The sequence below is a fragment of the Carassius carassius genome, chromosome 45 (assembly GCF_963082965.1).
Source record: "Carassius carassius chromosome 45, fCarCar2.1, whole genome shotgun sequence".
In the NCBI taxonomy this organism is placed as follows: Eukaryota; Metazoa; Chordata; class Actinopteri; order Cypriniformes; family Cyprinidae; genus Carassius; species Carassius carassius.
Genome location: NC_081799.1, coordinates 25,469,592 through 25,613,770, shown reverse-complemented (window position 1 = coordinate 25,613,770; position 144,179 = coordinate 25,469,592). Strand labels below are relative to the sequence as shown.

Genomic DNA, 144,179 nt, shown 5'->3' with positions numbered 1-144,179 from the left:
GGGATCAAACTCCTGCCACGAGATCCTCCATCCTCCGGCCAATCAGAGCGCACGCTCAACTGCTGCACTTCCTGTGAGAGGAAGTCCAAATATCAGTCACTATATATATACACACAGCTAAATACACCGTTTCCTGCTAATGATATGACCACTTGCCAATAAATAAATCAATACTGAATCAATATTAATTTAATTATTAATTAGCATTTATTAATAATAATAATAATACTATTTTGATAAATACTAAGAAATAATGGCAAATAGTCATTATTATTGACAAATATGAATAAATAAAAATTATTTTATTGTTAAATTAGATTTTATTTTTATTATTATTGGCATCTACCAACAACTCCTATTCTTTTAATTTACTTTCAATTATATATATTGACGCATACTGACAAATAATATCCAATAATCATTAATGACAATACAAAAGTATTATTATTGCATAAATAAAAATATTTTAATATATAATTAACTAAATATTATTGTTATTGTTATTATTATTATTAAATATGATACAAAAATAAGTATTATTATTACATAAAATATATATAATATTTAAATAACTAGTTATTATTATTATTAAATATATTATATTGATAAATAATCATTTATTATATAATAATATTATTATTATTAATACATATTTATGCTCAATGAATATATATAAAAACATTATTATTTATCAATTTGATTTTTTCTTTTAATTATTGGCATCTACCAACACCTCCTATTCTTTAAATTCCATTAATATATTGATAAATACTGACAAGTAATATTAAATAATCATTTATGTCAAATGATGATGTTTTATTATTGAAAAAAATTCTATAATAAAATCATATCATAAAATTCATGCATAAATAAGTATTATTATTACATAAAAACGTATTTAATATTTAAATGAATAATTAACTAGTTATTAATATTAATTAAATATATTATATTGATGAATAAAACATTTGTTATATTATTATTATTAATAAAAAATATGATCAATGCATAAAAATACATAGAAATATTGATAAATTATTTTTATTGTTAAATAAGATTTTTTTTTTACATTTTATTGTTGTCATCTACCAACAAATAATCATTAATGACAATAAATAATTTATTATTATGGGTAAATATACATAAATATGATAAATAAATAAGTATTATTATCTGATAAATATAAATACAACTTAATATATAAATAATTAACTAAATGTTATTGTTATTATTACTATTAAATTATATTCACTGATATTATATATTATTATGAATAAATATATGATCAGTGAATACAAAAATATTGGCTTATATCAAAAACTCCTATTCTTTTGATTTGTTTTTAAAAGTTCATTTAAAGAAGTAAAATTAAAGTAAACAGTGTACAAAGTTAAACGTCTTTTTTTTAAGTTAAATAAGCATTTTAATACCAATTAAATAGTTTTAAAAGGTAGTTTGTAAATGTATGGACAGCTTTCTCAATAACGCACATTTTCTGTTTTTAAATATTTTTGACTATATATTCTTTTAGCATATGTCCAAAATACATTCATTTGTAAAATATATAAATAAATAAGTCTAATATAAATGTATAAAAAAATATAAACTATAACTTAATAAAAAATAAAGATCATTAGAAATATTAAAACAATTACAAAAGCAGGTTACAAGCTTACTAAAACAAACGGAAAATTATTAAAATAAAAGCAAAAAAAAAAATGAACATTCAAAAATCGTACCATTTATTAATTAACACTAAGATAACACCGATATTATTTCTATATTTACTAATATTACCTGAGGTTTGCGAGTTGGGTTTCTCTGTTCTGGATTCAGATCAGATCCACAATTCACATTCACAGGAAGGAAATCCTGGTTGTTATTAACCCTTTCCAGTCCACTGGCTTGTGTCGGGAGGTTGGTGTGCTGGGCATTCTGGGTAAAAGAGGCGGGCTGAGACTGGCGCTGTGCAGGTGTGGACTGAAGCAGGTTGGGTTGAGACAGCGGCAGGTTTGAGAAAGACGCTCCAACAACCTGCATGAGACTCATGAAGTTGATTTGCTGAAGCTGGAACAGAAGAAAACCAGGAAACTGTAAATGAAATATTCATATCAGTGTTTCCTATTAATAACCTGAATCTGTCCCACAGTTACTTTCACACATCTCACAATTACAGAAAAGATCCCTGATGTTATTGCTTATGATTGATGTCAAACGATTGTCTTCAACAACTCGTTTTTCAATAAATTATTTATTGATAAATAAATAAATATTGACAAATTATTGCAATTAACCAATTTCTGACAAATACGTATGTATTATTAATAAATGTATATTACTGAGAAATAAAAATGCAAATATTATAAATGATATAAATAAAATTTATAAACATTATTAATACATAGACAATAGTGTTAACAAAATCAATAATTGCTAAATTAATAAATATATTATAAATGAATAAATGTTATTGACAAAAATAAAAAACAGAAATGTTTTGTGCCATTATTTTGGCAAAGCATGTCAATCATTTCTCTTTAACATCTTCATTTATTTATTTATTATTGATAATAATAGTTGTTATTATTATAAATGTTAAAGATAATATATAAAAAAATGTATCATTCTTTACAAAAAAAAATATTAATATTAAAGAAATTATAATAATAATTATTATAATTACAATAATATTATTGATGAATAAATATTAAGTATTATTATACAAATTATTAGTAGTTCTATTTTTATTATTATGATTGTTATTTCTAAATTAATAGAGAGAAAGAAAGAGAGAGATTATTTATTGATGAATAGATGCTTTGGCATAATTTTGAAAAAAAAATGAGTAGCGTGTGACTAAATTTATAATGAGACAATGTTTGTAAACCTGTTTTCACTGAAATTAATGTGAAATTAAGAACAAAGTATTATTATTTTCCTATTCTAAAATATGACAAATCGTTTTTTACCTGGGTTTTTTTACCTTCAATTTGAACACTACAAATGTGACAGATGAGTAACTCTCAAAGTGCAGCAGATTGATGCATGTAACACAAGTATTTAGTATAATAGCAGAATGTTGCATGTGTTTGTTAAACAGGGCTCAGACGCACCTGCACTAATCTGAAGAGCTCGTCCTGGAGCAGCTGTCTGACGCCGTCTGTCTGCGCTTGGGGCTCAATGTGAGGGACTTCAGCGCCGGGAATCATGGGTAATGACAGTGCGTCTGTCTGCTGTACGCCGGCTGAAGCTGCGAGCTCAGGTCTGAGAGGAAAGCAGCAAGAGTAACACGCTCAGAGTAGAGATGTAATCATACGTGACCCCGGAGCACAAAACCCATCATAAGCGTCAATTTCTGAAAATTTAGATTTATGGATCATCTGAAAGCTGAAGAAATCATCTTTCCATTGATGTATGGTTTACTAGGATCGGACAATGTTTGAAAATCTGGAATCTGAGGGAGCAAAAAAATCTAAATATTGAGAAAATCATCTTTAAAGTTGTTCAGATGAAGTTCTTAGCAATGCATATTACTAATCAGAAATTAAGTTTTCATATATTTACGGTAGGAGATTTACTAAATATCTTCATGGAGCATGATCTTTACTTAATATCCTAATGATTTTTGTCATAAAAGAAAAATCGATCATTTTGACCCATACAATGTTTTTTTGGGTTTTGCTACAAATATACCCAAGAGACAGGTACATTATTTTTGCTTTACACTACAGTAGGGACATTCCAACACTTCTTTCCTAATTTCTACACTCAAATTGGACTGCACTTTTAAGCTTTTATTTTGAAGGAAACTCTAGTGTGATGATCTTCACCTGTCCAGCGGAGCACAGGAGCCGTGTTTTTCCTCCGATCTGAAATGAGATCAGACAGACACAACACAACACACACAGATGAGCGTCTAGTGTTCGTTTAGCGGTTTGAGCAAGGAGCAGGTGTAAAGGGTTAAAGCTGACATGCACAGACTCACAGTGATTGTGATGAATGTTCATCCGTGTCTGGACACTGTAGATCAGCGAGGGTTAATGCCTGTGGACACATCAGGAGAGCTTGTTTACATCCAGATCTGATGCATTATCATGATATGGCTATTGGCAACTAACTAAGCAACTAAATAAATACATATATTAATAATATTGCATATTTATAATAAAATGAATTACTGTTGACAAGTAATTATATATTTTAATACATAAGTTAACATTGATACATAATGACAAATAATCATTACTGACAAAGAAATTATTATTATTTGTATATAAGTATTATTAAATAACTAATTACCCACTGATAACTGTATTATTACAATGCATTATTAAATGAATAAATATTATTGATAAATAAATGTTACTGATAAATATTGATTTGAGTATAAATGTTTAGAATATGAACTACTACTACTAATAAAAACTATGATAAATTATATATTTTAATAAAAAATATCATGGATGAATAAGTATTGACAAATAATTACAAATAAGCATTGCTGATAAAATATTATTATTAATAATAATAAAAGTAAATACTAACTAAATAATGTATTAAATAAATATTAAATTGATTTAAATAACTACATATTATTACTATTAATTACTTAAGACGTAGAAATACATACATCGAAAATAAAATATTGATTTAAGTACCAATATGAAGTATAAATGTAGATCTTGATTTAAGTATAAATATCACAACACACAGTACAGTTATGTACAGATGTTCCAATATACAACATTCAGCTTAACAGCTTAGTGTCATTAGACTGAATGAATGATGCAGTTGACAAACTATCAGTGATGTCTGAAATCATTAGTTAGTCTCTGTAGACTGATTGGGCAGCACACGGTCACCTGATCTCTGGGAGCTCTGCTCTGATTGGCCCATGATGCCTCGGTGACATCAGCGGCGCTGCTCTCATCTGTAAACAAAACCACTATCAACAAGAAGACAATTTGAATTAACATGACTAATAATCAGTATATTAGAATGTGTCAGGCTGAGTGCACAGGAGACTGACCGTCTGTAGCTGCAGACGTCTGTGTGATGTCTCCGATCATCATCTCTGTGTCTTCATGTTCAGACAGCGGATACACCACATCCTCGGCTTCACGCGCACTGAGAACAAACAATCATCACACGGGATTGTTAAAACTGCTTTTCTGTCTAGTTCCCTTTAATTACTTGTTTGATTTATGAATCTTCAAAAGCTTTGACTTGATTCTCTGAACACTTTTAACTCAATCCCAATGCTTAAAGATAAGAGTTTTTATTTGTATCACATGCTTTTGTTACTACATCATTCCTAGAATTCCATTATTTTATTGTTTTTTTTTTTTTTTTTTATCAGAGTTCCGCTTCTTGATTCTGATTGGCTGAGCCGCATTCGAAGCTGTTCTAAATTAAGCTACAAAGTATCATACACCGTTTGTTTACTTCTGTGTGTTGCTCGGCAACCAGTTTGTAACAACCACAACTGTTTCTGAGGAGCTACATTGTTTGGTGGAAGAAATGTTTTTATTAATATCATTACACTTTATTTGCACTGTTTTATTTTGTGAAACCTTGCTATGTATATTTATAAAATCAAAACGAGCCCTTCTTGGGGTTTATTGCTTGGTATTTATTATGGTAGAATTAGATTTTTTGTTTAAATACAAAAAGTTTACAACACTAATAAAAATGACAAAGGCACAAAATAAATTTAAAAGAAAAATGAAAACTGAAAGTATAAAATTAAAAGCTATTTTAAAATATAAGCAACAATTGTAATAGTTTACAAATACATCTAAAATAACACTGATGTTGATATGAGACAGAAAAAATAAATATATAGAGAAAAAAATAAATAAATAAATTGACTTATTTTAGTATATAATTCAGAATAATGTTTTATATTATCATTTAAATAAAAATATATTTTTTTTGAATAAGTGAAACATTTTTCTATAGAGGGAGGGAGCAAATTTCACAAATAATAACAAAAAACAACAAGTAACACGTTTAAATTAAATGTGTTTTATATCTGTTCTCTAGACTGTCACTTTGAGCTCTTTTTTCTTTTCTATTTTTGCGAAAGCATCATAAGGAGTGTTTATCAGTCATGTTTTCAGCAGATGTGTGCTGTGGACTCACTCTTGGACGTCCAGCTCTGGGAGTGTGATGGGCGTCCCTGCTGACCCCGGGTAACCCGTGTCCACACTGCTTTCTCTGATTGGCTGAGCGACAGGCTCCTCCCTCTGATGGAGCACAGGAGAGTTCAGAGTCCGTTTCACATTTGTGCTGAAGTCCCTGTGGTGGTGTGATCCGGGGGTTTCTGACAGCTCAAGCCCTACGAACTAAAATACTGACTGTAAGTTTCCCTGAGGTCCTGTAACATCATCCATCTGATCATAAGTGGTCACTCAAGAGAGAGATTGAGAGAGAGAGCTGGCTGACATGGCGTTAGCATGCATTATAAATGTGCTTCCTGTGATTTCATGACTAAACACCTTTACTGCGTCTTGTTGTTTAGTGTTGTTATTGTTCAACTAAACTATTAAAAACATTTCTTAATATAATTAAGATGTCTGTAACATCTGTGTTTGTATTGAATGTAGTCTACTTACTGTGCACTTACTGCAGTTAATTTCAGATGGTTATGGTTATTGTTTTCAATAGCAAAAAGCAAGTTTGGCCTATTAAATACCAAATATCTTGTTTATGCATACTTTCCTTCTTTCTTGTTTGTTGCTTAAAAGAAAAAAAAAATTGGAAATCAGTATCGCAATCGGTCATGAAAAATCATGATCGGTGCATCCCTAACAAAAATATAAATTAATTTTTAATATGTATTTATATTATAATTAATAATTATTATTTATTTATCAATATTCATTTCTTTTGCATTGGTATTTCTAATGAATCATGCCTTTGCATCATGATCCATTAATAAATGTAGTTTTGTTCCTTCACAAAAAATAATGTTAGATCAGGATCAGAACACAACAAAACAAAAACCTTGCAACCAGACTCACCTGTCTTACGCTTCTACCATTTTTAAACAGTTTTACTCTTTGAATGACTTTGCACTTACACCTCTGATACATTCAAATTTAAACAGGCACGGCATCTATTGAGAATATGGGATAACAGTTTTATTGAAATCATCTCAGAATGCATCCTTACCTTAGAATGTGAGTGATTTGAGTTTTCTCCCAGCAGGGCGGCGCTGTACCTCCACTTTAGCAGCTCCAGCGCTGTCAGCACTGCAGGGGTCGAAGCTTTGACCCTGATGACCACCGAATCACCGGAGCCCTCTGAGCTCTTTCTGATTGGCTGAGAGAGCAGAACCCGCCGGTCGGCCCAACGCACCATCCACTCCAGCAGCCGGGCCAGCTGAGGAAACCGGGCCTCGAGAGAGGAGTCCAGCTCCATCTGAACATCTAATTCATCCTGAGAGAGGATCTTAAAGACTGTCGACTCCACGTCTGTGACATCTTTGGACATTAAGGAAGCCTGTCGACGAAGGGCAAAAAGACCTTGATGTTTCCCAGTATGGAGTCCAGGAAGAGCCCAAGGGGACGTAGAACGAGCGTCGAACTGAATGGACGACGGAGGTCTGGGAGCATCCGGGAGAGTTCGGAAGCAGTGACCGGCATGGAAGAGAGGTAACTGCGCACTTCGTTTCCGATCCTTCTGACGGCGTTTGAGAGTGGTCAGCATGTCAAAGGTCACCGAGTGCAGCTCTCTAGTACGGAGCTGTTGTGAGAAAGCACTTAGTAAAGGCAGCTCGGACTCCTCAGCGTCCAGTCTGTCTTTTCCCAGCATGTAGCTGAGGAACAAATCTAGGAAGAGCACGTACTCCTCATCCTCCAGCTCAAACTCCCAGGTTCCCACTGTGGGTACAGTCGAGTCTGGTGCTTTGGGTTCCAGTGTGCAGGATCTATTATCTCCTTTTCTTTCTTGTGTTGATTTCTCAGGTGCATCCTGAAATTTAGCAGTCTTAGAGCTACAAAAACACAAGAAAGAGTTTACTGTAGGTTTACCATATTCGCGCATTAATTTGCTCAAGCCGTTTAAAACAAGTTCGGAATGGCCTACTACTCAAACTATGTTTTAAGTATGCACTATGCATACTGGGAATAGAATATGAATTTGATATGCTCTGCACAAAATCCTTGCACTGAAAAAAAAATTCTACCTGGTTAAATAAAGGTAACTCAATAACTTCAAATGAAAACGAAAATATTACAAACTAGAAAACTATTGTGTTTATTATGTGATGTTATGTGATGTTAGTTATACAGATAGTAATCTTTGTTTTTAACTTGGTTACCAACTCCCAAAGAATACTAAGAACAATTAAAAAAATAAACTACTAACATGTTAGTTAGATAGTAACCTTAATAAACTGTTTAAACAAAGGATACTAAGTCCAAAAAACGACTAACATGTTTGGTAGTTAGTTAGTTAGTAACCTTTATTGTAATCTAGTTAAATGTAAACAACTAACAAAGAATTGTAAAATATAACGGTGGTATACATCCAAAAAACAACTAACAAGTTAGTTAGTTAGTAACCTTTATTTTAACCTGGTTAAATAATGGTTACTTACTCTTCAACAAAAACATTATAATAGTACATATGCAGAACACTACTAACATGTTAGTTATCAATTTAATTACTTATTTATTTAGGTAGTAACCTTTATTCAATGGTTAAATAAAGGTTACTAACTCCCAAACTAAGAATAATTATAAAATATTATAACTGAAATGTCTAAAAAACAACTAGCATGTAAGTAGTTAGTTGGTCAGTCAGTTAGTTGGTAACCTTTATTTTAACTTACTTAAATGTTACTAACTACCAAAGAATTGTAAAATATAACAATGGTACACATCCAAAAAACTACTAAAAAGTTAGTTAGTAACCTTTATTTTAACCTGGTTAAATAATGGTTAATTACTAACTCTCTAACAAAAACTAAAACATTATAATGGTACATGTGCAGAACACTACTAACATGTTAGTTAGTTAGTTAGTTAGAAATTTTAACTTTATTTAAACCTAGTTAAATGTTACTGACTAACTACCAAAATATAAAAATAACAATGGTACAAAAAATGTCCAAAAAATAGTTTAGTTAGTTAGTAGCCTTTGTTTTTAACCTGGTTAAATAAAGGTTACTAACTAACTACCAAAGAATACAAGATTCACTTTGAAACCATTTTCACTCAAAAAAACCTCATAAATGATTGCAAAGAAACGGCAAGTAACACATTGAATTAAATTTGAAATTTTGAATAGAAAGACTCAAATAGTATTTTCCTGTAAAATGAACTTCAAAAATCTTAGTTTAGTTTACAAAAAATAATTTTTACAGTGTGGATGACCAACTACATTTGCAGTATACAACATGCATACTGTTTCGCATAATATTTATACAAAAATATATACAGTATGCAGTACAGTAGCAGAGCTACCTGTGTGCAGATTTGTTCTGCAGCTCGGGGGAAAGAGGCTCAGACAGCGTCTCGGCCGTGTCTCCTTCACTGTACACTAGGGGGCGCCCACAGTCCGTCAGTGTGCTGTCACTCAAACTAGTCCCGAGAGAGAGGCGCTTCAGTATGGAGGCAGCACCTCCTCTGTCCTCCTCCTCTTCTCTCTCCCACAGGTATGGCTCCGGTGCACCCAGGTACTTTGCCAGACGCCGAAGCTCCCGGCGTCGCTGCCTCAGCTGATCCTGGATCAGAATCATCATGGTATCGCCGCCCTCATCTTCCCTAATGCTTCCTGGTGGCACATCTGTGAACATGAGCACATCTGGTTAGGGGCTGAAGACTGACCAGATGCTCTGCTTTCTGAACAAAGGAAAGAGCCATCGTTCTGGGTGAGATATTCCTTAAAGCAGCTCTTGCCTGGAGTCAAGGTGTCTGGCACTATCACGGGTCTCAGTCTCTGCACCAGCGACGTGTACTTATCCCGCAGCGGCACGCGAACAGACTCTGTCTCGTCAGGAAACACTTTCGCTAGAGTTTCTGCCGTCTAAACACAGGAAATGAAACACAAGCTTGGAATAACTGAACCGGTGAGGTGCTACAAAGATGCGTTGTAATGCTACACTAATGGACGATTATTTAGATTAGACTAATATTTATACAATTTTTTTTGGACCGTCATAATGCCTTATTATTGTTTGCAAGTTAATTAGTTGGTAAACTTTAATTAACCAGGTTAAAATAAAGATTACTAACTTGCTAACTACTAAAAATACTAAGACTTTACAATGGTATATGTAAAAAAAAATCCTTGTAATATCTTAGTTGTTAGATAGTTCGTTGTTATCGTTGTTAGATAGTTAGTTAGTAACCTTTATTTTTTACCTGATTAACCAGGTTAGTTGATTAGTAAACTTAAATTACAAGGCAAAATAAATAAACATTACCCGCAAATAATTGTAAGATGTTACAACAGAAATTAGCAAAGAACTACTAACATGTTAGTTAGTTAGTTAGTTAGTTAGTTAGTAACCTTTATTTTTACCAGGTTAAATAAAGATTACTCACAAAGAACTCTAAGACGTTACAATGATACTTGGCCAAAAAAACGATTAACATGTTTGTTTGTTAATTAGTAACCTTTATTTTAACCTTGTTAAATGAAGATGACCAACAAATTCCCAAACAATACTAAAACAGTAAAATCGTTCATTAGTTAGTTGGTTTGTTGGTTGTTTATTTTAATTTACCAAGTTAAAAATAAAGATGAGTAACCAACTCGCATAGAATGCTACGACTTCACAATAGCACTCATCCAAAACACTACTAACATGTATGTCAGTTTGCTAGTTAGTTAGTTTGTCAGTTAGTAACCTTTATTTTTAACCTGGCTAAATAAAGGACCACAACTAACTCCCACAAAACACAAAGACATGACAACGGTACATGTCCAAAAACTACTAACATGTTAGTTTTAGTTAGTTAGTTGGTAACTTTTATTTAACCAGGTGAAATAAAGGTTATAATCAACTCCCAAAGAATTCTAAAACATTTAGATTAACTTTCAAAAAGTCGGTACAGTACAAAATATAAGTATGCTAAATGAGTAAGTTTAGATTAGTGATGCAGTGTTTCAAAGGATTTTGTGAGACTTGTGGCAGCAGATAACGTCACATATTAATGCCAATGAGTTTATCATGGTGCACTGAGGTTTATAAGAAACCTTAAAACCCTCACTCATCATTGTGTGTTGTATGCTCGGGTAGGATGGTCTGCTTTGTCCATCCGTAGGTTAAAGCACTGGCATGTTTTTATTTATAAACCTATCCTGGGTTTACTTTCTCTCATATATGCATTCTTACAGTTGAAGTCAAAAGTTTACATCCCCCTTTTTAGATTCTGCTAAATTTTCATTATTTGACCAAAATAAGAGGGATCATACGAAATGCATGTTATTGTTTATTTAATTATTACTGACCTGAATAAGATATTTCAAGTTTACATATAGTACAATAATAGTTGCATTTATAAAAAATGACCACGTTCAAAAGTTTACACCCCCTTGATTCTTAATACTGTGTTGTTAGCAGAATAATCCACAGCTGTGTTTTTAGTTTTTGTCTTTTTTTTTAGTGATAGTTGTTAATGAGTCCCTTGTTTGTCCTGAACAGTTAAACTGTCTGCTGTTCTCCAGAAAAATCCTTCAGCTCCCACTAATTCTTTGGTTTTCCTGCATTTTTGTGTATTTGAACCCTTTCAAACAATGACTGTATGATTTTTAGATCAAATTTTTCACACTGAGTACAACTGAGGGGCTCATATCCTACTCTCCGATGCTCCAGATGGAAAAACCATACATTAAGAGCAAGGGGGTGATAAATATATTGCTAAATATAGTGCTAATATCAGCCTCGTGTGTGAGATGTGTGAGCTGATGACAGGAGACGGTGGATATTTGTGGAGGTCAATGTGGATATTGTGGCCTAAGTAAATTAATGTGTGAGAAACACTGTGATGTATAATACCACACGACTAGGCGGCAGTTCAGACACCAGGCTGAGCACTAAGTCCTGCAGGGCTTCCTCTGAGTTCAGGAAATGGCAGAACGGCAGGAGGCGGCGTGCCCAACAGAGAGCCTCAACACATAGATCTGACACACTGACCTGAGAAACAAAAACATGGATTGACACACCTGGCATCTCAGAGATACTCATGCAATCATTCTTTAAACGCACCGGAGTGTCTTTCTCCTGTTGCCTTGCAGCCTGGTACCTTCTACAGGAAACGCTGAGCTGGTCCCTCACATGGAGCATCCAGCAAAGTGCACACAACTCACGAAAACATACTGAACGAGGTCAGAAAATCATATAAATACACGGAGCTTCACATAGACACCACTAACTAAAAGTTCTGACAGCTAAATAGAGTAAGCATACTTATGATTTGCGTAGTGACACTATCCATGTCTTTGCTGGGCCCTGATTGGAAGAACCCACGATGGGTGGAAAATTTCCTCAGTCCATCAGGAACCAATTCTGCTTTGTGTTCAGACGCTTTCTTCCAGATCTACCAACAGAAAATATCAGATGAGATTCTTAAAACGATAGTCAATTTACTACTAACTAGTACTAAATCCAAATAGGAATACTAAGACATTCCATTGGTACTTTTCCAAAACAAAGAGAAAAAAAGAAGTAAAAAATTTTGATTTAGGTTAGGTTAGTTAGCTGGTGAGTTGTTTATTTAATTAGTAACCTTTATATTTAACCAGGTTGTTTACTAACGTGTACTAACTCCCAAACAATACTAAGACATTATAAAAGTATATGTCCAAGTAACTGCTAACAAGATAGTTAGTAACCGTTATTTTAGCCTGAATAAATTAATATTATATTAAGTGTTTGGACTCTTTCTTCTGGATTTACCAACAGAGATCATCAGTAAGATTCTTTGAACAACAAACAAACTAGTACTAACAAGTACCAAATTCAAACAGTACTTACTAACTCACAAAGAATTCTTAGACATTACAATGGTACTTGTTAAAAAAAACCTACTATGTTGATTTGATAGCTGATTGGTTGGATAGTTAGTTAGTTAGTGCTAGCTAGTTAGTTAGTTAGTAAATAACCTTTATATTTAACCTGGTTTGATAAAGGTTACTAACACCCAAAGAAAACTGAAACATTTAACCTGGTTAGATAAACATTATAACGGTACATGACCAAGTAACTGCTAACAAAGCTAGTTAGTAAGTAACCTTTACATTTAACCTGGTTAGATAAACATTATAATGGTATATGTCCAAATAACTGCTATCAAAGCTAGTTAGTAAGTAACCTTTACATTTAACCTGGTTAGATAAACATTATAATGGTACATGTCCAAGTAACTGCTAACAAAGCTAGTTAGTAAGTAACCTTTACATTTAACCTGGTTAGATAAACATTATAATGGTACATGTCCAAGTAACTGCTAACAAAGCTAGTTAGTAAGTAACCTTTACATTTAACCTGGTTAGATAAACATTATAATGGTATATGTCCAAGTAACTGCTATCAAAGCTAGTTAGTAAGTAACCTTTACATTTAACCTGGTTAGATAAACATTATAATGGTACATGTCCAAGTAACTGCTAACAAAGCTAGTTAGTAAGTAACCTTTACATTTAACCTGGTTAGATAAACATTATAATGGTATATGTCCAAGTAACTGCTATCAAAGCTAGTTAGTAAGTAACCTTTACATTTAACCTGGTTAGATAAACATTATAATGGTATATGTCCAAGTAACTGCTATCAAAGCTAGTTAGTAAGTAACCTTTACATTTAACCTGGTTAGATAAACATTATAACATTAAATGTTCAAGTAACTGCTAATAAAGCTAGTTAGTAAGTAACCTTTAGATTTAACCTGGTTAAATAAACATTATAATGGTACATGACCAAGTAACTGCTAACAAAGCTAGTTAGTAAGTAACCTTTACATTTAACCTGGTTAGATAAACATTATAATGGTACATGTCCAAGTAACTGCTAACAAAGCTAGTTAGTAAGTAACCTTTACATTTAACCTGGTTAGATAAACATTATAATGGTACATGTCCAAGTAACTGCTAACAAAGCTAGTTAGTAAGTAACCTTTACATTTAACCTGGTTAGATAAACATTATAATGGTACATGTCCAAGTAACTGCTAACAAAGCTAGTTAGTAAGTAACCTTTACATTTAACCTGGTTAGATAAACATTATAATGGTATATGTCCAAGTAACTGCAATCAAAGCTAGTTAGTAAGTAACCTTTACATTTAACCTGGTTAGATAAACATTATAATGGTACATGTCCAAGTAACTGCTAACAAAGCTAGTTAGTAAGTAATCTTTACATTTAACCTGGTTAGATAAACATTATAATGGTACATGTCCAAGTAACTGCTAACAAAGCTAGTTAGTAAGTAACCTTTACATTTAACCTGGTTAGATAAACATTATAATGGTATATGTCCAAGTAACTGCTATCAAAGCTAGTTAGTAAGTAACCTTTACATTTAACCTGGTTAGATAAACATTATAATGGTACATGTCCAAGTAACTGCTAACAAAGCTAGTTAGTAAGTAACCTTTACATTTAACCTGGTTAGATAAACATTATAATGGTACATGTCCAAGTAACTGCTAACAAAGCTAGTTAGTAAGTAACCTTTACATTTAACCTGGTTAAATAAACATTATAATGGTATATGTCCAAGTAACTGCTATCAAAGCTAGTTAGTAAGTAACCTTTACATTTAACCTGGTTAGATAAACATTATAACATTAAATGTTCAAGTAACTGCTAATAAAGCTAGTTAGTAAGTAACCTTTACATTTAACCTGGTTAGATAAACATTATAATGGTACATGATCAAGTAACTGCTAACAAAGCTAGTTAGTAAGTAACCTTTACATTTAACCTGGTTAGATAAACTTTATAACATTAAATGTCCAAGTAACTGCTAATAAAGCTAGTTAGCAAGTAATCTTTATATTTAACCTGGTTAGATAGTCATTATAATATTAAATGTCCAAGTAACTGCTAATAAAGCTAGTTAGCAATTAATCTTTATATTTAACCTGGTTAGATAAAGGTTATTACACCCAGAGAACACTGGAACATTATAATGGTACTTGTTCAGTTAACAGCTGGGTAATTAGGTAAGTAATTGTGATACACACACCTTGTGCTGTAGGTGTCTGCAGCGCTGCAGGTTGCTGATGTACCACTGCGCCGCAGGCCGAGAGCTGTGTGCCGCTCTGAAGAGCATCAAAACCTTCTCAACCAGCCCAGAAACCTGGCAGCGAAACTCCCTCTCCAGAACCAGAGCTGCATCTCTCACAGAGTCCTGAGGACATGGACACACAGTTGAAGATCGATGCGACAGAGACGGATGTCATCTAAGCCTGTCACAATAACAACTTTTTATCTATATATTGCCCCAGAAATATTCGCGAAAAGCACTATTATTGTCATTTTAAAGACCATTTTATGCCACTGAATATAGAATCAATGTAACAGCATAATAATGCAAGCCCTACACACGCGAGTGGAATTAAAAAACATGGTGACATTAATTTTTAAGTAAATATAAAAGTTGATATATTGGTTATTGTGAAAGTTCTATTCCATCACCCTCTTTTATGCTAATTTTGAAGTATCGCATCATAAACGAGTGATGGAAATGCCAAATTTTTAATTCTTAAATTTGCTAAAAGTTTTTAACGCTCGCTTGAGGTGGTTTTTGACTTTTGCGATAAAGGGTTCATGCTTGTTCGGGCTTGTGTGTGCTCCACCTGTGTGTTCGGTGAAGGCTGTGGACAGTACAGCGGAGGAGCAGGAAGGTAGAACGCAGGAGGAACCAGAGCAGGAAGTGACATCGCTCGCTCTTTGGCTGCATCCAGAAGTCGTGTTAGAGGATGAGAGATGATGTCCACCTCCGCCATGACAGACGCCTTCAGGATCTCCTGCACAGAGTCCTGAACCAGATCCATGTCCTCAACACACACTGTGCCTAAAGGAGCAACAAACCAACAGCAAATCAAAACTGTTTTAATTTTGTTGCACGGTTAATTAAAGGGTCTAGATCTCATGATTTACCCTGATTATAAATACTGAATTTTCACCTGTGTTAGCATGTGCTTCAGAGCCAATCATTCGGTCCAGTAACATCTCCAGCTGATCCTGGAATATCACTGCAGGCTTCAGCTCGGTGGGAAGGTGCAGCTCTCTCCAACGCAGGCTGGAGGACCGGGAAAAGCCAGAAATATGAAAACATCACCGCAGCATGTTACTCGAGAGTGACCCAGACCCTCATGCTGACTACAGACCTGCTGAGGTCGAAGTGTCCAGTGCAGTAGTTGCTGTAGGCCAAGCCGAGAACGGCTGCCATCTTCCAGTCTCCCAGCCGCAGGGCCATCCACGAGGCCTCGGGCATCAATCCTCCCAGCAGGAGCAGCTCCAGAGCGTAATCCACTGTCCACAGAGCCGAGAGCTGCTCGGAGCGCACCGCCTGCGATACACGAGTCTGACACAACTCCACCACACGTCCACTAGCATCTGTGAGTGACAAAACAAGTCATTACATGAGATAATCAACCATACACTGCCTTATTAGACATAAGAGACTCAGGCTGTGTTCAGAAAGCAATACTAGCATCATTGTGACCATGCACAAGTCTCTGGGGTATATTTGTAGCAATAGCCAACAATACATTGTATGAGTCAAAATGATACATTTCTATTTTATGCCGAAAACATTAGGATATTAAGTAAAGATTATGTTCCATGAAGATATTTAGTAAATCTCCAACCGTAACTATATCAAAACTTAATGTTTGATTAGTAATATGCATTGCTAAGAACTTCATCTGAACAACTTTAGAGATGATTTTCTCAATATTTAGATTTTTTTGCTCCCTCAGATTCCAGATTTTCAAACATTGCTCTATTCTAACAAACCACACATCAATGGAAAGATGTTTTATTCAGCTTTCAGATGATGTGACAGGGTCACAAATATTTTTCACTTGATGCCATCTTTGTATAAAAATATCTGAACTTTTGGAAGCCAGATCAAGTCAAGAAATAGATGGAATCATATCAGGTTTATTTGTCACATCAGACACGAAAGATCAAATGCAATGCACTGAATTATGGGATACAGCTCTATTCTCTACTCTCCATGCATTCAAAAATGATCTCACCGTGCGCAGAAACAGTGCACATTCATGTTGTTTGTGTGAAGACCATCGACTCTACCTGCGCGACTCCACTGAGCAAGGACACCGACAGGGCACTTGAGTATTGCTTTTTGCTTTTTGTAGCTTTTCCTCAAATATCTCTTACACTTGTAGTCACTATGTGCTTTCAGATCTCTACTATCACTACTAACACTCGAAGAGCACGCTATGGACGTTGCAGGAAGGCCTGTCTGACAAACCTACGTCCTGTCCCTCTGACCTCTACTACTACCCTCTCTAATCCAGTTGGTCTCTGGAACTGCCAGTCTGCAGTTAACAAAGCAGACTTCATTTCTCCTATTGCTACTCATTCCGGTCTCAACCTCATGGCACTGACAGAGACTTGGATCAAACCTGAAGATACTGCCACCCCTGCAGCCCTCTCCACTAATTTCACTTGTTCCCACACTCCTCGTACCACTGGGAGGGGTGGAGGTACGGGTCTCCTTATATCAAAAGAATGGAAATTTGATCTTCAGCCATCACCTACAGGTAACGGTTCATTTGAATCACATGCTATTACTGTAACCCACCCTGTTAAAATCCACTTTGTGGTCATTTATCGTCCCCCAGGTCCATTGGGAAACTTCTTGGAGGAGTTGGATGTGCTGCTATCAAACTTTCCTGAAGATGGTACTCCTCTGGTACTGCTTGGTGACTTCAACATCCACCTAGATAAACACCAGGCTGCTGACTTCAAAACTCTGCTCGCCTCATTTGATCTCAAGCTAGTGTCTACTACAGCGACTCACAAATCAGGCAACCAACTTGACCTCATCTACACACGCTGTTTCTCTGTGGACAATTCTTCAGTTGCTCCACTGCACACCTCAGACCACTTCCTCATTACTGCTAATCTAGCACTTACTCCTGAAGTGCCTCACACTCCAACGCAGGTCACCTTTCGACGGAACCTACGCTCACTCTCTCCATCTCGCCTATCTTCTGTGGTTTTATCCTCACTTCCTGCACTCTCTCAGTTCTCTGCTCTGGACACGAACAGTGCTACGGATACTCTTTGCTCCACTTTACTATCTTGCTTGGACAACTTTTGCCCACTGTTGTTTAAACCAGCACGCACTGCCCCATCTGCCCCCTGGCTGTCTGAGGTTCTCCGTGAACATCGCTCTAAACTCAGGGCTGCAGAGAGGAAATGGCAGAAACAAGAAACTCTACAGACCTCAGTGTGTATCAGTCTCTCCTCTCTTCCTTCTCTGCAAATGTCTTCACGGCTAAAACATCCTACTACCACAACAAAATTAACAGCTGTTGTGATGCTCGGACTTCAAGACTTTCTCGAGTCTTCAAGACTTTCTCTTCTCTTCTTAATCCACCGCCACCACCTCCTCCATCGACTCTTACAGCGGACGACTTTGATGGATGTTGTCTTATTTGTGAAGAAAACTGCAGTGACCAATTCTCCACACCGGAGACTGAGGACAACTTCACAATGACCGACACACACTCTTTCTCCTCCTTCTCCCCACTCTCAGAGATGGACGTCTCCAAACTTCTCCTGTCCAATCATCCTACTACTTGTCCACTTGATCCGATCCCCACTCACCTCCTTCAAGCGATCTCTTCTTCAGTCATACCTTCGCTTACTCACATTATCAACTCCTCTCTTCACTCTGGAAATTTCCCTCAGCATTCAAGCAGGCTCGGGTAAGCCCACTGCTCAAGAAACCATCTCTAAATCCAGCGCTTCTTGAAACCTACAGACCGGTATCCCTTCTTCCATTCATTGCAAAGACACTTGAGCGAGCTGTGTTCAACCAGCTTTCTATGTTCCTTGTACAGAACAACCTCCTGGACAGCAACCAATCTGGCTTCAAAAGTGGCCACTCAACTGAGACTGCTCTGCTCTCGGTTACTGAAGCCCTGCGACTAGCAAGAGCAGCTTCAAAATCCTCAGTACTCATCTTACTGGACCTTTCTGCTGCTTTTGACACTGTTAATCACCAGATTCTCCTGTCCACCCTCAAAAAGATGGGCATCTCTGGAACAGCACTCCTGTGGGTTAAGTCCTACCTCTCTGACAGATCCTTCAGTGTGTCTTGGAGGGGTGATGTTTCAAAGTCACACCACCTTGCTACTGGGGTTCCTCAAGGCTCAGTACTTGGACCACTTCTCTTCTCCATCTACATGACGTCATTAGGATCTGACATTCAGAAGTATGGCTTTTCTTACCACTGCTACGCTGATGACACCCAACTCTACTTCTCATTTCAACCACTTAACCAACTAATACTAGCACTTTTCCTTTTCTTGTCTTTTCATTTATTAAAAAAAAAACCTGGCTATGCGTTCTATATTAGACTAACTGAGACTTGTCATGGCACTTGTATACTGTTGTTGTTCTCTTGTTGACCTGACTGCTTCTATTGTTCTCATTTGTAAGTCGCTTTGGATAAGAGCGTCTGCTAAATGATTAAATGTAAATGTTTGTGGTGGACTCACCGTGTGGTAAGTGAAGAGGAGGCAGCACGTCGACGTTGTGTGGTGGGAGGATGAAGAGCGGACGGTTGGTGAAGTACGCAGCCATAAACCTGCCCAGAGACTGAACCACAGCACAGGCCGCTTCACGCCCCACCAGACCCTCATCTACAGAGAGAAACCGCTTACTGACCTCAGCACAATCACACCTAGCAATACACTGCTGTTCAAAGTGTGGGATCACGATTAAAAAAGAATAGATAGATTCATCAAGGATGCATTCAATTAATCAAAAGTGACAGTAAAGACATGTATAATGTCACAAACATTTATATTTCAATAAATGCTGTTTTTTTTTACTTTCTATTCATCTGTGAATCCTGAAAAATGTGACCCCGGAGCACAACAATCAGTCATAAGGGTCATTTGTTTCTAAATTGAGATTTATGCATGATCTGAAAGCCGAATAAAACATCTTTTCAGTGATGTATGGTTTGTTATGATAAAACAATATTAAAAAATATGGAATCTGAGGGTGCAAAAAAAACCTAAATATTGTATTAAACGTTAAAGTTCTTAGCAATGCATATTACTAATCAAAAATTAAGTTTTGATATATTTACGATAGGAAATATCCAAAATATCTTCATTGAACATGATCTTTACTTAATATCCTAATGATTTTTGGCATGAAAGAAAATTTTGTAATTTTGACTCGTACAATGAACTGGTTTTATTTAATTTTGAGATTAAGACGTGTTCTACATTGTTCAAATCATTGACATCACCAGATGTTTTCCCGGGGAATTTGGACGTTTTAAATCTTTTAAATCTAGTAAAGTCTTATCCCAATCAGTCGACCAGGACTAAAACAGTTCAGCTGACTAAAATGTACCCAAAGACTATGACTAAAACTGAATCAAATTTTGCTGTCGGAATGAATACTTTTCAGATGCAGCATTAGGGTTAATCTGACTAATACTGGTCCATTCTGAAATGACATTAAGTGGAGAAATAATGGACTTCCTACCAGCCTCTCCTTGCGTTTCCTCTTCCTGTCGTCCTGTTGGTGTGTGTAACTGGAGCGCCAGACGGTCACACAGACCCTGAGCCTCTCGCAGTCGATACTGGAAGAGCAGCGTGTAGAGAAGAGCCAAACCGCAGCGAGTCTCCAGGAAACACGTCATCGGACCGACTGTGAGACACAGGACGGATGAAGTGAGTGACACCTGTCAATCAACAGGAGCGTTTGACTGAAAACAGACTGACCTCTCTGTCTCTCTGCCCTCAGCTGAGTCCTCCAAACCTGAACGCTCTCTGTATATTCTCCTAAAATAAAGTGCTGCTCACCTGAGGATGGACACAACAGCAGCAACACATCATTACAGCATCATGGAAATAAAAGATGCTTGTGTTTTGGTTGCTCTCGCTCACCGCTGAAACTCCGCAGTGTGTGGCTCTCCTCGAGACGGTCTCCAGCTGACTGTAAAGCTTGCTGGATTTGAGGAATGATAACTGACATCTTCTCCAGCTCATTTTTTACGTCTATGCGGTGATGTAATTCCTCCAGGAACCGCAAAGCCCTTTTGTACACCTCACGCCAGATCACCACCAATCTGAGAAAAAAAAAATGCAAAAGACCTCAGGCCGTGCAGAAAGTGCCTTCTCGCATTTAAAATAAATGTAAAAAAAAATCAAAATAAATAAATACTTAAGATAAATGAAAAAATGGAGAATGTATTTTAAATAAATACATTTACATGAATTAAAATAAATAAATAAATATGAATTATTTAATAAAAAAATGGAAATGAATAATACTTTAAAAACACAATGAAAGTTTTATGTAATTAAAAAAATAAATAAATGTGAATAAATAAAATAATAACAGAATAAATGATACATTTTAAATGAATCAATTAATTGAAATAAATGATTAACTTAATTAAAATAAATAAATATGAATTATTTAATTAATAAAAAAACTGGAAATGAATAATAAAACTTTAATTGTGTTTTTAATGTAATTAAAATAAATGTGAATGAAAATAATAACAGAATAAGTGATGCATTTAAAATAAATTAATTAATAAAAAATTAAAATAATTATTAACTGAAAACAACTTAATGGAAATACATTTAAATACAATATTAGATACTAATTAATTAATGGAAACATTTAAAATTAATTTATTAAAGAATTAATTCAAATCAGATCAAATAAACAACAAAAAAAAGAATTACGTAAAATAACACATTATTAATTAACTAATAATTTAGTGAGTGGTGCTAACCATGAGCAGAAATAGTGATGACTTAAAGAACGCACTACTTACTACTCAAATAAACCAAAGAGTACCTATTAGAAGGTGCGGTTTGTGTTCCTGTCTCGGCATCAGCATCAGCATCGTCTTGTAACAGTGGGACAGAAAACATGTCAGAGGAATATGTCAGCTGGCCTTCCTTCCCATGATGCACTGCTCTCGGCGGGAGGCTGTAGGTCTGATCCACACACCGAGACGCTCGCTGGAGGACGACGAGCGCTGCGCTAAAGTTCTGAGAGGAAAGTCTTAAATCGGAAGAGGAAAGCGGGAGAAACATGTCCACAAAGCATCTAGTGAGCTCTACAGTGATGCCCAGACAGCCTCGTCCTGCGGTGCGCTCGGCGTCCCACGGGAGAAACGACAGCAGCGTCTCGAGGGTGTGAAGGGCGTGAGTGACCCACGTGCTCCTGCTCTTCCTGACCTGGAGGAGGCTCACGAGGCGAGCCACACAGAGGACGGTGTACCTGAGGAGACGCTCTCTCTGCTGGACAGAGCCGCCCAAAGAAACGCCCAGAGCCCAGGCTCTCGTGAGGCTCCTGTGAACCCGGTCCAGATCGCCCTGCAGACCTGAGGACGACGGCTCTGGAGCGTGAAGAGTGTCAAACATAGACGCAAACTCCAGCTGGCCTCCGTCTTCAGTGCGTGAACAGATGTACAGACCTTCATCAGAATCATGGTCTTCCTCATCCTAAAGAGACACCATTTATTTTACAAAAAGGCCATATTGTATATACAGTATATTGTTATTCTCTATTCTAATTCCATTTTTAAAAAAACTTGCCACTTTTAGACTTGCACTCTTTTCATTTATAAACTGCTTATTTTCTCAACAACAAAAAAACAGTCTTCTTTAAAATGTTTGCATTATATCTATTTGTTTTTTTTTTATTTTATTATACAGTTAACAAAAGCAAAAAAGGCCTTTAACACTAGCTTGCTCTATTCTATTCTTGCTTTTTATTTATTATATAACTTTAAAAAATATCTATATAAAATAGTTCTTCAAAAAATATTAAAGCAAAACATTACAATTAGTTATAAACTTTGTATAATTAATATAATTATAAAATAAAAATGTAATTTAAAAATTATTTATGCTATTGTGTTATTGCAAAAACAGCGTGTATTTGTAAAAAATAAAACCATTATATGCATTAAAAAGTACAGCAATGCTATTTTGTCTGTCATGGAAAGCATTATATATTTAGATTATAGAAAATTATAAAAGTAAAACTTTTTAAAACAAATACATACATATACATTCAATCACTAAAACATTATTAAAAAACTATTTAAATATAAAAATATAAAACAAATTTAATGTTTACTAAATGTGTTAATATTTGTTTTTTAATAATATTTTTTTATATATTTTTAAACTAATTAAAAAGATTGTATTAACAAATAAAATTTTAAACAATTAAATTATTTATAAAGAGAAAAAAAATCTAAAAATTGAATAAAGATGTTGATAAAAAGACGACAGATTAGGAAAAGAAAAACAATGCAACATAAAAAAAGTAATATTGAAAAATAAATTGTATTTCATTCATGTTAAATTAATTATAAACTTTGCCTAATCCAATTATAAAAAATAAAACTAAATAAAATAAAAACTAAATACGTACAATATTATTAAAAACTGTCTGGCATGTTGTCTTTTGAACCATAATGTGCCATATTAGCAGTTTTTGCAGTCAGTTTGGCTGACCTGAGCTCTCTCAGTGTACTGTGTGAGGTCTGCTGTATCCTGCAGGTACAGAAGTAGAGAAGACAGCGGCGTTTCTTTCTCTAGAAGAGGCTGAAGACTTCCTGTGAACGTCAGAGGGGACATGGACTCCAGCCAGGACCTGAACTCAGGCTGAAACACCCAGAAGAAACTCGTCACCCATCATTACAGCAATAAACACAACACAAAGAGGAACTAGAAGCTGGCGATTTTTCAGATCTTATCGATTAATTTGAATTTAATGTTTTGCCACGATTTAATTTTTTTCAGAAATCAAGGAATCACAATATGCCGGCAACTTTAAAGATGATTTTCACAATAATACAAGTTGACTTATTTAAAAAAATCTTAAAAAGTCTTAAAAAAAATCGTAAAAATTTTTTAGCCACATTGCCCAGCCCTAGCAGTTGCTGACATCCCTCGGCTGACCTGAGACGAGCCCAGGACCCTCTGTATGTGCTCCAGCCCCTGCGCAGCGTCCAGCAGGGCGGCGCTCATCACAGCCGCAGCAGACGGACGCTCGCTCATCCGCAGCACAGTCACCATGTAGCCGTCAGACACGATGAGGAGCGGCTGACGAGGATGCACCGTGATGGAGAAGCGCTGTCTCATGAGGTCTCGGAGCGACATGCTGGAGCTGGACACGTCCTGCGTCTGCAACGCCTCTGGAGCTCTACGGATCAAACCAAGGATTACAGTCGGAAATCTTTGTTCATGCATGACAGCATGCATCTGATATAAAGCATGCATTCATATTTTTATAGGGTTGCATTATAATGTGAGGGGAGAAGACCTCTCACTATTCGTGTACTTTACATGGAACAATGACCAAGAAAAAAGAAGGGATGCAAAACTATTAAAGAAATATTTATTTAATAGAAAGGTCATTATTTGTGCAAGCAATGTTTATATACATAAAATCTTAAATTAAATCTTAAATTATATATATATAAATAATACCATTTTAGTTTTAATTTAAGATTATTTTAAACAAAAGAAAATATTAATATGTTTATTTAAAATATTTATTAAATGTGTTCATATTTGCATCATAAAAAAGTACATATAAACTTTTATACATGAAAATGAAAGAAAAAGATTTTTATTAAAACTGAATAAGACAAACTTATTGACATTTACATTCACAAGCAAAAAAAATTATATTTTTCTTAATATTGTTATTTATAAAAAGTTAAAAAGATGTCATAAAACCTGAAAGATTTGTCGAAAGAATAAAAAAAAGTAATACATATGTAAAAAACATTGATTAAAACAAGTATTTATCTAATATAAAAAAAGATTATTATTTGTAGAAGCATCGTTAAATACTACATTAAATATAAAAATATTTTATTAAAAAGTTTTCTGAAAATATATGTAAATAATTTTATTAAATGTGAATATCTGTATAATAAAACATTTAATTAAGACATACACATGTATAAGTAATAAAAGTATTTAAAAAATACATTAAAAAAAATTGAAATCAATACATAAAATTTATAAATAAATACGAAATGTTATTTAGAAACAGTAAAAAAGATATCATGCAACCTAAAAAAAATAAAAATTAAACACAAAGGATTAAAAGAAAAGAAACATAACAACATAAAATTATAAAAATGTTTTCGACTGCATTTCTTCCATTAACGTTTCTAAAACTTAATGACAAAAAACAACCCCCTCTCTTCCCTCAGTGACTCCTGAAGGGTCTGTAAATATCCTAAACAAGAGGAAGCCATCGAATCACCTGAAGGTGACCAGCGGGTGAAGAGGCAGGAAGTGGGCGGCACTGAACTCAACGCTGCATCCTGTTGTGGACAGAGAGACGAGTCCCCCGAGACGAGCCAGCATCAGCAGAGAGCCTCTCTTCAGCACACAGGCCAGATAAAGCCCTTCAGGAGTCCAGCTCACAGAAGCGGCCCAGTACGACCTGCAGGAGCCACAACACACTCGCATCTGACAGAGTGTTCATTTCTATCTGCTCAACAGAGTGTACAACTACAAGCTGACCGAGTTTACTCTTCATAACTGAGTATATGACATATCTCGAAGAAACCGCTTTTAAATCACTATTCTCAATATTCAAACACTTTATGAGCACAGAGGAGAGATGAATGGAGAAGTCTCTAATTATACAGGTCATTATTTGAACAATATATGTGTAAAATATTAATACAATTTGAAAAAAGAAAAATATAAAAATAAAAACGAATTAAGCTATTAATAAAAATTAACACTATATTGTTGATACTAAATTAAATCCGTCCCTCGGATCATTTTCTAAAAATTCTAAAACTTGATCGAACAGATTCAAGATTTTTTTTTTTTTTTTTTTTTTTTTTTTTACTTTTGTCAAAATTTGCACCGAGAATACACACACATACACACACACATACACATACACACACACACACACACACACACACAAAAAGTGACAAAAGTGTCCCTCGTGGGTCATTTTGAATTTATGAGAAAACTGCGTTTTTTTTCATTACATTTGGGTTTTTTAATATACAAAATCTGGGACAATCTAGTAAAGATGAAGGGCTGAGATTAACGGAATATCCCCAATGCAGAAAAAACTCACTCACTCACACACACACACACAAACTCTTATAGAACACACTATAATAGGGAATATGTCTTTTTTGTTGTTGTTGTTGACTTAATACAGTTAGATTTTAGTGATGTGACCAATGAGTTAATATTATATTTATATATTTTTAAATATATTATATATATTCATTTCAAATTTATGAAATTTAATGAATATACATGTTTAGTTCGTAAATCAGTTAGATTTTTTTTTTTAGTTTTTTTTTTTTTTTTTTTTACAAAATATGGATTTTGTAATATCTACCTGAATCCATAACCATCCAAAATGAAGCCTTAATATGATCTCATTTCTCATGTTTTGCTCAGTTAAAAATCTCCATAGGGTCCTACAGGCCCCACTAGTGGCTAGAACCATAAAATACACATTTATGTCATTTGTTTCCCGCCAGATGGCATCAGAGACACCCAGTGACTCAGTGTTTGATGAAACAAGACTGAAATTGTGTCTTTATTTGTTTTTGTTGGGGGGCACTTTTGTTATAGGTTCAGGAGGACGGATGAAGGTTAAAACTGTTATCAGATGGCATCTGATCACCCACCTCACATATTTTGCTGGTATACTGAGCGTCTTAACACCACATCCTCCCAACAGACTGGACACGGTCACAAAGTTCTGAGTGCTGACGAACAGCACCTGCGTCGCCTGACAGGAACACACACACACACACACACTTGTCATCACTGCACAAGTCCAGGTTCGTAGCCAGACTATTTTTTTTTTCTAAAGTGGACCTTTTTGCAGTTTTTCTCCATCTTTTGTATTTAATTATGAGATTTAAATACTGAAATATATTGCGTTTTATTATTATAACCGTGGCCGTAGCCAGGCTTTAAAAAATTAGTGAGGTCCAGGGGGTTTCTATAATAACCCCTTATTATAGAATTGTGCTATAATAACAACTAATTATATATTTATTACACTTGAACAGAGACAAAAATGTAGATGTTTTTGGAAGGATGCTCATTTTTAAATCATACCCTGTTTATTGCATTAAAGTTTGTTAAAACTATATTTATGGGGTGGATAATTTATCAGCTGTTTATTATTCATGCAAACATACATATTACCCACCAAACGTGTTATTTTCGCATAGTCAACATTACAAAATACAATTCTACACTGTGTGTCATTGACGTGATCGACGCGGGTTCGAATCCGCCTTTTGGCGTTATTTCTTCTCCCTTTTCAAATTTCAAATTACACCGGAAAAGTATATATTTTCAATGTAAATGAAGTAAATAATCAAAAAGGTTAAGGGTAGGTGTAGAGAGGGTTTTATTGTCCCAATAAGGTGACATCCATTAAACTCAATAAGTTATTATTGCATTCTGTTTTATAATGTACTACAATACTGAGGTGCAGATATTTGCAGTAAGTAGCGTAGTATAAACATCAGAAAATCCTGCTATTTAAATTGAACATAGTATACATAGAATCTATTAATATTTGCACTTAGTGTAAACAGCATATCACTAAAAAATGCTCCTATTTGCGCTCACTTTTTTGATAACTGCCAGACTAATGCAGGGCGAAGCAATGTTGCCAGATGTTGCTATTAAAATAAACAAAAACCTATAAATAAATAAAATAGACCGAAATTATTGCAGATATTTTGGAAATTATAAAGTTATCGCTGACCCTAAACCGCAACTTCCTACTTTATTAACTTTCTAAAGTGTTAAATTAAGTGGAAAAACAAGTCAAAAATGTGTATAATAGTTGGATCTGGCAACATGGAGGCTGCGTCTCGCTCTCTCGCACACAACTCTTTGAAGACTCGTTCACTTCGGAAGCGTCATGAAAAATTTACCGAGGTCCGGACCTCGGTGACCTCATAGCTGGCTACGGCCATGATTATAACAACAACTGTATTTGATGATAGAAGTAAAAATATAATAAATATGTAATATACAGTAGTAGGCCTACAGATAATTAGCTGAATATTCTCTATAGCTCTTTTTTCTAGCCAACTAACGTGCTACATATATGGTAATTAAATGGCTTTCCCAAGGTAAATGTTATGTGACATAGTTGTTCTCCAGCAGTTTTATTGACCTCTTTGCGCATTGAAAAAAACTGATGGATCAATATGAGGAAGAATATACATTTCGGTAAGTTATGTATCTTTCAACATTGTTCATTCGTGTTTATTTACTATTAGCTAGAGATGATCCTGCCACAATAGGGATCTGTCACGTCACATTTACAAGTGCCAAAACATTGACGGAATTGACACATTCTGAGATTGGAGATTATTTTTTTATAACATAAGTAACCTGCTCTGTCTTGTCTGTCGTTCTCCGTGTCTTCTTTGCTATGCGATTTTACTGTGCGTGAGAAAATTGATGTGTGGCGTAAGAGCGTGTGGAAAGTGTCAATTCCGTGTGTCTCACGGTGAATGCGTGAGAGTTGGCAAAACTTGTAAATCAATTAATCATTCCAGATACCGTATTATCCAGACTATAAGTCGCACTTTTTTTCATAGTTTGGCTAGTCCTGCAACTTATAGTCAAGTGCGACTTATTTATCAAAATTAATTTGACATGAACCGAGAGAAATTAACTAAGAGAAAACATTACCGTCTACAGCCGCGAGAGGGCGCTCTATGCTGCTCAGTTCTCCTGTAGTCTACACTGAGCAGCATATAGCGCCCTCTCGTGGCTGTAGACGGTAATGTTTTCTCTTTGTTCTTGGTTCTAAATAAATGTGACTTATTGTCCAGTGCGACTTATATATGTTTTTTTTCCCGTCGTCATGACGTATTTTTGGACTGATGCGACTTATAGTCCGAAAAATACGATAATTTACCTCAAGCGGTCTGCTTCGAAGTTCTCAGATGAATAAGACGCGCACGGAAGGAGAAGCATTTCAAATGGCTCCAGTCTGCCGGTATTGGCCAATCAAAAAAGTCGATATTGCACAGCCAATATCGCTGAATTTCCCACTATGTTTTATTGTCATAATTACGCTATGCTTATATGGCTATTATATTGTAGACTATTGAGTGGACAAAATATAGAAATCCTTTTAATAATAATAATAATAATAATAAAAAAATACCCCCCCCCCCCCATCATCATTCAGAGCCGATGCATGAAAAAAAAAAACGACTTAAATTCTGGACCTTTGGTAGTGAGGGGGGGTTCGTTGCCTACGGGCATGAAGTCTAACACCTGGTTCACTGGAGATCAGTGCAGTGCTGAGTTCACCTGCGGGTCTTTCTGGTTGAGGACGACGGCGAGGAGTCGACCGTCTGGAGAGAAGGCTGGGATCAGAGCGCCTCTGGACTTCACCGGTTTACACGGAGGCTGGAGCTGGTTGAGCGGGAACGACTGAGAGACCCAGCCGACACTGAAACCTGCCGAACTGTGGAACAAACACAGAGAACCATGCATGTGTAGCTTGAATGCATTATAAAACCATTATAAAATATAAAATTACATGTTTTCTGCCAATGAATGGATCTCATCACCTTAAACTTTAATTTCGTTTTTTAATTTAATATTTTTGAATATTATATTACGCGAAACTTAAAATGAATAAATGTAATATTTAAATCAAATGGCAACAAAAAGATTCTTCTTTAATTTATTGTAAAAGATATTTTCATTATTGCTTTGTAAATGTTGCTCATTTATTAGTTGTTAATTTATGCATGTACATCATAGTGATTATTTCCTGTACATAAATGAATACTGTTTTCATAAGTTTGATGTACATATTTCTGTTTGTTAATTTATTTTCTAACTTGATAAAGTTAAATTGTTGTTTAGATGGAGACTTGCTGTCTTTCTGCATCTTCTTGCACTCTATATTTGTTATTTTTTATTTTAATTTACATATTTTATTCTTTTATTGTGCAAACATAAAACTGAAATATATATGCTGTATTTTTATGTTTTTATTTTATTTTATTACATATTCCATACCTTTATATTGTGCAAACATAACACCTAAACAATTATATATATATATATTATATTATATATATATTTTATTGAATTTATACCAAGTGGCTTTTTATTTATTTTTTTCAAATTGTGCCAAAAGCAATATAATAAAAGAGACCAATGTCAAATAAATAATTACATTTATCATTGATGATAACAGTCAGTCGCCATAAGCACAATTACCAAAACAATGCTTTCAAATGAACAAAGAGCTGTAAATGATAATAAATAAAAGCACACTTATCAGCAACCTGAGTTTGTTGTCCCACGTCGAGTCCCACTGGATCTTCAGAAAGGTGACAACGAGCTGCACTTCAGCAACGAAGACGAATGCACTCAGACACACATCTCCAACAGCCTAGAAACACCACGCTCAAATAAAACACAATCACAGGAAACCTAAACAACATCTGCATCAGATCAGTGCTTCTGTGGATCACCTGGTTCTTCACAAACACACTATGAACCGAAGCCTCTTTGTCTGTTGTGGAGGGCAGCTGAATGTTTGGGAGGTCTGATATCTGACTCCAGCGTCCCGGGACTGTTGTGTCCCGCGGGCCGCTCAGATCCTGAGCTGAAGAACATTCCCAGAGGAACACCGGTCCTGTGACAGCGGCCAGGAAAACTCTGTGCGCCTTCTCCGAAACAAGCAGAGAAAGCCGCATTGCAGTCGCTAAACCTTCGTGAGACAAGAATAAGTGTTCATTTGAGGATCACTATCCAGATGTGCATCGAGAAAGGTTTGTAAAAACTGGAGATAAATTAAGCTTGTTTCATAACTTGATGAACTATTGTACTGAGTCAACACTGAACTGACTTATTTTCCTATAATATACTGAGTTTAATGCGATATTAAAAGAATGGTTCAAACAAAAATGAAATTTGGCTGAAAATGTACTCTTCCTCCAACTATCCCAAGATCAGGATGAGTTTGTTTCTTCATCAGATTTGTAGAAATGTAGCACTGCATCAGTGTCTCATCAAAGGATGCTCTGCAGTGAATGGGTGCCGTCAGAATGAGAGCTGATAAAACATCACAATAATCCACAGCACTCCAGTCCATCAGTGAACATCTGGAGAAGACAAAATCACCCTGCTTACCGTGGTGATGAGATGCATAGCAGATTGTTATCACTCAATGGCTGGATGTCTAAGTGGTGCCCACAGAATAACATAGGTTTCATAGACAATTGGACGAGCTTTTGGGGCAGACCTGACCTGTTTAAAAGAGATGGTCTTCATCCCTCCTGGGGTGGCGCCACTCTTCTCTCTAGAAATATGGCAAATAGTCTTAGTGTTTATACTTGACTAACTGGGGCCCAGGTCAGGAAGCAGACAGACTGGCTAAACCGACCGTCTGCTAGCTGCCTCCCGTCACAGAGGTCAGCTAATTCTCAGCACATAGAGACTCTTTCACCTAGATATCACACTATAGAGACTGTGTCTGTTCCCCGAACTAGAAAATACAAAAAACGTCCAAACCAAGTTAAGATTAACAATTTAATTGAGGTTCAACAAATAAAAAACAGAAGCAATATGGATAAACAAATGATAAAGCTTGGCTTATTGAATATCAGATCTCTTTCTACGAAAACACTTTTTGTAAATAATATGATCACTGATCATAATATAGATGTACTCTGTTTGACAGAAACCTGGCTAAAACCTGATGATTACATTATTTTAAATGAGTCCACCCCCCAAGATTACTGTTATAAACATGAGCCACGTCTAAAAGGCAAAGGTGGAGGTGTTTCTTCAATTTATAACAACGTTTTCAGGATTTCTCAGAGGGCAGGCTACAAGTATAACTCGTTTGAAGTAATGGTACTTCATATAACATTATCCAAAGAAACAAATGTTAATGATAAATCCCGTTATGTTTGTACTGGCTACTGTATACAGGCCACCAGGGCACCATACAGACTTTATTAAAGAGTTTGGTGATTTTACATCCGAGTTAGTTCTGGCTGCAGATAAAGTTTTAATAGTTGGTGATTTTAATATCCATGTTGATAATGAAAACGATGCATTGGGATCAGCATTTATAGACATTCTGAACTCTATTGGTGTTAGACAACACGTTTCAGGATCTACTCATTGTCGAAATCATACTCTAGATTTAATACGGTCACATGGAATTGATGTTGATGGTGTTGGAATCATTCAGCCAAGTGATGATATCTCAGATCATTATTTAGTTCTTTGCAAACTTCATATAGACAAAATTGTAAATTCTACTTCTTGTTACAAGTATGGAAGAAACATCACTTCTAACACAAAAGACTGCTTTTTAAGTTATCTTCCTGATGTATCCAAATTCCTTAGCATATCCAAAACCTCAGAACAACTTGATGATGTAACAGAAACTATGGACTCTCTCTTTTCTAGCACTTTAAATAAAGTTGCTCCTTTACGCTTAAGGAAGGTTAAGGAAAACAGTTTGACACCATGGTATAATGAGCATACTCGCACCCTAAAGAGAGCAGCCCGAAAAATGGAGCGCAGCTGTGGAGGAAAACAAAACTAGAGGTATTTCTTATTGCTTGGCGGGAAAGTAACATATCCTACAGAAAAGCATTAAAACTGCTAGATCCGATTACTTTTCTTCTCTTTTAGAAGAAAACAAACATAACCCCAGGTATTTATTCAATACAGTGGCTAAATTAACGAAAAATAAAGCCTCAACAAGTGTTGACATTTCTCAACACCACAGCAGTAATGACTTTATGAACTACTTTACTTCTAAAATCGATACTATTAGAGATAAAATTGCAACCATTAAGCTGTCAGCTACAGTATCACATCAGACAGTGCACTATAGAACCCCTGAGGAACAGTTCCACTCATTCTCTACTATAGGAGAGGAAGAATTGTATAAACTTGTTAAATCATCTAAACCAACAACATGTATGTTAGACCCTATACCATCTAAGCTCCTAAAAGAGGTGCTTCCAGAAGTCATAGATCCTCTTCTGACTATTATTAATTCCTCATTGTCATTAGGACATGTCCCCAAAACCTTCAAACTGGCTGTTATTAAGCCTCTCATCAAAAAACCACAACTTGACCCCAAAGAACTAGTTAATTATAGACCAATCTCGAATCTCCCTTTTCTGTCCAAGATACTAGAAAAGGTGGTATCCTCTCAATTATATTCCTTCTTAGAGAAAAATGGTATATGTGAGGATTTCCAGTCAGGATTTATACCGTATCATAGTACTGAGACTGCTCTCCTTAGAGTTACAAATGATCTGCTCTTATCATCTGATCGTGGGTGTATCTCTCTATTAGTTTTATTGGATCTTAGTGCTGCGTTTGACACAATTGACCACAACATTCTTTTGCATAGACTTGAATACTTTGTTGGCATCAGTGGAAGTGCATTAGCATGGTTTAAATCGTACTTATATGACCGCCATCAGTTCGTAGCAGTGAATGAAGATGTATATTATCGATCACAAGTGCAGTATGGAGTAGTGTTGGGAGATATGGTCATTTTTCAAATCGTCATATCGTCAGCCCATGAGATCGACGATACACAATATTATCGTGCATGTGTGGAGCAAGAGAGAGACTCTCTGTACTTGTCATAGCATAACTATTTGTTGTTTTAAACCGTGCAGGTGCCCATGAGAGAGGCCTATGGAATCACCAATAATCCAAAAAATATACTTTAAAACATACTGATAAACTAACATTAAATATAAAAATACTGTATTTAAAACAGCTAGTTCATATATAGTCGGACGCAGCTGTCATATCGCGCATCCTGTGACAAATCTGCCGCATCTGCGCACGGAAGTTATCAGTCTAAATGTTCTGCATATTCAGTCAACGATGAAAATCAATAGTAGATTCCAACATTTGAACACTAATATTGGACATAAACTCGTTAAATATAAAGTATTTAAAACAGGTAAGTTGATATATTTGTAGTAAAGTTGAATTGAACTGATGCATCAGTCATACAGCGCTCCGGACCGTGCGCCTCATGACGAGTCTGACGCACTGCCACAGAAACAAGAATGAGATGCATTCTAACATAACTGTGGCATTAATCTCAAATAGTGAGGACTCGTTTAATATAGTGCACATATATAGGCCATTCAGTTTACTTGTTAAAGTGCAATGAGATGCCTTACATCTGCAGATGATGTACGTCTGTTTGTGGATGGAGACTGTAACGCCCAAAACTATGTATTTTGCATGCATCACATTATAGTGCGGTGTGCATGAAAATATTAACAAGGCGGCAGAGCGAACTTATCATCCATAGTGGTTCTCTACGTCATCACCACATAGTGTGCATTGTAAGTTAAGTGATCAATCTTTAAGAGAAGGACTAAGTGAGATCCACCATGGATGATATGGTCGCTCTGCCGCCTTATTATTTTGTCTTTACTTTATTTGTTACGCCAAGAAAGAGTTAATATCTCATGTATGAGAACAGCGCGTTGCCATGTATCAGCCATTAAATGTGTGGGACAGCAACTCCTCATTTTCTATCTCTATCATTTCATGGATTTAACGAGTTATCAGAGTCAAAGCGTTACCACTTCTTCTGCGACAGACTCTAATCCTCTTTTGCGTGCGCGCGCTGTGTGTGTGTGTGTGAAATGTGGTGCTGAATTAAAATAGCAGGGCAGTTTGATAGCCGAATTATAATAAACTGCCTACTAAAAATAAAAATAGTAGTTATTATTATTATTATTATTATTATCTAATACATTAATAGGAAAATGAGCCTAATATCATCTTGATAATCGACAGAGAAATCTCCTTATGTCGATATCTCTGACTATCGTCGATACACGATACTATCGTCTATCGGCACAACCCTAGTATGGAGTACGTCAAGGCTCAGTACTAGGGCCGCTACTCTTCACGCTTTATATGTTACCCTTGGGAGATATCATCAGGAAACATGGTGTTAGCTTTCACTGTTATGCTGATGATACTCAGCTCTATATTTCTTCGCAGCCCGGTGAAACACACCAATTTGAAAAACTAATGGATTGCATAGTCGATATAAAAAACTGGATGACGAGTAATTTCTTACTGCTAAATTCTGAAAAAACAGAGGTGTTAATTATAGGACCTAAAAACTCTGCTTGTAATAACCTAGAACACTGTCTAAGACTTGATGGTTGCTCTGTCAATTCTTCATCATCAGTTAGGAACCTAGGTGTGCTATTTGATCGCAATCTTTCCTTAGAAAGCCACGTTTCTAGCATTTGTAAAACTGCATTTTTCCATCTCAAAAATATATCTAAATTACGGCCTATGCTCTCAATGTCAAATGCAGAAATGTTAATCAATGCATTTATGACCTCAAGGTTAGATTATTGTAATGCTTTATTGGGTGGTTGTTCTGCACACTTAGTAAACAAACTACAGTTAGTCCAAAATGCAGCAGCAAGAGTTCTTACTAGAACCAGGAAGTATGACCATATTAGCCCGGTCCTGAGTCTATAATGCATAATAACACTTCCTCCAGTGAAAAAGTGCATCTGCTGTTGTCTCTCACATCAGAATCCAGACACAGATTTGTTTAGAGCTGTTTAAACGCTGCTTGATCTGTGCAGATTTCTCTCCTGATTCAGACCAGAACACTTTTTCACTGGAGGAAGTGTTATTATGGATTATAGACTCTATGTGTTTGAGTTAAAATCATCTTAATGCTGGATGTGTTTCATCTTTTGTCTTCTCCAGATGTTCACTGATGGACTGGAGTGCTGTGGATTATTGTGATGTTTTTATCAGACTCTCATTCTGACGGCACCCATTCACTGCAGAGCATCCATTGATGAGACACTGATGCAGTGCTACATTTCTACAAACCCGATGAAGACACAAACTCATCCTGATCTTGGATGACCAGAGGGTGTGTCAGATTTCATCTGATTTTAACTTCCATTCACATAAATGCCATTATTTTCTTGTGTATCACAGTAAAGCTGTCTAGAAACAGGAAGAAAAACTCTTACACAGACCTCGGGTGGAAGAGAGCAGCTGATGAACCTCAGGAACAGCCGACACCGTCTTCACCGAATCCTTGTCTTTGTTCCACAGGAACAGTTCTCCAGAGATCAGAAGACCCACCAGCCACACGCCTGCAAATAACTCTGTTAAACACACGCATTGCTGAGGATTCATCACAGATCTCACATCCTTTACCATCCGGAGACGCTGACATGGTCACCACCGTCTGCAACAGCGGCTGGAGCTTTGGGGTCTTCTTTTTGGTCCGTCCCGAAACCAAATGTATTTCGCTGATCCGATTGTCATCTAATAGAAATACACCCTCCTTTTCCTGGAAGCAAACAGTGCAGAGGTGTAACATACATCAGGGTTTGTATGAAGTGATAGTGGATCATTGCTAAGCGTATGATCTCACCCTGCCAAGCCAGCAGAATCTGGGCCACGGCTTTCTGCGCTTGATGCTGGACGACAACAAAACCTCCAACTTCACTTCCATTCTCGGCACTGATGGAGAGTTTCAGAGTCGTTGTGTATCCTACAGCATCCAGATAAAAGACAAGGATATGGAAACAATCAGGGAAATTAACTTGTATTTACAGCCACATGACATATTAAGCAAGATATAAAATGCAAAATACTCAGGCAGCTTTACTGAATCATATTCAGCTGTTTGTTTTTACATGCTTTACTGCTACATTATCAGTACAACCACAAATAAACATTGTTAGTTTTATATTATATTAGAAGGACAGTAATGCTTATTACTGAATATGACATTTAATAAAAATAAAATAAAAATACATAATAATAATGAACATTTTTCGAATTCAACCTTAGGAGTCAGTCCGAGAAATCAAGGTAGCAGCAAAAATAAGGTATTAAATTAAATGTATAATATAACTGAGAATGATCATACTGACTCATGATGTGATCCTGCATCTGAAATTAATTAATTGCATTATTATAATTGTAAAAAAAAAAAAAAAAAATCAGATAAATCATATCAGCAGCTAAAAAAAAAAAAAAATATATATATATATATATATATATATATATATATATATATATATATATATATATATACATACATATATATATACACATACATATATATATACACATACATATATATATATACATACATATATATACATTCATATATATACATATATATATATACATACATATATATATATATACATATACACATATATACATATACACATATTTACATATATATATACTCTAACCTTACATTGATTGAATTATTATTATCATTTAAAAAATAATTAATTTGCAGCAGTCAGACAGATAAATCAAATCAGCCACATATTATTATTATTATTTATCAAATTCATTCGCAGCAGTCAGATCAATCAAATCAGCAGCAAAAATAAGAGATAAGTAAATTATTATAATTAAAAATATACCTAATTTACTCTAAATAACCTTACATTAATATAATTATTATAATTAAAAAAAAAATCATTCGCAGCATTCAGATAAATCAAATCAGCAGCAGAAATAAACGCTTACAGTAAAAAAAATTATAATATTTACTCTAAATAATCTATAATAAAATGCGTTACTATTAATATTATTATTTACAAAAATAATTCGCAGCAGTCAGACCAATCAAATCAGCAGCAAAAATAAGAGACTGAAGTAACGTTAAATTATTTTAATTAAAAATGATATTTACTCTAAGTAAGCTCAAATTAATCGCGTTGTTATTATTATTTTATTTACAACTTTCAACCACAGCTGCAGTCCAAACAAACTAAACCAGCAGCCACAGTAAAGTATTAGATCAGCTGAATGGTGAGTATAAAACCAACAAAAACACCTTGTATTCCGTTTTAAATCGGAAGAAAGAAACATTTCGAAATGCAAACGAACATAAATGAGCTGTAGTCATTACCGTTAGCTGTAGCATGTCAACACAACCTCACACTCGACACACACACGCGAACTCAACTTCTATAGAGTCAGAAACCAATGCTAAAGCGTCTTTATACTCTACCATCACGCCATGACTTTAATAAACGCATTCCGCTTCTGTTTATTCCGCTGTTTTTCGAATCTCCCTCCACTTCCGGTTTTCCAAACAGCGAACGCAATTCCCATGATTCCCGTCGCGTTGCCATAGAAGCAGACGCGTACGAGCGCAGCCAGAGCGCATGCGCGTTCACAGGGCGCCCCTATCACAGTTATATCTATATAATATTATACCATATATATATATATACATATACATATATATATATATATATATACATATATATATATACATATATATATATATATATATACATATATATATATACATATATATATATATATATATACATATATATATATACATATATAGGCTATATATATACATATATACATATATATATATATATATATATATATATATATATATATCTCGCAATAAATTAAATGTTCTACCTACAAGATTGTGTTTTATTAACGTCTACCCTAACTCTAAACCCAGCCCTAATCAAATAGCGTTTTATTTATTATTATAAACTTAATTCAGATAAAATATTTTAATTGTCTAAATCAGAAAAACACAAAATATTCAAACTATCATAAAATTGTAATTGATATTATTGGAGTTCTGCGTGATTTATGTGAAATCAGACACTAATGCAAAGTTACCATACATTATTTTAAATTAAAAAAATAGAGTTTTATAGTGTAAAAGCAAAACTTAAGACTTTTTTTTTTTTTTTTTTTTTTACCCTTCTGTTGTTCTTATTACATGTATTATATTTTATACTTTGCAAATGAAACAATCGTCATCACAGATACCATTCTCTTCACCACAGCTCTCATGAAACCAGGCAGAACATGGATCACATTTTACCCATTCCTCAGTAGCCTTAGGGTCATTTGGGTCACCATAGTGGGTGTTGCAGGCTTTGCAAGGTGATTTGCTTCTCTTGCCCTGCTTTTTTCCCTTTAGGTTGCTTGCTGCCTGGGTACTTCCTGGCTTGCTTGGCTGGTTGCTTGCTGGATTACTTTTTTGTTTAAGCTCCCTTTCCGCCTCCTCTGGAAGGTCGGGCTTCCGCCCTGACGCATGTTCACTGTCAGTCACCTTTCCACTGATGAGTCTTTGCAGTGTGGATCGCGGCACACCACATGCTTGTGATAAGAGGTGCACACTCACTGTAATTCCTTTCTTCAGTCCCTTCCTGTATTCATCTAAGGCCTCCTTCATCCTCTCCTCTTTCCACAGATTGTAGTTGTTTGGCCTTACTTTCCTTCCCTGTTTTATCTTTGTATCCTTTCCTCTCTGGTCCTTGCTCCTCCTCTCTTTTCTCTCTTTCTGTCTCTTCTCATTTTCTCTGAATTCCTTTCTCCTCACCTGTTCTCCTCTGCTTGTCTCCTCTCTCATCCTTCCTCCTCCTCCTACTTCCCTCTCTCTTTCCTTCTCCCTCTCTCCTCTCCTCTCCTCTCCTCTCACTTCCTTCTCGTTTGCCATTCTCACTGTAAATAAAATATCTACAACCATTATTACTGTTGGGGGGTCATGGTGAGTGTGTGTGTGTGTGTGTGTGTGTGTGTCACACTCACCATGACCCCCCAACAGTAATAATGGTTGTAGATATTTTATTTACACACACACACACACACACTCAAACACATGTGTATGTGTGTTTGTGAGTGACACAGATGATGGCCCATTTTAGCTGAAACATTTACCTCAGTGGCTTAAGGTAAATTGGGCCGCCAAGAAAACCATCACTTTTTAAAAAAATATGTTCCTATACCAAACTAACAACATTATTACTGATTGATGCCATCAATTTTATGTGCATGTTCGTTTTTTTATAGATTTATCATCCTTATAATGGTTTAGTTACATTTGGTATGCCAGGCTACTTACCATGCAGCTCTCTGGTGCAGTCTTGATAAGAATTATTGCCCCGCCCACCATAGCAACCATAAACCAATTGAGTCAACTGTTACTTGTCAAGCACAGTTATGACAATAGTTTGAAATATTTAGTAGTCATTGGTTTTAAATTCCAGAGGGGCTAGGACCCCTAAACCTTAAATCGCCCATTTTACCTGATATCACCCTATATATATATATATATAAATGCTGTTTAAAAATGAAATCTATGTTATCATGCTAAGGAGCTGACTGAAAGCCGGTGACTCCACAGTAGAGACAGGCTGCATGTTTTCAACAATGTTTCACCTGTATGAGAAAAACATACAGAGAATCACTTAAGACACTTTGCTGTAGACCCATTCCACATAATAATATTCATTAAAACTGTATGTTAACACGTAGGAGCTTGCTGCATGAATCCGTGAGTAGGCTACAGTTTACAAATCCATGGGAACGGATTGAGAAAGTGTGCGCGCAGATTATGAATTCGTGGGTACAGATTCAAAAACCGAGGGTATGGTTTACAAAATCTGAGAGCACGGATTGGAAATTCGTGGATTAGGATAGGACATTCGAACCAGAAAGACACAGCTTACATTTGACTGAAAGGTTTTTGTCTTTATGCTCAACTAAAGTGAAATAATGAGCATATTTCCACTTTGAGAAACTCGTGTTGCTCTCGCCTTGACTCGCCATGACTGCCGCACATACTTGAATAAACGGAGACACGCCCACAGTGCGTCTTCATGTTTACGGACAATGCACCACATGGTAACGATAACGGAGTTAATTTATTTAAAAAGTAATACGTTACAGTATTAGTTACTGTCAAAAGTAACTGCGTTACAGTAACGCTTTACTAATAACGCGTTACTGCCCAACACTGGACAACACTCTTAAAAAAATGGTTAATTGGGGTTCAATATAGAACCTAGGGTTCTTTACTCCAGTGGTTCCCAAACTTTTCCATTCCACGACCCACCTAGACAAGTGTAATATATTTCACGACCCACCAAAATATTAAAAAAAAAAAAAAAACAACGAGTGAAATTACTTTAAACCTAATCTTACTTAAAATTTTTATGACAGAAATTAAGTATTTAAGAAAAATAACCATTTTATTTTAGAGTACAACTGAAAATTTCACTACAAATTTACAAGTTTTAATTTTTGTTTACTGGCGTTAAAATATGTAGTGTCCATAAAAACGTGAAGCAGGCTCACTCCAGTGAAGTGTGATCTGCGCTGCTGTGTTTTGTTGCATTCATGATCCTTCCGTGTGTGTCGGCGAGAACGGAGCACAATCCAACACTTTTTTAGAAAAGCATAAGAAGCAAAGCAGAACTATCTAAAACAGTTTGGAGATTAAAATAATTGTGAAATAGGTAAAAAAAGACCGATTGAACCTTTTAATGACATTGCTCTGAGACCTTCAAAACACGCAACGCACACGGACTTAATTGCAATTTGAAAATCACACTAAGGATATTGCAGTTCATTATTAATGTTGGTGGGCTATATCGTTGTGATGAGTGGGTTCCCAGTTCCCGCCTCCTTCTTCCTGTGATTGTGAAGATTTTAATGTTTTACACTGGTGCCGAAGCCAGGGAGGAAGGAGGGGCGCGCTGCCGAAGATCCTTCGCCGCTGGGGTGAATCCGCAGTGCCATCGAGCAGGGCGAAGGAGTCTGCCGCCGAGGGTGCTCGATGTGGTGGGCTGGAGTGAGTTGCCGGGGGGGGGGAGGTCGAACTCACTCCAGCCCACCGCCTCGATGACTCCTTCGTGGAAAGAGGTGGGAACCGGCGGACAATCAAACAAAGTTTTAATAACCAAATAAACACAAAACAGCGCGACAGCCCCTCTCGGATGACTGCCGTGCACAAATAAAAAACAAACACAAAATAAAACCCAGGCCTGGTCCTCTCTCGTCCTTCACTGTCATCGCTCCTCTTTTGTATCTTTCCGATCTCCTCCGTGGTTCTTGAGACCGGTGAGTGTTGCTCATTTCCCAATCACTCCACCGGCCTAGCTCTGTTCCCATGGCACTAGGCCCCGCCCCACTCGTCACATTCGTGCAGCCCTAGACTGAACTGTGTTAGTGTCTGTGTGTCATTGAAACGCAAAATTAGCTGCAGCCAAGTGACTTTGTGCGACCCACCTTGTTCCATTCCGTGACCCACGAGTGGGTCGCGACCCACAGTTTGAAAACCCCTGCTTTACTCAACTCCAAAGAACCTTTTATGATAAAAAGGTTCTATAATGACAAGAAAGAACCCTTTTGGCACAAAGGTTCTTTAGGCTATTATTCATTCATATATTACATTATCCTGCAACGTTTTGTATTTGTAATTAAATTATTGTTTGTAGTAACTTAATATCACATTTTAATCATGCTGATTTTTAGAGAAAAACTGAAATGGCACTCTTCGTGTGTTATTGATTAACTACATAAAATGATGTAAATATATACATTTTCTAACCCCCATATCTTGAATTTTGTGATCATTCACATGCATTCATAAATGCATTTGAATACACCGTATAATGCAGTGAAAGAACGCACTCAAAATGCACGCGCACTAGTATGACTTCATCATGTAACTTTGCATTAGCTAGATGCGTGCACTTTTTAGGCACGATTTGTTTAGTTTTTGAATATACTTGATACTGTTAAAAGGCACATCATTAAAACAAAAAATACGATTTCACATATCACACATAAAAACGCGTGGAAAACGTAATTAGAACTAGCTACTAAATTAGTTAAAAATGCCTATCCATATACAGTTATGATTCGCGAACCCCAAACTGACTCAAATAATTCACGAACCCGCTCTGAACTCCCGAACTGACTCAAATGATTCGCGATCCCCAAACTGACTCAAATGATTCGCGAACCTGCTCCAAACTTACAAGCTGACTCAAATGATTTGCGAATCCCAAACTGACTCAAATGATTCGCGAACCAGCTCCGAACTCCCGAGATGACTCAAATGATTCAAGCTCCGAACTACCAAACTGACTCAAATGATTCGTGAACCGGCTTTGAACTCCCGAACTGACTCAAATGATTTGCGATCCTGCGCCGAACTCCCAAACTGACTCAAATGAGTAGCGAACCCGCTAGAAACTCCCGAACTAATTCAAATGATTCGCGATCCCGCTCCGAACTCCCGAACTGACTTAAATGATTCGCTAACCACAAATTGACTAAAATGATTCGCCAACCTGCTCCGAACTCCCAAACTGACTCAAATGAGTAGCGAACCCGCTAGAAACTCCCAAACTGATTCAAATGTTTTCGCGAACCAGCTCCGAACTCCCGAACTGACTCAAATGAGTAGCGAACCTGCTAGAAACTCCCGAACTGATTCAAATGTTTCGCGAACCAGCTCCGAACTCCCAAACTGACTCAAATGAGTAGCGAACCCGCTAGAAACTCCCAAACTGATTCAAATGTTTTCGCAAACCAGCTCCGAACTCCCGAACTGACTCAAATGAGTAGCGAACCCGCTAGAAACTCCCGAACTGATTCAAATGTTTTCGCGAACCAGCTCCGAACTCCTGAACTGACTCAAATGAGTAGCGAACCCGCTAGAAACTCCCGAACTGATTCAAATGTTTCGCGAACCAGCTCCGAACTCCCGAACTGACTCAAATGATTCCCAGCCGTTGAAACAACGTTGATTCAACGTTTAAAGATGAACAGTTGAAAAACTTCCAGCACATGACCAACTTTCAACGTTGAAATATGGTTGAAATAAGGTCAGTTTTTTAATGAAACAACGTTAAAAATGTTTAATGCTAAATGGTTGAAAAAGGTTAACAAACTTTTAAATTATTTATATTAAATTATTTAAGATTATTATTATTATTTTTATAGAATTTTAAAATATTTTAGTCATGATCCCTATTATAAAATCTAAAGGTATATATTAAATATTATCATCATCAACAAAAATAAAACTAAATACATTGCGCTGCTTCATCACACTGAAACAACTCATATTGGTAGTTTTGTTTTATTACTTTGATCATTATTGGACAATCTGAAGTGGTACTTGGTATAAAAAGTTTGAGAACCAATGGTTTAAAGAAATGGTATAAAATGAAATCCTGCTCTTTAAGAACTTTTCAGTAAACCATTTCTTCTTGAGACTTCCGCCACTTAATAAGTTCGTTTAGAAACACGAAAATGTATATGTTCCGCTCACAAAATATTGCATTCGGTCACCGTACCGAAAGCACTGTACCAAAACGGTCCGGCACGAATACACGTACCGTTACACCCCTAATATATATATATATATATATATATATATATATGTGTGTGTGTGTACATGTATATATTATACTTAAGGAGCTCATTAATTAAAAACAATTTGGAACTCATGTCCACAATTTTTTTGTGTTGTGTCATTAGTTGTGTCTTAATTTGATAAATAATTATTACACAAATAGTATTTTAAAATTACATTTCAAATTTTTTTATTTTACTCTTTAATTTACTATTAATTTATTCTTCATTTTTGTATATTCTGTATTATTCCACCCTTTATATTACATATTCTTCTTGCTATTATTAACCTATTGTTGTTCAGTTATTTATTATGGTATTATTCATATTATACATAGAATTTTATAAATCTATTATATTATATGTTATTGTACCGTTGTACTCTCTTTTCATATTATTCACTTTACTTTAAGTTGTACTACATATACTTTTTAATATAACATATCACTTTTACTATATTTCTACTGTGCACTGTAGCAGTGCATATTTTCATTTTCACTGGATCCATAGCCTCATCAGTTACATGTGTTATTATTTGTTGTGGAGTTCATCTGTAGGCTATAGTGCTATCAAAATGAAAAGCAGACTACAAGTGTGTCACTTTTTGATTTGTATTGACTTGTTTTATTACATTTTCTCAACGATAGTAAAGTATTAGAGTTTAAAGATGTATTATTTAGATTTTATCCCAGTATTTCAAAGGGAATGAGCTGTGTTCTGACCTGAGACACAAGAAAGAGAGAAAAAAAAGAAAGAAAAATGTTAGGATTGAACACAGAGGAAGCAATAAAACAACTACATATCATGTAATGTACATTCAAATTACATTACATGAATATGTCACAGTTTTACTAAATTAACAGATTTGTAAACTGAAAAAATCAACGAAATCAACAAGTGAGACACATGTGAGCTTTCAATTAATAATTTTCCAAACCTAACTAAATAACTGGAGGCAAAGTTTTTTTTTAACTGCACGTAGATCACAAACCTCTGAAATCGGTGGATAAATGTGAACGTTATCGTGTTTTCATTCAGTAAAAACCGCAGCTCCCCCGGTTACTTTCATTTGTTTTAAGGCAGTCTTGCCCTCACTAACAAGGTGGACTTGTTGACGTATCGTGGCAATGGCTCAAAGCGGCCGTAAGAATCCTCCCACAACGCCACCTACGGACTCAAAAATAAATCACACAGATACACATAACAATCATGACTGTATTAAGACATTGTGGTGCCCTTGGGCACTATACCTAAAAAGCCCCCCCCCCCCCTCCAACGGACATAATTAAGGTGATTTCTCAAATTTCTCTGTAATTTATTAACTTGTCCAACTACCGGTTTTTACGGACTTTAAGTCGCACCTAAGTATAAGTCGCTTCAGTCCAAAAATACGGCATGACAAGGAAAAAACACATATAAGCCGCACTGGACTATAAGTCGCATTTATTTAGAAACAAGAACCAAGAGAAAACATTAGCGCCTACAGCCGCGAGAGGGCGCTCCATGTTTTCAGTGTAGACTACAGGAGCACTGAGCAGCATAGAGCGCCCTCTCGCGGCTGTAGATGGTAATGTTTTAACTTTAAATGTTTTTGCAAAACCACTCAATTGACGTCTGTCCATTTTGATTCATTTTCTGTAGCCGTTAAAAAATTACACATTTGCGCGTACTTGTTGTGGACGAACTCAACTCTGACAGATTGGGGACGGAAGGGGGGGGGCTGATAGTGGTCATGCAATCTTTATTTATTTATAATTTATTATTATTATTGTTAAGTTAGTGTTCATAAACAAGTTATGTATGGTCTTTCAAGAATTTCAAGTTAATAATAAAACAATTTACGAAAAATATTTTTAAAGCTTGTCATGTGGTGCCCCACTAGTTGCTGTGAATGGTCACTGGCCCAAGTGCCCTTATGGATAATCCGGCTCTGATATATATATATATATATATATTCGCATCTCAGCTTGTCTAACAGACATTTCTTGCTGGATGATGGACCATCACCTTCAACTCAACCTTGCCAAGACAGAACTGCTTGTGATTCCAGCAAACCTATCGTTTCATCACAATTTCACCATCAAGTTAGGCACATCAACCATAACTCCTTCAAAAACAGCTAGAAGTCTTGGAGTTATGATTGATGATCAGCTGACTTTCTCAGACCACATTGCTAAAACTGTCCGATCCTGCAGATTTGCTTTATTCAACATCAAGAAGATCAGGCCCTTTCTTTCGGATCATGCTGCACAACTCCTTGTTCAAGCTCTTGTTCTGTCAAGGCTGGACTATTGCAATGCCCTCTTGGCAGGTCTTCCAGCCAATTCTATCAAACCTTTACAATTAATCCAGAACGCGGCAGCAAGATAAATTTTTAATGAACAAAAATAATACATGTCACACCTCTGTTTATCAATTTGCGCTGACTACCAATAGCTGCTCGCATAAAATTCAAGGCATTGATGTTTGCCTACAAAACTACCACTGGCTCTGCACCCGTTTACCTAAATTTGTTACTTCAGACTTATGTGCCTCTAGAAGCTTGCGTTCTGCAAGTGAACGTCGCTTGATTGTCCCATCCCAAAGAAGCACAAAGTCACTTTTACGGACTTTTAAATTAAATGTTCCCTCCTGGTGGAATGACCTCCTCAACTCAATCCGGACAGCGGAGTCCTTAGCCATCTTCAAGAATCTGCTTAAAACACATCTCTTCCATCTTTATTTGACCCTCTAACTTTAACACTCACTATTCTAATTCTATTCTTTAAAAAAATCTAACTACCTTTCTAATCTTTTTGTATTCTATTTTCTTTTCATTTTTTATGCGATTGTATGTGTATGTGTGTGTGTGTGTGTATGTGAAAGACCTCTAACACTCGCTTGCTCTATTCTTTTTTTATTCTATCTGTTTTCTTTTTATTTATTATATTATTTAAAATCCCATGCTACGTGTACTGTGTTAACCTGAGACTTGTTATAGCACTTATATATCATTGCTCTTTTTGTTGTTTTTGATTGCTTCCACTGTCCTCATCTGTAAGTCGATAAAAGGATAAAAGCGTCTGCTAAATGAATATATATATATAAATTCATGCATAACAAAAAAAAAACAACAAACATATTATAAAAATTATATATATATATATATATATATATATATATATATATATATATATATATATATATATATATATATATATATATATATATATGATAACCTAAAAATCTTAACATCTAAATTAACTGCTTTAATTTGAGTCAATAAATAAATAATATGATTTCATATGGCTGAATCAACCTAATTACCTTTATATCATGTAGAAATATAGCTCTCTGAAATAACAACTGCAGGTTACCACTTTTTGCTGTGTGTGTGTGTGTGTGTGTGTGTGTGATCATAGTTTTATACACCCATGGAATATTGCTTTGTTGCATGACTATGTTAATTATACTGCATTTAGGCAACAAGGACAACACTGATATGTTCTTGATGACACCATCAAGTTCTGGATGATGTCAGCCAATCACAGCTCATAAATTTAGCCGCGAACTGACTAAATGTATTACTGACCTCTGTACTGACAAGATCTCTCAGATGGAGGCTCCAGATTTGATTGAATTATTAATGCGAGCTTTCTTCTGCTTCACCGGGATCATAGGGAACAGTTGGCTGGGTTTGCGCTCTCTGCCCAAATCTGGATCTCAGCTTCGGACCGGCGATATCCTCTTCGTTAACCTGGCTGTGTCCAATCTGATCACGAACTGTCTGGTGGACCTGCCGGAAACTGCAGCGCACTTCGCCAAATCCTGGCTCACGAGTAAAGAGTACTGCAGCGTGACTCAGTTTTCTCATGAAATCTCGGAGACCAGCAGCATTTTCTCCACTATGTTCATCAGCATGTATTGGCACCAGAAACTGGTGGGCTCCATCAGACGTGGAGGAGCTCCGGTGCAGATGGATGATTTGAGGTTAGTCGGTGTATTGCTCGCTGGGAGCTGGATCATGTCGACTGCATTCAGTCTCCCACACATCTTTATCACAGAACACAAGGCTAACGAGAGTTCAGAGGTTTGCAAAGAATGTTTTGCATCACCTGTAGCCAAGCAGACGTTTAATGGCGTGTATCTCACACTGGCTAACGTCGTTCCAATGATTGGGATAACTTATGCCACTGTTCAGATCGTCTTAACGCTCCTTCGGAGTCAAAAACGACTTAAGGATCTCTCTGGGAATGGAACAAACCCTCAACATCCATCTGTAGACCAAAAACTGGAAGCAGAACGCAGCACGGAAGAAAGATCTCCGCAGCTCCGATCCAATCAGCTCAGATCCAATCAGTCCTCGAGTAACCAAATTCGAGCTGCCAAAAGTGTGGTTGCAGTCGCCACCATCTTCATCTTCTGCTGGTTTATTCACCTTGTGCTCCGCATCTACAGCAGCTTCAGAAACTCCATCCTCGCTGTGAAACTCACCAATTTTATAGGAGCTTCTTATGTCTGTTTCATCCCGTATGTCTATTTGCACGGCATGAAGAAACTCAACTGCGGTAAGAATTGGTGAGTTTAGTAAGCTTGGTGCATCTTGGGAAACCATTAGTGCACACAGCACCAATATAACTTTAAAAGCTAAAAGATTGAGTGATTGGCATCTGTATAAAGGCTTTAAACATATAGATATGAAATAAATATGAGTGTAGAATATCTTGGATGTAGCTAAGGAAAGAAAATGAAAATGATTGTTCTCCTGTGCTTTGATAATTACGACCAGACGTCAGTGCAATTATGTTTGTTATTCCACTTGACGAATTAAAATTCTGCTTATGAGCGCAATTATTGGTGTGTTATTTTTGCTGTCAAATAAGCACAAAAAAACTTGCATCAGCTGAGATGATGAAGTGCACTGGACCTTAAACCAACCAGCATTAACCCTACTGTGTAATATTTTATACGCAAAAGCCTGTACATGATCAACATGATCAAGACTAAACCTGTCACACACAATCAATCTACTGCAGGTTTTCTGTCGTCTTATTGTTTGTTTAGAGTTTTTATCCAGTACAAAGCTCTTTTAATGTAATTGTACAAACGTCCAGCTTTCTGCTGTCAAATCTTGAGTTATTTTGATCAAGTAAAGGTCAGAATAAGGTCAGTAATATCTCCAGATGAACTCTTCCTGGACTGAAGCAGCTCAGCTTCACTTGATTCTCCATCAATCATGTTTTAGAGTCTCAAATCTGATCCTCAGGATCTTTTGAGGAGCGTTTGTTTCCAGAAGCTTTACTTTCACTGTTCCTCAGCGGAGGAATGATCTTCACAAGCCTCCAGAACATCTCACATCTTCTGAGGAGCCTTGATTTCTACGTTATATGTGCGGATCATTTACATCTCATCTTACTGACACACATTACTGGAGATATAGAGCCATGAGTCATATTTAGATCAGTTTATATCAGTATCTGCTCTACTGTTAGAAAGATCTCATTGATTTACATTAAAAGCTTCAGAATTTAATCACTTTTTGTCTATATAAAAATCAGCTTCTTCACCAAATTGCATATTTTTTGCTCAGTTTGGGACTCTGAATAAAAAGTAGCTGTTTTTTCTTTCATAATTTAACTGTCTTATATGAGCCATAAAAGCCTGTTAGATTAAGTATAATACTGAACAAAAAAACACGTATGCAAAGACTTTTGTATTCAATTTTTGTCTAAAGGAGCAATATATATATATATAGAGAGAGAGAGAGAGAGAGAGAGAGAGAGAGAGATGATTAATTCAGCTGAAAGTTTCACTTGCAGAAAATTATACTTTAAATTAAAAGTTCATTTAATTTGGTTTTCAACCCATTTGCAATATCAAAGTGTCATGAAACCTTAAAACACATTTTTTTACACCTGATGACACGATGGATTTCTGTGATCCACGGCAAACAATGATATATAGACCAATTTCTTTAGAGTAAAAAAAAGTGTCTGCCTTTATTATTTTTGTTTTAAAGATATTCTGATATTTCATGTGTCTGTATGAGTGTGTTATAGATCTGTTTTAATGATTGTTTTCTCCCCTCTTCCCACCCTCTACACTCCACCTTTTCCAAGCCCATTTCTGGAGGAAATCCCCATTTCTAAGGTGGGAAGACCAGTGCTGGAACGCAAGGGTTTCATCACACATTAAATCAGAAAAATACAGGGATTTTGTAAACAAAATAGTACATGCCATGCAGAATAAAAGAATCACAATTATACAAATGATTAACTGTCAGAAAATGTTGCAATACAATTATCAAGTGTTTATCTACTGCGAAAATGCGTCCAGTGTTAGTTTCTGGTTTAATTCACACCATAGTAGGAGGAGTTTATAGTGACATGTGACCATGATGTCATCAACTCATACCTTATAAAGCTGACCGCCAACCACTGGATTGGTACATGCAAGCAAGAGTCTTGAGAGATGGAGGTCCAAGACTGGATTGAATCATCAATTCGAGCGCTTTTCTGCTTGACCGGCATTACAGGGAACTTCTGGCTGGGTTTGCGCTCTCTTCCCAAATCCATATCTCAACTGCGACCCAACGACGTCCTCTTCATGAACCTGGCCGCGTCCAATCTGATCACAAACTGCTTGGTGGATCTTCCAGACACATTGGCGCAGTTTGTGAACAACTGGTTCATGGGAAGAAGATACTGTGGCGTGCTTCAGTTCTCATCCGATCTCTCGGAGACCAGCAGCATTTTCTCCACTATGTTCATCAGCATGTATTGGCACCAGAAACTGGTGGGCTCCATCAGACGTGGAGGAGCTCCGGTGCAGATGGATGATTTGAGGTTAGTCGGCGTATTGCTCGCTGGAAGCTGGATCATGGCGTTGCTGTTCAGCGTTCCCCACTTTTTTATTGCAGAACACGATGGGAACGAGACTTTAGAAGTCTGTGAAGAACGTTTCCCAACACCTGTGGAGAAAAAGACGTTCGATGCGCTGTATCTGATTCTGGCGAACGTGGTTCCACTTGTTGGGATCACCTACGCCAGCGTGCAGATCGTCTTAACGCTGCTCCAGAGTCAAAAACGAATCACACACCACTCCAAAGAAAGAAATGCACCAACTACAGAAGAAAATATGGCTAAAAAGTCTAAAGTCGTGAATAGCGTCGCATACCCACAGCTCAGATCCAATCAGTCCTCGAGTTATCAGGTTCGAGCTGCCAAAAGTGTGGTTGCAGTCGCCACCATCTTCATCTTCTGCTGGTTTATTCACCTTGTGCTCCGCATCTACAGCAGCTTCAGAAACTCCATCCTCGCTGTGAAACTCACCAATTTTATAGGAGCTTTTTACACCTGTTTTGTTCCCTATGTGTACTTGCATGGTGTGAAGAAACTCAACTGCTCTTGGTGGTAAGAACTGGACTTGAAAAATCATCTTGAGGAAAGAAGTTAATTTTAATGATTAAATTAAATAAAGCATGACTGAATAGCAATTAGTTGTTTGTAAACACTGTATATGTACTGTAAATACCTCTTGTTTGTGTGAATCGTTGTAAAAGAACATACAACTGGTTTATCATTATTTTCCACCACCAAAGCTAAAACAGAAGTGACTCTCCCTCCAGTGCTTTGGTAATTGCTGTAAGCAATCACTGTAATTATGTTCGTTATGCCACTTAAGAAATTATAAATATGCACATGAGTGCAATTCTCCCTTCAGTGTTATTTACAACAACAAAGGAGGACTTTATAAACAATGTATTTATATATTATATTTGACAGAAGATCTGGAATCTGAGGGTTCAAAAAAACCTAAATATTGAGAAAATCATCTTTAAAGTTGTTCAAAGGTATGGAGGCACATGGGTAGCGATATTCAATTCGGAATGTAATATGCAAAATGACAATGCAATATGTAAAATGACAATGCATTTCTGTATTTACACTTTCATTTTCCAATACATTTGTGCAACGTTTGGTGCAAAATGAAAATGAAAATTAAATTACATAATTTTAATTTGCCATTTCATACACCAGTTTTAATATGTAAAATGAAAACTAATTTTAACGCTTTATAAGTTGCAAAATTAAAATGGAAATGTATTACAGAAATTATTAGATATGTATAACATGTTCAAGCAAAAACTGTGGCAAAATTATCATTTAAATGCTATTTTTCTTAAATGCATTAACACTCACAGTCAAGACACTTACGATTGCATTTTCATTCAGTGTCCCGCAATGAATGTAGCAAAATTCAATGTGCACATTGAAAATGCATTCCGAGCCGATCACGTGTCCGCCCCCTCGCGCCATGTCAATCACTGCGTGAACAAGGCGGGGCTTGTAGAAGATCACAGACTCAAATCTCAAGAAGAGGATTCAAGTGAGAGAACATGGACAAGACCGTTGGTCCGTGTATGTTTTGATCATTTCGGTTTATGGCTTCAATATTTCATTCGCACTTGTGGGCGGGGCTGAAACGCTGCTTTCATCCGATTGGTCGAATCGCTCACTAACTGTTATAAAACAATAATATTTTTCTTATTAAGGAACTTTTCTGCGTTCAGATTCGCGATCTGCGCTCTGAAATTCCGATCTGAATCAAATCAATCACGATCCAAAGCTCCGATTTGAATCAAATAATTCGCGACTCCGGTGAGAAGTCCCGATCTGAATAAAATGACTCGCGATCCGTGATTCGAAGCTCAAATTTGAATTAAATAACGAATCCGCAGCGAAATCCCGGTCTACATCAAATGATTCGCAATACGAAGCTTCGATCTGAATCAAATGAATAGAGGACTCTCTGGTTACCCTCGATTTAAATAATGGTTCGGTCTTTTTTGCTAATGAATCGCTTGAAATTAATGATCGAAGTCACGAGTTAAGCGGGGGGAATATTGTTTACGAATAAATATCGTTATTTCCATTTTGAGGTTAACTGCTTTTCACGTCGAATACCCTACACAAATCCACGGACATATTCATAAAACAATATAATCAGACAACCTCGATTATGTAAAGATGATGGATATTACGTGGACTTTGGTAAGACCTCACCTTGCTCGTCTCTGAAGTGGAGTTTCTTTTCCCGCCCAAAAAATGCAGAAAAGAACGCGTGCGATGTCTGAGGTAAAAATGAAATGATTGTTTCCCGCTCCAGATATAAAATTTTCAAATATATATTTATAAGTATCATTAAAATCGATTTAAAGCTATATTTATATTACGTTTTATACATTTAAAAAATACCAGTATTTTGTGTAAATAATTCATATACAATTGTAATAATGTAACGTAGTGATTAAAAAAAAAAAAAATGTTAAAACTCCTCAGAAAATTACACATTTTACACTACTGTGATTTAAACCAAAACCTTTTCATTATTTTATTTTCAAATCATTTGCGATACATATCACACAAAACAAGAAGGTGGTTGAATAGATGCAGGCTTTCGTAAAAATGTGTCCTTTTAATAAAAGTCTCTCCTGTTGAACCTGACGACTAGTACAAAACACAGGAGAGCATGTTTCCTTTCATCACATATCAATCAAGAAAAAAAAAAAAAAAACAGCATCCAAGGGGAAGTTACCAACCATAGATCGGTAACTAAAAACATTTAGAGTAAATGCCTCTCCGGACAGTTTATGAACTGAATAAGAAATTAAAATCATGTATTACACGCCTTCAAATTTGCTGATGACCACAAGAATACACATCAGAAGTGTTTATTTCAGATGTCTGTTGGGAATTTCCATGGCTGGACGAGTCAACATTAATAATTTCCAGTAAATATAAAGACTGAAGTCCTGGTGCGAAGAGAAAAAACAAAACATCAAGAAAACGACCGCTGGCAAGTCCTTCACTGTCATCAATGGAGCTTCTCCAGTTTGGTCTGAAGGGATTTAAAGTTGCGTATAATGTCCTGCAGAGCCGCGTTTGGACTCAAGGACTGCAGCTCCACCAGATACCCGCAGATGTTATCCAGACAAGCGTTAGTAAACCTCCGCCTGCAATCAACCAAAGATTGAGTGAAGAAAAATATGATAGATTGATAATCTTTCCATTGATGTATGGTTTGTTAGGAAAGAGCAATATTTGAAAATCTGGAATCTGAGGGTGCAAAGAAACCTAATTATTGAGAAAATCATCTTTAAAGTTGTTCAAATGAAGTTCTTAGCAATGCATATTAATAATCAAAAATGATATATTGACTAAATATCGTACCTGTCGTATGTGGGCACTCGGCTGGGGTCATTCACGTATCCGGACAGGAGCACATGGATGCACTCCACCAGGTGCAGCGGTTTCTTAAAGCGCTGCCAACACGGGTCCTGGGCGAAACAGAGAAATTATTTATATTATCATTATTTACATTTTAAGATTTTGGGTTTGTTTACTCCTGACACTTCAGAATGAAGAAAAGGGACACTTTTTAAGATGCCATGTCAAGTTACATGACAAACACAAACTTTTAGATACAGCAATAATAATTAAAAGAAAAATTGGAAAAATTAAAATGTAAATAGGAAATTTAGAAAAATAAATTATAGAAATAAAGACAACCACTGTTAAGCCAGTGTAATGAAATTTTACATAATTATAAAACATAAGTAAAGATATATAACCACTGTTAAGCAAATCTAAAAAGGATTATGGACTACTAAAAAAAATAAAAAATAAATGTAAGATGAGAAATTTAATGTAAATGTAATAAAATTGTAATGTAAATGTAAAATAAAAAAAATAAGTAAATATAAAATGTAGAAAAATAAATAAAAATATAATTACTGTTTTGTTATCCTCTTGATTAATAAAAAAAAATATATATATAATATATATTATATATAATATAATAATAATATAATATAAAATATATAATCGGCATTGGCTAGTAAATGTTTTAGTTTACTCACCAGACTGATGATAACAATAACAATAATACAATGAAATATACTAATAACAATACAAAATGCACTAGGGATTAATGAGATGCTGAGTTCGTGAATATTAATCACGGTTAATATATCTGTGTTAAACTTATACTTAGCCTTCAACTCACACACTGGCGAATAAAATCAGCAAATTTATTATTTTAGACATCATGTAGTCGCACAGAGTGAAGATTTAGTCGCAAATGCGATGATTTACGAGATGATAAAATGCAGAAAGTTAGATATTCAGCCTGTGGGCTTGTAGATTAAAATATAAGATCCTAATCTAAACATTGCAATAGTTTTCCACTAAATTTCTCGCACCCGTGTCTTGAAGAGCTGGTCGTAAACCTCCAGCAGTCGTGGAAGCTGAACTCCAATCTCCTGCATGGTGAAGGTGACGAAACCCACGTCCCAGCTCAACCGGCACACTTCCTGCTCCAGAAACTTGACCAGGAAGTCTGAACAACACACGACAAACAGCACGGGATCAGATGATGAGTTACATTTACGCCTTTATCCAAAAGAAGAACAAAAGCAGTTAGTTGAGGATCAAAGCAAGAGAGAATCACACAGAGATGAAGCTCTACCTAACGGGAAGTATCGCGGCGTTCCTGCGTATAACTTCCCCAGAGACACGATCTTGAGGCTCAGGGCTCTCATGCGGTCCGCCGAGCTCATGGCCACACTGTCGCTCAGCTCTGAAACACAACAGCAGCGTCAGACACACGAGCCAGCGCACAGGAACAGGAAGTCTAGAGCGAGAGCCAGAGCGCTCACCCTTCTCAATGATCTCCTGCCACAGCGAGTGCACCAGGATGGGGTCCGAGTGTCCCGCGCAGTGAATGATGGCCAGCTTACACTCCGACAGACGGAAATGATCCGCAAACTCACCGTACAGCTACAGAGAGACGAACACGTGTTCATCAAATAGGGCTGTGAAAACTCTGCACTTAGACATCATTACAGAGGGGAAAATAGCTTTTGGGTTCTCAAGCTAAATATTACTAATGCATGTTTATTAAAGCAATAAAATAACACCAATATCTGTGAAACGCTGCATTAATGTTTATCAACCAAATTTGTGACCATGGACCACGTCGTAAGTCTCAACAATTCATTGTATGGTTCAAAATTATAAATATTTATTTTATGCCAAAAATCATGAGGATATTAAGTAAAGATCATGTTCCATGAAGAAATTTAGTGAATTTCCTACTGTAAATATATCAACTTCATTTTTGATTAGTAATATGCATTTCTAAGAACTTCATTTGAACAACTTTAAAGATGATTTTCTCAATATTTAGATTTTTTTGCTCTCTGAGATTCTAGATTTTCAAATATTGTCCTCCGAACAAACCAGACATTGAGCTATGTTCAGCTTTCAAATGATGTATTAATGTAAATTAAAAAAAAAAGACCCTTAATGCTTGTTTTTGTGGTCCATGGTCACATATTTAATTAAGCTGCTTAAACAATTATAAACAATACAGCATCATGTATGATTGATACAAAAGAATGAAAGCCAATCACAATGAGTACTTTTTCCATTTAAAAACATGAGATGCAGTGGGATGGGAAAATTGCTATAAAATCTCAAGACATTTGTTTTTTTTTTAAGTTGAACTTGCATTCATTTTAAAGCGGCTCACTTGTGTGTGACGCAAGTGTAACGGTGATAGACGACCTCTTTTAGAAAATGTGCAAAGTATGCGTTGTGTGTAAATGCCTTGGTTTCAGTTTTCTGAACTATATCTTCTATGGATTGAAGAAAATTCTGAACATTTTGCAGGTTTAACTGGACTGGCTAACAAAAGCATTAGAAAGCAATGACACTTACATTGTCATTGCATTTCATGCACCACTTTATACGGCTGCCTGAAACGCACCTAAAATTCAAATGCAACGTTTTTGCATCTGAATGTGGAATTTATATTTAAATTCAATGAATATTCAAAATGCATTTTTTTTGGACAGCCCTATTATGAAACAGCAGATCAGGAAGTGCATGCAACTGAAACGTCTCCATTTACCTTGGTGATGTCCATGAGCTCGGAGTCGAGTTGTGTAATAGCTCCCTGCACTGAGGGATGCTGGGAATACTGTCTACGGAGCGTCTCCTGGATCTGCACCTGAATCCGCACCACCTGAAGGATCACAGCAAACTACCTTCAGAATAAAACTGACATTGTGACATGGTTTGGTGCAGTATATACACACACACACACACACACACACACACACTAGCGTTCAAACGTTTGGGGTCAGTGAGACTTGTAATGTTTTTTTAAAGAAGTCTCTTCTGCTCATCAAGGCTGAATTTATTTGATCTAAAATACTGAAAAATACAGTAATATTGCAAAATGTTTTTAGAATATGAAATTATGGTTTCTATTTTAATATCATTTAAAATATAATTAATTTCTGTGACGCAAAGATGAATTTCCATCATCATGACTCCAGTATAAAGTGTCATGATCTTCAGAAATCACTCTAATATGATTTATTATCAGTGTTGAAAATGTTGTGACGCTTAATATTTTTTTGGAAGCTGTGATACTTTTCCAGGATTCTTTGATGAATAAAGTGTTTTATTTAAAAAAGAAATCATTTCTAACAATATACAGTAGTAGAGTACATTTTTATGCTTTCTTTTTTGGAAATGAAATTAAAACTTATTCAGCGAGGATGTGTTAAATTGATAACAAGTGACAGAAAAGATTTATATTTTGAACAAATGCTGTTTTTAGACTTTTTAAGCATCAAAGAATCCTGAAATAAAAGTATCGCCGCTTCCAAAAAAAAGATTTGCCAACACAATATTGATAACTCTAATAATAAATAATCATATTAAAATTATTTCTGAAGATCGTGTGACACTTTATACTGGAGTAATGAGGATGGAAATTCAGCTTTGCATCACAGAAATAAATTATATTTTAAAGGATATTAAAATAGAAACCATAATTTCATATTCTAAAATTTTGTGCAATATTACTGTTTTTTTTGTGTTTTTGATCAAATAAATGCAGCCTTGATGAGCAGAAGAGACAGCCATCAGCTCGTTCACTGAGTGAAGGTCATCCGCACCTCCATCTTTTCCTCCAGTTCATGCAGGAACTCTCCGTCGGCTCCCAGTGAAGAGACGCAGGACGAGCTCTTGGCCGAGAGGATGGCTCTGGAGATGTACTCCAGACGCTGCTTCAGAGAGATCTCCGTGCTGCACGCACACAAACCAGTCATGTTCACTAGATCCAAGCAAATCTAACTTTACAGGTCTTCCAATCAGTGTAAAGCAGCGGTCATTTAAATATCTAAACTAAGGCTTCTATTGCATTCGTACCAACATTCCGTTTTCATTTTTCTGGATTCCATTTCTTTACGTTTGAAGTTTTCTGGACTCCTTTTTCTGGACGGTTAAATTAAATGTTTATGTCCAACATACGTTTCATGATTTTGATAATTTAACATTGGTTTATTAAAAAGCATGCGATTGGGGCCCTATGAAGGGTTTGAGTTTTCCTCTCACCTTATTACCAAATTCTGTTTTGGCATGCTTAATTATTTTGAATGCATAAAATTCATACAATAGCCTTCGGAAACGGTTTCCTTCGTTTAGATTTTTTCCAGATGAAGGCATGAACCATGAAAATGAAATGATTGGGATTTTCTATTGCGATTATTCCTTTAAAAAAATAAAGGTTTCTTATTTTTTTCCCAACAGTAGTAGTAGCAGTTTTACTTTAGACTCTACTGAATAATATTACTATATTTCTGCCACAATATCTTCAAGTTAAAGTGACTTAACAAAAGAAAAGGTTGGCGTGCATACATCTGGCACTAGTTTTACTCAAATGAAACTGTAACTCTCAGAGCAGTTCTGTTCATGTATATAAATTCACTTTCATGCTTCAGTATGTGTGCAGTTCACAAAACACAGAGACACGCAGAAGATGAATGATTCATATTTAAAATGCTTTTTTTGTGGCTTAATATTCACATATACTAGTCCATTTCATGATTTGATTCAAGTGTAATGACAAACTTAATTCACGGCAAATTCCGTGACTTTTCACATTGAACTATAAATTCAAGTCACAGGGCCCTTGAGAGATTCTGAACCAATCAGATGTGAGTGGGCGGAGCTAACCAGCATCATACCTGTGCATGTCAGCCAGCCGCGCCAGAACGTGCGCTGCTTTCCCAAAGCTTCGGTTCTTCTCGTAGTATCGCCACAGAAGGTCCATGTTACGCACTTTACTCTGGTCCTGCTTGATCATGTGCATCAGATGATCCTCGAGGTAGGGCGAGTTCACCTGGAGCAGAGAAACACCCTGAACACTGAGAGCAGACAGACTTCAGCTGAGGAGCTGTGTGTGTGTGTGTGTGTGTATGAGATCACTCGTACCTCCAGGAGTGTGTCTGTGAGGTCGGCCTGGATCAGCCAGTTATAGAGCGCGATGTGGAACAGCTCGTCCTGAGATCTCTGAGCGAGACCCAGCATCTGCTCAAACTGAGAGAAGACCAACAGCGTCCAGAATAAACCCGTAAACCAAAACTACACTTCTGACTAAACATGTGAACAGAGAACGAACATTAGAAATGCTGTCTTGGCAACTAAACGAAAAACAACAATTCAAAAGTATAAAAATGACTAAAAAAAACCAAAAAACATTCATAATAAAAAAAAAGACAAATATATGTTGTCATATATTCAATTCATATTCTGTATATTTATATATGAGATGAAATAATCAAAACAAATTTAAATGAAAATTTTTAAGATAATTAAAAGTAAATAACAAAATGAAAATATAAATATTACAGGAAAAACATTAAAAATTATGCCTTGGAAACTAAGCAAAAAAATAAGTTGAAGTATTAAAATTACTAAACCTGAAATAAATACAACTGAAATGAATATAAGTTAAAGATTAAAGCAATTAGAAATATAAAAACATAAAAAATATATATGAATATTAAAGGAAAAACAAACATTCAAAATATTGACTTGGAAACTAAATGAAAGACAAAAATAAGCTGAATTACTAAAATGACTGAAAAGGAAAATAAATAAATAATAATTGATATAATTGAAATAAAATATTAAACAAATAAAATAAAAACAAATGGAGATGTAAGAGGAAACACTTGAAAACTATTTAAATTGAATTAAAAAAATTCAAGATACTTACCAAGTTAATAACAAAATAATGAAATTATAAATATTACAGGGAAAAACATAAGTGTTGCCTCTGAAACTAACCAAAAAAATTATACATTTTAAAAAATTAAGTTTGAAGTATTAAAATGACTAACACTTAAATAAACAAATGAAGTACAACCTAAAGTTCAAGTACTAAAATTATTAAAAACTAAATTTTTAATATAACAAAAAATATATAATAACATTATAGAGTAAATATATATATACTGTATAAAAGGGAAAAAAATAAATGTTTCTTTGGTAACTAACCAAAATTAAATAAATTAAATTTGAAGTACTAAAAAGTCAAGCTAATATAAAATAAAAAAAAAAACAAAGAAAAATATAAAAGAAATAACGAAAAAAAGAGGAAGAACGTGAAAATCAGAAATGCTGGCAACTAACTGAAATTAATTTTAACTATCAAAATAATAGAGGTAATTAGAAATATCAAACAAAAATGACAAGAACATTACTAAAACGACTTCTTATGATTAGGAAGTACAATAAACGACAGCATCTAACAGGTTCAGACTGAAGTATATGAAGCTCCAGCATGTGGTTCAGGACTCACGTGAGCCGCAGCGTCCTCATTGCTCAGCATGTTGGGGTCAGAGGTCATGACGGGGGGTCCGGGTTGTTTAGGGACGCTGGGAGACTGAGGGGCCGCTTTGCTCTGGTTCACCAGCTCCTGCATGGTGTCCGTGATGCATTTAAAACACGAGAGTCTAGACAAACACAAGAGTTACAGATCGACTTCCACAGCAGCACCTCAGGAGTGTGTGTGTGTGTGTGTGTGTGTGTGCTGACCGCTCCTGGAAGGCCTGCTGGCCGCTCGAGTCCTCCTCCGGCTCTCCGTTCCTGTAGAAGTGCAGTCCCAGCTTCTGAGGGTCTTTCTTATCAGCGGCAGTGAGACACAGCTCCATCACTCCCTCGTAGAAACGCACTGGACGAGGACACAATGAGATCAGCTGGTTATATCATGATGGGAGCAGATGAATGGTTCAGTGGTTCTGTGCTCTCACCCTGTCTGTACTGGGAGCAGACGAGGGGCAGGTCTGTGTGGTGACTGATCTGCTGATAGAGACGCAGAGACTCCTTCAGCGTCCGCTCCTTCTCAAGCTTGTTCTGGATCTGTCTGGAGCTCTGCAGCAGCTCATTGGCCTGTCAGGAGGAAGAGAGGTCTGATAACTTCCTGTTTATAAAACTTGCTACTATAACTCGTATAGATGCACAACAAAACTTTGTCCTGAAGGTGTCATAAAATAAGGAAATATTAAAATAAGTTACATGGTCATGAAATAGTTAAACAAACAAGAAAAGTAAATATAGACTTAAAATAAAATTAAACAAATAAAATTCACAAACAAAAAAACAAAAAAATAAATTAATACATATTAACTAAAATAAAATAAATTGAAATAAAAAAACCTGAAAAATAGCTTCACAAAAAAATAAAAATCTATTTATAAAAAAATACAAACACTTAGTACAAAAAACATCACTACAAAAATAAAAACAATAAATGAGAAATAGTTCCACTAAAAAAACAAAAAAATAAAATCAATAAATAAAAAATAACCCAGCTCTATAAATACAATTAAACAAATAATTCACAAACAAAACATATATTTAAAAAAATAAATACATAAATTAACTAAAATAAAATAAATAGAAATAAAAACAATGAATAAAAAATAGAATAAAAAAACAATATCAACACAAAAGAAATACAAACATTAAGTACTAAAAAAATGAAACAATAAATAAGAATAACCTAAATAACTAAAACCACTGAAATAAGTAAAATCTAAAACAACTAAATTAAAAACCCAACAAAATTAATGAAAAAATAAAAGATTTTAAACTGATTTAATGAAAAAAAAAACTAATTTAAATAACAATAATAATAACAAAAGGACCAGTTTTTTTTTAAATAAAAGTATCTAAACGTAAAAAAAAACAACAACTAAAAACTAATTAAACAAAATTAAATATACTGAAATGTAAAAAAAGATATGAGATGAATAAAAAATACAAACTAAAATTAACAAATAAATTAAAAACTAAAATTAATAATTAAAGTTAACTGAAAACTAAACTAAAATTTAGAAATAAGCCAAATAAAACAAAATAATTCAAAATAGCTACACTAGATAAATTAATAAAGCACCTTGGAGCAGATGCTGTCGTCGCTGCTGTACAGCAGAGGGCAGATGTCTCTCAGGTGAGCGCTGACGCTGTCTACAGACGCACTGTCTCTGATGTACACGTTAATGAGAGCCGTGATGAGAGCGCCGCTCAGCTCCCGTCCAGAAACAACCACATCCTTAAAACTCACCGCCTTCATCTGATCCTGAAACTCCTGACGGAGGAAGAAAACCAGTGAAGAAGAAAAGAACACAGAGTCTGAGCCTCAACAATCTGACACCCAATCAATAAACCTATTCGTTAGGGATTTAATGATATCGGAATCTCACGATATGAAGTTCACGATACGATATTTATTGTGATATTAAAATAGTAATTTTGAAGTTAAATTATTCTAATACACTAACCTAAGTTAGTGAATTGACTCGTACCTGAACTTTAAAGGAGACTCAACCCTTTTTTTTTTTTTTCTGATAGACAGTCTCAGTATAAATTACACTCACACTCATGTTTTAATAAGCCAAACAAAACTGAATATAATGATGATAATAATAATAATAATAACAAAACTACAGTAGGGAAATTACAATAGTTATTTTCTAATTTCTACACTTAAGCAGATATTGTGAATTTGGACGGCACTTTTATATTCATTATTGCGCTTTTATTTTGAAGCAAACGACATAAGAGCTTTTATTTTATTTATTTTTTCATTTACAATTTTTCAAATATAAATTTATTAATTTAAATATTTGTAACTTTTAATAAGATATTTAATACAAATTATATTTGTTCAATAAATATAAATATGTATTTTTTTACTACTTATTTTATTTACAATGTTCATTTATTATGCACTTATATTTATTGCGCTTTTATTTTGAAGCAAACGACATTAGAGCTTTTATTTTATTTTAAAACTTTTTTTCATTTACTAATTTTCAAATATGAAGTTAATTAAAAAATTGTTTTACTTTAAATATTTTTAACACTTTTAATAAGATATGTAATACAAATTATATTTGTTCAATAAATACATGTTTTTTTTTACTATTTATTTAGTATTTGTTTTATTTACCAATTTTCAGTCATGTTTATTTATTATGCACTTTTATATTTACGTTTTTATTTTGAAGGAAACAACATTAGAGCTTTTATTTTGAAGGAAAAATCCAGCTTCAGTGAAAACAGGTTTACAAAAAAAAGTACACTTTAAAAACACGCAACAAAAAGGCATTAAAAAAGGAATTAATCCATAAAGTGCTTTCGGTTTTAGTTGAACAGATACTGTGCCACAGCATAATGGCCCAAAACACAACTTTAACACCTTTTATTTTAAAATATGAAGTTTAAATATGGTTTAATACAAACTCCGCTTTTTGCGTTATATCGTCATGTGACCATGATAATATCGAGACAGTTTTGCTAGGATAATATCGTTAGATCCCTACTGTTCTCATTGAGAAAGCACGAGGGGTAACAGAGCGAGGGCTCGTACTTTGGGCAGCTCTGAGATGATGAGGCTGAACTGATGATCACACAGAAGCTTCCAGAGCGCCAGCGTCTGATACGAGCGATGAACCAACTGCTGCATGGCCTGAAGAGACGCTTTCTCGTACACTTGAGCCTCGGCTGAGGAACGAACCGGAGAAGATGGTGAACATCTGAGCACTCACAGACTCACAGACAAACGGAAACAGAGAAACTCACTGTGGTACTTCCTCTGGAGCTCCTGATGCATCTGCTGAGAGCTGGAGCCATCGGGACGCATGAATCCCAGAAGCCTTTGCTGCAGGTTCGCTGGCGAGCTGAAACTGAGCAGGTCAAGTGAGTTACAGATATGTATAGTTATGGCTATGTATTTTCTTTTAAAGTAATAAAGCAGTTGTTTATAAAATTAAGGAACCAAAAAAGAATCAATACAATTATAAATGTATACAATATAAATATAATTTTTGTTTTACATTTTATTCACTTAAAAAAAAAAACTAAATACTAAGTTACATGACTGAAAATTAGTAAAGAAACAAATCAAATACTAAATAAACATAAATAGAAATTAAATTATTATAAAATATTTTCTATAAAGTATATACATTTTTTTAAATGTAACAAACTGAATAAATAAACATGACTGAAAATCAGAAAAAAACAAATACTAAAATACATATTTATATTTATTGAACAAACAATTTGTATTAATTATCTTATTAAAAGTGTATATAAGTGTATATTCAAATATAAATTTATTAATTTAAATATTTGTAACTTTTAATAAGATATTTAATACAAATTATATTTGTTCAATAAATATAAATATGTATTTTTTTACTATTTATTTTATTTACAAGATATTTAATACAAATTATATTTGTTCAATAAATATAAATATGTATTTTTTTTACTATTTATTTTATTTACAATGTTCATTTATTATGCACTTATATTTATTGCGCTTTTATTTTGAAGCAAACGACATTAGAGCTTTTATTTTATTTTAAAGTTTTTTTTCATTTACTAAGTTAGAAAAATGTAAAATAGAAAATTAAGTTGATACATGACTGAAAATTTGTAAAGAAACAAATCAAATACTAAATAAACATAAATAGTAAATATATATATATATATATATATATATATATATATATATATATATAAATATAAATATATATATATATATATATATATATATAAATTATTATAAAATATTTTTATAAGTAAATAAAACAAATACTAAATAAATAAGTTGAAAAAAAATACATTTATATTTATTGAACGAATATAATTTGGATTAAATATCTTATTAAAAGTGTTAAAAATATATATATATATAAAAAAAAAGAATAATTAACTTCATATCTGACAATTAGTAAATTAAAAAAAAAAATCTAAATATATTAATACAAAATAAAAAAATTAAATTAAATTAAAAAATGTATGCATTTAGCAGACGCTTTTATCCAAAGTGACTTACATTGCATTCAGGCTATCAATTTTAACCTATCATGTGTTCCCAGGGAATCGAACCTCCAACCTTGATAAGGTAGTGCTCTACCAATTGAGCTAAATAAATAAAAACTAAAGAAATAACTATGTATGATTTATTTAAATGAATAAAAGATCTGCTGTTGAGGTCAAGTGAGTGAGAAAACCCAGTGTGCTTTACTCAAGATGAGCACGAGAGGATCTGAACGGCACCTACCTGCTCGCACCGAGAGAAGAAGGACTGAACTGGGAGTTTTTGTCCAGGAACTCCTTCAAACCCTGAAGCTCCATCAAGACAAGCTCCAGATCAGATGAACTGGCCGTACTCTCCAACTAAACCACACAACATCATCAGGGAAATAAAGACACAGAACACTGCTGGAAGGGATTTCAGGGATGTTGAGAATAAACCAAATGCTTGACTGGCATTAGACACTTTCTGATTGGCTTAAAAGTAAAAAATTAATTAACACCAACTACAAAAGGCAGGAATAAATAAAAATGATTACTTTTGAAAAAAATAGACAGGTCAAAATAGATTAATAAAAATAAACTAAAGGAAAAATCTTTCTGAGACAGGCTATAAAAACACAGCAATTAAAGCTAATTAAAATATAAGCTTGACAAAAAAAGTTTGAAGTAAAAAAAATAAAAAGGTTACAAAAATTGCAAAAACCTGTCATTACTCAAAGAAAAAAAAAAAAAACGAATAATGCTTACAACATTTTCCATAAAGAAAAAAAAATCTGTCATTACTAAAAATAAAAAAATAGTCAAAATAATGCATTACTCTCAAATGCTCCAAGATCTACAACTACTCCCAAAACAATATATATATATATATATATATATATATATATAAATACTAAACCGGTGCTTACTAAAAATAAACAAAATAAAATAACTAAAGCATTGTAAAAATGCTCAGAAATCTGCAATTACAATAAACAAATGACAACAAAAAGCAGCATTTTTTTGTAAAAATCCCCCAAAATCGGTCATTACTCAAAAACAAATAAATAAAGCACAAATCATTTTCACAAAATCGGTCATTACTCACAATAGCCACAGTCTGAGCCCCTTTGGTCAGGGTGGTCTCCATCGAAAGACTCCCATCCCACACGTTCCTGTTTTAAAGCATCAACATTAAAAAAACAAGAGCAAAGAATCAGCACTTTTTATTTTGAATCAATCGTTTGCACAAGTGTTCTCACAGACGTCTGTATGTGAGCGTAACGCTGACTGACCCCAGTATACGTGTGAAGTAGATACAGATGCCGTTGTGTTTCCCAGAGAAGATGACCTCGGGTCCAGACGACATGGCCGTGATGGGTGCACCGCTCGGCATCATGGGAGTCACTGGGATGTAAGGCGTCGACACGGTCGGCGGGAACATGCCTAATGAGTCCAGAGTCAAACACTAATTTACAGCAAAAAACACATTCAGAAAACATCACTTTCACTTTTTAAAATTCAAGCATGAAAAAAGCCAGGATGAACATTTGCTAAATATTTACTCTCTTCTCAGGCCACCCAAGATTAGGATGAGGTGGTGTCTTCATCAGAGAAGTGTAGTATTACATCACTTGCTCAGCAAAGTGAATGGGTGCCGTCAGAATGAGAGTCCAAACAGCTGATAAAAACATCATATCAAAATCCAGGATTTGTTTCAGCTTTTGTCTTCACACTGATGAACTGGAGTGCTGTGGATTACTTGTGATGTTGTTTAAACACTCATTCTGACGGCACCCATTCACTTTGCTGAGCAAGTGATGTAATACATTTCTCACAAACTCATCCTAATCTTGGATGACCTGAGCGTGAGTAAAAGTTCAGCAAATGTTCATTTTCAGGTGATCTACTGCTTTAGGATCCACTTGATTGGTAGAGACAGATTATATTAACCCATCGCTGGTCCGAGGTGGTGGTGGTGGTGGTGTGGGGGGTTATACCTGGCGCAGGTGTGGCAAGAAAACTGGGGTTTGGTAGGGGGCTGCCGACAGACATTGGGGATCCTACAATCACAGCAGACGACAGATAAGACGTTAGACGACACGGACACATGAGCTAGTAAGTGATTCGACATGTTTAATGGTGAAAACATGAGATGTTCATCACCTGGGACGGGGGAACTGAAGAGCGGACCCACGTTACTGGGAGCAGACATGGATGATGGGAAACGAATCTGAGCGTCTCCACCGTACCTACATAATAATAGACATAAGGCTGTGCAACATATCACATACTCACAATATTTGATAAACCATATAAAAGAAGCATCATGATTCGTGAAATGAATATTGCAGTGGTTTAAGCTATTCAATGAACTGATCAAATGCATCAGATTTTTTTGAAAAATGTGTTGCAGCGGATCGAAATTGTTCAAACTACATAAATAAAATAAAAACAAAGACTGAAAAAAAAGTCACATTGGTGTGTGACACTTTTTCAATTTTTTATTACGTTCAGAAATCATGTAAAAAAACAAAAGCAAAATAAAACAAAAAAGGTTTAAATAAAATAAATGAAAAAAAAAAAACAATTAAAGATTTTTGTAAAAATGATTTAATAAAAAAAAATTAAATTTAGAGATATTCCAAAACTTAAAATAAAAACAAAAGATGAAAAGCTTTTTTTTTGGTCAAAATCTGTCATTACAAAAAAAAAAAAAATACTTAATAAATAATAAACTACATATACTTAAACACACACATACAAAAAAAAAGTACTTTTTTTTTCTCACTCAATCCATGACAAATCCTACTATTTTATTGGTATTCAGAAAAAAACATTCAATTAAAAAAAATTCAAATTTCAAATTTCTGCCAAATGGATTAAAATGCAATATAAATCTACATTTCCTGAAGAGAGTTTCACTAGAGTCAAACGGTTCAAGTTGTCCGTTTAGCTTCATTCATTCAGCATTTTTCATAAATGAAATGCTATATTAAAAATGTATCCATGTTAATCATATCTCTGTTTGTTGTTATAACAGTGAAAATAATACAGAAAAAAATAGTAAACAGATATTCCTTGTATTGACTTAAACACAGTATAAATTAAAAAATTCTTTTTTTTTTGATTCTTTACACATACTGAAATAATTTAGCTACAATGACTGTTAAAAATGAAATGATGGTTCCTCTTACTTCAAAAAATTCAAGAGCAACCACAACAATGATCAAAAGCCTGGGGACGAAGAGTGATATAAGCTGATATCTGACCTGAAGAAGGCTCGTGTGGCCCACACAGAAACCTCTCGATCACACGCTGCTGAAGAACAGGCCAAGATGAGCGCCGTTGCACACGCCTGCCCTTCCTGCACAGATCAAAACATATACATTAATTCTTACTGATATTTTTCTGGACTCCTTTTTAAACGGTTAAACCAACTTTCATTAATCAAAAAGCATGAAATGCATGCAATTATAAACAAATTACAAGCTCGTGTCGCTACGAAATGCTTAGTTTTTTCTCACATTACCAAATTTTGTTTATGCATTTGAATGCATAAAAACATCTATTCTTAAAATAGTCTTATGAAATGTTGCTGTTGTTTTTTCTCTCTCTCAGAAATTCTGTGTTATGCATTTATCTTTTTCTAGTTGTCAAATGAAGGCATAAAACATTGATTTCATTAAATCTTTTAATTATTGAAAATTATCCTGTTAACTGTTACTCACATTTTTGAACATAGACTTGAAAGTGCATGATCCAAACCTACATTTTTATAATTCATGACTGAAAACATTTTGTAACATGATTTTGATGTACCATTTTCATGATAATGCAATGTCTGATTTTAAAATGGGTTTTAAAGATAATTTTTTAACAAAAAAGATTGGTAAAATATCTATTTAATAGTCTTAGACCTTTCCAACGATATATAGTTTGTCATGATTAGATTAGGATTTAATTGTAATACAGTGAAGTACAACAGGGGCCAGGTGGCAGTTAACAGGTTAAACTTTTTTTGGGCAAACAAAGGGAATTTACTAATAAAATTAAAACCTGGAAATGTTGTGTGATTATTCCTTAAAACAAAGTTTTAATAAGTTTAGCACTAGTAGTAGTAAGCTACATACATTCTACTGAACAATAGTAATATATTTCAGGCACAATGTCTTCAAGTTAAACCGAACTCTTATTTTGACGGGTTGCATTGATGAATACCTTTAAACTTCTGATATGATGCTGTATTCGACACTATAGTTCACTTAATGTTTTTTTCCTAGTGTTTACTTACTATATGAACTGAGATAATGTGAGAAATATTGACGGTATCTATTTCTGTCTCAAACGTGGCGTCTCTCACCCCGTGCAGCTTGAAGAAGCTCTCGATGTCCTCGCTCTCTCCTCCAGCGCTGCTCACCAGCAGGTGGCGCAGCTGATCCACCGGCCGCAGCTTGTGGAAGATGTGACTCCCCTGAAGACACCAAACAAACCGTGAGAGAGGAACAGCACGGAGAACATCACACCGAGAGAATCAGTCATACCTGAGCCGACAGGAGAACAAACATCTGCGGCGGGACGCTGTGCTGCTGAACGACGAGAGGAGAGTCAGTGACTGGAACCAGATCTTTATTGAGAGGAGAGAGGATTCTGGGAGATTTGGTTTCTTCGATTGAACACAGAGCCCACGAGTGACCGTCCACGTTCACCGTCATCTGGAGGAAGAGACAGAAACACGGATGTCAGGGTGCAGTCGCGGTTAACTAAAGAAGCCTGTTTCAGCAACAGGATAGAAAATTTAAAAAGAACAACAAAAAATGCGACTTTTTATCGGAGATATAAATTAAGAGTTTTTCCTCACAATTCTGTTTTTAGTTTCTGCCACGGAATAAAAAAAAAAAGAAAAAACAGAAAAGGTGATTGTGACTCTCTCGCAAATCAATTTGACCTATTTTTCCCCCCTCACTTTTATTTTAAATTTAAATTTTGATATTTTTTGACTGTTTTAACTGTTAAATTGAATCTTAGTAATCAAAAACGTATGTCTAATTAATGAAACTTACAAAATAAATCAATTTATTAAAATCTGAAAAAAAAAGAAAAAAAGAAGAAGCATGACTTCTTAATTTAAATGATATAAATAAATTCTCTTATTTTTTTAATAATAAAAAGTATCAAATTAATTAAAATAATGAAACAAAATTCGGCAACAATATTAAAATTGTAAAAAAAAAAGTTTTTTTTTACTCCAGAAATAATTGTCTTCACTATTAATATTTACTTTTTTCTGGCAATCAAATGAAAGCCTAAAACGTATATTTTAGTTAATTAAACCCTTTAATATTCTGGCAAGCAAAGTGCTGCATAACAGATGTTTACTCTTTAAAAAACATATATATATACATATACACACACTCCTTTAAAAAAATACAATTTACATTTTTCATTAGTACTATTAGTATTATTATAATTATTACTACTACAATGAGACAATCTACTGTACCATAGTAATATATTTGTCACAATTTCAAGTTGAAAAAAAAACTTATTTTGACGGGTTGTCGTGAAGACCTTGAAATGAAATGTAATGTAAAACTCTCAGAGCAGTTCTGGAGATGAAGTTCATGTACTTTTGAGTTATAGAGTTCGATAAACTAATTATCTCTCACAATGATGTCTTTTCCTCTCAGAACTGAGCAGGGTTTTTCCTACATTGAAAATTTTTTGGCGGCCGCCAAAACGATTTTTTGTCCCGCCAATGGGTTTTGTGAGAGAAGCAGGCTACTGATGGAGTGACGGAGAGAACGAGCACATCGCCTCACCCCCGCACAAGCACTCTCCGTCTTCAGTTCTGTGTTTGCTCTCTCCTCGCATCAAAATCAGCTGATCCCAGGGTCGTCGCTAGTGGGGTGAAAGGTGGTGACGATTATAGGGGCACACGGCTGAGGGGGTGTCCCTGGCGATCTCAACCGTCTGGCTGAGGCCAGCCTAAAAAGACGCTCAGGACAGTTGACAGGCCACTGCTGCTCGTGGTCACAAAAGCTTACAATTTTCACATGTTTTTAAGCCTTGCCACTTGTCGATTTAAACATTAAAAAGAGTTTAAAGCATTCAAACACAAGACGCGGTGAACACACGGAGAGAGAGAGAGCAGCACTGAACTGAGCTCTCCTCATAGACACTAAAAGAAATGGACACAGCGACCCCATTGAAACTCAATTGAGACAAGGGAAGCCCATTTTTAGTGAATTTTAGTACTTCTGTTTCTGACGCGCAGACTCAAACTAAGCTTGATGACGTTAGCAACCTGTCTGACAGATGTAAATCTTCTAGTAGCTGTGCGTGCAAACTGCCATCGTTAATCTTGCAGAGACGGCGAGCTTGAGTGGGGAGTTCTTTGGCGTGAGTAAGTATTCTGATTAATTATTTTGTATAGTATTTTAAAATGTAACGCCAGGGCTTGTATCTATGGGCTTCTCTCTTGACGTCTCCCCGATTGCCTGCGAGCTTCTCCTCCTGTCTGTACGGTAATTTCTCTACTGTGCGACAGAGAGTCGAGTGGTTATGACGCAATCGTTAGCCTATTTTTACAAAAACTGTTTCTACGGGGCCATAATGTAACATAGAAGGTAATGGAGCCCCTTATACATTGTCGTGTATCTTTAGAAACAAATAATGGACAAATGGAGTCTTTAAACGCCTCAGATGTAAAGTTATTCGCTGTCAAAGTGACGCCAAAATGAATGGGAGTCAATGGGATGCTAACGCAAGTGAAGTTCTGCTACAAGAAGGCGGCACGCGGCCGACTTCAACTTCAGGTCAACTTCCTTCCCGCCTGGCTCTCCTTTGTGAAGTTCTCCTCAAACTTCCTCCTGCACCTGAACGAACAACTACAAATCGCAGTTTAAACAAACAGAAAAGGATGTGAAAGAGCCCAATTCAGCACCGCGGTGTTCTGGTGTTCAGAGCTCATGCAGAGAGAGGCGTCTCAAAACACTTGAACGCTGAATTTGCCTTATTTTGCTCTTGTACCGTCAAATACCATCAAATTCATACCGTCTTGGAAAGTATGTTAAAAAAAAAAACTGTCGGTTATGTCTTAAGTGAAAGTAAAAAGTTTAGAATTTTTTTACGTGTATTATATTGGATGGATTCAATGTCTCTTGAAGTGACTGCGCCTAATTGAGCTGATTCTTTATAATGAATGGTTAAAGCAATTGGTCTGCTCGTCAGTGTCTGAATCAGTGTATAACAAATCATTACTTCTTAGAAGAACATACACATCTGAAATGAGAAAGTAAGTGTGCTTACCCCATTTAGCAAGAGTGTTAAGTAAAATTTTGCCTTAATAATCCACGGTATGTATAGGCCTATGACAATGTGTAGTAAATTACATATAAATAATTTAAAGTTAGACTGGAGTGAGATGAAACTAGATCTGTTGCTAGCTAGCTGCTAATTTTATATGGTACAAAAATACACTATTACACCTTTTAACGTTACGTTTTTAATATGACTATACTAAAATAATTATCACTATCAGGTCTATCAAAAAGGATTTTATCTTTCTTATCTATGAAAGCCAGTCGTGAAAATAAAAAAAATCACAGCTTTTTTTGCAAAGAGGGCAAGAAAAGATGACAGTGATCGTTTTTTCATGAATAGGATAAAAACAAAAAAACAGTTTCTTTGTATTTGTTTTAAATTTAACATTAATTGTCAATATTGGACTTGCGGATCATGTGGGTACTAGGGTACTCTTTGCTGTGTGTGGATGACCATGTCGGTCAGCCACCACCGAAGAGCAATTTTGACCCAGGGAAAACCCTGGAACTGAGGATGGTGGAAACAAGCTTCCAATACAAATGAAGAAGCAACCAGACAGACAGGAAGAGGAAATAACATCTCTGACCTGAGCTTCCATGAGGGGCTTTTTAAAGGGAAAGGAGTCGTGGTTGATGCACCAGAGAACGTCGCTGTCTTCTGCCTCAGACGCAGCCATCAACAGAACTCCTTTACTGTAGAGAGCCTTGTGAACTTTAGCAGGTTTCTGGAGGGTGGAGGACACAGAGAACCCGGGCGGCAGACGCACATGCACCAGCGTCAGGATGCTGGGATGGGACGCCATGTGTTTGGCGTTTGGAGGAGCAAAAGGGATGGTGCTGAAGTACAGACGCACACCTGCAGAGAAACCCAATTTAAGGCCTTTACACACTGAGCACGAGATGATGATGTCATTGGTGTCTGAATATAGAGATAAACTTTCTATGCATGTTTTTATGTAGCTCGTAGTATTTTTATAACAATAAAAGATGTTTATGAGAAATGACAAGCAGCAGGTAGGGTTCAGTCCATTATAAAATACAAAGAGTACATCTGGCTTTTATAGAATCAAAATCCATTTGAGATCACAATCAGAAGTTATTACTATCACCGATGATGGTTTAAACTTTTTTTTTTATCAAAAACATTACTACATTTTGAAATGTACCTCTAATTATATATTCTTCTAAGTATTATGGATAGTTTGTGCTTCTGATGAAGAACCAAAAGTTACTTATCTAAATGTAATGCTGTAGGGATGTAACGATTCACTCAACTCATGATTTTTTAGTTTTAACACGATGAAATTTAAGACCAATTATGAAGTAAATGCATAAATTGTTGATTTAAATAGCTTCTGTTGTCTTAATTTGTAAGTTGCTTTGGATAAAACCAAATTTAAATATAATGTCAATGTAAATAATAAAACTCAATTGAAATTTTAAAACAAGTCCTATATCAAATAAATAACAAAATAAATATCTTCACATAAACAAATTAAGGCTTTGTGTGCTCTTCGTATTTAAAATGAGAGGCAAACCACTGCATTCTAATCATGATCCAAACAAAGATGCTGCATAAATGAAACATGAGCAGTTTTTAATCAAAATTAGATTGTATCATTTCGAAATTATGAAGCAAAAACAGAAGAACACTGCAGCAGGGGGAGCTTAAAGCGTTTCCTTGGTTACCGCTGTAAACAAAGCACTTAAGAACACTGCAGCAGGGGGAGCTTAAAGCGTTTCCTTGGTTACCGCTGTAAACAAAGCACTTAAGAACACTGCAGCAGGGGGAGCTTAAAGCGTTTCCTCGGTTACCGCTGTAAACAAAGCACTTAAGAACACTGCAGCAGGGGGAGCTTAAAGCGTTTCCTCGGTTACCGCTGTAAACAAAGCAGCGCTGCACTTATGAACTTTAATATGCATTATACAGAGACAAGATGAAAAGAATAAATACCATCTAAACTTTTCTAAAGACAGTATGTTCCTCTCAGACACACATTCATTTAAACTCTTTACCCAAACTGAATCAATATTTGTTTAGCATCTCAACTGATATATTTGAATTGATTTTCAACTTGCTCGTGATCAATCATAACATCCCTACAGAAGGCGATTAATCTTTTCACGCTCAGTGTGTAACGGCCTTTAGAGAAGATAAAGACCCAAGATGCATTAAAGTCTCCATTTCTAAATCATACCAGCATGAGTGATGGCCAACAGCTGACAGTCTGACGACTCGGAGCGATCAATTACTGCGATCTGAACGATGGGTTTGAACACGGAGCGGTCGATTGTCCTGAAAAACAGCCAAAGACATGCATTTGAGATGAAATTTGTACTGCAGCAAATTTTCTGGTTGAGTTTAAAACCTAGGACTAGTTTACACAAGTTTTTTTTTTAATTGACAGCATTGATCCCACAGGTGTCTTTTTTGTATTTTGTCAACGTTTTGAGTTTGTTTATTTTTGTATATTTATTAAGAAAAACTAGGTGCGCACAATATATGGGTGACCATATCAATAACGAACATTAGTATTTTTTATCAATTTTGAATTTAAATATGATACATTTATTTTTAACACCTTTATTTATAATAATAAGATAATGCTGGTGAAAACAATATAAAACATTTTATTAAGAAAAACCAGGAGTGCACAATATGTTAATCGTTGAAATTTAGCATTTATTAAAGATGATACATTTTTGTAAATTGTTAATATATAATAAATAATATTAGTTTTATTATGGTTTAACAACAATATTTTAGTGACTATTTCGGCACTGACTAATATAAACATTTTCTAATTCCTTTTAAATTTAAGCTAAAGATAAATGTTATTTTATTAATAATAACACCAGTAAATTTATTTTGTACAACAAATGTGTATAATATTAATATAATGTAGTTTTTTTACATTAATTTCACATGCCTAAAGATAATTATTTTTATATACCGTGATAAAAAAATAATACTATTATTAATAATGATAATTTAATGTATAAGATTAAAAAAAAAGGCCAAATAAAATTATAATAAAAAAAATCAATAATTTAAATAAAAAAAATAAAACATGCATCCCTTTGAGAAAAATAATTCAAATGTACTGTTTTGATTGTAATATCATAATGGTTAATCAGCTATCTATTTATCAGCCGAACTCTATTTTCTATAAGTGCACAGAAACCGCAGGTGATTCTCTACCTGGCGATATTTCCAGCCGCTGAGACGATGGAGCTCTGAGACATGGCTGCGACTCGACTCATGCCCTGCCCATCAGCGCCGAGATCATACACCTGACACACATCAAAAACCACATTAAAACATCAATCAAAAATCACAAACACCAGTCTCTGGTTCACAGTCAAGACACCCACCTGCAGGACGCCCTTCTCCGAACGAGTGTATAAAATGTTCCTTGAATTATCAACAGCAATTTGGACAACGGGATCTGAAACAAACCACAAGATTTAAAGTGAAACATTCAGATTTGGATTACAAAATAGAGGTGTGCGATTTATATTGTCTGCGATAATATCGTAATTATTGCACAACTTGACTGAGTATTTTGCAAAAACAGAGTGCATGCATTATGTAAAGTCTAGACTATTGCAAGTATTTAGAGTGCATTCTTTCATTGCATGATCCAGTCTATTAAAATTAGGGATGGGCGTTTTCCGCACATATCACATTCAAATATTTGAGCTCACAAAAAAACGAATATTCGAATATTCGTTTATTTAAATTAAGTTTAATGAGACAGACGTTATTTTTCAGCAACATTTATTGTTTCCGTTTTGAACAAGCTTACACAAAATAAGCTTGAACATCACACATTGTGTTTTGTAGCTGAAAACCTTTAACAATGCGTGCAAACAAACAAAAGTAGTGAGCAAATCTTTTTGCTTTTTTTCCTATTGTTTTACATGTTCTTGTTAAGAAATACGGGCATGTAAACATGATCGGGGGAAAGTCGGCTCCTTAGTCTGTTAACAATAAGGCCGGCCGCGGAGAAAACGTGCTCTGACGGCACATACGTTGTCGGGACTCACAAATAACGGTGTGCTAAGCGAATAAGTTTTGTGAAGCGCTTCGTGTTTTCGTTTCACCACTGAATGGGATCCTCATCTGGTGGAATACATGGCTCCAGCAAGAACTGTTCCCACTCGTCTCGGCTGGACTCTCTGTAATCATCGCTGAAGAACTGGCTCAGCCTTTTCTGCCGAGTGGGCATTGCATCCTCTTCATCGTTGGTGATGGCGGCTGCATCCGCACCTCTCACATCAAGGAAAATTATCTGATAATGTTCAAAAAAGTCTTACTTCTCTCATGTTTTCATCGGGAAACCTGAGATGTTTGACGCGACGTGAGAAGAGGAGTTTTCACTGCATTCTCCAAGTTAGCGGTGTTTATTCGTCGCTTGAGAGATGCCGCAACAATGTTCTTGAATTCGGTCACTTTCTGTGATTCTCCACAGCATATTTGAAGTACTGTAGAAGATCACAGTTCTTAGGTGCCGTTCACATATCGCATCTTTTGAGCGCTCAAGTTCGTTATTTTTAATGTAGGCGCGCGGTATGCACGCTCATAATGGAAGCAACGCGGTCGCGATGCGCACGTTTTTTCCAGGCGCGTTTGCACCGCATTGAGTTAAAAACATCTCAACTTTTCAGAATGCCGCAAGCGCACCGTGGGTCATGTGACAAGAAATAAACATTCAGCTTCATCGTTTCCCTTAACAACGTTGAAAGCTCAGCCAAGATGAAGGAACAGCTGATCATAGCGGTATATGGATTTCCATTTTGAAATAAATTTAGTAGCAGAGCTACTGAAAGCTTTTTTTCTGTGCTGCAAATCCATTTATCCTTAGCTGAAATTTACGCGTCTTCTTTGAGAGAGCGCATCATTGTTGCTTAGCAACGGCAGACGCCTCAGGAGCGCTTCTGCCCAAGTGCTTTGGAAAGAAGGAGAAAGCGGCGCGACTAGCGTTTTCCACGCGTTTTAGGCATGATATGTGAACGGCCCCGAATTCATTCATTAATTATTTTTTGCTTGCATACATCTTCAAATAGGTTTTATTGTGAACTTTTTTTTTTGCAAAATTCTAGTATCATTTTTATTTATCGAATAATTAGAGCAGAACGAATAGTCGAATTTCCGACTATCCATGCACACCCCTAATTAAAATACATTGAGAATGATCACATTATTCAAGACTTCATCTAAAGAATCAATTTCACACAGAGTGAAGTGTTATCCTCCAAAAATAAGCATGATTACAGATGCAATGTTGATTTTTTACAACAGTTCAATAAACAAGAAATTAATATTAAGGGACTAAGACATCATAAAGCCTGTTTTTGTGATATTTCGACAACAAAAATAAATCCAAAACAAATCCACAGCACTATTGTGCATCTCTGAGCAACATTAGTGATTCATTCCTGAATGAATCACCCGTTTAAATGATTCGGTTCAATCACAATGACTCACTTATTAACAGTGACTTGCTGCCTCCTACTGGCCGTTTTAATTTCACATTCAAAGTAACTTTTTTATATAAATAATTAATTTCAAATACCAAAGCTTCATGTTTAATACATCAAAACATTATTAGATGCATCCGTAACTGCAGGTTAAAACATTCATGTCCTGCATTGAACAGTGTGTAAATGTGTCTTTCCTTTGCATTGCTAAAACAAATTCTGTTGATATGGATTACTTTTTTTTTTTGACAACAGTATTTGTCTTATTATTCTAATCGATTGATTAAAATGTAAGAATTTGATTCAAAAGGTGATGCAAACTTTTAGAAAAAATGGCTTTATAAAAAGGTAGAAACGCCTATAAAAGGCTCATTAAAAAATATATATCATATACGAAAAATATCAAAAATGATACGCCTTAAGATACCAACACACTCAGCAAAATATCATCTAATCGATAAAATCCCAGGAAATGTAAAGATCTTATTTTTTATTTCAAAATCTGCTGGTTATCTCTCACCGTCCTCAGAGAAGCTGAACTGCAGCAGTGAAGGGATGAGGAAGGACAGGCTGCTCTTGGAGTGATTGATCTTCCTGCAGCGCTGACTGAACCAGCCGGCTTCAGCCTGATACGCCATCTCATACAGACAGCCGTCTTTCCCCGCCATGAAGATACGGCCCGCATCCGTGGAGGTGATGGCCAGCAGGTATGTGTTATCAGTGGGGATGGAGTAGAGAGGATCTGGCAACAGCTGCATGGCTCCTGACATGCTGTCATTGAGACCTGCGGCACACAAACACACACTGAGATTCAATCAAACATGTGCAGGTGCTGATTAAATCACATGACACTCACCTGTATGGGCTTTCGGGAAGCTCAAGCCCAGGATCACAACGTCCACCGGTGTGGCCAACACTAACAGGAAGTGGATGTGAGGCTGAAAAATACCTGTAACAAACAATAGTGCTTGGTTGAGGTACACTCACTACTCCATTTATTTTTCTTTAACTAGTAATAAAATACGTGAACAATTCTTGTTGAAACTATTTGAGAATAAAAATATTCTCTAGATTTTTTCTTTTTTTGAGAATCAGTCACATTTAGTTAGTTTGCCGTTTCTTTTTTTATTGCATATGTCACACTTAAAAGATTCAGATCATTAAACTAATTTTATGATTACACAAAGATAATGCAAGAAAATACAAAATGCAGTTTTTTAATGATGTATTCATTAAGTGTCTAAATGCATTTTGCATTTATTCATGTTATCTTTGTGTAATACTAAAATGTGTTTGATGATCTGAATCGTTCAAGTGTGACATATGCATATATATATGCATATGCAGTGTATTTTTTTAGATTATGTTTACTCTCATGCATTTTTTTCTCTTCTTTTTCACATGCAAACTTTTATGAAAAATACCTGTAACAACTCAGACTACCCATGTCAATACAATATTCTGAATATAAAAACATAATCAGTAGTAAAACATCAAAAATCTCCAGTGTGAAATCTTGCGATGCATGACATGTTTTTGGCTAATGACTGATAAAACATCAGAATAATCAATCCATAACATTCTCAACTTCTTCTGAGGGTGAGAACTAAATAGTGCACAGCAGAAAATCCAACTAACCAGACTTAGGTTTGACCAGTCCAACTGAGAGAATAGTTTCACTGAGCCCGTCAAAATACGCCACATCGCTCCTGAAGAAACAAACCAGACAAATAAACAACAATGCTCATATACAATTTTATTTTTGTTTTCGGAGTCTGCTGGAAAACATGCATTTGATTTAAAGTTTGCTCACTTCATAAGATCATTTACATGCACAGACTGCTATATGACATGTTACTTAAAACGCATAACAAGTGTCCTTTAATGACACTCAATGTGTCGATACTCACCCATCCTCATAATTCCACATAAAAATGTCGTTATCGATGGTGAGCCATGCTCTGGAGATTTCTGGGAAAACTCCCATCATGCAATTGCACTGCATATCTAGTATAAAGGCAATTAAGGCACTGCAAACAACTTAATAGATTAATTCTACAAGTGTGCAAGGTTTATCTTGTGCATCTGTATGGTAGGATACGACCGAACTGCTCCACGAGCTCCGGAGGAAGAGGAACCCTGCGGATGGCGCTGAGCTCTGGGAGACTCGGCACGCTGATCAGCCCCGGTCCCTGCAGGGGGTAATCCATGTCCGACATCCCCGAGAGCGAAGGCATATCTGCCAAACAACAGACACAAGCACATGAACGTGTTTTATGCTCAACAAGCATGTCTCAAGAACGGCCAGACTGGATCTCTTACTGTGTGACGGGACATTGAGGAGCTCTGAAAGGTCCGGGAAACAGCGGTCCTCCTGCAGATGCCTGTCAATCAAGCGGCTGGAGCTTTCCAGAGCCTCCTGAAGAGCTGCGGCTGGACTACAGGAGCCCAGACTGGACGGCATGATCACTGGACACTACAAACCACCTGGACAAAAATATATACACACATATACATATGTGTGTGTGTATATATGTATATATATATATAGATATATATGTATATATATATATATATATATATACATATACACACATTTGTGTATACATTTTATTTTATAAATTTTAATGCAATTGGATTATATTATACATTTCTACACACACACATATACGCAAATTATACTAATACTTACTAAGACCTTTATACGTCTAATAATACACATTAACACGCTTTCGGCACTTTTAAGATAAAAGTCGATCACAAATGTAATCACAAAAAAATATAAATGTATAAAAAATATATATGTATACTTTCTCAAAGCTAAGGCGGGAGTTCAAAGTAACGTTAATAATAAATAACGTTACTTGTGTCATTATGAAATATGAATTATTTATACAGCCAAATAGCTCACCTGTGACTGTAATAAGCACATTTAGTTATAAAATAGAAACGATGAGCTTTAATTCACCCGATTTGAAAATAAACACGCTGTGGTGTTAAATCTAATTTAAATTAATCAGAGATGTTGAGTAGCTTTAGCCGCACAGCTAACTTTTATTCAAAACACAGAGCGCCCCAAAGACATCAGATGTTCACTAATGAGCTTTATTGAGCTCTGATTGAACAACGATTAAAACGAACTCACCTATGACAGAAAATTATATTCATAAAATATCAGCTGAAAGCGGGTTTGAGGACTTCAGGGACTCCCGCCAAGCGCGTGTGACTGCAGCGACGACTCGAGCGGAAAGCGCACCGGAAACACGCGCACATTTCAAAATAAAAGTCACAATTTTTTCCCCCTGTTGCAGAGCCCAACTGAAGTGAGCTTGACTACAAAAAAATAAATTGTAAATTAAGCTAGTGTGTAGTCTTAGTCTAGCCCTACATTCAGAGTATCTGTACAAACTTATATTGCCCTACCCATACAGAAAACCCTCTGCATCTAAAAAAATAAAAATAAATAAATAAATCATTCTGATTTATAAACTTGTTTACCCATGGGGACCTCAATTTAGGGGGGACCTCAAATTAAACACACACACACAGAGAGAGAGAGAGAGAGAGAGAGAGAGAGAGAGAGAGAGAGAGAGAGAGAGAGAGAGAGAGAGAGAGAGAGAGATTTAATTGATTTCTTTCTAAAATTGATTGGACTGCTCTAAAATATGAGACTCCAATGTTTTAGAAGTTTAGGACACATAATAGAACATGTTTATATGATAACTGTTTTATTTACTATTTGGGTTTATGTATTTATTTCTTAAAATTGACTATTTTTCCTAGTCATAGCTGCGCAAAGATCTGATTTCTAAAACAGTATCGTAGCTATTAAACTGTATCTGTTATTATTTTAAATCAATATATAACATCAGAACAATCTAAAAGTAAAAAGAGATGCTAAAATCTGACTTTGTGGTGGCTGTGTGCTTTAAACTTATATTTTTATAATCTTAATTAAAGTGATGAAGGTTTTTGAAAATCTGACAGTAATCAGTGTTGAGTTCTAGGATAATTAAAATATTTGAAAATGAATGTATATATTTGAAAACATTCATTAGAGATTAAAATGTTTTTATCCAAAAATACTTAAATGTAATCAGTTAAATTAATAAAGTAATAATAATACTATAAAATAGTAATCATTATTACAATATAAAGAACAATAATAAATAATAGTTTTTGTAATAATATATAATATATATAATATAACTTAGATACAATTTTAAACAGTCTATTGTTATTAATAACAGTTTAAAATATTGATTAAAGTAATTAGGGAAATTTAAGCAGCCTGTTTAACATTAAAGACAACATAATATGGTGATTATAATAACAATGTCATTATAAAAATTGCCCTCAAGCATGTAAAAAATGCCCCTGGAAATCAATGCTTGGGGGCAAATATTAAACTGTTTTAAAATATATATCAAAACTGAAACACTACAAATGACTTGAACACTATTTTCAAGTCATTCACGTGAAAAATATTCACTTTAGCTTTCAAATTGGTGCATTTGCATATGCTGTGTTTGACTTTAATGGTGCATGTTAACACTGATAACAAATTAAGGTTATAAAAATACTTTGGGAACATTGCTTTGAAATGTTTAAAATGTAAAGGTTTCTTGTCATTATTATAGTGATGCACTATTACATTTTGAATAGGGTAACTTGTAATCTATTGCATTTCCAAAGTAGCCTTCCCAACATTGGTTTTGGGCTTGACATTGATTACAACCAAGGTTTAGATTAGAACTAGAGATCAGAACCGATGATCGGCGCGATATATCGCTCATGACTGCGGCGCGTTGACGCTCGACGCCACGCCCTGCGCGCGCAGATCTGACTCACGACGACGCGCTTCATCCTGCGCACAGTCATCCCTCACAAGAACAGCGGACTCCAGCCATGGCAGGTGAGTCTTTCAGATTATAATCTGTGCAAAAACAGCGCGTGAGGATGAGTTTTGGATGAGAGAGAATCTGTGTGTTTGTGTGTTTACAGAATCGGAGACGCGTCAGAGGCTGCTGCGCAACGTTAAGAAGGAGGTGGGAAATTTTCCGCCTGTGTCTCATTGTTTATCAGATACTGAGCAGATGATCGATAGAAGCTGTCGATCACTAAATCTGGTTGCATGTGCTAAATGTGTCATACACACACACACACACACTGATTCTGGTAATACAACAACACACATCTGCTCATTAGACAGTCGTGTACTGTGTGTTTTATCAAGAAGAGCATCAAAACAAGGTCATTCTGGTTTGTCCTTTCAGTGTCATCATCTATTTGTTTTTTTAAGGAGCTCAGCCTGATGAAAATGTCATATTGCCTTCATTGTACTGTGAATGTTAGGAAAGAGCATGGTTGTTGTGAAAGATGACATGTATTTCTTAACAGTACTGAACATCATCTATGTCCCAGTCTTTCATTTTAGTCACTTATATTCACATTTACAAGAGTATAATCCATTAGAAAGAAAGATATGTGCGGTTTGTAATCTTGAATGTAAAGTTAATTTTATTTCCAAAAAAGCACTGTAATAGTACCATAGTTTATTGATAGAAATCGGTAAAAATACTCTGGAACACAATATCATATGAGTATCAATATGTAAATAATAATAATAGGAATATGTTAATATGTAAATTAAATCCTTGAGTCATTAGATAAATATATTATAGTAACCTTAATTGGTTAATACTTAGAATACAATATGATGTTACAATATGTAAATAACAACATAACAAAGAAAAATAAAAAACGTCTTGGTAACATACGTACGTAACCCTCATTTCCTGATGGAGGGAATGAAGACGTTATGTCATGACGACATTTGGGGGTTTACATGAGAGCCCCAATTCGCTCTGACTTTTAGAGAAAATGGCAATGAAATTTGGTTAGTGGATTTTGCATACCTGAGCCACTCCCCATGAAAACGGGTATAAATAGGCGACAGGTGCATCCACTCATTCAGGTTTTATGCTGAGGAGCCAAGAACGTGTCCCTGGCAACCAGCAATGGTTCAAGGTTGTGGCATGCAGACATTACACCTCCGTTCCCTCCAACAGGTAACGAGGGTTATGTCGTGAAAACATTGAAAAGTGCAACAACCTGAACCCTGTCACAACCCTGCAAATGTTGACAAGCAGTAATAGTAACCTCCTAACCTCCCCAATGCACCACCTGAAAATGTCATAGACTGACCCGGGCTGGGGCATTACTGGAATGGGTCTCTGAGGCAGGTCCTACCTAGGAGTAGGGATGAATGGCTGCCAGCAGAGACTGACAGAGTGGTCTGTCAAAGGGAAGACACGGGTTCATAGAGAGGGAAACCTTACCATGGAAGAATACACATATGGGATCGCCCGCAGGGATTCAAGCTATATGGACATCTAGATCAGTAAAAGGGCTGACACTCTAAAATCTTACTAAAGTGTTTGGTGAAGCCCATCCTGCTGCTCTACAGATGTCTACCAGAGAGGCACCATGGGCCAGCTCATAGGAGGAGGCAACACTCCTTGTGGAGTGAGCCCTCAACCCCAGGAAGCACAGCTCACCATGGGAACGGTAGGCCAAGGCGATCGCATCCACTATCCAGTGGGCCAACCTCTGCTTGGAGAAAGCCTTCCCTTTCTGCTGACCTCAGTAGCAGACAAGGAGCTGCTCAGAGCTTCTGAAGCTCTGGGTGAGGTCCACGCATATATGCAATGCTCTTACAACAAAGCTGAATCTGCTCCCTCCGAGGGCACAATGTGATATTATCCGGGCCCGAACACAAGGCACTCTTCACTCACCGTAAATGCTTGGAGGTCCCTGGCCCTCTTCATGGAAGTGAGCTCAGTCAGGAGCACTGTCTTAGCAGACAGGAACTGAAGCTCAATTGAGTCCAGCAGCTCAAAGGGATGCCTCTGAAGGCCAGCCTGGACTGTAGAGAGATCCCAAGAGGGCACCATGGGTGGCCTAAGAGGATTCAACCTTCTGGCACCCCTCAAGAACATGATGATGAGATTGCATTTTCCCAGGGACTGGCCGTACATTGCATCGTGATGTGCTGCGATAGCAGCCACATACACTTTCAAGGTGGAGGGTGACAACCAACACCAGAGGTACTCAAATATAAACTTGAAAGGTCCACTTACCAATTTTCCATTCAGTCCGAGGCCTGGAAAAGTGACCATCAAATTCTAAATACAGAACTCCAACAACAAAAATAGGCATTCCCCAAAACTATACACAAAAAATGACATGGTAGAACTTTTAGTATGAAAGGTCAGGTGACACCTTCTTTGTGCCAACAGTTGTTTAAACTTGGGCATAAAAGGTGTGAGGGCCAGGCGGAGGCACTGATGTAAGTGTTCATTGGTGAGTGTGCTGCGGTAAGCATTTTTCACCATTTTTATGGTTGAAAAGGCAGATTCACAGCAGTACGTTGAGGGAAACATGGTGAGAATCTGAAGGGCCATCTTCTGCAGCAGAGGAACATCTCCACGTCCAGAAGGTGACAGGGTCACAGTGAGATTCCTGCAGTGCTAGGTTTTCTTGTAGCTCAATTAGCTCTGTTTGAAGAGAAGCAGCATTGGCCCATGGGAAGACTTTCGTGAGATTCAGTTGAGAATTCTGCAACATTTTTGACAAGAAATGGATTTTTGATGCACAACAAGACTTGTTTTGCCAGAGGAAAATTTTCAAAGCGAGTTTGGAATTTTTTAATCAGCTTTTCCAGGAATTCAGCATAAGATGTTTTCCTGCAATCTAATCCAAAAGTCTTGCAAAGTGAAGCAGGTCCTGCTGTAAGTCACATTTGAAGACCTCCAGCTTCCTCTGGAAAGCACGGACAGCTGACATGAGGTCCCACAATGTGCTGCTTTTGCCCAGGAGCTTTATATAAAGGTCATTGAGATGGGAAGTAATGTCAGTTAGAAAAGCAACAACTTCCATGTCTTCTTCATTCTTCATGAAATCCACAAACGGTTTGGCTTTTGCAAACCGGTGCATACTGAAAACCGGTGTATATTTTCGTTACGATGTTAATTTTGAATATACCGCCATACCGGTGTATTTAATTACTCAGCATTCGGAATGAACCTTATGCTTCGCCGCGGCCGCGCTACACTGTTTCAGATGGACCCTTTACAATGTTGCACTTCTAAGCAGCGACTGCGAGGCATGGTGAGGGTACACACAGCAGTGCTCTGGTGTTACATTATAACGCCTGTTTCACACATATTCCGTCAGCAGAGCGTATTAATGGATTCCAGCTGCACGAGGTGTCAAGGAGCGGTGCTCTGCAGCAGTGCAGTCTATTTTTGCTGTGCTGCAGGCGCTGAATTAAAGTGAACGCGCATTGTTCGCGGCAAAAATGAACATGGATTGACATGGAAACGCAGTCACATGGGTTTTTGGGTAGGTTTAAAACAAGAAAAAGAGCACTTTTAGATAAACAAGGAAAACAATATATATGTTCACTTTTATGGAAGCAGAAAAACAAAGTTCATTAAGACCCGTGGGATTGCTTGTGATAAAGATTTAAATGCAAAATGCACAAGACTGTTTCTGTCTGTGGTGTTTTAATTTTAAATATTTTAACAAGAAAAGTAGGCTAATTATTTTGTTTAAATGTTTTGCCGCTTGCTTGAGCAGCTTATTATACAAACCTAGAAGTAAAATGCATGAATAATGCGTTGTTTATATTTATTGAGTTTAAACTAATGTCTATATGAAAGATTGTTACTTTTCTGTGATAAAAGACTTATGATGCTGAAAAAAAAATATTTTTTTTTACATGATATAAAATCGAAACAATAAACAAATGTTGTGTTTGTTGACTAAACAGACGCGGATCAGTAGCTGACTGCAAACACGTCCTGTGTGAAAGCACAATGAGTCCGTGCTGTGGACTGCATATGCACTGCAGGCAGATTATGCATATATAATATCAATTTTATGCAAGTGCTGGCTAAAATAGTCACCAAAGGCGGCAACACGAGCTATTTGCTCAAGCACCTTAGCCGCAAGCACGTATTGGAATATCAACCTGCAGAAAATGCATTGTACACCTGATTATGCATGAAAAAAAAAAAACGTCATAAACCGGAAAACCGGTATAATTTTGAAAAAAAACGGTATATACATTTTTGGTCAAACCGCCCAGCACTACTCCAGCTCTTTCCGCAGTGCCCAAATCACTCCAGTACCTTGCCTTTACTAAGCCACCGGACATTGTTGTGAAGGAGCAAATCACCAAATGTTGTATTCACCTCTATTAAAAATGAGTGCAACAAACGATGTTGCAGAGGATGCTCTCAGATAGTTGACAAGTTGTCATTACTTCTGAGTACTTTTCTTCAAGGCTGGCACACAAAACCATCTGGTGAATTATGCAGTGATATGCCATGAGGTCAGGGTGGTGAGCTCTCAAGCATGACACTAATCCCCTCTCTCTCTCTCAATCATACATGGTGCACCATCAGTAGCAATAGAAACAACATGTCTATCAGGTCTATCTTATGTCTCTAAGCATCTGTGTCACTGCTTCATAAATGTCATCCCCCCTTGTGTTTCCAGGTTTGTGAGTCCCAAAACATCCTCATGAAATTCTCCCTTTTCTTCATCAAAAAATCTGACAAAGACAATGAGTTGTGCATTTTCTGTGGATTCATCCACAGCCAATGAAATGAATTTGGCTTTTTTTAATAGCAAAGCTAAGTTGTTCAAGCAAATCATCAGCAAGTATTTCAGTTCGTCTTGCAGCAGTGGAATCAAGAACAGGGTATTTGGCTTATTTTCTGGATTATTTCATCCTTTTGAGTCCCTTCAAACAGAGCAGTCACCATTTCACTCATACACTCCTTGACTATATAGACTATATAGTAGCTGTTACAGCTACTGTGATTGGACAAAGATGAAGCAGCCAAACCGAGTAGACGCCTCAAAGATAAAAAGCGCAGAATCACAATTGCTCTCCCCATTTAAAATTAATTTAGACTATGATTAATTTAGCATGCTGTTTTTGGCATTGGTCCAGATTTAACTGCGTCTGGGTCCGGATGCGGACCGGAGTCCGCCTATTGAGTACCCCGGGCCTACACTCTAACCTTTCTTGCAGGAAAGAAAGCACTACTTGTCACAGTGTCTGGGTTGTGTTCCCTGGGTTTCCACTAGATGTCCTGTCACTTTATGAACTGTCTGTTCCCTTATTTGGTCACCTTCCTCCTTGTTTGGGTTAATTGATTAGTCCCCACCTGTCTCCAGTTCCCTCATTACCTTCTGTGTATTTATACCCGGTCTGTCTGAGTATGTGTCACGGAGTCCTTGTTGAATGTTTAATTCATGTCCGTCAGCTCTTGTCCTTGCCTTGTGTTCGTGTCTTGTTTATGTTTGGATGGATGTTTTGGTCTCGACCCCTGCCTGGACTGTTTACTCTATTTGGATTACCCTTTAATAAAAGACTTACCTGCAATTGGTTCCCTCTCCCGTGGTTCTTTGTAACACCAATCGTGACAGAAGGACTCAGTCATGCAAGGAACCAGCGGTATGTCTTTTCCCCGCTCCCCAGCCAGGATGGCGGAGCGGAGGGCGAAGTATCTGAAGTTGATCGCCCTCCGCCAAGAGGGCAATGAGGTGGGTGCCCTGGCACAGGTGTTCTGGTCCCTGGCCGAGGGCATGGGATACAATGACGCAGCCCTTAAAGACTATTTTAATGGCGGGCTGGATGATCCAGTGTCTCAGGAGGAGATGGCGCAGTTAGAGACACTGGAATTCTGGGAATTCGTGCGCTACCTGGAGCATCGGCTTCGGTGGGATGCCCCAGCCACTTCTGTCTCTTCCGGCGGGGTGGTCGTCAGCCCAGCACCACTGCCCAGGATGGCAACCAGCCAAGCGCCACAACCCAAGATGGCCACCAGTCCAGCGCCACAGTACAAGATGGCCGCCAGTCCAGCACCACAACCCCAGATGGCCGCCAGCCCAGCACCACAGTACAAGATGGCCGCCAGCCCAGCACCACAGTACAAGATGGCCGCCTGTCCAGAGTCATGGCCCAAGATGGCTGTTTGCCCAGCGCCGCTGCACAGGATGAGAGTCTCAGCTGACCCTCCAGAGTCGAGTCAGGTTCCAGTGGACCCTTCAGAGTCGAGTCAGGGGCCCGTGGACCCTCCAGAGTCGAGTCAGGTGCCCGTGGACCCTCCAGAGTCGAGTCAGGTGCCAGTGGACCCTCCAGAGTCGAGTCAGGTGCCAGTGGACCCTCCAGAGTCGAGTCAGGTGGCAGTGGACCCTCCAGAGTCGAGTCAGGTGCCAGTGGACCCTCCAGAGTCGAGTCAGGTGCCAGTGAACTCTCCAGAGTCGAGTCAGGTGCCAGTCACCGCTGATCCTCCAGAGTCAGGGCTAGTCACCGCTGATCCTCCAGAGTCAGGGCTAGTCACCGCTGACCCTCCAGAGTCAGGGCTAGTCACCGCTGACCCTCCAGAGTCAGGGCTAGTCACCGCTGACCCTCCAGAGTCAGGGCTAGTCACCGCTGACCCTCCAGAGTCAGGGCTAGTCACCGGTGATCTTCAAGGACTGAGTCAAAACACCGGTGATCTTCAAGGACTGAGTCAAGTCACCGGTGATCTTCAAGGACTGAGTCAAGTCACCGGTGATCTTCAAGAACAAAGGCAAGTCACCGGTGATCTTCAAGGACTGAGTCAAGTCACCGGTGATCTTCAAGGACTGAGCTAAGTCACCGGTGATCTTGAAGGACTGAGTCAAGTCACCGGTGATCTTCAAGGACTGAGTCAAGTCACCGGTAATCTTCAAGGACTGAGTCAAGTCACCAGTGATCTTCAAGAACAAAGGCAAGTCACCTATGATCTTCATGAACAAAGGCAAGTCACCTCTGATCTTCATGACCAAAGGCAAGTCACCATTGATCTTCATGAGCAAATGCAAGTCACCAATGATCTTCATGAGCAGTGTCAGGCCAGCACCAATCTTCTGGAGTCCAGTAAGGACACCAGGGAATTACCAGAGTTTCGTCGTCCTGTTGGTCCAGCCGCACGGAGGTCTTCTCCACCTTGGGGGGCTCTGGTCCTGACCACATGGCTGTAGTGGTCTTCTGCTCCACCCTGGGGGCCTTCTGCCCTGACCACACGGCTGTGGGGGTCTTCCGCTCCGCCCTGGAGGACTCTGGCTTCGTCCACAAGGACGTGGTGGTCTTCTGCTCCGCCCTGGGGGGCTTCCGTCCTGACCACACGGTTGTGGTGGTCTTCTGCTCCGCCCTGGGGGGCTTCCGTCCTGACCACACGGTTGTGGTGGTCTTCTGCTCCGCCCTGGGGGATTCTGGCCTCGACCACAAGGTTGTGGTGGTCTTCTGCTCCGCCCTGGAGGGCTTCCGCCCTGACCACACGGTTGTGGTGGTCTTCTACTCCGCCCTGGAGGGTTTCCGCCTTGACCACAGGGGTGTGGTGGTCCTCTGCTCCGCCCTGGGGGGCTTGTGGCCTGACCCCACGGTTGTGGTGGTCTTCTGTTTCACCCTGGTGGGCGCCACGTGGTGTCCTTATGGACTTATTTTTTGTGTTTCTTGTTTCCTGTTGTGTTTTCTGTCGGTTCCCCTCTGTTAGTCTGGCCCTCCGTCCCTCCTCCTGGACCTCCTCCGGTCCTCCTCCCTCCTGGTCTCCCTGTTTTGTGTTTACACTTCTGGTGTCTGTTTCCCATGTTTCCTTTCTGGCCCTCCGTCCCTCCCCCTGAGCCTCCACCTGTCCGCCTCCCTCCTGGTCTCTGTTTTGTGTCATGTCGTGGAGCGTCTGGGAGCCGCTCCGTAGAGGGGGGGTACTGTCACAGTGTCTGGGTTGTGTTCCCTGGGTTTCCACTAGATGTCATCCTTTCCCACGGTGTCTGTCACTTTATGAACTGTCTGTTCCCTTATTTGGTCACCTTCCTCCTTGTTTGGGTTAATTGATTAGTCCCCACCTGTCTCCAGTTCCCTCATTACCTTCTGTGTATTTATACCCGGTCTGTCTGAGTATGTGTCACAGAGTCCTTGTTGAATGTTTAATTCATGTCCGTCAGCTCTTGTCCTTGCCTTGTGTTCGTGTCTTGTTTATGTTTGGAGGGATGTTTTGGTCTCGACCCCTGCCTGGACTGTTTACTCTATTTGGATTACCCTTTAATAAAAGACTTACCTGCAATTGGTTCCCTCTCCCGTGGTTCTTTGTAACACCGATCGTGACACTACTCTAATCGTGCATCTTTGGTTCATGAACAGACTCCACTTCAGTATTATGTAGAACCCCAACCTGTACTGCAGGGATCTGTTGTGACAACAACAAGCTGGGGCAATTGTTCTAAGGGCACCCCAGCACGAAGAAAGGCAGGGTCTTTCCAGGGGCTGAATAGGCGGCGACACTCTGGTGTGATGGTCACAGAAAGTGTACTGCGACGCCATGCTCATCTCGGGATCCAGGAGTGTAACCAGTGCCAAAGTGGTCTCATATGAAGCAATCCAAGTGGCGTGACTGTGGCTGCAGGTGCCATGTGCCCGAGGAGCCTCTGAAAGCACTGACTGTGTGTGCCCATTAATGAGATGCACTGTCATACTCACTGAGTCTAACTCTATACTGAAAAAAGAGATCTTCTGCACAGGGAACAGTTTGCTCTTTTCCCAGTTGACCCAAACCCCCAACTGGCTGAGGTGCCGGCGCACCAGGTCACTGTGATCGCATAACTGCTCTCATAATTGACCATGAGCCATTCATTGAGGTAGTTGAGAATCCTAATTCCTACTTCCCATAATGGGGCAAGGCCGCCCTTCTGCAACCTTTGTAAATACACAGGGGGACAGGGACAGACCGAAGGGGAGAACCCTGTACTGCCATGCCCAACCTTGGAATGCAAAACCGTAGGAACGGCCTGTGTTAAGGAAGAATGAATGTAAGCATCCTTCAGGTCAACCGCTGCAAACCAGTCCTGGGGCTGGATACATCTGATGATGCACTTCTGCATCAATATCTTGAATGGGAGTTTGTGAAGAGCCCGATTCAAGACACGCAGATTAGTGATGCGTGGGTCGGGGTTTTTTCCAACCCGCGGGTCCCGCTTTTATGAAATTATTTGGCCCGTCCCAGCCCGCTCCGCAAATAAAGTAACATTTCTTGACCCGCCCCGCCCCGCCTCGCGCATCGGGGACATCACGGAAGTTACGTTGCTACTTCGACCTTCGTATCGTAACCTTATCAATATAGGCTATAGGTAATTGCACTATGATGGTTCGTTCGTGAACAAATCTTTTAGGTGAACGAATCGTTCTCGTTTACGTAATCCACTGACCATAGACAGTAAAAGACTCATTTCTCTTTCACTGAAGTTCCTCCCACAGCAGCACGTGAGCGCGGCGCTATTAGCAGTGCATGCGCAGCTCGTGAACAGCTCTGTGAACTGTTTCATCCTGTCAAAAAGAGTTACTCAAGATTTGACGTAGCATGTGACTTTTTGAATATAGTGAACGAATACGATCTTCTCGTAGGTGAAAGAGTTGAATGAACTGATACATCTTGTTCGTGAATGAAATGAATGAGAGTATACAGGGTCAGTCGTCCAAGCATTGTAAATCTCGATCAGCAATCAGCAGATACAAAGCGCAGTTATTGGTGCACATACGCTTGTTTTCATATTTGGGATACAGAACATAACTCCACGTTTAATCCCCGATAAAACCTTGCTTTGTTAATCTAAACAATTTATTTAGACTACTTATTTAATGCGATCATTCACACATTTTAATAAAGCCAAACCAGTTTTTTTCACAAGTAAATACGTTGGTTGACTTAAGACATAACACATAAGACAATTTGTGTAATATGAAGAAATGGTCACTGAACGAATCAGTGAATGAATCATTTTGGTGAACGAACTGAAAATTAACGAATCTCTTGAAAAAAGAATAAAAATTTCCACCACTAAACTCAATGCAACATAAATGGATTTTTAAAAAAAAATGTTTTTAGTGACCCGCCCCAACCCGCCCCGCAATAAAGTGCCAATTTCTTAACCCGCCCCAACCCGACCCACGGGTTACCCGCGAGGCCCGCTGGTTATGAGTGCCTTGGCTTGGTGGACCCTTTGGTAGTGAGTGCAGCCATCAGTTTACCGGCTTTGAAAGGGATACTTGGGTGGCATTTTGTGGGCACAGGTGCACCGCAACTGCTCTCTCCACCTGGGGTATGTCTACGTACACCCTAGCCGCACTGCCATCGAGGGTATTGAAGATATATAATTGCTGTAATTGGGGCTAGTAATTGAGTGGCTGGATGATTGGTTTCCTTTTTCCCCGGAGGTGCATGAGGAGCTGACGAAGTCATCGATTGACCCGTCATCTCCCTCCTCATGCACCTCGGACTGAGCTTCTTGTCTTCCCTTCCACTCCCAACTCTACCGTATGATTTCACAACCCTTCTACAATTACCCCATTAACTTCGGTCAGAAATCTTGGTGTAACCTTTGATGATCAGCTGACCTTCAAAGACCACATTGCAAAGACAATCTTGCAGGTTTGCATTGCACAGCATCAAAAAGATCAGGCCCTTTCTAACAGAGCATGCTGCACAAGGTCTTGTCCAGGCCCTTGGCATTTCTAAGCTGGACTACTGCAATGCTCTTCTGGCTGGACTTCCATCAAGCACAATCAAACCTCCACAAATGACTCAGAATGCAACGGCATGACTGGTCTTCAACGAACCAAAAAAGAGCCCATGTTACACCTCTCTTTATATCCTTGCACTGGATACTGGTTACGGCACGCATCAAGTTCAAGACATTTATGCTTGGATATAGAACAGCCACAGGCTCAGCAGCTGCCTACTTCCACTCTATTACAAATCTACATCCCCTCCAGAAGTCTGAGATCCGCTAGTGAGCAGCGCCTCATGGTACCATCAGAGAGGCTCAAAATCCCTTTCCAGGACATTCTCGTTCACCATTCCTGGCTGGTGGAATGATCTTCCCACCCCTATCCAGAATGCTGAATCCCTGACAGTTTTTAAGTTACAGCTGAAAAATCATCTCTTTCGAAGCTACTTGACTTTTCCTTGTCTTTCTAGCTTGAACTTACTCTATTTGAACAATGCCTTAAACTTGGTATTATAAGCACGTCCTGTGTCTGTTTGCATCTTCAAGAAGAATCGCTTTATGTATCTCCCAATTGTAAGTCGCTTTGGATAAAAGCGTCTCCAAAATGATAAAATGTAAAATGCCACACCATTCCCATGAAGAAAGAAATGCAAGATCGCAGCGAGGCCATGCTCATACGCTCCCAATAAACGCATGAATTATCCACGAATGCAGCTTCAGTGTGTTGGATGACCATCAACATAAACAATAAAACTTAAAATGTAGAATATTAAATAAAAACTTGAGTTATTAACCTTCATAAATTAATACATAACTATATATAATATAACAATATAAATATTATAATTATCAAATTATAGAAATAAAACCTTAATTAATTTATAAATACTTTTAATAAAAAAGTAATCATTTAGATATTTCAACTTGAAGGTTAAAAAAATTGTAAATAAAAATTGACTTATATTAGTCTAATCATATGTTCATGCAAATGCAGTATTTGTTCATGATCTTTATGTCACTAATTCATATTTATGAAATATATTCCTATTTACAGTCAATTATTAAGTGTATAACTTACTGTTTATAACAAAGACCATCTAAACAATATTATTTTGTTTTTGTTTTTAATTATAATTAATTATAATTAATAAGCTTTAAGTTTCCTAAATGCTCATTTTCAGAAAAAAGAAAATATATATCTATTTTATTTTTGCTCTAAACAATCTGGTATAATGTGAGTGTGTCATTTCTGCAGCACCAGCGCCACCTAACGGAAATAATCAAACACTTTCTGGGGAATCAACCAACTGATCAAATACTTGAAATGAAAAGGAGCTGAAATACAATATTTGTATTAATATGGTTTCAGAATCAGAATCATGAGGCGTCAGAGAGTAAAAACTGCTATGATCGGTGCACATATGTCCATCTGCACATGCTATGCACTCATTATGAGACTCAGAGAAAACAAGCTGTGAGTAAGAGAGTGTGTTTATGACTCACTGTCAGCCGCAGGACACTCTCCTCACCCGCTACCCATGATTCTCAGCGGCTGAACACTGCAGTAAAGATACTGAGATTCTCAGATGTTGGTTTTCTTCTTGGACTTTCAGGTCAAGCAGATCATGGAGGAAGCTGTGACACGCAAGTTTGTGCATGAAGACAGCAGTCGCATATTCTCTTTCTGCGGTAAGATGATCTTTCCTTAAAAAATCCTGAAAGAACTGGAATAATTATTAATATTACTACTTTTATGTTGTGAATTGTAAAACTATATTTAATTACAATTATTTTATTACAATTATTATTGTTGTTAATAATAAAAATATGAAACAATCACGGGTAATAATCAGGTAACCAGTGTTACCTGATATACTATTATTAATAATATTTTGAATCTGTTTTTAGTTTGATATTTTCTGTTTCCATTTTTAGTTTTTGTCATTTTCTTGTGTGTTTTTGTTGTTGTTGTTGTTGTAAATTGTCATTTTTATACATTTTTATTTAAATTTCAGTTTTCGTAATTTTAGTACATCAAGTTAAACTTTCTTCAATTGAGAAAAGGTCGCTTTGGCAAATAGCTGAAATAACGTGTTTTTAATATTTTATTTCAAGTCATGAAACTTTCATTGACTATAATAACTCAATATATAATAACAAGTAACAACAATTTTTAACAGTTTAACTGTTTTTCTATAATAACCCTTTTTCAAACACTTTTTAGCATATAAAAAAGCATATTAACGCACACAAAGTGTGTGTGTGTGTGTGTGTGTGGGTGCATGTGTGTGTGTGTGTGTGTGTGTGTGGGTGCATGTGTGTGTGTGTGTGGGTGCATGTGTGTGTGTGTGTGTGTGTGTGTGTGTGTGTGTGTGTGTGCATGTGTGTGTGTGTGTGTGTGTGTGTGCGTGCGTGCGTGTGTGTGTGCGTGCGTGTGTGTGTGTGTGTGTCTGTGGGTGCATGTGTGTGTGTGTGGTTGCATGTGTGTGTGTGTGTGTGCATGTGTGTGTGTGCGTGCGTGTGTGTGCGTGCGTGTGTGTGTGTGTGTGTGTGTGTGCATGTGCGTGTGTGTGTGTGCATGTGTGTGTGCATTTGTGTTTGTGTATGTGCGTGTGTGTGTGTGTGGGTGCATGTGTGTGTGTGTGGTTGCATGTGTGTGTGTGTGTGCGTGTGTGGTTGCATGTGTGTGTGTGAGTGTGTGCGTGCGTGTGTGTGTGTGTGTGTGTGTATGTGCGTGTGTGTGTGTGTGTGTGTATGTGCGTGTGTGTGTGTGTGTGTGTGTGTGTGTGCATGTGTGTGTGCATGTGTGTGTGTATGTACATGTGTGTGTGTGTGCATTTGTGTGTGTGTGTGTGTGTGTGTGTGTGCGTGTGTGTGTGTGTGTGTGTGTGTGTGTGTGTGTGTGTGTGTGTGTGCGTGCGTGTGTGTGTGTGTCTGTGTGTGTGTGTGTGTGTAGTGAGTGGGCTGCTGAAAGGACAGCTAATGACTGATGGCACACACATCATATCCGTTTATCAAACCATCTCCAGTCTGTTGATGACATGTGTGTGAGTTTGTGTGTGTGTGTGTGTGATCGTTCAGTTCCTTCTGTGATCCCTCAGCTGTGCTCTCAGCTGAACAGAAATGATGTGTTGTGTTTGAGCAGGTGTGGTGGAAGCGTGTGTTCTTCATGGGCTGAAGCGACGGGCCGCTGGATTCCTGCGCAGCAACAAGCTGGCGGCTCTCTTCATGAAGATGGGGAAGATGTTTCCACCAGCCGAGGAACTCTGCAGGAAAGTGCAGGAACTGGAGCAAATCATTGAGAACAAGTGAGAAACAATAGAACTGTTTTCTTTCTATGTTCCGTTCCCTTATAAAAATAAATAAAATATAATTAAAAATAATAACATCATTATTATTATAAAAGATGTTATTATATAATTTTTTATCTATTATAAGGTTAAATTCTTACATTTTTGGCATTACCCTGTTCTTTGTCTTTTCCTTTTTCTTAGAAAAGTGTTATATTAGTAAAAAAAAATATAATAATATATAAATATAATAATAATAATAAATATAATAAATATTAATAATAATTATTGTGTTATAAGTGTTATATTCATTTTAATAAATTAGTTATTCATATTTTACAATTAATAATACTACTAATAATAGTAATAATAGTTATTTATTATTATTGCTGTCTAGGTAAAATTGTCACATTTCTGGTATTAGCTTTTTTCTTTTCTGTTTGCTATATAAATGAAACATAATGACAATAAAAGTAATAATAATAATAAAAAAATAGAATTTACAATAATGAATAATAAAAGTATTATCATTATTGTATTTATTTTAATTATATTCAAAATACAATTATATATATTTTTATTCATTTGTTTTTTATTATTATTATTATTATTATTATTATTTTAAGAATGTTTAATAATGTCTATTTACATTTAATTATTATTATTTTATTTTATAAATTTTTATTTTATTTTTAAAAAGATTATTAATGTTAATTATTCTCTTTATTTCTTATCTTAATTATATTCAAAATATAATTAAATATCATTTAATTTATTTCTTTATTATTATTATTATTTTATGAATTGTTAATAATTTATTTCTACATTTAAATATTCTTGTACTTTATTAATAAATATTTTATTTTATTTCATTTTTCATAAAAAATATATACATTTTAATTATTCTCTTTATTTTCTTATCTTAATAATATTTAAAATATTACATATAATTTTATTCATTAATGTTTATTCTTTCTTCTTCTTCTTCTTATTATTATTATTAAATTAGTAATCAAAATATTTCTGGTGGTTTAAAATGAATGTTGATGAATCATATATTTGAGTTTTAAGTATCCAAAGTAAACAGGGTCAGTTCTTCATGAAATCACCATGATTTTAACCTTCACAACACAAGACAGAACCAGGGTCAGATGAGTCAAGAGAGCGTCCGGAAACATTCCCGGTCTCTAAACCTGTCTCCGCTGGCCATCAAACACCTGTGGATCCGCACGGCCCTCACAGAGAAGCTCCTGGACAAAATCCTCCTGTATTTGGTGGAGAACAGCAGGTGAGGAATTCATATATAATAAAAGAGATCGTTTCTGACAGGTTATGGAAACTGCAGACTGCAGACCTGGAATGGAAAACTAGCAAACTGTGTTCATGTTTTTGTTACATTCAGTGGCATTCAGTTCACAAATGTGACCCTGGAGCACAAAAACCAGTCATAAGGGTCAATTTTTGGAAATTGAGATATATACATCATCTGAAAGCTGAATAAATCATCTTTCCACTGATGTATTGTATGTTATGATCTGACAATATTTGAAAATCTGGAATCTGAGGGAGCAAAAAATCTAGATATTGAGAAAATCATCTTTAAAATTGTTCAAATGAATTCTTAGCAATGCATATCATTAATCAAACATTAAGTTTTGATATATTTACGGTTGGAGATTTACTAAATCTCTTCATGGAACATGATCTTTACTTAATATCCTAATGATTTTTGTCATAAAAGAAAAATCTTTATTTTTGACTCATACAATGTATCGTTGGCTATTGCTACAAATATTTGCATACTTAGTCCAGTTTTGTGAATGTATTTCATAATTCATGGGTGGTCTGATCAAATATTGAGACATAAGGGAGGTGTTTATAATCGTTACACTGGAAATGGAAAACATGTGAACTAGGCAGCAATATGTTACTATAAATATAGATTCATTTGAATGAATGAAATTAAATTGAGCTGTTTCTATTCATATTTCAGCAAGTTTTATGAAAGAGAAGCTCTGCTGAGAGATCCAGTTGACGGCCCAATCCTCGCATCTTTGCTTGGTATCAGTTTTCAAGCATTTGTGTAATTTTTGATGAAAAATATGCAACAACAATTAAACTTTATATATAGACTAATATTGGAAAGTTTGGGATTTTTAAGGCTGCATTATTTTATAACAATATGGTATAAAATTGTGAAATATTATTGCAGTTTAAAATATCTGTTTTCTATTAAATATCTATTAAACTGTAATTTATTTCTGTGATGCTCCGTTGTATTTTCAGCATCATTCCTCCAGTCTTCAGTGTCACATGATCTTCAGAAATCAGAATAATATGCTGAAAAAACATTTCTGATTATTATCAACGTTGAAAACAGTTGTGCTGCACAATATTTTAGTGAAAAATGTGATGCTTTTTAATTTTCACAATTCACAAATAAATAAAAAGTTCAGAAGAACAGCATTTATTTCCAATAGAAATTTTTCACTTTGGTCACTTTTGCTCAATTTAATGCATCCTTGCTGAATGCAAATATTCATTTGTTTCATTAAAAAACAAAACAAGTACTGACCCCAAACTTTTGAATAGGAGTTTATATTGTTACAAATATAATATTCTATACATATCCATTTTAAAAATTAAATTAATGATCATTTTAAATGCACTGTATATTATTTTATAATTGTGATATGATAATGCATTGAGGGCCAGATTAATTTTGAGGATGTTTTTACGTATGCTGTGTGTCTTTCAGTCGGTCCCTGTGCTCTGGAGTACACAAAAGCCAAGACGGCCAATCATTTCTGGACAGACCCCTCGGCTGATGAACTGGTGCAGAGACACCGCATTCACAGCGGACACTGCCGGCAGGATTCTCCAACCAAACGCCCAGCGCTCGTGAGATAACCTGTTCAACTGCTTGCACACTTTGCTTAACCCTTGTGCATCAATTCAAACAAGTTACACTTAGGTCCATAGTGGACAAAAATGTCCATGTAAAAAACAACTGTCACTGAGCACATAGTTAGGTTTGGTCTCATTTTAAAGAAAACCCATGGTGGATTGGTGGAAAAAATATATATATATATTTTATTAAACATGTTGGACTCTTTACCTGCTAGAAAATCAAAGCCATAAATCCGAACAATTTGTGTTTCAAATTTGAGGTTGATATCTCAAAAAACTAGCTTTCAGTGAGATTTTGTTTTGGGGCGCAGTACTACGTTTTCCCCAGTAGATGCCAGCAAAACTCTCAAATATTACAAGCACACACACAATTTTTTTTTTAATGACACAAACCACACTCTGACATCCATACCAACACACCCACACAATTTTAGCTGCATTGTTTATCCAATTGGCTCTATAATATGCAGGAGCAGAAAACAGGAATAAAGCGAGTATTTGCTTTATAAGCCAAAAAAAGGCACCATCTGGTAAAAAAATAGTACAAAATTAAATTAAAAACCTTGCCAACAGAATGAAAGCCTGTTAACACCAATGCCATCCTTTTAAAGTTAAATGGCACTGCGATTAAACAATGAGGACATTCTTGTCCTTAAGGTCCTGAGAGGAACAATGTTGTGCAAAACAGATTTATTAAAAGAAATGGAAGTAAAATAGTGAAATTCCAATAACAATGCACACCTGTGCCAAAATGTATGCAGCTGGCAATGACACTCAGAAAAAGGGTTAAATCGAACAGCAGAAGCATGCACTAATTCACTAAGTTTTCAATTACATAAAACATGTTTTGCTAAACACAACACACAATTGTGTAACACACACAAATCTGCCAGGAATTAATGTTGTGGCAAAGGTGTTTGCAATATTTTTTTTTAATGCATTGCTCCATTCTGCAAGAGATGAGTGAGGCATTTTGCATCTTGTGTGTGCAAATCTTGGATTTGTGTGTAAAACTTTGTGTGAAAATGTGTGTAAGCAGCTGTAATGCATGGATTGGGTCCGTGTGATCATGCAGTGTTCATTTCTCAAATTAGAAAGCATGCAGATGAGAGTAATATCTGTGTTTGACGTCAGTGAGATCTGTGTGTGTTATTCTGTAGATCCAGAAGAGGCAGTCGAGCGGCAGCATGGACGACCGGCCGTCTCTGTGGGCGCGGGATTATGTCGAATCTCTTCATCAGAACTCCAGAGCCACGCTGCTCTTTGGGAAAAACAATGTCCTGGTGCAGCCGGTAAACATCACTTAGATATGTGTGACGATGCTGTGGTGCTTTAATTAAAGTGTTGCATTAAACCTCATCCGGTCTTTCAGACAGACGACATGGAAGCAATCCCAGGATACCTGTCTCTTCACCAGACGGCCGATCTGATGACGCTTAAGTGGACACCGAACCAGCTGATGAATGGAAACATGGGGGAGCCTGATTATGAGAAAAGGTGCGGTGCGTTATGATTGTGACGTCTGCTTTATGGGAATGATTTTAAAACAGATCTCTTTTCTCCACAGTGTATATTGGGATTACGCCATGGCCATTCGTCTGGAGGAAATCGTCTATTTGCACTGCCATCAGCACGGTGAATATTTAATAAAATGACCTCGTAAATTAAAAATCTCATTTTAAATTTAAAACATAGGCATGAAAAAAAAAACAGTTCTGAATTGCTTCAAAACCAACTACGATGAAATAAAAATGGCCATTAAATATATTTTAGGATAGAACATGAACTAAATTATCTTAGTATTATTATGAAAATATTATTAGAAATCGACCGATATTTTCCCCCGATATTTAAGCATTTTATCATAATCGGATATCGGTTTTGTAATATCGGATTCACCGATAAACGCCGCCATCTTGTGGGTGTTTTGAGAAGTATGTTCTTTTTTTCACTCAGTCATTTATTTACTTTATACCAGTTAATAAATATCGGTTCTGCATATCGGCACATAAACATGCAAATAATTGGTATCTGTATCAGTTATAAAAGAAAATCTATATCAGTTGGTCACTTACTATAATGGTTTGTATTAATATTTGTACTTTCTATTCTTTGTAATATTTAATTGTTTGTTAACGGTAATATTTTGTTTTATTTTTTGTAATTTCGTTTATTTTATTATTTCTGTTTTTTAATGTTTTTATTAATTGTATTTCAGTTTTATTTATTGTAGTACATCAAGTTTAAACTAAGTTAATATGAGAAATGTTGCCTGTGCAAAAAGAAAAATATTTTTGTATATGTATATATATATATATATATATATATATATATATATATATATATATATATATTATTGGTGGGTCGTTATCGGCGTTAACGTGCTGCGTTAACGGGAGACTCTTATCGGGCGATAAAAACAATATCGCCGTTAATCTATTCTCAAAGTTGGGTTGGGAGCTGGGTCTATACTGAGCAAGCTATGATGACTTTCACCTTGATATTTTATATAACCGACTGACTGAGGCCAGCCTAAAAAGATGCTCAGGACAGTTGACGGGCCAATGCTGCGCATCGTCACGAAAGCTTATCTTTTTCACGTGTTTTTAAGCCTTACCGCTTGTCGATTTAAACATTAAAGCATCCAAACACAAGACACGAAAAAGCTGAACGTTTCAAAGTTTTCATCATTTAAAGGACTATGCGTATCAAATATGATACAGTGGCTTTAAAGGGTTAAAGGAAGTCCTCACATCGGCTTGATGTCCGAAGGTTTGTCTGATGTGTCTGTGTGCAGTGGACAGTGGAGGTACTGTGGTTTTGGTCAGTCAGGACGGGATCCAGAGGCCTCCGTTTCGCTTTCCTAAAGGCGGTCACCTGCTTCAGTTCCTCACATGTCTGGAGACGGGCCTCCTTCCTCACGGTCAGCTAGATCCTCCGCTCTGGTCCCAAAGAGGAAAGGTAAGTGCTATTACAGTCATTCTGGAGTAGTCTGAATAAGAAACGAGATCATTCTGTGTTCTTCCTCAGGGAAAAGTGTTTCCAAAGCTGCGTAAAAGAAGCCCACATGAATCCAGCGAGTCGTTCTCAGACAAAGATGAAGACGAGGCCACAGATTATGTGTTTCGGATCATATATCCTGGCAGTCAGGAGTTCGGTATGTTAACGTGAAGTTGATCCACTAGTGCGAAGATGTTCTCAAACAAGATTAGTATAGATAACCAGAATTGTTTTTAATTAAATTCAAAATGTAAGATTGAAAAAAAATTTTGTAGTTTTTTTTGTTTGTTTTTATTTTGCTGGATAGAACATCAACTAAATTGATATTTTAGTATTATTGAGATGCTATTATGTTTTTTTTTTTTCATTATTATGTTAACTTTTTATTTTATTATGTAAACTTTTCATTTTAAATTGATTAGAATTTTTTGTCATTTTGGTGTGTGTGTTTTGTTATTTTAAATGTCTCGAATGTATACACTTTTATTTAAAATGTGATTATTAATTTTATTTGTGTTAGTTATTTTAGTCCATCAGGTTAAACTAAATAAAAATGAGAAATGTTGCCTTTGAAAAGTAGTCACATTTTTTACATTTTATTTTTTATTTCATTTTCTAGGACCGGTTTTTTTAACTATAATAACTCCGTGAACTACAAACATTCAGTGCCATTTACTGGTCAAAATAGTTCCCAAAACAGTTTACATTAAATATTATTGTAAATATACATATCTACATTAATATAAGTATATATTATAGACCAATATATATATATATATATTTTAATGTAGTAATTAAAAAATGTTATAAATATTTTTTAATGGATATCGGCATAAGTAGATTAGTATATTTTGTCCCATATTAGTTTTTCTTTCATACTGTGAAAGCATTTCAATGCATAAAAGAAAATGCATGCAATATAAAGAAAAATCACCCTTTTACTTGTTTGTTTATATAAAACAGTATAGTTTGAATTTTATACACACCTTCATAGGTGGAACATACACATTTTATTATTCATCTGACTGCTGTTTGTTTTCACACTAGTCGTGACTCGTGAATATGATGCTAATCGGCTCTCTCCATGTTAAAGTGGGACCGGAGCTGATGGATCAGACGGTGAACATGTGGCAGCCCACGCCCAGGCAGTCGTCTTGTCCTTCCTGTTCACAGAATGGCTCTTCAGACGGTGGCCTTCCCAACGGATGCAACCATGACAGGTTAGTCTGCCCTCGTCTGAGTCTGAGATATGAATTAAAGGGGTCATGACATGGAATTTTTTTTTTGTTTTTATTTCAATAAGTTCCTTGAGGTTTACTTATGACGCCAATAACATTTTTTGCACAAAAAAAAACTAATAAATATGTGGAAAAATGCATTAATTTCAACCCCTCATTCTAAACCTATCTCAGAAACAGGCTGTTTTTAAGGGGCAGGTCCTTTAAGGCTTGTCAGTATTGTGCCAATGTTATGATTGGCTAACGTCACTGCATAGGAAACTATGGAAGCCCGTATGGAAGTACAATTTTGACTTTTTTTAAAACTCGCAATTGCAAGAAAAGAGGTCAGAATTGCGAGAAATAAACAAAAAAGAAGTCTGAATTGCGAGTTTTTATCTGCATTTTATCATTTGCAGTTGTGAGTTTTTATCACTTAATTCTGAGAAAAATGTTGCAATAACCTTTTTAAAAAAATGTATTCAGTAGCGGGAACGGGCTTGCATAGGAAACCGTATCAACCATAGATATATACATATATATATATATATATATATATATATATATATATATATATATATATATGGTATCAACAGCACCTTGCTATTGCATGATTTGACAACATAATCAAAATAAAACGGTAATTTCCAAACAAAGCATTTACATTTAATCATTTAGCAGACGCTTTTATCCAAAGCGACTTACAAAGCATTATGAAATAATTTTCTTACGGTTTGTGATGCAGCTGCAGTCAGATCTAGCACCACTTCATCTTTCAACAAATGTTTCCTTGTGGACTCTGTATGACACTGTGCCTCCTTTACAAAACAAAATGCTCCAAACAATTCTCTGACACGATCCGGGATGCCATTAAAAATAAACGACCCACTTGTTCCTTAACGCTGGGATCCTTCTGATGTCTGAGCGAACCGTTTAAACCAAATCCATCAAAGCAAGCATTCTTCCACTCCATTTGTTTTATGATATATATTGCGAATATACATAATGGCTAATTCTTTTTTTTTTTTTATGGATGTTAATGGAAGAGAGGCTTCACAACTCTCAATAAACAGCTTTTTAGAGGAAACGGCTTATTTAATAAATCAACAGCCTACTTTTGGATTGCACTATTGTTAGTGTTTACACACACACACACACAAAAAATGCATTATATAACAGAAGCCACTGACTTTTTGCGACCGATTGGATACAGCTCGCATTCAACATGATCAAGTGTCAGTTTGGTCAAACCTCTCTGAACGATTGTCTGTCTGTCTGTCTGTCCGTCTGTGTGTGTGTGTGTGAAACAGGGCTCCGCTGAAGCTGCTCTGCGAGACCATGAAGCACCAGATCATCTCTCGAGCTTTCTACGGCTGTATGTATCATACCAGGCTCATGGTTTGCTGATGCACTCGTCCTCGTTCTCTTGACTTGATGTGTGTGTTTTTAAGGGCTGGCGTACTGCCGTCACCTGTCCACTGTCCGCACGCACCTGTCTGCTCTGGTGAACCCCACCATCATTGAGCCTGACATCCCTTATGATGCCAGAGACGGTCTGTCCACAGAAGTGTGGAAGAGCTTTCTACAGGACAGCACTGTATGTGACCTTCACTATCTAGTGCACTTGATCTATAGCCTCTTGAGGGTTCATAAATAATCAGTTGAAATGATCGTGAAACCATGAAAAAACAATGTTAGCTAAAAAAAAAAAAAAAAAAAGCAGTGTAATGTTTCAATAAGCTCTTGTTTGTTAGAGATGTAGAGCAACTAAGATCATTTAATGAGAAATAAATTTAATGAGAAATATTTGAGATCATTATTTGAGACTTTTGTAATTCATTTAAAATTATTTTTTAAAAAATAAGTTAAATCATTGAAATAATATTTTATTTTAATAAATTGCTATATGAATTTACTTAAACAAATGTTTCTTAATAAATACACTAGAACATTAGTATGCTTGTTAAAAATATAAAATATTAAAACATTCCAAATATTAAATATATATATCATATATAAAACTTGTAAACATTATTAATGATATGGTTACCGTTAAAACATTTAAAACAGGAGTAATATCTGAAGTCATGATACCTAAATATTACCATAAAATTCCAGATAATAATAAAAGTGATAATGGTATCGCAGTGATATTATGTAGCCATAAAAACGTATTTAAAATATTAATAGAAAATATATCAATGATACTGTTACTGCAAAAACATAAAAAATATGAATACAAACTATAATAGTATCTTACAATCTATATAATAGTATCAATAATGGTGATATATTTAATCATAAAATAATTGTCAACATATTAATTAAACTAATAGCATCTCAATGATACTATATGTTATCATAAAGACTTATTCTAAATATTAATAAAAACTATAATATTATCTTAGTGATATATGTAATCATAAAACAATTAGCAAAATAGGAATACAAAGTATAATAGTATCTCAGTGATAGTTTTACCTTTAAAACATTTAATATATAATAGTATCTCAGTGACATTATACGCAACCGTAAAACTATATTTAAAATAATAATAAAAACTATAATGGTATCTCAGCTTATAATTTAGCTGAAAATATAAAAAAAAAATAGTATCTTAAATGACAGTTACCATAAAAACATTTTAAAAAAATTCTAATAGCATCAAGATTATACTGTTAGCATAAAAACATATTCAAACTATTATTAGTTAGTTTCTGAGTGATACTATATGCAACCATAAAAACATTGAACATATTCATAAGAGTAAACATAAGCATATTTAAAATATGAATAAAACTATAATAGTCTCTCATTGATTTTATATGTTGTCATAAAGCATATTCTGAATCTGAATAAAAGCTGTAATATGGCACTGGCTGTAATATAAGAGCGCTGTGCAGGCGTTCGAGGAGGAGGAGCTGCTTCGGCTGGTGTATTATGGCGGCGTGGATCCATCTCTGCGTAAAGAGGTCTGGCCCTTCCTTCTGGGCCACTATCACTTCAGCATGAGCCTCACAGAGCGCAAAGAGGTGAGCAGAAGCCATCGTTTTATCTTTTTAGAGCACTTCGGGTGGAAACGTTTAACCGGCAAGGTTTTAAAGCACATGCAAATAATGTACTTTTAAGATCAGTCTCCTGTAAGAGTAACTTTATCGGTGAGTTAACACTGATGTGAATGTTTGTGGTGTTGCACGCTATATTGATACAGCGGAACCAGAACTGCAGCTGATATAATGTGCATATTTCTTTAAATGCAGGTTGTTGAGACAAGTTTTTATCGTCCACGATCAAAAATCGTCATATCGCACACCCATATGTTAACATTGGCATATTGTCAAAGTTTCAAATATTTGGTAAAGTTTTATTAGTCTGTCAAATTATTAATTTTTGTTTGCATAATATATGTGTGTGTTCTGTGTATATTTATTATGAATATATAAATACACACACATACGGTATGTTTTGAAAATATTTACATGTCTATTTATATATTCTTATAATATATTTTTATATTAAAAATTATGTTTTAAAGATATGCATGCATGTGTGTATTTTTATATAAATAATAAATATACACAGCACACACCCATGTATTATGTAAACAAAAACTTATTTTATTTTGGATCTGATTAATCGAGATTAATCATTTGGTAATATTTATATCAGTGCTGTCAAATGATTCATCACATCTTTCATAAATCCATACATTTAATATATAAAAATAGCATATCTTTGAAATACTGTATGTGACCCTTAACCACAAAACCAGTCATTAGGGTCAATTTTACGAAACTGAGATATATACATCATCTGTAAGCTGATTAAATAAGCTTTCAATTGATGTATGATTTGTTAGGATTGAACAATATTTGTCTGAGATACAACTATTTGAAAATCTGGAATCTGAGGGTGCAACAAAAATTCTAAATATTGAGAAAATCATCTTTAAAGTCATCCAAATGAAGGTCTTCGAAATGCATATTGCTAATCAAAAATTAAGTTTTGATATATTTATAGTAGAACATTTACAAAATATCTTAATAATTTTTGTTATAAAAGAAAAATTTCTAATTTTGACTCATACAGTGTTTTTTGGGCTATTGGTACAAGTATACCCCAGAGACTTAAGACTGCTTTTGTGCTCTAGGGTCACATATAAACATGCATGTGTGTATGCGTGTATTTATATACATAAATAAACAAAAGCACACACACATTATGTAAACAAAAACTTTTATTTTGGATGTGATTAATCATTTGACAGCACTCATTTCTACTCAAAATCGCGATTCTCGATTTCTAAATAATAAGATCGTGGCAAAACATTAAATTATAATGAATCGATAAAATCGGAAACAAATCACCCAGCCCTACAGACTGAACCGAAGTCAGTACTTTTTGACAACCCTTAAGCGTAACCCTGCCGTACTCTGCAGGTGGATGAGCAGGTTCGAGCCTGTTATGAGCAGACCATGAGCGAGTGGCTGGGATGTGAAGCCATCGTGCGTCAGCGGGAGAAGGAGCAGCACGCAGCTGCTCTGGCCAAATGTGCCTCAGGCGCCAGCGGGGACCACGGCTCACGCCAGGACTCCACCATCAGCACGGATGTAAGCATTGGTGCTCGAGTCATCTGTACTTGCACGCTGAGGTTTGCATGCAGGATTACTGACTGCCGCTGTGTTTCTCTCTGCAGTCATCTCAGAGCAGCAGCTCCGAGAAACAGAGTCACGCCGGATCACACAGCGACTCCAACAGCAGCACTCAGGTCAAAACACAACCCAACACATTGCTCTCACAGATCTTAGTCATGCCTGCTTTTACTCTGACACAGATGCTTCTCCTAAACACAAATGAGTCAGTAGCTGTCAAACAGTATGAATATAGAGGAATAAAATTAATGTAGACAAAGATTCAAATACTTGAAAGGGACTTTGATATTTGAATTTGGTGAGAAATGTTCGAGTGCATATTGATTATTACTGATATTCATTATTTTCCTCAAGATTCTACACAAAAATAACCTTATAATGACAACGTGAAAGATTAAAAATTAAAACTTCACCTGTACATAAGTATTCACACTCTTAGCCATGACACTCAAAATGAGCTCAGGTGCAATATGTTTCCACTGATCATCCTTAAAATGTTTCTACAACTTGATTGGAGTCCACCTGTGGTAAATTCAGTTGATTGGACATGATTTGGAAAGGCACACACCTGTCTATGTAAGGTCCCACAGTTAACAGTGCATATCAGAGCACAAACCAAGCCATGAAGTCCAAGGAATTGTCTGTAGACCTCCGAGACAGGATTGTGTCGAGCCACACATCTGGGGAAGAGTTCAGAAAAAATTCTGCTGCATTGAAGGTTCACAGAAGCATGTAGTCTCTGTTACCCTTAATGGTAGAAGTTTGAAACAACCAGGACTCTTCCTAGAGCTGGTCTCCTCCAAACTGAGCAACTGATGGAGAAGGGCTTTGGTTTGAGTGGTGACCAAGAATCTGATGGTCACTCTAGTTGAGCTCCATGATCATATGTGGAGATACAGAAGGACAAACATCACTGCAATACTCCACCGATCTGGGCTTTATAGACAGTGTGGCCAAACTCAATCCTCTCCTCAGTGAAGACATACGAAAACATGCTTGGCATTTGCAAAAAAGCATCTAAAGGACCCTCAGAGTGTGAGAAACAAGATTCTCTGGTCTGATAAAGCTCAATTCCAAGCATCATGTTTGAAGGAAACCAGCTCTGCTCATCGCCTGTAGAGTACCATCCCAAAAGTAAAGTGTGCTGGTAGTAGCCTCGTACGACTGGGAGACTGGTCAGGATTAAGGGAAAGATGAATGCAGCAATGTACAGAGACTTCCTTGATGAAAACCTGCTTCAGAGCGCTCTGGAGCTCAGACTGGGGCAAAGGTTCATCTTCCAAAAGGACAATGATCCTAAGCACACAGCCAAGTTACCAAAAGAGTGGCTACGGGACAACCTTGTTGAGTGGCCTAGCCAGAACCCAATTGAACATCTCTGGAGAGATCTGAAAATGGCTGTGCACCAACACTCCCCATCCAACTTGAGGGAGCTTGAGAGGTCCTGCAAAGAAGAATGGGAGAAACTGCCTAAAAATAGATGTGCCAAGCTTGTAGCATCATACTCAAAAAGACTTGAGGCTGTTATTGGTGCCAAAGGTGCTTCAACAAAGTATTGAGCAAAGGCTGTAAATACTTATTTGCATGTGATTTTTATTTGATTTTTAAAATAGGTTTGCAAACAAACTTCTTTCATGTTGTTGTTATGGGGTATTGTTTGTAGAATTTTGAAGAAATAATGAAAATAAACAATTTTGGTATAAGGCTTGAACATAAAAAAAATGGAAAAAATGAACATTGAATAAGAAAAAGTGAATACTTTCCGGATGCACTGTATCTGATAATGTAACCAAGTTCATATGAGCAGGGATAAAATAATGTTAAACAATAATATCATGACCTGATATTTCATATTTCACAAATCTAATTTAATAAAAAAATATAATTACATTTAATAAAATGCAATGATGAGCTGTTTTGAGGTTGTCTGACTTTCCTCCTCCTGTGTATTTCTCCTTCCGCAGGTGTTCGGCTCTGTAGATGAGGTGGACCCGATCGAATCAGAGCCCAAACCCAAAGACGAGAAACCACAGCCCAAAATCCCAAATGGCACTCTGCCCAATTGCACCAGTTCTCCAGACTCCGGACACCCTTCATCCCGTAACTTCTCCGTGACCTCGGCCCTCTCAGACTGCTCTCCGAGCACAGAGGAGACATCCACACAAGAGTCAGGGTCCAAAACCGCCGGCCAAAAGCCACCGTCAGGAGACCAGACCAAAGAGGAGCGAGCGGAAAACAGCTCCACTACTCAGGACACGGTCAAAGAATATGCTGAGGTTTCACAAACAGAGAGCGTTATAAAAGCTGCAATAAAGCCTCTAGAAAGTGACAAAATGCAGACTTTGAATTCAGAAGACGGCAAACCCCAGACTTTGAATTCAGAAGACGACAAACCCCAGACATTGAATTCAGAAGAAGAAAAACCCAAGACTTTAGATTCCCAGACTTTGAATTCAGAAGAAGACAAACTCCGGACTTTGAATTCAGAAGAAGAAAAATCCCAGACTTTGGATTCCCAGACTTTGAATTCAGAAGAAGAAAAACGCCAGACTTTGGATTCAGAAGAAGAAAAACCCCAGACTTTGGATTCCCAGACTTTGAATTCAAAAGAAGACAAACTCCAGACTTTGAATTCAGAAGAAGAAAAACACCAGATTTTGAATTCAGAAGAAGAAAACCCCCAGACTTTGGATTCCCAGACTTTGAATTCAGAAGAAGACAAACTCCGGACTTTGAATTCAGAAGAAGAAAAACCCCAGACTTTGGATTCCCAGACTTTGAATTCAGAAGAAGACAAACTCCGGACTTTGAATTCAGAAGAAGAAAAACCCCAGACTTTGGATTCCCAGACTTTGAATTCAGAAGAAAACAAACTCCGGACTTTGAATTCAGAAGAAGAAAAACCCCAGACTTTGGATTCCCAGACTTTGAATTCAGAAGACGACAAACCCCAGACATTGAATTCAGAAGAAGAAAAACCCAAGACTTTAGATTCCCAGACTTTGAATTCAGAAGAAAACAAACTCCGGACTTTGAATTCAGAAGAAGAAAAACCCCAGACTTTGGATTCCCAGACTTTGAATTCAGAAGAAGACAAACTCCGGACTTTGAATTCAGAAGAAGAAAACCCCCAGACTTTGGATTCCCAGACTTTGAATTCAGAAGAAGACAAACTCCGGACATTGAATTCAGAAGAAGAAAAACCCCAGACTTTGGATTCCCAGACTTTGAATTCAGAAGAAGACAAACTCCGGACTCTGAATTCAAAAGAAGACAAACTCCAGACTTTGAATTCCCAAACTCTGAATTCAGAAGAAGACAAGCTCCAGACTTTGAATTCAGAAGAAACATCCAAGACAGTAACACAGGAGGTGGCAGATTCAGAGGATGATGCAAACTCAAAAAACACAGCTGATGTGTCTCAAAGAGATACTAAAATGCAAAACAATGCTGGAAAATCTGAAGAAAATGACATGAATGAATCACAACAGGATCCTGTTGAAGAAACAACCAAATCTTCAAAAGAGGTTGAGATTGAAGATCCAGGACATGCGTCTTCTCCGTCTGGAGAAGAAAACACAAAATCAAAAGCAGACCCAGAATCGTATTTGAAAATGGATGAAGGTCAAGACGCCAAATCTGATCCACAGCCATCGCTGGATGTTACGAAAATCTCCCAGACGGATGAAAATAAACTTGAATGTTCATCTGAAGCACAGAATGTGATACAAACTCTGAATGAAGCCATCAGTGCACCGCAAACGATTGGCTGGGACGCCGGTCGATCCATAATCAAACAGATCACCGAACCAGAGCCTTCCCTATCCAAACAATCTCCGGACATGTCCGACGACTCGCCCTCGGCACTGGAAATGGAGGATATTGCTTCGTCTGTGGTTTATATGTCCTCGGAGAGCAGCGTTTCCAGGACGCCTCTGACTTTGGCTCGTCCCATGGCACCGGAGAAGATAGTCGTGGGAATGCCGGCTCTGGAGCTCTGCATGGAGCCGAGCATCAACACCAGTCCGGAGGGAACAGACTCGGCTCTCTCTGAGGAGGAACCGGAAATGGACAACTCATTCCCCAAACCAGACTCTCTAGCCGTCACAGGAGACAAGAACGACATTGTGTCTCCAGTATCATCTATCGGGACCACCTACTCGGTATATCACCAAAAACATAATCAGTTTAAAAGAGTCATCTGATGCCAGTTTTCCACAAGTTGATATGATTCTTTAGGTTCTTAATGAATGTCTATAACATACTTTGGTTTCAATCTCTCAATTGTAGTGTAAAACAACACCCTTTTTACCCAGTCAAATTCAGTGCGCTGTTTCAGTGCATGTCCCTTTAAATGATAATGAGCTCTGCTGACCCCGCCCCCCTCTTCGTGGTGACATGCAGTTCTCTGAAACAGAGTAAACTTTAGCTGCATTCATCATGAAACTTTAAATTCTTAAAAAACATTCTAGACACATTTAGATAGATCGGGGGACTCATTCCTTTCAAATACAGTAATCCACTGTGTCTTAAGCGGTTTCGTGACCACAAGACAACAAACTCCAAAAAGTCACCATGAAAGTTGCTACTAGGACTTGTGTTCTATATTTCAAGTCTTCTGAAATCGTACAGTAGCTTTGTGTGAGGCACAGACCAAAAATTAAATCTTTGCACTCCTTTAAACGTGCTAAACATCTTATTCGGTGTTCCACTAAAGGATTTGGCTCATTTCTGGTTGTACTGTTCCTATAAATGTGTGTGATCTTCAAAGTTATATATTGTCTTCTCGTTTGTTTTGCAGCAGGAGCAGGTTGACCTTTACACACTTAATCTGCACCGCATTGACAAAGACGTCCAGCGATGTGACAGAAACTACTGGTATTTCACCCCAGACAACCTGGAGAAACTGCGCAACATCATGTGCAGGTAAAATAAAGCTGATCTTATGTTTTAGTTTATTAGTCTCTTCTGCTCATCAAGGCTGCATATATTTGTTAAAACTTTACCGTAAAAACTGTGAAATATTATTTTAATTAAAATAAGCTATTTTCTATGTGAATATCTGTTAAAATGTAATATATTTCTGTGATGCACAGCTGTATTTTCAGCATCATTACTCCAGTCTTCAGTGTCACATGAGCTTCAGAAATCATTCTTATATGCTGATTTCTGATTATTATCAATGTTGAAAGCAGCTGTGCTCAAAAAAGTTCAAAAGAACAGCATTTATTTGAAATATGATTTTTTGTAACATTATAAATATCTTTACTGTCGCTTTTGATGCATTTATTTTTAATAAAATGTATAATTTTTTCCAAATCTAAAATTGGATTAAGTGAAACTTACCGTGTTTTTTTGTTGTTGTTTTTTTTTTGTGCGCGTTAAGTTACGTTTGGCAGCACCTTGACATTGGATACGTCCAGGGAATGTGTGACCTACTAGCGCCCCTGCTGGTCATCCTGGATGATGGTATGTTAAGTCTGAGTTTTACCCTATTTACTCCATTAACCCCTACTGAGCATTGCATTAATATAAAAAAATGTATAATTATTTTTGCCTCTAAAAATCTGATTGGACAAATATATAACTTGATGGGACAATTATTTATTATGAATATTATCCAAAAATATACCGTTTTGTGTGCGTGTTAATGCAAACTTTTTTAGTTTAACACGTTACAAAAATGTATTGTAATCAAGGCAGGGGCAAGGCTAGGGTTGGCTATCTGACTCACAATTGCTGCTTCTGTCACTTTGTCTCTTGCATTACCAAAAAGTCGATTAAATCTAGCTTAAAACTGTGCATGCATGTAATATATTATATGCGAGTCACATGTAAAGAACATGTCTCTGAAATGGTTTTCAAAACTGACCTGGAGCCCAGCACTGTCTCCTTCATCTTAAGCACTGATTCAACTCGTCAGTTAATTAGTAGAGACTTTAAGACCTGAAGTGGGTCAGAAAATACGTTGAGAGAAAATACGATTTGTGTCAGATCTGCGACACGATCAGCAGCTGCAGCTCTTAAAGTAATAGCAACCAAAATAACCGAATAACCATCTGCAGTGATGAAATTAATCACTTATAGCTTTAAGGATTACTCTAAAATTAATTTAGGATTTAGTGTTTGATAACTTCAGTTTCAATTTCTGTATATTTCTGCAGAAGGGCACAGGTAAATATGACATAATGGGTTTATGTTTATTGCTAGCTCTTGATTATACTGTAATTGCTGTAGTAAATGATTAAATATTGTCAGGAAAAACTATTTCACAGAGACATCAGTATTAATTGGTATCAGTGACACTGGCCTTCATGCAATTAAACAACTATTAAAAATATATACTGTAGTTGTTTGTACATTAATTTGAAGATTGAATGTCTTCAAATAAATTGCAATATTAAAGTATATTTACATATAAAACTTTAATGTAAAATGGGATTAATCATAATTAATTGTGACTAATATCAGAAAAAAATTAGATTAGTTATTTTTTTTATCAGTTGACAGCACTATTAAAAATATACTGCCTTTGTTATTTTTGCATTAACTTGAAGATTGAATGTGAAATTATTGCAATATAAAAGCATATTTAAAAACTTTAATGTAAAATGGGATTAATCGTGAATATTCGCTATTAATTATAGAAGCAAATGTGAGATTAACTAGGTTTTTTTAATTAATTGACAGCACTACTAAAAATATACTACTTTTTTTGCATTAACTTGAAGATTGAATGTGAAATTATTGCAATATAAAAGTAAATTTAACAACTTTAATTTAAAGTGGGATTAATCGTGATTAATCGCAGTTAATTTAAGATTTTGTTGTTGTTGTTGTTGTTATTTCTTTAATCAGTTGACAGCATTATTAGAAATATACTGCCTTTATGTTGCCAATATAAAAGTATATTTAAAAACTTTAATGTTAAGTGTGATTAGGGCTGCACAATTAATCGAATGGATGGCACAATTACGTAATTATCCTTCAAAGCAGCAATTAATCGTTCACTTATGTTATTCTGTGTGCTTAAGATGCGTTTTTTTAAACAGTGATTTTAAACTTAAGCAATACACCTATTTTATTTTGCCAAGTGATTATTTGTTTCTGATTGATATTTGACTGTAACTCAGAGGCCATGGCCTTCAGCTGCTTCACTGAGCTCATGAAACGAATGAACCAGAACTTCCCTCACGGAGGAGCCATGGACACACACTTCGCCAACATGCGCTCCCTCATCCAGGTTTACTTATTAGACACACATTCTGCTGATGTTCTAGTCTCTCTGTGTGTGTGTGTGTGTGTGTGTGTGTGTCTCATGTCATGATTGTGTCGCACCTCTTCAGATTCTGGACGCCGAGCTGTTCGAGCTGATGCAGCAGAACGGTGATTACACACACTTCTACTTCTGTTACCGCTGGTTTCTCCTGGACTTCAAGAGAGGTGAGTGCACTGTAAAAGACTCATCTTGCATCTTGTTTATACTGCAAAACAAAACAAAACAAAAATGTGAATTAAGATTACATGCTAACTGAAAAAAAGCATGATTAATGACAAATCAAGCGAGTCAATGTTTCATTCATAATTGTTTCTAAACTGATCAGCTGTTTAAATGAATGACTCAGTGAGTACTACTCAGTGATCAGTGAGTACTACTCACTGAGTAGAATTAATATATATATATATATATGTATATAACTTTATTATAAAACATCATCGAGTGTAATTTAAGCGTTTGAATACAAATCAGCTTATTCTAACCTTTAATATTCCAGTAATGTAGCACCAGCGCTTGGTTGAGATAATCTTTTTCTTAATGTACTGTACCTGATATATACCCAAAATAATCGAATCGAATCGAATCAGAATCAAATCAAATCGCAAGCTTGATAATTGAAATCGAATCGTCACATCTGTACTAGGAAACATTACTTTTACATTAAGTAATTTAGAAGACACTTTTATGCAAAGTAAGGATAAAGCAATCAAAATCAACAAGAGCGCAATGATACGAAAGTGCTACGACAACAAGTCAACAGCGCAGTACACATAGCAAGTTTTTTTAATGATATAATAAATAGCTTCTTCTTAGCTGATTCTTGAAGATTGCTAAGGACTCAGCTGCTGGGATTGAGATGGAAACACCTAACAATGCTGTGAGTGAGTGCTGTTGTTCATCTTTCTTTCAGAAATGGTGTACGATGACGTGTTCTCGGTGTGGGAGACCATCTGGGCCGCGCGTTACACCTCCTCGGAGCACTTCGTGCTGTTTATCGCGCTGGCGCTGGTGGAGCTGTACCGCAACATCATCCTGGAGAACAACATGGACTTCACCGACATCATCAAGTTCTTCAACGGTGAGCTGACTGACCAATCACTGAGCACTAGGGCTGGGAGATGTGATGTTTAGCCACGATGTTATGTTTTAGAAATCAAGGAGTCACAATATGCCGGTGAGTGCAGTAGAAAAGAAACGAACGATCCAACCTCCCTCAGATTCCAGATTTTCAAACATTGCTCTATCATAACAAACCATACATGCAGAATCAGAGCCGCTGTGATGATGTCTTTTGTGTGTTGATCTAGAAATGGCCGAGCATCACGACGTCCCGAAGCTGCTGCTTATGGCCCGAGAGCTGGTGCACAAGGTCCAGATCCTGATTGAGAACAAGTGAACCCACTTCCTTTAGCAATCTGAAGACGCTCAGTGTCATTAAACTAACCCTCAGCTCAAACAAATGCCAAACTAGTGTTGCTTTCATCTGCCCAGACTTAATATTATTGTATTATTCGATTAATTTATAGCGAATGCATAGTGAAATATGAAGTTGTAAGAGTAAACGTGACTGCGAATAGAAAAAAGATGAAGAGAGATATTATAAAAAAATAATAAATAATGTAGGATGCTCTTGAGAATAGTTTTATACGAGGTCGTGGATGGCTATGAAATATATAAAGATGATCTATGAATGGCAGGGATGGCGTGCACCCTTTCTAAAACTAGAGGTTTTCTAAAAGCACAAAGTATTAAAATTAATGCTGTATATTTATTTATTTTTTTAAATGTGTGAAAATTAAGACATAAATCATTATTGTGGATGTTTAGCATACTTCACACGTCACTTCGTGATGTTTGCACAGAAGAAGAGATGGCACCTGTTTGCGCCTGGGAAGAAAGTGATTTTTTTGTCATTTTCAGCTGATTGGGAGAATCTCGAATCATATTTCATCTCTAAATACAAAGGAAAAAATAAGAAATGATAATTGCATTCTATTTTTAGGACCATTAACATGTTTAAATATTTGTGAAAATTTAGTACATCATTATTGTAAACCGTTTTTTATTTATTTTTTTATTTAAATTAATTAAAGGATGTAAAATAAATACTACAGTGATGTGTGTGTGTGTGTGTGCGTGCATTTATATATATATATATATATATATATATATATATATATATATATTGCATTACAGTAATAAAAATAAAAATAGGCAGATTTTAATTTTTTCCCCCTCATATTTCACCTCTAAATACAAAAAAGAGAGAAAATTTTTATTTGCATGCTATTTTTAGGACCATAAATATTTTTGCATGTTTGCACTTTTTTTTTATTGTTACTGTAAAACATATTTGTTTAATTTAAATGCTAAAATGAATGAACACTACCATGACGTGTGTGTGTGTATTGCCATATTACAGTAATGAATATTAGATTATTTATTTGGTGATAAAAAGTGATTACTTGTCTTAAAAATAAGATGAATTAGCTTTTTCCTCATATTTCACTTTTAAATACAATGGAAAATAACAAGAAATGATATCTGCATTCTATTTTTAGGACCTATTTTTAGACTTTTTGCATGTTTGTTTATTGCATATCATCATTGTTGTAGTGCATAATGTAAATGTCACAGTAGATTGAATGAAAATGAGATTTTATTTATTTATTCGACAGGGTTTGAATGGCATGCAATGGTCTTAAAAATAGGCGGAAATTCCTTTATGCAAAAAAGAAAAGAGATTGATTTCTTCCTTTTGGTTTTTGGGGTGAAATGTGAGCCGCATGTTTTCTTCTCTCAGAGAATCTGTTGAGCTGCTACACAATGACGTACCTCACTCAGTGAAGCTACTTTACTGTCAAAACAACCCATCACCACAGTTTCATTCGTATTGATCTTTTTGCCTTAAGTTCAGGGACGTGTGTGTGTGCTGATGTTCACGTATATCTGATATCTGCCATATAGACATGTGTAAGTGTGTGTGTGTGTGTGTGCTCTTCTACCAGCAGCCAGACTTTTGTAAAGTGTCCCGATCTTTCAGCACTTGTTGGATCTGATGTGATTGTAGTAATCTGCTGTAATGAAGTGTGATTGATTGAAGTGCCAGTGTTATCGACACTAACTCCCATCATATCTGTCATTTCTCTCTCTGTATGCATTGCTGTTTATGCCCTGTAACATAAGCTTACTCTCGCTGTACGTAGCTCATAATATAATATCTACAAATGTTGGACGTGTGAATTGTAAAAACCTCTTCTGATCGATGTATTCGGCTCACAGCCTCACTACTGACACAAATGATTTGTTGAAACTGTATTGGAAACCTATATATTTTTATCGTCCTCTGTGAAACTACATAGTATATTGTCAGAACTGTCTGCTGCATATGATATAATCTGTATTATAATATTTAATAAATGTATGTGTTGACTGGTTTTCTGGTGAATCATGTGTTAACTGCTTGGGAATATATATATACACAAACATGTATATTTGATGTTTACATTTACAAAAGATCCAATTAATACATTAAAAAAAAAGGTAAAAAAAAAAAAAAAAACATTTTGCATTACCATGAGGCATCATACACATTCCTTTTAATATTTTTTTATTTTGTGAAGAATTAAACACTTCTAGCCTACTTCAGAAGCTAAATATAAATTTTTAGCACCTCTCCATTTTATTTATTTAATTATTTATTGTACAGAATGACATGGTTCTTCGTTAGTAAATATTGACCTTAAATTTTCATTTTCCTGTTTTTATTCATTTTTCCTTATTATTATTGTGAAAAAAGAAATGGATTTCAGTAATTTACTAATTACTTGATGTATTATTATTATTGTAAAGAATGAGACTTCATTTATTTCAGTAAAGAAGTAAATGTTATATATCCAGCATTATTATTTGTATTAACTATTATGATTTTTTTAAGGACATTATTATGTTTCTCCAGTAATTATTGACCTTTAGTCATTCCTATTTATTTAACGCAGAAACGTCTAAACTATACAAAAAAAACAGTTCACGGTTTTTCCGTTTGTTGTTTTACGTCTTCTTAGCCAAAATTTTTATTCATTTAATTATTTTGGTTTTGTCCTTGGGACTTTTAAACGCGCTTTGCTGACTGCTGACGTAATCATCGTGCGCCACGCGGGACCACGTGTCATCGGCGAGATCACGGGAGTAAACGAACAGTGACTCTCGGCGGACAGAACACGACTCTGAACCGCCAATCCGCGGTGTTTGTGGCCGGTGTGAAGATGGACAGCGTCGGCGAGGGCTGCACGGAGCTCAAGCGCGAGTATGAATAGTGTTTTAACCGCTGGTTCTCCGAGGAATTCCTGAAGGGAGACCGGAGCGCGGATCCGTGCAGCGAGTTATTCCGCAAATATCACACGTGTGTTCAGGTACCGCCCTGCATGGATCTATATACACGCATATGAGCATTACAAGTATGTAAGGTGCGGAGAATGAGAAATGTGAGCGGTCCATCACTGATGCTCTCGTGTTTATCTACAGAAAGCCATCCAGCATAAGGACATTCCTGTAGAAGGTGTGGAGTTCATGGGCCCGAACAGAGAGAAAGCGGACAGCTGATGGCTTGGTTGTCTTGGATATGGACTGGGACAGATGTGTTGGCATCATCAGGACGCTCGGACTGCAGCGATGACCCTTTGATGGACAGACACTTACCGTTGAGACTGAAACTGAACATCCAGTGCTTAGCTTGATAGTGAATGGTTATTAGAAAGGAGCATGCTTGAGCTGTCAGCTTTCTAAACATGCAGGAGAATGCATTGTGCATCGAAAAGGGTTCAGGTGCGGCCCTTTTCCCTGGAAGCTTGTTACGTAATTATTAAAGGTAATTGCTACATTTTGTTTCATTGGTTTTTGCCCTCCTCACAATTGCAAATCGGACTTATAAATCGGAGTTTATATATTTTGCAATTATTTTAGTTTATATGTTTTCACTAAAGAAAAAAAAGCTTTCTCTTTTAATTTTGACTTTTTTTTCTGAATTCTAAATTGTTTTTTTCCACCGCAGAATATAAATGGGCAGTTTTGACCTTTTATCTTAAACAGTTGGCTTTTTGCTTGCAATGCTTTTTGTTAGTTTGTTCACAGACTTTTTTTTTCTTGTTATAGAGTTAATCATATTTTTACTTTTTTTCTTGTGTGAAAAAGATTTTGAAAAAGAAAGGTAAGAAGCAACTGCAATTACTTCACTCTTACAATTCTGACTTTTTCCTGAATTCTGAGTCTACATTTATTTTTTTGTATTTTAAAAAAAAACTTTTATTTAAAAAAATATAATTTGTTCTTAGAATTCTGACTTTTCAATGTCAAGTGTATATCTCCGTCCATTTCCCCCTTCAGAGTTATAAACTTCTGAGTTTACATCATGCAATCTTTCTGTGAATTCAGATTTCGGATCTCAGAATAAATACTTTTTTTTCACACTTTACCAGTTTTTCTTACAGTTCTGTCCCTTCGCTCATTGCTTATTCATTCATTGTTCAGTTGGAAAACACACGCTATAAATTATGGCTCCGATAACAACAAACTCCAACATTACTGGAACCTAGTTCCATCTGGAGCGTCAAATCAGAATAAATCAGTCTATAACACTAATTGAACACTTAAACTAATGGACTAATCAAAAATCTAATCACTATCTGATTGTGCCAATTAGCCTGAAATGGGCTTCTCATACATTTAACCCAATGCATTTCCATGCATTTAATCAGCTGTGATTGTTTTTCATTTGTTACCAATTTAAAAGATTTAAACATTTACACGTCATGTGGATAAATGGCTCAGATAAAACAAAGAACATCTTATGATTTATATATGCAACTGCACAAACATCTCACTAAGGAAATATTGAGAGCCCAAAATAATTAAAAAATATTAACTGCTATAGATTAACACAATGTTAAATTTATTAACTACATTAACGTGGACTAACAACAAGCAATATTTCTAAAGTATTTAATAATCTTAATGTTTCAAATTTGTTAATCAAGTATCTGTTAACATCCGTTGATGCATCAAGAACCAGCATTCAGTAATGCATGTTTTAATTAATGCACAATAAACCAATTTATTATTGATAATTCAATGATTGCATATTTTAAACCCTGTTTCTAGGTTTTCTGTTATTATTTCCATCACTCCTGCAAAACACCAGTTTGTAAAAATGACTCGATGTAGAGTGACTTAGATTCAATGCTTTAATTGGAAAGAAATACAAATAATGCATACCAATCATCACATGATACAAAACGAGAAAAAAAAAATCACATGGGGTGATTCCAGAAAGAAAAAAAACAAACATTTTTTTAAAACTTCAGCCTTTTATGCAAATCATAAAAAATTAATAAAACAGTCGATGTCTATGAAATGGATCAGATTAATCACAAACAACACATCAATATTCAAAAAAGACAAAACAGGTTATTCATCTTCAGATCGTTCCCAATCATAACCACATCTGTAAACATATGCAGCATTTTTAACATATTCGCAAGCTCTCCATGAACTGAACGGTGAATAAGGCCATTAGGGTTCCTACACTGGAATGTACATTACGAAGTTGAGAAAGAAAAGATGTGTGGTGCTGGAGAAGGCCGCTCATCGATAGTGTCGCGGCAGAGGACTGTGATGCTGCAGCGGCGCTCGGCGGGACGGAGGGCTATGACGGGTCATGTGACGCGGGGGCGATCGGTAACGGGGCGGTGGGGACCCTCTGCTCTGGTACGGGGGCGAGTATCGTCCTCGAGACCTGGAGCGGGAGCGTGAGCGACCCCAGCTTGTGTCCCGCTCCTCCATCACTCTGATGAAGGACGTCTCTCCCTGACACAGACACACAATATTCAGAAACAAAGACAGCCACAAACCACCAAGACACCAGACAAAGAAAAAAAAAAACTCACACACATACATATATTTGTATAGGATATACAGTCAAACCAAAAGTTATTCAGACACCAGACACTATAGTTGTGACCCTGGAGCACAAAAACAGTCATAAGGGTCTTGTTTTTTTTTTTTTTACTGAGATTTATACAATTTTCCATTGATGTCTGGTTTGTTAGTGTTGGAAAATATTTGCTTTTAGAGATGCAACTATTTGATGATCTGGAATTGAGGGAGCAAAAAAACCTGAACATTGAGAAAATCATCTTTAAAGTTGTTCAAATTAATTCTCAGCAATGCATATTACTAATCAAAAATTAAGTTTTGATATATTTACTGTAGGAGATTTACTAAATATCTTCATGGAACATGATCTTTACTTAATATCTGAATAATTTTTGGCATAAAAGAAAAATCGATTATTTTGACTCAGACAATGTATTGTTGGCTATTAAAACTGCTTTTGTGCTCTAGTGTATTTAAATTAAACAGCTTAATAATTTTTGGTTGATTGTAATCGATTACATACCTTTCTATCAAAGTTATCTGACATTATCAAGATTATTTTTTTCTGACTCAAGAGTTCTTAGCTTCTTAAATGTGCATTAAGTATAAATAAATAGTAGGTTAAAACTGCAATGCAATGCATTCAATATTTGATTTTCTGTTTAAAAATGATTTTATATATCACTAGTCCAGAAAGCACCTGAACTCAAAAGTTATGTAATTAATAGATCATATGCAAAAATCTTAAACTATAGACTCACATATACACTACAGTTTAAAGGTTCGGGATCAGCAAGATTTTTTTTGTCTCTTCTGCTCACAAAGGCTACATTTATTTGATCATAAATACAGTAAAAATAGTGAAATATTATTACAATTTTAAATATCTGTTTTCTATGCGAATATTTGTTAAAGTGTAATTTATTTCTGTGATGCTCCGCTGTATTTTCCTCCAGTCTTCAGTGTCACATGATCTTCAGAAATCATTCTTATGATAATAAACATTTCTAATCACTATCAATGTTAAAATCAGTTGTGCTGCACAATATTATGTGGAAACAGTGATGCATTTTATTTTTCAGAGTTATTTGAGGAATAGAAAGAACAGCGTTTATTTAAAATAGAAATCTTTTAAAACATTTACATTTCTCAACTGTAACTTAAAAAAAAAATACAATTTAATGCATCCTTGGTGAATAAAAGTATTAATTTCTTAATATTACTTACCTCTTTTAAATTGATTAATAACTTATAACAGATCTAAAAGTTGTAATAAGTTGAAAACAAAAACATATTATAATACATATATAATACATATTATAATTTTTTAAAAGACCTTAAATGGAAGTCAATGTTAGTGTATCAGAAACTATATATGATAAACAAAAATATAAATGTGTATAATAATAGCAGTAAGTCCCAAGAAGCCGTGGTTTACAATGAATTTATAACAGCTAAGGGGCGTTGATAAGCACGACTCAAAGCAGGGCTTACTGTTTTTATAAAACGGTTATTCCATAAACATATTAAGGTTTCACAAAATATAACAGAGCAAATAAAGTGTAATAATATTAATAAAAACAGTAATCTTCCACTAAACAATGTAGCTCCTCAGAAACAGTTGTGGCTGCAACTAACTGGTTGCCGAGCAACACACAGAAGTAAACAAACGGTGTATGTTACTTTGTAGCGTAATTTAGAACAGCTTTGAACACGGCTCAGCCAATCAGAATCAGGGAGCGGAACTCTCAGTTTTAGAAATACATATCTTCCCACAGGAATTCAAATCATTAATGCATGAGAAGATAAAGAGCAGTTAGAGATTAAACAATAAACTGTTTTAGGCCAGGCATATTTATTTTTATCGAACAATCTTTTTATAAATAAATAAATGAAACCCCAGAGGGATGAAGTGATTTTGTCTGAATTTTAAGTTTAGTAAAGTGTATCCCAGGACCCTGACCTGATGGGATCTGAACTCTGTGCTGTCCAGGCGTCTCAGAGCGTACTCCATGTCCTCTCGTCTCAAGAACTCCACCACCCCCTCGCCGTCACGCTGCACGTCTGCGAAACACACGTCTCCAGCCTCCCGCATGTGGTCCTTCAGATCCTGCCAGCTGCCGGAGGGAGGAAGACCTGCACACGGCACACAGCTAGTCTTAAAGTGCTGCAAACATCTGTGTCAGATGAAGATGCATGCAAACAAATGACCTGGCTTTTGCACAACAACTCAAGCGTTCACATCCGTTACAATAAATGATTATCAGTAAGTAAAAAGTAAAGGTGAATAAAAAAAATTAAAAAAAATCACAATATAAAGGGACAGTTCACTTAAAATCTAAGATCGTGTCATTATTTACTCACTAAATCCATCTTCAAAACACACTGAGATATTTATAAAGAATCGGAGAGGTTTATGTCTCCACAAAAGGTAAAACAAATCCATATGAACTGAACGTTTAATTCGAGGTTTTTGATGAGATACGATCAAAAAGATGTGTTCATCATATAAAGAAATGAAATCACTTCACAGGACGACGATCAGACTTCTTGATTCGTGTGAATTTGTTTAAACTTTCTGGAGCTTTTAAAGACTTGTTTAAAGGAGAGAGAGAAAACCCCTAGGGTTCATCATTAAACCTCGTGTTTTGAAGATGAATTATGGGTTCAGTGAGTAAATGGTGACTACATTCATTTTGGGGTGAACTGTCTCTTTAAATACTCTTTAGTTATATTATTGAGTTATTTCACTATCACTGATATTTATTTATATACTACTACAATTTTTGTTAATACTGTGAATTAAATTTTACTTTTTAATGTTACTTTAATATTATTTTTTAAATTAATGTCTATACAGTTGCTTTTATTCATTTTATTTCATTATTAGTTATTTTACTACAAGATAAAGTAAATGAAAATGAGAATTGTTGCCTTGGCATCTTATTAATAATCTGAATTAAATTTTGTTTTTATATTTTCCCATTTTTGTTTTAAATGTAGTTAACGTTTTAGTACATTTTTGGTGTTTTTTTTTTTTCATTTCTGTTGTTTTTAAATATGTCTATACAGTTTTTATTCATTTTATTTAAATTTTAGTTATTTTATTACTAGACAAACAAACAAAAAATGAGAATTGTTGCCATAATAACTTTTTAATAATTTTAATAAAATTTAACTTTTTTATTTTATTTTTATTATTTTTATTTTAGTTACCTTTTTAATAATATTTGGTGTGTTTTTACCATTTCTATTGTTTTCAAATATGTCTATACAGTTGTTTTTATTCACTTTTAGTTCAATTTTTGTTATTTTACTATATTATATTTTGTTTAGCTTATATTTATTATATATTATATTTTCACAATGAAATTCTAGATTTTTTTCATATTTTACCAATGACATTTTTAAAAGTTTTAGTAACCTACAGTAGCCCTGTGATACAATTCACTGAAGTAGTTTTATCAGGACTATTTTAATTCTTTTTATGGAGCCTCAAACCTCGTAACTCACCCGTCACAATAACGCGAAACTCAGATCTGCGCGATGGAGGTCCAAACCGTCCCCGCGGTCCTCCTCCTCCTCCCGCAGGTCCACTAAACTTGGATCCGGAAGATCGTGGATATTCCACACGCAGCTTACAGTCTCCAAACCCATATCCATTCCTCCCAAAGACGGCGTCCTCTGCATCCCTAGAGGAAGAGAGGAAAGTGCTCCTAATTTTCGTTCTACACGTGAAAAAGCCTTGTCCGTGTTCTCGGAGGGCGGCGCGACTCACCGTGGATCCTCAAACCGCACGAAGGCGAACGGGATGGTGCCTCTGTTGTTCTTCAGCTCAATATCACGAATCTTTCCGTATTTGAAGAAGAGATCCTCAATGTCCCTCTCCTGGACGTCCATGGGAAGGTTTCCCACGTAGATCCGTCCGTCCGACATGGTTCGAATCCCGCTGGACCTGCAGCCTTCGAGGAATTACAGTGTTTTTACAGCGTTGAGAACATCCAAACTCTAGTCCGTCCTATTAAAGCCTCTATTTATAAGTCTAAACTCTGGCGGCTGCAGAACATGACGAGTTCAAGAAACCCAGAACACAGGAGCCTCCAGAACCACAGTCTGAAAACAAACTTAAAAAACAAGGAGAATCAGTTAAAATGCACACTCATAAATCATTAGGATATTAAGTAAAGATCATGTTCCATGAAGATATTTTGTAAATTTCCTACTGTAAATATATCAAAACTTAATCTTTGATTAGTAATATGCATTGCTAAGAACTTCATTTGAACAACTTTAAAGATGATTTTCTCAATTTTTCATTTTTTTTTGCTCCATCAGATTCCAGATTTTCAAATATTGTCCTCCTAACAAACCATACATCAATGGAGAAATTATTTTTTGTATAATGTATAAATCCCAATTCCAAAAAATTGACCCTTCTGACTGGTTTTGTGGTTCAGGGTCAGGATCAATATTAAGTGACTATACTTCACAGGCCTAGAAAAATGACTTTTAATATGAAAAATGCCATGCAACATATATTTTAATAGACTGCAGATAATAAATAACTCTTAAATCAACCTCTTATATTTCCTTTGTAAAGAGAATCGCTATGCAAATATATGTGTTTGAATATTTTATACTACAATCAGTTCATATTTAATCATATTTTAATTCTGCAGACTTTAAAAATTCCATAAAAGAAGTCGAATGCAAGCAAATCTGAGGACAGCCATATCTCTTCTTACGCATTTAATTCGTTAATTAATTCAAAATATCAACCTAAATACGTTCATTTCCACTAGTATATAGTATTCATTTTTAAGAAAAATCTAAAATTGTAATATGTGTGTTTAATAATAACAATACAACACACTCATGTTAGCATACTAGCTGTTAGCTTCTTTGTTGAGACAACTGCTCAAAGCGAAATGTAAAAACAGCAGGAAATAACAAGGTCGGGGTTTTTTTCTCACGCACGAATGTGTAAAAGATTAAATATAACTGAGATTAATAGTTTGATTCACCTTTGTAATTTGCAGATTGTGATGAGGACCGAGGATAAACACGCGCACGCGCTTCCCCGGATCAGGAAGTGACCGACACCAACTTCCGCCCCCTTCAGACCGAGACGAGCAACTGCTTAGCACGGCTGACACTGCATAGATAAATATAAAGACCGTTTTCATCTTAAATTATTTTTAATTTTAATTTTATATCATTATACATTTTTTTTAATGTCAAAAATGAAATGAAACGAAACAAAACGAAAAAAAATTAACTTCTTGAGAAAGCCAACTTTTTTACATTTATTTTTTTTATTAACAATAACAGATAAACATAGAACAAAAACATATGGGGGGATGCAATCACAATTAAAGGTAATTAAATAAATATACAATAAAATTTAGAGTTTCACAAGAGGAAATAGAGCTATCAATCTGAAGGGAGTGAATTAACCTTTTTTTTTAAATAAGCTTTTTTTTTTTTTGCCAAATTCAAGCCATTTGTCTCTAGATCTTACAGAACCTCCCTTTGCTTTTTCAATATGCAAGGAATGTAGTTCCTCTTGTAAAAAAGATCTTCTTCTGAGAGCTGTTTATTTAAGAGATCACAAATAGTTGAAAGTAAAACTGCATATTTATTTTTCTTTTCAAAGGATCGTTTTTGACTAAAATAAATTGAAACATTTCTGCACTCAAATTTAACGAGCTCCCATTTTGCAATAAAACATATATCTGCCCTCGATTTGATTATTATTATTTTTTGTTATATCTGAGCAGTACAAATCATTAAGCAGCAGGGAACAGTTTAATTTCCAAGAGCCAGGGAATTTTTGGCTTCAATATTAAATCAATAACGGAATGATCAGTTAGTGCTGAAGGACTACAAGAGACAGACATCAAAGATCTGCATGCATCATGCAATCAAATCTACAGATTGACAGAAACCAGAAATGACTGGATTAATAGCATTCTGACATTGTCTTGGAGGATATTGGTCATCAGAATAATTAGAGGCTTCATTGAAATCTCCTCCAATAATCAAGTAAGCAGAGGGGGACTTGTGCCGTTTTTCAAGAATAAGCAAAGAAATCTCTGACATCAGAGTAGCATTTATATCAATTTTTAATTAAATCTAGTATCCCCGAACATTAAGTGAAGAACAAGAAATAATGAACGTTAGTGAACGATGTAAACTAAACAGACTAACAACTGTCCTATAAAGTTAGAAATAGGCAAAGGATAAGAAAAAGAAAAAAGATTAGCAAGTTTGAGCTTGCTCAGAATATAAAGGAAAGAAAGCCAACTTACTGAAATCTGATTTAAACATCTTCTTCTTCTGAGACCAAATTTTAAAATGTATCTCCTCCTAGACTTTTTAAAGCTAGAACCAACAAGCTCTGGTCAGAGCTTCAGACTGGTCTGACTCGGGATCCTATATCTTTTCTATTTGATCTGACTTACAGTTTTTGTAAACCAGACTATCAAAAGCACCTAAAATCCCATAGACTTTCATTGAGGGGGTGAAAACTTTTACACAATAAGACTTATAGTGTATTTTAGCTGTCTACTGCCACAGCAAACCTTAAAAACTCTCTACTGAGAATACAGCTAAAACCAGCCATAGCTGATCGGTTGCTTTGGCTTGTCTTCTAAAATGGTTTTAAAGTGGTTTCGGCCACTGACACGCTGGTCTTATCTGGGTTTTAACTGAATCAACTGCTTTTAGCTGGATCAGCATAGAAACATGCTAACAACATGATAGTAACTTGCTAATCATGCTAGAAACATGCTTTTAACTTGGTCTTAAAGTGGTTTTGGCCAACACATCCAGCACCATCACACTGAGGTCCCCCAAGGATATGTGCTGAGCCCCCTCCTCTTCACTTTGCTGACCCACGACTGCACACCGTCACACAACTCCAACCTCTTTATTAAGTTTGCGGATGACACGACTGTGGTGGGTCTCATTAGCAATAGAGATGAGACAAACTACAGGAGCGAGGTGAGCCGCCTGGCCGGATGGTGCAGTGACAACAATCTCTCTCTGAACGTGGAGAAGACGAAGGAGATTGTTGTTGACTTCAGGAGAGCACACACTCAGCATGCTCCTCTGACCATCAATGGTGTGACTTCACTTCACTGCAATTTGCCTTGTGCTGCTTTACTAATCTTTCTTTTTAGATGAACTATTTGTATATTTGTACTTTATATTATAATCTGTATGTAATGTTTTACTGTTAGTGTTATCTGTATGCACTCTGGGTCTGATGGTCTGAGAGTAAAGCAGTTTCAATTCTCTGTATGTATGTACTGTACATGTGGAATAATTGACAATAAAGCAGACTTGGCTTGACTGTTACGCTGGTCTTTTTGCTGGTTTTTTCTATTACTGAATCAACTGATTTTAGCTGGATTAGCATAGAAACATGTTAACAACATGCTAGTAACGTGCTAATCATGCTAACAACATGCTAGGCTTTTGCTAATCATGTTGGAAACATGCTAGCGACATGCTAGTCACTTGTTATCATGCTAGCGACATGCTAGTCACTTTATAATCATTCTGGAAACAGGCTAGCTACATGCTAGTCACTTGCTAGTCATGCTTGCAACATGCTAGTCACTTGCTAATCATGCTTACAACGTGCTAGTAACTTGCTAATAATGCTAGGGACATGCTAGTAACTTGTTAATCATGCTAATGAAAAGCTAGTCACTTACTTATCATGCTAGCAACATGCTAGTCACTTGCTAATTATGCTAGCACACATGCTAGTCACTTGCTAATCATGATAACAAGATACTATGGACATGCTACTGACATGCTAATGATTTGTTAGTCATACTAGCAACATGCTAGACACTTTTTATCATGCTAACAACATGCTAGTCACTTGCTAATCATGTTGGAAACATGCTAGTGACATGCTAGTAATGCTAGCAAAATGCTAGTCACTTACTAATCATGCTAACAACATGCTAGCAATATGCTAGTCACTTGCTAATCATGCTAGCGACATGTTAGTCACTTGCTATTGATGCTGGAAACATGCTTGCAATATCTATCTATTTTCTGATAGATTGTTTTGCTTTAAAAAACTACTTCAAAATAGTAAAAACTGAAAACCCTCACACTTTAAGCTTTTAAAACTACTTCAAACTTTCTTACTAGGCTTTTTCAAGCCAACTTAAAGTTTGCCAATGAACTTTACTATCTAGTTTATAGTTTATAATAAACCCTTGCTGGGTTTGAAATATAAACATGAAATCATAAAGAGGCATTTTTGACTGAAACACATGGATATCGCACAGCTCAACGTGACAGAACATGAGCAGTGTGTGTGTGTGTGTGTGTGAATGAGTGTGTGTGTGTGTGTCTGTGTGTGTGAGTGAGTGTGTATGTATATGTGTTTTGTGTGTGTGTGTGTGTGTGTGTGAGTTTGTGTGTGTGTATATGTGTTTGTGTGCGTGTGTTACAGAGAGGGATTGCCCACATCAGACAATTCATAAAACATGAAACAAGTAGTGAAGCTTTTCATGTTCTTATTTAATCAGATGGGTGTGTTCTCCTATTGCTTGATCCAGACAGACACTTTATCACCTACAAACATCAGACAGTTATACAGTGTCCCGCCCCTTTCGCAGAAAACAGTAATACAGTGTCCCGCCCCTTTCACAGAAAACAGTAATACAGTGTCCCTCCCCTTTCACAGAAAACAGTAATACAGTGTCCCTCCCCTTTCACAGAAAACAGTAATACAGTGTCCCTCCCCTTTCACAGAAAACAGTAATACAGTGTCCCGCCCCTTTCACAGAAAACAGTAATACAGTGTCCCTCCCCTTTCACAGAAAACAGTAATACAGTGTCCCTCCCCTTTCACAGAAAACAGTAATACAGTGTCCCGCCCCTTTCACAGAAAACAGTAATACAGTGTCCCGCCCCTTTCACAGAAAACAGTAATACAGTGTCCCGCCCTTTCACAGAAAACAGTAATACAGTGTCCCTCCCCTTTCACAGAAAACAGTAATACAGCGTCCTGCCCCATTCACAGGAAACAGGAGCAAGTGTTTTTCTGTCACCACGGCTGGAGTAGAGCTAGATGCGTCTGCAGATTCATCATAGGAATACTTTACAGAATTGAGCTCTGCTAGCTGTCTTTGGTCAAGATGGGCGATCCCTGGGTTTATTTTAGGAATTAATGTGATCATGCAATCCTGCTTTAACCAGGACTGAACAGGTAGGCAGGCAGGGTTCACATCTTTTATGACATCAATCAGCAAACTGGCTGTTTTTGATACAAATTCTGTACAATGAATCCAAGAATATTGTATTAGTGTCATAATTTGATTTCAAATCAAAGCTTTTGAACACGCAGTGGACAAAGAGCTGAATGTGTTGTGATTCACGTCTGACAAGCCTTTCACAAAGTACATCACATGTGTTTTTCAAATGAAAAACTAAATTAAATAAATAATATATTACAGGTTTTACAGAATTTCTGTCTTACCTTAAATTCTCAAAACATACAGAGAAAATATGAAAACAAATGTATAACGTTTCTTAAAAGTACACTCTTAAAAATAAAGCTGCTTCATGATGCCATAGAAGAACATTTTTGTCTAAATGGTTCCATAAAGAACCTTTAACATCTGAAGAACCTTTCTGTTTCACTAAAGTTTCATTGTAGAGAAAGAAGGTTCTTCAGCAGATTATAAAAAGATAAGAAAGAGATGGTTCTTTGACTGAATGGTTCTTTGTGGAACCAAACATGGTGTAAGTATGTGTATAGTATGTCTCATTTTTATTTAGTTTAACTTGATGTACTAAAAAACCTAAAATTGAACTAAATTTTAATCTTATCAAAATTAAAATGAATAAAAAAACTTTACAGACATTAAAAAAAAACAATAAGAATGATAAAAGTGCAATAAAATTACAAATAAAATGACCATGGCAATAATGAAAATATTAATATAAACTAAAATATGATCTTGAATTGATAAGTTTTGTCCACTTAGTTAGAAATGTTCTACATCACTGATTTCACTTCATGTAGTAAACGCTGGGTTTATAAGTTGAGCTGAAATGTTTATTTAGAGATTAAGGCAGAAGTTGAATCTTTGAAACAGAGGTTGTTCTTGTAAACATTTGCAAACTGCTGTTTGGTGTGTCATCAGACACATCAAGACACTGTTTTTGTACAAATACTGACTGAGCATCCACCAAACTAGTTCCTATAAACACACTATTTACACAACAGTGCATTATGATACTTTCACAACTTAGCAGGACAGGTCAAGAAAGTGTCTCTCTTTACAAAAGCAAAATATGTCCTATAAAATCATTATTAGAAAACAACACAGCAGACGGGTAATAAGTCTTAATTAAATGCACCACAGATGGCCTTCTTTCACACATGCAGTGTCTGAGTAGTCTATTGTCAATCAAATTAAAAAAATATTTTTCATGGAAATGCTAATGTTTTCGCATTGGACTAAAACTTACTTTGCATACACTTAACTATGGTCGTTAGTTCCATTGAACTCCACTGGTAACAATGGAAAAATACAAAACCTGTGCTAAAAAGTTGACAAAAACACTGAATCCCAGATTTGATGACAATGCTGCATGATGAAAGCTTTATAAATATGTATCTGGTAATTTTTTTTGACCAGAAACACTAAATAAGGTGAAGGAGTTTCATCTAGCACGAGTTTTGATTGACTATAATATGAGCTTTTCTTCAACGCTCCTAGTTTTAGTTTGTAAGTTTCACCACTTCCATAGTTTTTATCATCTGTTTTCATCTTTGTCTTTCAGGACAAACTGACTGATAGCTGAGTGACCCTCTCTTACAAAATGACTGCTGACTTGTAAGACTAGTCTAAGCAGTTTATGCAAGTGGCCACAGGTTTATTGGACTCATTTGTCTGTGTATGATTTGATTTCATGGATCCAGGAGCGTTTGGAAGGGTGAATCAAATGGGGAATCGACTGATACAAAAGCTGTTTTTGGCGATGTTTGTGATTTGCATGATGGGTTTCTACTGTTTGAAGACATCAACTCTCGTCGCTACACACAGGTCTGTGTATATATCACTGTAAAAAAAGCTTGTTACATTAAAATAAGTATGTGTTCTATTTTTTTTGTATTATTTTGGTGCCATGTGATATATATAAAAAATCTGATTAAATTGACATTTAAAAAGTAGCCAGAAATCCACTGTAAAAATACCGTGACAATGCTTACAGCATCAGAGGCCTGTATATTTAACATCTTATATCAATGCCTTTCATTAAATTATGTAGATTATGAAATGCTCTTAATACCAATCTACTTGATCTGCCAAATTGTGCGTTTTACCCATATACTTTATAAAAACAGGTTTTACTGTATGATAACCAGGATAATAATAATAAGGGTGGAAAATCAGCAAGTCAAATAATGAATCAGATTTCGTAATAAGCCTACCATGGCCAATCCATAAAATAAGGCTAACATGTTTAGACAAAACACCATCAACATGTCAAACATCAATTTTAATAACCTGAAATGTAACACGAAACACCCTAATGTACGTCACTGTTAATGAAAATGAGAGAACATTTAATTATTTAAAGAAAATGCAATCATAAGTCATGCAAAGACTTCTGGACATGGCCTTTTAGTGTTTTTTAACACAGTACTTATATATACAATAAATAAAAATGTATATATATATATATATATATATATGAGAATGCCTTTAATCGTAACCTGAATGTAAGTTTTAACTTGTAACTTGAAATTAAGTCTGAAGTAAAATGGAATAAAATCGAAATATATATGCTTTATTTTCAAATAAAATTTAAATATAAGTCTTTTTAATCTTCATGTTTTAATGCACAAAACATATTCAAGGCATTTCTATAAAAATAGCTTTGTATTTAATTGATATATTTCATTATTTTCAATAAATTAAGTTTAAAGGACCATTTCACACTCTTAAAAATAAAGCTGCTTCATGATGCCATAGAAGAACCTTTTTTGTCTAAATGATTTCATAAAGAACCTTTAACATCTGAAGAACATTTCTGTTTCACTAAAGCTTCTTTGTGGAGAAAGAAGGTTTTTCAGATTATAAAAAGATAAGAAAGAGATGGTTCTTTGGGAACTCTAAAAAAGGTTCTTCTATGACATCGCTGTGAAGAAGCTTTCAAGAAGCTTTATTTTTAAGAGTCCTTCGTGCATGTCCTTCGAAGTCTTCTGTGATTGTGACAGTTTGTGGTTATTCCTGTCTTTTCAGTGTTTCTCTGGCCCCTTGTGCATCAAAAGTGCGTAAAAATTCTCAGCGAACTCTCAAAGCAGATGCGACTTGCAGTCCTAAAGTCAACCTGATGTTCATGAAGACCCACAAAACGGCGAGCAGCACTTTGATGAACGTTCTCCTGCGCTTCGGAGAAAAGCACCAGCTGAGGTTCGCTCTCCCCAATGGCCGAAACGACTTCTTCTACCCGTCGAGCTTCTTCCGAACCCAAGTGAAGAGTTACCAGCCCGGTCTGTGCTATAACATCGTGTGCAACCACATGCGATTCAATGCACCCGAAGTGGAGAAGCTGCTCCCGGAGGATGCCTTCTTCTTCACCATCCTACGAGATCCCGCAGAGCTCTTTGAGTCTTCGTTTCACTACTACAAAGCCTACGTGCCTCAAACGTGGAGAATCCCTGGAGGAAACCAATTTGAGGAGTTCCTCAGTGATCCAAACCACTACTACAACCCACAGGGAATCAACGCTTTCTACCTCAAGAATCTTCAGTTTTTCGACTTCGGCTTCGAGAATAACTTGGAAGCTGGTGACGTGAGAGTCCAAGAAAGCATCGAGTACATGGAAAAGCGCTTTCAGTTGGTTTTAATCTCGGACCACTTTGAGGAGTCGCTCATTCTGCTGAAAGACGCTCTGTGCTGGCAGATGGACGACTTGCTGTTTTTTAAACTCAATGTTAGAAATGCCACTTCTGTGTCTCCCATGAGCCCTGAACTGAGGACTCGAGCTCGGGAATGGAATGGTGCTGACTGGCGACTTTATCAACATTTTAACACCACTTTCTGGGCGCTCGTGGAGGCCTACGGCCGGAGCCGAATGGAGGAGGAAGTTAAGGAGTTGCGTAGGAGAAACGCGGAGATGGAGGCCATCTGTATTGATGGCGGAGGAGCTGTGGAGGCGGCACACATCACAGACAGACACATGAAGCCCTGGCAGCCCATCGGAAAAGCTTCCATACTAGGATACAACCTAAAGAGCGACATCGAGCGACAGTATGAGGAACTCTGCAGGAAGATGCTGACCCCCGAGATCCAGTATCTGACTGATTTAGGAGTCAATCTGTGGGTCACTAGGTTATGGGGCTGGTTTAAGGATAGTGTTGTTCAGTTTGGGTTGAGTTAGTGTAATTGCTACATATATGTTGGCAGTGTTCATTTGCTGAACTTACATTAACAATACACTCTTTTTATCACATTTCCAGGGTTGCTAGATCGGCAACAGTGGAAAAATAACCCAATTCCATGGTAAAACCAAAGACATGGCAACCCTGCATATATCAAGACTTCTGAAAATGAGTGTTAACTGGGAATTACATGGTAATTCAGTTTTCATCTCCAAAAACCATAAATAAAAACAAGGTACATTTTACAGTTTTACCTTAAATTTACAGTTAAATACAGTGATTTTATTGGCTGATATAATGTTAATACACCAACTTACTGAAGCATTGAAATCTGTTTTGTAATGCACTGATAACCACCAAAAGCAGGTGCTAAAGAAACAAAACCTATCACAAGCAGCTTTTAAATATTAACATATATTAGACTAATTCACACAAACACTAAACACGTTCACGGTAACACACGTGAAATTGAAATAATTCAATAAACATTCATTTAACAACATCAGATGTAACATATAACCCTAATGTACACAACTGATGAGAAGTAACATAGGTATTTATATATATATTTAAAAAAAAATTACATTTGAAATGAAATGCAAGTAATTCTGGGAGTGGCAATTTACGGTTATTCACTGTAAATTTTACATTATTTTCACTTCCAAAAATGGTATACTACCGTAAAATTACATGTAATCTCCAGTACAGTTTTTCACCATATATAGTAGGGGAAGTTACCGTTAACCTTTCAACAGGTAGCATTTTTACAGTCTTTTACCGTTAAATTCCAACCATTTTTTTTTACAGTGTATAGTTACATAAATCAGAATTTAATTAAATAGTAGACAAATAAATAAAAATGTAAAAATAGTAAATAATTTTAAATAAATACTCTAAGTAAATAAATTCTAAATAAATAAATAAATACACATTATAACAGTACTACAGTGCTATAATGAATAATAAAAAAAAACTTCACAGAAGCTAAATATTTTTGACATTTATAATAGCAGCTTTTGACAGTATTAATTGAATATTTACTTAAGAAATGATACAGAATTTTTTTTAAGTATATGGTCCATCACAGAAGGTTGATTTGGGGCTCTATAACAATCTAAAAGATTGTAGAACATTGGAATAATTGAACCAAATAGTGCCCTTGAGCCCCTGAGCCTAAAGAAGCTTTAACTTATTTATTCAGCTTTCAGCTTTTCAAATCTCTATTTCAAAAAACTGACCCTTATGACTGGTTTTGTGATGCAGTGTCTATTGTCCAGAGATGGAAGAGAGACTATACTGTAACTGCAAGGAGAGAGTTAAAGGGGTCATCTGATGCTTTTTTAAAGATCATTATTTTGTGTATTTGGTGTAACAGAATATGTTGACATGTTTTAATGTAAAAAAAAAAAATATTTATATATATTTAAAATAGTGTACATTATTATAGGTCCCCTATGCCCCGCCTCTCTCAAACACATCATTTTCTACAAAGGCCGTCCTTCTGACAAGAGCAGTCTGCTCTGATTGGCTAACTGACCCAGTGCATTGTGATTGGCCCAACACTGCAATGTAACGCCCCCTTTCCATAATTGTGAGTTTCATCTTTCAAAGTACATGTAAAGAAAGTTAATAATGTCCTAGACTTTTCAGTTCAAGACTGAAAGGGGAACAGAATCACGTGACAGACAGTGATGAAGCTCGTATGTGTTTGCAGTACACAAGCCACGGACAGTTAAGACAGCTGACTCAACTGTGTGATCCTCTCTCTCTTTCTCTCTCTCACACACACACACACACACACACACACACGCAAGCACGCACGCGCGACACGCAAAACTCAGCATTGGACCATTCAATAGCAAATACTTAAACTAATAACAAAACATACTTACAGTAGCTGATTCAGAAGCGCCAGACTGTCGTAGCAAAGTCAGAATGACCTCCTCTCCTAGGTTTACGAAACGATTGTCCATAAAATGCGTAGCTGTTCTGTTGTAAATAATCTTAAAGATCCCTAATTGCATCTATTTTCGGAAGAACAAATAAAGTGCTTTTGCTTTCTCCTCGATACACACACATCTCCCTGACACGACTGCTTCAACACTTACTGTGTTACTGAAACCACTGCGTCTTTCTTTGCGTGAAAATTTGGGCGGCATTACGCAAATATTTCCACATAGTGATGTAGACATGTGGGGGCGTGTTTAAACGAGGTGCTTTAGGGGGCGTGGCAGTCTTAACTTTGATAAAGAATATCTCTTTGGGTATGAGACTTTAGTCTGTGCAACTTTACAGATCTTCTTCATGCACCAAGAGCTTGTCCAAAGAGACTCCAGAGAGAAAGGAAAAATTGAAATTGCATCATATGACCGCTTTTATAATGCTTGTCACATCACATTAGATTAGATTAGATTCAACTTTATTGTCACTGCACATGTAAGGTACAAGGCAACTAAATGCACTTAGCATCTAACCAGAAGTGTAATAAGCAGTAAGTACAGGATATACAGTGGCTACAATATGTTACAATATTCTAGTGTGTTTAGATGGATTATTCAGTATTCTGTCAGACAATAGTGCAAGTAATAACAAGTATAACTGTTTTGTTGCTGTAAGTGGTGTGTGTGTGTGTGTAGGGGGTACATCTAAATAAATCAAAGACTTTGTTTTGTGCCTCCAAACTGAGAGCGAGAAAAGAAAAAGGAACATTTAATTTCGATTGACTAAATGCATTGGAGAAGTGTCATTATTTCATTATATTAAAATGTTATTGCTTCCTAGTATAGCGCAGTTTTACATTATTACTGCACAGTGTTTTAGGTTTTACTACACAGTTTTTTTACTAGCCTACTTGATTGCAGTAGTAATGTGTGCTTATTTAATCCACGTACAGAAGTGCTTTATTAGAAGCCTTGAGTAAGTATTAGGAAGTTATTTAATTTACCTTTAATTTCATCTATGTGTAGGCTACCTATTTGCTTTCACTATAATCTGTGAACTATGATAATAAACTACTGAAAAAAATTTGATCTGTCGTCACATACTTAAGCATAAAGAGAAATATGACACTCTGGCGTTTAAATGTTTAAAGTAATAAATCAAAGGTTTTTATTAAAAACTGTTAAATCTGTCAGGTTCAAAATTACGAGCGGACTTTTCAGGCGACCACCAATCGATTTCAACCACGTCCATTGCTGGGCTCTTATTGGACAGCACGGCGCTCTCCAACGGTAAATGGGCGGTGCTTAATGGACCGTACAATTTCAGTTAGGGTGTGTCTGAAAGATCATATTTTAACACTTCACTGTTTGTTTTTAAATAACATCTATTAAAGTTAATCTAAATATCATTATATAGATGTAAATTCACTGTTGTTGAAGAAACAGCATGGTCAGGTGCAATCACTTAAGACTGACCAATCACATGCATTTGCAAGATAAAGATTTTTAAAGAATATTTTATATAATTTACACAAGCGGATTTCATTTTAATCCCATGTAAAAATAATCTGAACATGTAGATTTAAAATATTATACTATAATATTAACAATATACACAAAACACACTGAAATACATACAGTCGGCATCTAGTCATAGTTGGGGGCGTGGCGAGGGTGGAGTTGGCATGGAGTCGATATAACGCCTCATATTATATGCAAAAACATTAGGTTTTGCAAAAGAAAATAAAGTTTGGCAAACGAAAATGAAGAATTGCAAAACATAAATGATAAAAAAATATATATATTTTCCATGGTCATATCTATTATTTGCAAGGCTGCTTTTATTTTGCGTGTCAGTCTAGTTTGAGCTTGCGAAACCATTTTCCCTTTGCGCTTCACTTTTCTGCACGTCTCTCTTTGTGGCACTGTTTTGACGTGGGGGCGGAGTCAAGGGACGGGGGCGTGTACAACATAACTCCCTGGAAGTGACATCATCTGCCCGAGACGCAGCTCACTGATCCAGGTTTTTTTTTTTTTTAAATTTATTATTTTTTTGATTAATGCTTAAAACAATACACAAGCAATAACAGGTAACAACAGAATATATAAAAATAAATAAATAAATAAAAAACATACGGGGAATAATATAAGTTAAATTAAACATTAACAAATTATGAGAATTACATGACACTGAAAAAAGGAAAAGAGTTACAAATAGATAATGTTTTTGTTCTCAGACAACTTAATTGATAAGAAGTATTTTTCAAGTTCTTTCACAAATATAAGAAAGAGAGGTTAAGCATTAAGATAGATTTATGATTATGGAATTTAGCTAGAAACAAGATCAGATTAATCACATAAAAATGACATTTTTTAGATTGGTCAAAATCAGTGGTGGACTGGGACAGTAAATCAGGCCAGGAATTTGACTCCACCCCAGGTCACCTCTGTTGCTGCAGTCACCACCCGATTCATGTGTCCACCAGACTGATAAACTCTTTGGCTCTTTCAGTTGTTTGAATTGGGTTATACTTAAAAAATAAATCAAAATCCTTAGACTGTGGACGGGCAAAATAATCAAATGGAGTATCAAGAATTATCAAGGCATTCACTCTCTATCATCTTTCCCTTAATCCCTCTCTCTCTCACTCTGCACATTGAGTTTCTATGCAATATGAAATAATCACTTTCAATAATCTATATGCAGCCATCAATTGTATGTCCCAATGATCACAGTCCTACTACTGATGACCTTATAAATCATAAAAGCACATATTTTTCTAAGAGTATAGCCAGCATGTTTAGTTTTGCTTATAGCTTAAACTTTCCCTGAAGGTTCGTGCTCTGACTCAAAAGCTGAACTGTCCACCCTCTCTTGTTCAACAGCAGGAGCACTAACAGCACTAGTGCTACTGTTGCTTCCTTCATCACTTTCAAAATAAATAAATAAGCATTGTAGACTAGGCTACATATTGTAGGCTAGAAATGGAAAATCAAAATTTCTGGTCAATTTTGGTAAAAAAAAAATACTGTATCCCATATGTAAAACAGTGTGCTAGTTTGAACTTCTATCATTATATACATTTGTTATATTATTATTTTTTGAATAGATTTTATCTATTGTAAGTCGCATTGAATGAAAGCGTCCATCTGCCAAATGATTATGTAAATATTAGAGTGGTACAGTTCAACTTTTTCACAGTTCAGTTTGTTTCACGGTTTTAGAGTCACGGTTTCGGTACCGTCGTATGTGCTATGTTTATGGAAAAACTATACTTTCAAAAAATATATATTTTATCATATTATTAAGAATATTCTAACTACAAGCAACAGTACAAATAAATATAATAGAGTAAAAATACAAATAAAATAAACTGACTTTCAGGGTTTTTTAGGTAGGTCTTGCATTAGTTTTTAAGTACAGAAATTGAATAAAGTAATCAGAATGAGCTTTTTGCCAGGTATGTTTACATATACGAGGAATTAGTTTTTCGTGATAGAAGCTCCACAGTACAACAGAATGACAGCGACAGAACATAAAACACATAATAAAAGAATCAAAAATACAAAAAAAATACAAATAAGTAGGTAAGGAATGACAATGTTAAACAACATTGCATTTTGGACTATAACTTAAAGATTATTATTTATTAAAGTTACAAAAGCTTTTTAATCAGGAGCAGTGAGTGATTTCTTTGTTGTTGCTGTTCGATTCATATAAAGACTGTCACTTTAAAAGAATAAACTGATCCAGTGTTCCTATTAATATTAAAAACGAGAGTGAATGATTTGCCCAGGGTAATGTCTGGGAATCCAGAATGCGCATACATCAACAGAAACATGTATTAACTGAACACTGTTTGTTTTACGTGTTATTTATAGCAAACCATATTACAGCTTTGTCAGATTTAAGTTGAACAGCGGTCCCAGCGCGTGTCGAACCGTGTGTGGTGAACTGAACGGTTCGGTTTTTTCAGTGAATCCCTACTAAATATAATTGTAATTCTGACGGACCTGCTCCCTTACTGGCGAACATGGCTGGGATTTTACAGCAATTTGCAGCATCTGTGGCCAGGGCTTTTCTCGTTTTTATACGTTCCCTCTCTGCTACTCCTTTGCGTTTATGCTCCATTTTCTGCACGATTTTCTAAGATAAAGCCTGCCTCTGGATATAGCCAATTAGGCAGTACTTCGCTGATGTTTGGTGTCATTTTCGTAGATTCATAAGTCCGTCAATTAATTTGCAGTTGCATACCAGCCTATTGCACGTCAGCCCGATTGACTGCACAGCGGCAGGCCAGAATGACCGTCAGGCCACCAGGAAATGTCCCGGTGCTCCCGATGGCCAGTCTGCCCCCGTTTCAGACCTAATAAATCCTAAAACACCTTGCCAAAACATTTTCGTAAATGGACAATACCAAAAAAGATGAACTACAGTTTCATCAGAGATGTCACAGAAAGAGCAACTGGAGGAAATATCCCTTTTGAACTTTTTCATGTAGTGATTTGCAGGGTAGCATTTATGAATTATTTTAAAAGAAATCTCTTTTATTTTATTGGTTAAAAAAAAGAGATGTGGAAGCGTCCACATGTGTAATTTGTCTTTTTAACTGTCTATCAGTAAATAAACACTAGGCTATATAATAATATAATAATCCAAGTATTTAGCCTAGTTCGGGAGTTTGGAGCAGGATTGCGAATCATTTGAGTCAGTTCAGGAGTTCAAAGCGGGTTCGCGAATCATTTGAGTCAGTTTGGGAGTTCGGAGCGTGAATCATTTGAGTCAGTTCGGGAGTTCGGAGCGGGATCGCGAATCATTTTAGTCAGTTCGGGAGTTCGGAGAGGGTTCGCGAATCATTTGGGTCAGTTTGGGGATTGCGAATCATTTGAATCAGTTCGGGAGTTCGGAGTGGGATCGCGAATCATTTGAGTCAGTTCGGGAATTCGGAGCGGGATCGCGAATCATTTGAGTCAGTTTGGGAGTTCGGAGCGGAATCGCGAATCATTTGAGTCAGTTCAGGAGTTCGGAGCGGGATCGCGAATCATTTGAGTCAGTTCGGGAGTTCAGAGCGGGTTCGCGAATCATTTGAGTCAGTTTGGGGATCGCGAATCATTTGAATCAGTTCGGGAGTTTGGAGCGGGTTCGCGAATCATTTGAGTCAGTTTGGGGATCGCGAATCATTTGAGTCAGTTCGGGAGTTCGGAGCGACTTCGCGAATCATTTGAGTCAGTTCGGTGGTTCAAAGCGGGTTCGCGAATCATTTGAGTCAGTTGGGGTTCGCGAATCATTTAAGTCAGTTCGGGAGTTAGGAGCGGGATGGCGAATCATTTGAATCAGTTCGGGAGTTCGTAGCGGGTTCGCGAATCATTTCAGTCAATTCGGAGCGGC

General features: G+C 36.2%; 8 protein-coding genes across 13 annotated transcripts in view; 5 read left to right on the top strand and 3 right to left on the bottom strand.

The window, feature by feature from the left end:
- cplane1 (ciliogenesis and planar polarity effector 1) overlaps positions 1-36,908 on the bottom strand; it is a 53,552-nt gene extending 16,644 nt beyond the window's left edge. Inside the window, exons 1-33 of the mRNA XM_059539389.1 lie at positions 36,724-36,908; positions 36,504-36,639; positions 36,320-36,439; positions 30,764-31,002; positions 30,575-30,681; positions 29,583-29,739; positions 26,912-27,015; positions 25,504-25,686; positions 24,183-24,426; positions 23,736-23,885; positions 22,060-22,712; positions 21,135-21,316; positions 20,970-21,050; positions 20,731-20,895; positions 19,725-19,868; positions 16,353-16,581; positions 16,149-16,264; positions 15,819-16,036; positions 15,206-15,370; positions 12,425-12,554; positions 12,224-12,333; positions 12,014-12,151; positions 9,903-10,035; positions 9,474-9,783; positions 7,177-7,999; positions 6,145-6,347; positions 5,030-5,127; positions 4,863-4,945; positions 3,986-4,044; positions 3,831-3,869; positions 3,114-3,264; positions 1,798-2,067; positions 1-71 (exon numbers count right to left, since the gene is read on the bottom strand). The exon at positions 1-71 is cut by the window's left edge and continues 316 nt beyond it. Coding sequence (XP_059395372.1) covers positions 1-71; positions 1,798-2,067; positions 3,114-3,264; positions 3,831-3,869; positions 3,986-4,044; positions 4,863-4,945; positions 5,030-5,127; positions 6,145-6,347; positions 7,177-7,999; positions 9,474-9,783; positions 9,903-10,035; positions 12,014-12,151; positions 12,224-12,333; positions 12,425-12,554; positions 15,206-15,370; positions 15,819-16,036; positions 16,149-16,264; positions 16,353-16,581; positions 19,725-19,868; positions 20,731-20,895; positions 20,970-21,050; positions 21,135-21,316; positions 22,060-22,712; positions 23,736-23,885; positions 24,183-24,426; positions 25,504-25,686; positions 26,912-27,015; positions 29,583-29,739; positions 30,575-30,681; positions 30,764-31,002; positions 36,320-36,439; positions 36,504-36,639; positions 36,724-36,804 — 6,092 coding nt within the window. The 5' untranslated portion in view covers positions 36,805-36,908. The remainder of the gene's footprint in view (positions 72-1,797; positions 2,068-3,113; positions 3,265-3,830; positions 3,870-3,985; positions 4,045-4,862; positions 4,946-5,029; positions 5,128-6,144; positions 6,348-7,176; positions 8,000-9,473; positions 9,784-9,902; positions 10,036-12,013; positions 12,152-12,223; positions 12,334-12,424; positions 12,555-15,205; positions 15,371-15,818; positions 16,037-16,148; positions 16,265-16,352; positions 16,582-19,724; positions 19,869-20,730; positions 20,896-20,969; positions 21,051-21,134; positions 21,317-22,059; positions 22,713-23,735; positions 23,886-24,182; positions 24,427-25,503; positions 25,687-26,911; positions 27,016-29,582; positions 29,740-30,574; positions 30,682-30,763; positions 31,003-36,319; positions 36,440-36,503; positions 36,640-36,723) is intronic.
- An 11,200-nt stretch (positions 36,909-48,108) lies between these two features.
- On the top strand, positions 48,109-49,074 carry LOC132127487 (alpha-1B adrenergic receptor-like). Its single transcript, XM_059539387.1, has one exon. It carries the CDS (start codon positions 48,109-48,111, stop codon positions 49,072-49,074), a length of 966 nt encoding a protein of 321 aa, XP_059395370.1.
- A 1,868-nt stretch (positions 49,075-50,942) lies between these two features.
- Positions 50,943-52,110, top strand: LOC132127294 (bombesin receptor subtype-3). Its single transcript, XM_059539088.1, has one exon. It carries the CDS (start codon positions 50,964-50,966, stop codon positions 51,906-51,908), a length of 945 nt encoding a protein of 314 aa, XP_059395071.1. The 5' UTR covers positions 50,943-50,963; the 3' UTR covers positions 51,909-52,110.
- A 1,764-nt stretch (positions 52,111-53,874) lies between these two features.
- nup155 (nucleoporin 155) lies at positions 53,875-81,828 on the bottom strand. Of its 2 annotated transcripts, none has more exons than XM_059540137.1 (34): positions 81,683-81,828; positions 80,860-81,024; positions 80,639-80,776; positions 80,448-80,544; positions 80,176-80,246; positions 79,394-79,486; positions 79,058-79,321; positions 76,429-76,502; positions 76,256-76,347; positions 75,252-75,349; positions 73,641-73,909; positions 70,273-70,443; positions 70,092-70,202; positions 69,001-69,095; positions 67,895-67,980; positions 67,729-67,791; positions 67,024-67,174; positions 66,837-66,903; positions 65,994-66,109; positions 64,502-64,605; positions 64,290-64,423; positions 62,814-63,005; positions 61,666-61,804; positions 61,451-61,586; positions 61,215-61,368; positions 59,843-59,947; positions 59,596-59,750; positions 58,525-58,654; positions 57,468-57,581; positions 56,212-56,332; positions 56,022-56,132; positions 55,756-55,892; positions 54,725-54,831; positions 53,875-54,507 (listed from the first exon to the last, which is right to left on the bottom strand). In XM_059540137.1, exons 2-34 carry the CDS (start codon positions 80,999-81,001, stop codon positions 54,369-54,371), a joined length of 4,176 nt encoding a protein of 1,391 aa, XP_059396120.1. In that variant the 5' UTR covers positions 81,002-81,024; positions 81,683-81,828; the 3' UTR covers positions 53,875-54,368. The 2 variants fall into 2 exon arrangements, with proteins under 2 accessions (XP_059396120.1, XP_059396122.1); XM_059540139.1 differs by having other exon boundaries at positions 80,860-81,006; positions 81,683-81,824.
- A 1,516-nt stretch (positions 81,829-83,344) lies between these two features.
- Positions 83,345-118,295, top strand: sgsm1b (small G protein signaling modulator 1b). 3 transcript variants are annotated; one of them, XM_059539098.1, is made up of 26 exons: positions 83,345-83,452; positions 83,542-83,585; positions 95,754-95,829; positions 97,286-97,448; positions 98,566-98,718; positions 99,424-99,491; positions 100,189-100,331; positions 101,501-101,632; positions 101,713-101,837; positions 101,908-101,975; positions 103,138-103,301; positions 103,371-103,497; positions 104,434-104,560; positions 105,868-105,932; positions 106,009-106,154; positions 107,461-107,589; positions 108,997-109,167; positions 109,254-109,325; positions 111,174-111,534; positions 111,595-113,372; positions 114,011-114,135; positions 114,596-114,678; positions 116,343-116,452; positions 116,556-116,652; positions 117,399-117,566; positions 117,796-118,295. In XM_059539098.1, the coding sequence occupies exons 1-26, from the start codon at positions 83,446-83,448 to the stop codon at positions 117,882-117,884; spliced, it is 4,791 nt and encodes a 1,596-aa protein (XP_059395081.1). In that variant the 5' UTR covers positions 83,345-83,445; the 3' UTR covers positions 117,885-118,295. The 3 variants fall into 3 exon arrangements, with proteins under 3 accessions (XP_059395081.1, XP_059395080.1, XP_059395078.1); XM_059539097.1 differs by having other exon boundaries at positions 111,565-113,372; XM_059539095.1 differs by having other exon boundaries at positions 111,174-113,372.
- Positions 118,296-120,549: 2,254 nt separating this feature from the next.
- Positions 120,550-121,560, top strand: triap1 (TP53 regulated inhibitor of apoptosis 1). Its single transcript, XM_059538948.1, is given in 2 exon segments — positions 120,550-120,900; positions 121,013-121,560. Coding segments are annotated over 2 exon segments (225 nt in total). The 5' UTR covers positions 120,550-120,753; the 3' UTR covers positions 121,091-121,560.
- Positions 121,561-123,118: 1,558 nt separating this feature from the next.
- srsf9 (serine and arginine rich splicing factor 9) lies at positions 123,119-128,585 on the bottom strand. Of its 3 annotated transcripts, none has more exons than XM_059539321.1 (5): positions 128,443-128,585; positions 127,197-127,542; positions 126,932-127,110; positions 125,382-125,554; positions 123,119-123,349 (listed from the first exon to the last, which is right to left on the bottom strand). In XM_059539321.1, exons 2-5 carry the CDS (start codon positions 127,352-127,354, stop codon positions 123,128-123,130), a joined length of 732 nt encoding a protein of 243 aa, XP_059395304.1. In that variant the 5' UTR covers positions 127,355-127,542; positions 128,443-128,585; the 3' UTR covers positions 123,119-123,127. The 3 variants fall into 3 exon arrangements, with proteins under 3 accessions (XP_059395304.1, XP_059395307.1, XP_059395305.1); XM_059539324.1 differs by having other exon boundaries at positions 127,197-127,380; positions 128,443-128,572; XM_059539322.1 differs by having other exon boundaries at positions 127,197-127,531; positions 128,443-128,537.
- Positions 128,586-132,478: 3,893 nt separating this feature from the next.
- gal3st1b (galactose-3-O-sulfotransferase 1b) lies at positions 132,479-136,857 on the top strand. The gene is made up of 3 exons (XM_059539087.1): positions 132,479-132,659; positions 134,243-134,505; positions 135,709-136,857. Exons 2-3 carry the CDS (start codon positions 134,372-134,374, stop codon positions 136,847-136,849), a joined length of 1,275 nt encoding a protein of 424 aa, XP_059395070.1. The 5' UTR covers positions 132,479-132,659; positions 134,243-134,371; the 3' UTR covers positions 136,850-136,857.
- Positions 136,858-144,179: the final 7,322 nt, after the last annotated feature.

Excerpts from the sequence above, each read along its gene's own strand:
- LOC132127487 (XM_059539387.1), top strand. The coding sequence starts at position 48,109 with ATGGAGGCTCCAGATTTGATTGAATTATTAATGCGAGCTTTCTTCTGC.
- LOC132127294 (XM_059539088.1), top strand. The coding sequence starts at position 50,964 with ATGGAGGTCCAAGACTGGATTGAATCATCAATTCGAGCGCTTTTCTGC.
- nup155 (XM_059540137.1), bottom strand. The coding sequence starts at position 81,001 with ATGCCGTCCAGTCTGGGCTCCTGTAGTCCAGCCGCAGCTCTTCAGGAG. Across the intron at positions 61,369-61,450 it reads CAGCAGGCCTTCCAGGAGCG|ACTCTCGTGTTTTAAATGCA; the intron begins GTCAGCACACAC and ends GTGTTTGTCTAG. Across the intron at positions 56,133-56,211 it reads GCAGGAGATCATTGAGAAGG|AGCTGAGCGACAGTGTGGCC; the intron begins GTGAGCGCTCTG and ends GTTGTGTTTCAG.
- sgsm1b (XM_059539095.1), top strand. Across the intron at positions 113,373-114,010 it reads CTATCGGGACCACCTACTCG|CAGGAGCAGGTTGACCTTTA; the intron begins GTATATCACCAA and ends TTTGTTTTGCAG. Across the intron at positions 116,453-116,555 it reads ACATGCGCTCCCTCATCCAG|ATTCTGGACGCCGAGCTGTT; the intron begins GTTTACTTATTA and ends GCACCTCTTCAG.
- srsf9 (XM_059539321.1), bottom strand. The coding sequence starts at position 127,354 with ATGTCGGACGGACGGATCTACGTGGGAAACCTTCCCATGGACGTCCAG. Across the intron at positions 127,111-127,196 it reads GTGCGGTTTGAGGATCCACG|GGATGCAGAGGACGCCGTCT; the intron begins GTGAGTCGCGCC and ends CTCTTCCTCTAG. Across the intron at positions 123,350-125,381 it reads CAGAGTTCAGATCCCATCAG|GGAGAGACGTCCTTCATCAG; the intron begins GTCAGGGTCCTG and ends TGTCTGTGTCAG.
- gal3st1b (XM_059539087.1), top strand. The coding sequence starts at position 134,372 with ATGGATCCAGGAGCGTTTGGAAGGGTGAATCAAATGGGGAATCGACTG. Across the intron at positions 134,506-135,708 it reads ACTCTCGTCGCTACACACAG|TGTTTCTCTGGCCCCTTGTG; the intron begins GTCTGTGTATAT and ends CTGTCTTTTCAG.